The sequence below is a fragment of the Ovis canadensis genome, chromosome 12 (assembly GCF_042477335.2).
Source record: "Ovis canadensis isolate MfBH-ARS-UI-01 breed Bighorn chromosome 12, ARS-UI_OviCan_v2, whole genome shotgun sequence".
Lineage (NCBI taxonomy): Eukaryota > Metazoa > Chordata > Mammalia > Artiodactyla > Bovidae > Ovis > Ovis canadensis.
In genome coordinates this window covers 40,064,184-40,206,962 of record NC_091256.1, presented here as the reverse complement: position 1 = coordinate 40,206,962, position 142,779 = coordinate 40,064,184, and the positions used below count along the sequence as shown (strand labels likewise).

The window sequence follows — 142,779 nt, the reverse complement described above, 5'->3', positions numbered from 1 at the left end:
AAGTGAGAGATGGGCGCCTCCGCCCCCCGCCCCCTGCTGTCTTGCTTGACAGGCCATCAGCTTTGTGGGGCTCGCTTTCCCCTTGGAATGCCGCCCAAGAACATCCCAAGTGCAGGATCCCAGCCACAGTCTAGGAACGATTGTCTGGTCTGATCTGACTCATGGGCGAGCCCAGTGTCACCTGGTGGCTAAGCTGGAAGTGGTCCCTGCCCAGCTCCAGAGTGAGACCTGTCTGGGGTTTTAGTGGTCAGTCGTGGAGCGTCTCCCAAAGACTCTGGGCCCCTCTGCTGAAGAAGCAGCCTGAACATCCCCTCCCCCTGAGCAGCCTTGTGCCCTGGCTGCCCAGGAGAACCGCCGTGAAGAAATCTCGTCCTTCCCGCCCGATTTTCTGTCCCCGTCACCTCGTCCATGCTCTGGGCTGGGAGGGGCCCTGCTTGTGGATAGACACTGCTGTTGGTAGCTTGGTGTGGGGTTCCCAGGATGAACTGGCACCTGGGGCTGGGAGGAGAGTGGAATGAGTGGGAAACAATTCAACTAGTAAGATTCTTCATCTTCCAGAGGTGGACTCCTGTCCACCATGGGGCTGTTTGAAGATGAGAAATGAGGCCGTAAAGCGCCTGGCCCAGCTCCTGTTACATAGTGAGAGCCTATAAGCGATGAGTCAGTGCTGGGGTAGGCTGGCGCCCATCCTGTTGCACGTCTAGGGAAATGAGCCCTCCTGGTGAGACGACAGATGATGCCAGCTTGCAGGCACTTTCTGAGAGCCGTCCCCTTTGCTCTGTCATGCTCAGCAGACTGGAGGGGAACACCCCAGCTTATCCATTTAGTTAAGCCGGTTCCAGATCTGGTGTGAGTAAGGAGTGCATCAGAGCTGAGCTTGCCTGACTCAGCTAACTGGCTTCTCAGATTGACATGTAAGGACTCTGCCGCCCAGAGAGGTCAGGGGGCGTGTCAGGCAGGTGGAGCTTCGGGGGCATTCCAGGGAGGGTCAGCGGAGGGTGTCCAGAGAGCCCTGGTGACTGGGAGGTGATGGAGGACCGGAGCCAGCGAGATTAGCAGGCAGCCAGCGCTGCCCTGGAGGAAGGGCCAGGCACCCTCGGCCACACCACTTTCAAGGCCTGTGAGGGCTGCCTGTGTGTCTGACACAGCTAGGCTCAAGAAGCTCAAGACCTGGGGCTGTGGTCTGATTCCAGTGACTGACGCTCTTGAGGCTCTCCCCGGAGGGAAAAGATGATCAACTCCTCGAGATGGAATTCTTCCAGATTGTCGGGCTGTTCTCCTGTCTTGTTGGCCTCCTGTCTTGGGTGGGGGGAGAGGCCTGGCCTCCACTTCTGAGAACTGTGGCTTCCTCCAGCGAGGGGCTCAGAGGGAGACTGCTAGCCCCCACCTGCCTTCTGGAACCGGCTGCCTGCGACATGGCTTCTCCCTGGAGCAGGTGGTCCCTGGATGGGTGCTGGGGTCTCCGGCATCATCGTAGGGGAACTGATTCTCTGCGACCTCCCACCTTTCTGTTTCTCTCCGCTCCTATGGGCTGGGGGTGGGAGGACTATGATCACCCTGTAGCCTCCTTTCCTGGGCCTGGACCGGGATCTGCTTTTCTGTTTAATGTTTGGCAGCGACCTTAGGCACGGCCTGGGTGCTGCTATTTAAAACCACAGGAAAATCCCCTGCGTGCTGCTGCCAGTGCAGTTGAGAAATCCCCTGGTGTGCACACCCGGCCCAGTGGAATATTCCACCTTGGAAGGGGCGGGCTCTCTGGCCTTGGCCACGTGGGGCCCATTTTCACGTTGAAGAATTGCTTCCTTGTGGAGGAGGTGTGGGAAAAGGGAAGCTACCCAGAAAAAGGTCCTGTTTACTTAGAGCTCGGCCATGCTGGGAGGCTCTTGGGTCCCATAAGCCATCAGAGGACCCCTGCCCTGGAGCACCCTCCTGCTTTTTAGACCCCTGGACCTAGAGGTTTCACAGCTCAGATGCCCCTGCTGGGCCGGAGCCTGGCTTTTCTCAGCCAGCATCAGTTTCCTCCTGCCTCTTGCGTCCCAGGCCCATTGCCCAGTGGGTCCCGGTGGGTCCCCAAAGAGCTACATCCCAACTGGGTGGGTCTGGCCCAGCCCCAGCTCCATGGCCTTTATTCTTTAGTAAACTTATCTCCAGACTGACTATTCCTGGGGTGGCTTCAAGGACACTCTTCTTGAACTCAGACCACTAAGACTCTTCCACAAACACCTCTGTGCCTGTGAGCTCCTAATGGCTTTACCTCCTGGGACCAAAGGAAGCTATGTGTTATTCCCATTTTACAGGTAAGATAATAGGGCCTCAGCAAGGGTCCAGAACATGTCCCAGGTCGGTGAGGAGTGGATGGAGCCAGGTCTCCCCCACACCACAGTCCCCTGAGTCCAACCATCTCAGCCCGACATTCAGAGCCGGTCTTGCCTACTCGCCCTTATCAACCACTGCTTCCAGCTCATGTTCCCAGCACACATGGCCCAGTTCCTCTAAACCCCGGTCCTGGGCCCCTGTTCTCACAGGCCCCGCTCCCTTCAGGAGTCTTCTGCCCCCTCAAGTCTGCCCTTAGACCGCCTCTGGGGGTCAGCCTGCCTTCCCAGCAGGCCTCAGCCTTTGCATCAGCCCACCCCCAGCCCCACCCTGGCAGCTGACACTCCTTCCTGGGTTCTCTGCTATTACTACATCTGCAGATCAGGGTCTCTCGTCTTTCTCTGAGGGGCCCTTCATCTTGGGATGTGAGAAGGGTCGTTTTTCAGAGTTCTAGAGTGTCCACATGGAGAAGGCGATGGCACCCCACTCCAGTACTCTTGCCTGAAAAATCCCATGGACAGAGGAGCCTGGTAGGCTGCAGTCCATGGGGTCGCGAAGAGTCAGACATGACTGAGCAACTTCACTTTCACTTTTCACTTTCATGCATTGGAGAAGGAAATGGCCCACTCTAGTGTTCTTGCCTGGAGAATCCCAGGGACGGGGGAGCCTGGTGGGCGGCCGTCTATGGGGTCGCACAGAGTCAGACACGACTGAAGCGACTTAGCGGCAGCAGCAGCAGCAGCAGAGTGTCCACAGGACCAAAGAGCATGGGGGACCAGTTGTCCATCTCTCCCTAGACAGATAAGAAAACTGAGGCCCCAAGAGGATTTGTGAAAAAGGGCAATGTGGGGGGACATCCCTGGTGTCCCAGTGGTTAAGAACCCAACTTTCAGTGTGAGAGATGCAGGTTCGATTCTGGTCAGGGAACTAAGATCCCACATACCATGGAGCAGCTAAGCCTGCAAGGCCAAAAAAAAAAAAAAAAGGTCAGTGTGGGTTTAGTTGACCTCTTACGGGGGAGTGGTATAGGATGGGGTTGGAGAACACTGTACCTTCCCCCACCTCCGACCCGGCTCTGAACCTGTCGGCCCCTTGGCCCCTCTGAGTTCTGTTGCAGGAGTATGATCAGAAGGTGGTGACCGCTATGCACTTGTCTTTTGGACCCACCTAAACGTCTTCCCCCTGGGTCGAACAGGCCATCACTTGATTTGTTGTCTCATGTAACTAGATTTTCCCATTGCTGCCCTCATGCATTGTCTGCCCTGAGTATTTATGCAGCCTTCTGGGTGCTTAGATAAGAAACACTGGCTTTCCTTAGCCTTCTTTGGTGATCTCCATCAGAAGGACCTAGGAAAAACACCCTTGTCAATGAGGCCAGCCCTTTGTCATGTGGCCGGACAGCACTGCCCTCACTTAAGGATAGAATAGGTCTTGACAGTAGAGCGAGGGTTTCTGGGATGGGGCAAACATTGGCAGGTTCACGTAGGGAAGAATTTTTCTCCTTAAACAGATTTTAACTTGAAAACTTGATGACAGAAGTAGCTGAGTCTCACCATGGAGAAAAAAACAAAGGAGACCAATTTAACCTTGATTTACCCTTGGGGAGTCCATTCAGCATCCTCTGGGTGGCTGCTGGCAGATGGTGCAGGACAGGAAAGGAAGAGCTGCCTCTCCAGGGTGCCCTGTCCAAGCAGGACCCCCTCTTCTGCAGAATTCCCAGCTTCCCCTTCCCAGCAAAGAGTCTTGGGGGTTTACTGTCTGTGGTTTTGCTGCTTCAGGGATCCACTTCTCAGGAACTTGAAATGCTTCTCAGTTCATTTCTCATCACCCTCTTCAGGGGCTCAAAACACTTGATCTTCATGTCTACAACCCATTCTTATTAAGGTTCACTTAGGGGTATTTTTATACAGAGAAATGTTTATTGCTGGGGATAAAAAGGATTTTTTAAAAAAGTAGTCATGTAGGTGAGGGTTTAAATGCTACTATGTTACTTACTTGTCTGAGGCTGGGGTTCTGCAAATCGAAAGGACAATGATTACCATGCTGCTGAGAAAATAAAGTAAGGTGCTCAATTAAGAAACATCCTGAGAAGGAGAAGTACAGTGGAGAGGGAGTCTCACGGGCTTGCTCACCCCTGTGGACACCAAAGCCTTGGCGGCACTGCAGTCCCTGGGGAATTCCCTTTAAAGTCTCCTCACACCTCTCATAGGCGAGAGCTGCCTCTGCTGCTGCCACCTGTGCCAGTGCAGAGTGAGATGGCACGCTGCTGCGGGGCGACCATAACCTCTCTGGTCTTCCCCTTACGAGCCCTTGCTGTTGGGATGAGAGAGGTCATTTTCCAGAGTCCTAGAGTGTCCACCGATCCAAAGAGCATGGGGACCAACTGAACCCTCCCTAGACAGATGAAGAAACTGAAGCCTCGAGAGGGGCACGAAGAAGGGCAGTGTGGGTTTAGCTGTCCCCTGACAGGGGCGTGGCATGGGGTAGGGTCAGCCCTGGAGAGAGAATCTCTGCCCCCCCGCCCTTTGTTCTCAGAGCGTGTCGGAGCCTGTCCCCTTGACTCGGGGTGTTTTGCTCAGCCTGTTTGTACAAAGGGGCAAAGCCCCCTAGATACATGCCACATAGATGTTGGAGGCGAGGTCCTCGGAGCCGCCTGCTTTGTGGGCGTGGCACTCACCTCTCGTCCTGTGGCCAGAGCTTGCCTGGCTTTGAATTCATCCTAATCAGAAAGTAGTAGTTCTGCTTCTAACGCTGAGTTTTTCGTTTGCTTGTTTCTAGAGCAAATCATGGAGGAAAATAAAAAACATGGTGCACTGGTCTCCGTTTGTCATGTCCTTCAAGAAGAAGTACCCCTGGATCCAGCTGGCAGGACACGCAGGTAGCTGCAGCTCTCCCGGGGCGCCTGGCTCTCCGGGGAGGCAACCAGCACGTGCCGGGGGCGGCCCTGGATATTCCGGGAGTTCAAGGTTCTGAACAGAGATGCTCTCCACGAGAAGGGCCCTAACACTGCCTTGAAAATGCACGTGACTGTCGTCCTGTCCATAGTCTGCGTCACCCCTTCACAATCACACACCTCCCCCTTCAGTCGCTGTCTCTTTCAATCTTTCCTTTTAACTCAATAAAACCATCCATCTTTTTAGCTCGCCTGCCATTTGTCACCCTGGACAAAGAGACAAAGCCAGCTGCTTCCCCAAGTGCCTGTTGTATGCTCACCTCACCGTACTCCTTGGGTAGCTGCACAAATGCAGATACAGTGTCTGCCCCAGAGGAGACTTGTAGCTGGTGGGAGAGACGGGCAGGCCGCTCCACGAGTGTTAGACGGTGTGGAGTGCTGGCTGCAGTGGCCAGGCCCTGGGCTGGCCATGAGGTCTCCAGGTGGCCCTCAGTGACAGGAGAGGGTGTCTAGAGCTGTCTAGCCCACTAGCCGTGGCCCTTTGTCATGCATCATCCTTTGTAATGATCCATCCATCATCAGGGGGGTTTTCAGCGGCTGCCTGTGGACTTCAGGGCAGCACAAGGTCTGACATTTTTTTATATCCTCAACCACATTGGCTTAGCTCAAGGCAGGCCGATGGACACCCTTCCTCAATACTTGGCTGAGGGTGTGGCTCAGAAGTGTGGGGTCCCCACTTCTCTGCCAGTCTCCCTGTCCTGGCACTAAGTTCCATCCTTTCAGGGCTTCTCCACTGAGAAGGAGACACCTTCATGGCTGGGAAGGGTCAATGGTGAGGTGGGCGGTAGAAATCACATAGAGGGGGTATGTAGGTCCTGCCCAGACCTCTACTAGCCTTGCTCACCCTCCAGCTGTGAGCATTGCTCTGCTTCCAACTTCAGAGGAGGAGCCTAGGGTCTGGGAAGTCAGAGAACCAGCCCAGAGTTGCCGTCTGGGTGTGGGGGAGACTGGGACTTGCCCCTACTCCCCCTAAAGGGCTCGTTCCACCAGCAGGGACCTGGGCACGCCCTGAGCCCTGTGCTTAGCCAACCCCGCAGCATCCCGTGATGGAGGGCATGTGTGCAGGGTCAGAGGTCAGGGCAGGGACAGCCCGGGCCAGAGACCCAGGGTCTCCTCCCACCTTGCTCCGCAGGGAGCTTCAAGGCGGCTGCCAACGGCAGGATCCTGAAGAAGCACTGTGAGTCGGAGCAGCGCTGCCTGGACAGGCTGATGGCCGACGTGCTGAAGCCCTTCGTGCCTGCCTACCATGGGGACGTGGTCAAGGACGGGGAGCGCTACAACCAGATGGACGACCTGCTGGCTGACTTCGACTCGCCGTGCGTGATGGACTGCAAGATGGGCGTCAGGTGAGCTGGGCTTCTGGGGCGGGGCCGCCCACTCCTGGCACCCAGCTGGCCGGGCAGCAGATACTGGGCAGGGCGGCGCTCAGGGATCCCAGGAGGCGGGGGCTTTCTGGGCTGTCTCTGAGGCCTCGTGTGTGCGAGGACAGGCCAGGGGTCTGGGTGGACCCCACCCTGGCCATCTCGCATATGTGCGGAGGGGACTGGGAGACTGGCTCTGCCCAGGACGACCCCTTTCCTTCTTCAGTGAGCCAGGGACCCAGGGGAAACTGGAGGAGTGCGGAGCCTCCCCACGGAGAGGGCTGCCCGTTTGGTCAGGCGGGATTGCTGGGGCGAGCAGCGGGGGCGGCTTCCTGTTACATGGGTCACCAGGGGGGCAACTGGAGGAGAGGCTCTTCTTATCCCATTCTCCTACTCCTGTCCCCATGCCGGTGAGTGGGAAGAAGGGACTGGTCAGTAGATCATGTTGATTTGCCAAAAGACTCGAGCCTGCCATAAGGGAGCAATGGAGAAGTCCAGGGGCACAGGAGGCCCTGACAACAGGCACCAGCTTGCTGCCTCCTGGACTGGGGCTGGTGGTGGCCTCAGCCTGGCAGCTGTGTGTTCCCGGGTCAGGGGCAGGACACATGGCCAGATGGGCACATGGGCGGCCTGTATGTGGAATTGGGTCCCCCCACCCCACCCCAGACCCTGCCCAGACAGGACCCAGGAGGGAAGGAGACAGGAGGAGTGGGCTGGAGGAGACGGGGTGGCCCTGAGACCTGGCCGCCAGCCCTTCTTTGCTGGTCGGGTTTCCTCATCTCTCAGACTCTGACCATCTCAACTTAGGAGTCACAGAGTAGCTCCTTCTCCCCAGCAGGGCAGCGGGTGGGGAAGTCCCCGCAGGCCTCAGAGAGCCACCCAGCTGCAGGTGCCGAGAGGAGGCGGCCAGACGCCGGCTCCTCCATCCCACCCGCTGCTCGCTGGGGAGACCAGGTTCCCAGCCGCAGAGCTCACAGCTGGAGCCTGTGTTTGCTTTGGATGGTTTAAGCAGTTTTACTTCTTAAAAGAGGAGATTGAGAAAGAGGAATGTGTGTGAGTGTGTGTGCGTGCGTGCGTGCGTGCAGGAGAGAAGCAGGCAAGCCGGTCAGTTTTCTTTCCCTCTTCATTCCTCCTGGGAGTTGTGTCATAAAATCAGACCCTGCAGGCTGGCCTGCCATGTCCCTTTGGCATTGCCCCGAGGGCGGGGACGAAGGGGTGGGTAAGTATAGGTCCCAGTCTTTGCTCTGGCACTGTCCCCAGCCTCCCAGCCTTCTTCCTCCCTCCATCCAGGGGTCTCACCATCTCCAGCCCACCGGGGAGAACATCCCTTCAGCTACCTCTTGGCCACTGCTCTTCTCCAGAGTCTTAATTTCTGTGCCTGGAAGGTGCTCGTGCGATGCACTAGGAAGCACCCTCTCAAGGGGAGACACATAAAAACTCTGATGGCTGTACAGCCAGACCACGGCCAAAAAAAGTACACCCCGTGGGAAGAACGTGTGGCCAGTCAGTCCCGAAAGGCTGCCGGTGTGTCCGTCTGTTCCGTGGCAGGCTGTGGGGGACAGGAGCCACCCCCTCTCACCAGGGCTGCCCACTCTCTCTGCCACCTGTCCCGTTGCACCCAGGGCTCTCGGGAGCCACCAGCAGGGCTGGGACACAGTTAGCTCAGTCCTGGGCAGAGCTTGGAGACAGAGTGTGGGCAAGTGAGGGCCCGAGTGGAGGGAAAGAGAAAGGCCTCCCCCAAACCAGTCCCCCTCCAGCCCCACCTTCCCTGTCTCCTGGGTCCTGAGTGTGGAGGGCCCTTCTGTGCTCCGAGTGTTGAAGACCTCGTACAGCCATCCTGGCAGATGGGCCTCAGGTCCGCCTGGGGCAGGAGGCTTTTGTCACCAGAGGCTAAGGGACTCGTCAGGGCCACGCAGCCAGATAGACACACCGCCCACCTCTGCAGCAGGCCTCTGACTGCCAGTCTAGCCTGGGCTGCAGCTTGGCCCTGCCCAGGGGCTCTGTGGTTGTCAAGAGGGAGGAGGCTGGAGCCGGGGCCACCACAGACCCTGCATCCCCAGCAGGAGGGGCTCAGACTCATCACAGACTTGTCACGTGGTGGAAGGACCGATCAGCAGTCTGAGCCTCAGCTGTGGTGGAGCCTGAGGAAAGGGTGATGGAGGCAACTGTGGCGTCCTAACGAGGGGCTTTCTTGGGACCCTGGTTCCACAAGGACATCAGCCTGCTTTGCTCTAGGGAGTTTTCTTCGATTTAACCTATAACTCTGTGTCTGGAGAATCAGGAGTGTCTTCCTGATGTTCGGGCCGGGGACTGGCAGGCAGAGACCGAGCTGCCTGTAGCATCTCTGCCCTTGTGGAAGCAGGTTGGAGAGGGTGGTGGGAATGGGCGGCTTTGGTGTGTCACCTGTTGGCTCCCCATGGGCCGGCTGCCTTCCTGAGAGGAGCCCTCCCTCTGCTTCATCTTGTGGCTTCTCCCCTCAGCCTCTGCTCCTCCACGTGACATGGAGGCGTGACCTTCCTGTGGGGGTGGGCGAGGTGGGCTGGGCCAGTATCAGGACACCCTCAGTGGACCCCTGACCCCACCACCCGGCTCATGACCCTTGTGGGCATTTGCCCAGCTCCTTTCCTCCCTGGAAGGTGAGCAGCTCTGCCCAGATTGAGCTGCGCGGGTCCCTTTTTGAAGAAAGCCCTGTGTGGAAAGGGATTTGACATTGAGGCTTGCTTCCTATTTAAGGAGCTACTGAGAAATCTTTGCAGAAGTGCACCCATCCACCCGCCCTGCAGGCCCCTGCAGTGCACTCGGGAGCATTGGGAGGGCAGCCCCTTCCACACCGCACACACAAATACACACACAGGCCAGCACGACACAAATCCACACAGAGGCCTCCTGCCCACAGCCTCTGCCCTGGAGCTCTCATCATCGCTGACCTGGCTTTGTACACAGTAGTGTTTGTGTGCATGGGCGTACATATAGTGGTGTGTGTATGCATGTGTGTGTCTAGAGGGCACAACCAAGGCAGACCACCTCCTTTTGGTCTTCATCATTCCCTGTGCTGTGCTGTGCTTAGTCGCTCAGTCATGTCCCACCCTTTGCAACCCCATGGACTGTAGCCCGCCAGGCTCCTCTGTCCATGGGATTCTCCAGGCAAGAATTCTGGAGTGGGTTGCCATGCCCTCCTCCAGGGGATCTTCCCAACCCAGGGATCAAACCCAGGTTTCCCGCATTGCAGGCAGGTTCTTTACCGTCTAAGCCACCAGGGAAGCCCAAGAATACTAGAGTGGGCAGCCTATCTCTTCTCCAGAGGGACTTCCTGACCCAAGAACCAAACCAGGCTCTCCTGCATTGCAGGCAGATTCTTTACCAGCTGAGCTCCCCAGGAAGCCCTCATCACTCTCTGGAAGGCCCTAAATGACCAGGCCCAAGTTCACACCCAAAGATTTGCTTCTTTCTTGTTAAGAGTTGGTCCAGTGGTTCTGGAAACTTTTTAATAGATTTAGATTTGACTAGTGTGTTCTGGGTCCCACACTGGCAGGTTAGAGGTGGGTGGCCATAGAGCAAAGCCCCCCGGGACAGATGGTGAGCGGAGGCCAGGCTGGTTGTCACAGGCCACCACGTGGGCAGTGTCTACCCACACTGGCCCCGGGGAGAAAACTTCCCTCTACTCAACTGACACTGCAGATTTCTGTCTCAGGAAGGGTCACAGACAGCAGCTGAGCTCATTGTGGGGGTGACGGGGAGTTTGAAATAGGAGCAGGGAGGAAGGTGGGCGTCTGATGTGCAGCAGGGGGGTGACTCACCCTGTTGGCCCTGGGGTGTGCAGCAGGGGAGTTGACTCACTCCATTGGCCCTGGGGGTCAGGGAGGCAGCCTGGGGCCAGGAATTCAGTGCCAGGCTGCCCAGAGTCTGTACCGTCCCCACTTCTGTTATGTCCGCTGGTTTCCAGGGGACCCCTGCCAGTTGGGCCTGTAGGCTTCCCCCCTGCCCCGCCCCCGACACCTGTGCAGAGGATGCGGTGGTGAAGCAGTTTGCTTAACTGTGTCTTCTCAAGACCTGGTGTCCGAGAGGCAGAAAGAGCCCAGCACGTCTCTTCTGTAGCAGAGGGAGCCCCGAGGCTCCCCTCTCCTCCCCGCCGTCTGCTTCTCCCTGCAGCACTGTGGCTCCTTCGGAGACTGCCTTCTGGCCTGGCCTTTTCACTCAAGAAGGTGTTCCCTCTTCAGAGAGTGCCCTCAGGAGCACCAGGGAGATGGGCGGGGTAGGGGCACAGAACATGCTCCTAGACCCACACAGGTGCTAGCTTCCGAAGCCCTCACTTCTTGGGAGGGTCCCAGGCAGACGCTGGGGGCAGGGAAGCTGGGCCCTGAATGGACCTGCCTTCAGCCCCCTCCCCATCCTCACCCCAGCTGGACGAGCTCCTAAGCTGCCCTGCCTCCTCCTCCCCTGCTGGTCCTGTGAGCTTCCCCGAGAAGGAAGAGCTCTTTGGGCTTTGTCAGGCCTTCCCAGTGGTCCCAGAATGAAGTTGCCCCTGTTAGGCAAGGCTGCCCTGGTCTCTGTCAAGAGCCAGGCCCAGCCCAACTCAACGTGTGCTCGCCCTGCGTAAGTCTGGCTTGGCCAAGCTGACTGCAGCCCTTGGGCAAAGCGCCAGTGGGCCTCGGTCCAGCCAGCAGCCCTCATGTGGCCTCCTTTCCCTCACAGGACCTACCTGGAAGAGGAGCTCACGAAGGCCCGGAAGAAGCCCAGCCTCCGGAAGGACATGTACCAGAAGATGATTGAGGTGGACCCAGAGGCCCCAACCGAGGAGGAGAAAGCCCAGCGGGCCGTGACCAAGCCACGGTACATGCAGTGGAGGGAAACCATCAGTTCCACGGCCACCCTCGGGTTCAGGATCGAGGGCATCAAGGTGAGGATGGCCAGGTGGGGCCTGAAGCTGCCCGAGCCGCCCAGCTCCTGGATGGGAAAGGACTGGGTCATTGGATTCCACCAACATTCACCCCAGGGGTCCTTCAGGGGCTGTAAGATTCCTCTCAGTACAGAGCCAGGGCATGGGCAGCCAGCCCCAGGGACAGACGTTTGGGGAAATTGGCCTTCTCCTTGGTCTGAGGTGGGATGGCTGTGGAGGGGGCTGGGGCCTTGGAGCAGGGGTGCCTTCTAGCCCTGCCCAGCAGTAAGCGCTCTGCCAATGACCCTGCCTTCAGTCCAGACCATGCCCGGCATTGAGTACCCACCCAGCAGGGCCCTGCCTGGATGCCAGGGCTGGGAGTTGGCTCATTCTGCCCAGGGTCCCAAAATGAGGACTTTCAGTGAGATGCAGGCAAGGGAGGGAGCCTGCTAGCTCCTTTGACATCCTAGTCGTCTGCCCAGGCGGGCAGGACTAGGCACTGCTCCGTCCGGGTCACCAAACACCTCTGGGGAGCCTTCTCCGAGGCCTCCCCCCAACTTCCGAGTCACCTCATTCTCCTTTCTTTCCCCTTCACTCATTTGAGTAGGGCCTGAGAATGCTCTTCCCAGAGCCAGGCTCCCAGACACTGCCCTTGCTGTTGAATCTGGGCGTCTGCTCAGACGTGCGTTTCGCCCCAAGCAGCATGGTGTGAGGTGCTGGCCCCCCGGTCTCAGGCAGCCATCCCTGTCAGAGGAGGACAGTCCCTGAACGTTCTTGGATTTCTCTTCTCTGTCCATTCTTGGCTCATGTTGGCTGGCCCTTGCCCAGAGTAGGGCATGACTCCCGAGCGAGTGAAGCCGGGGTGGCCTCCCTGCAGATGGCATTGGGTGGAAGTTTCTGCTGGGCAGTGGCCCCTGGGACGGCTGCTTTACGAGCTGAGAAAGCCGCTTGCCCCTCCCCTGTCTTCTGAAGTCAGCTTTTGCTGTTTTTTGCGTCCAGTGTTGTTATATGCACATCCTCTTCCTCTCAGCGCTCCTTTTCCTTTCTGGATCTGTCTGAAGCCGTCTGCTTTCCCCCTTACCTCTCTCTCCATCTCAAGCTGGATCTTCTGGTCTGTCTGATTTCCAGCTGTGTGGGAGCAGCCCCCAGCCCGTCTTCTCGGGCTCTGAGAGAAGCCAGCTGCCTTTACCAGCTCTCCATCAGCCTCTCCCCTCCATTAGTCCCCCCTACAGAGACCCTCTGTGGGGTGGGGAAGGCCCAGCCCACTGCTCTCTCCCTCTGCCCAGGGTCCTGCCCATTCTTGCAGAGGCAGCCACAGTGCCTTAAGCTCAGCTCCTGGGGTGTACAGACCCATGTCTGGGCGCTCCTAGGAGAGACATCCTTTCTCACTCTTTGATCTTAAAGAACAGATTTCCTCACAGAGGTGCTAATTTACCCTCATGTGTTGCCTGGTCTGCCTGGAACAGACATAGCACCCGGCTCAGGAGATGGACCCATTTTGTGTGCTGGGCGGGGCTGGGAGCTGGGTGGGCTGTTAAACCTCGGCTTTCAGGGAACCTAAGTCAGAGACCTATAATTACAAAGGGAATCTGAACGTGGGGCAAGGGGCTTCTCTCTCCTGTGGGGAGCAAGGGTGTCCCTGGGCAGCAGGGACCTTCTGGCACCCAGGTTCCACGGTGCTGGCACTCCGGGCCTCTAGGGGCAGCGGAGGCCCGTACGGCTCCCTCAGAGCCCCGCTGCTCACACTCAGGACCCTCAGGACGGGCAGCTCTCATGGCCCTGCTCCCGCATCTTGGCCCAGGCGCCCCTCAGGCTCCAGGCCTCCCTGATGCTCTTCCTCTGGCCGAGACACTGGTGCCAACCGCTCCCTCTCCTCAGCCAGGGCCCAGGTCAGGCGCCCCTCTGCTGTGCTGTCCCACTAACCGCCCCTTGCCTGGTCAGTCCGGCGCCTGCCTCCTGGTGCTGCACACGGGCACCTCACTGCCTGGGGGTCAGTTTGGGGCTCCTGGCTCTGAGGCATGGGGTGGGGGGATGTGTGCAGTGCCCACCTGTGGGCTGTCTGCTGAACTGCCTCCCGGGTGGGTGTCATTCTTTTCAGAAAGAAGACGGCTCTGTGAACCGGGACTTCAAGAAGACCAAAACGAGGGAGCAGGTGATTGAAGCCTTCAGAGAATTCACTAAAGGGAACCCGAACATCCTGGTGAGTCGGGTGCCCCCCCGCAAAGGGGGCGGGGCCTTCTCTGGGCGTTCTTGCCCAGCCCAAGACTGAGCCGTGGTACCCATGCAGAAAACGCTGGCCCCAAACCTCTGCTTGGAAGGTGGAGAGGGAGATGGTGTGGTTGTCAGCCTGTCGGCCGGGTGAACATGCACTTGCTTTTTCCCTTCGCCAGAAACTCAGCTCCCCAGAACGCCTCCATCCCCTTCAGACCAGTCCTTTCCAAGGCTGTATTCCTCTAGCTACCCCCCAACCACCGCACCCCGCCCACTGCCTGCCAAGTATTACACCAAGTGCTCACCAAACCCTCAGAGCAGCCGCCTGCCGCGGCTCGGCATCCTTGTCCCCATTTTACAGATGAGGAAACTGAGTGGTCAAGGGCACACAGCAAGGAAAGCAGGGGAGCTGGGGCTCACACCCAGGGGGCCTGCAGCCTGCTGGTTCCTGCACTTCCAGGCCTGGCCAGCGCTCCACCAGGCTGAGACTGAGGGAGGGAAGTGTGCGGGGGACGGGGGTGAGATGTCTCATCACCCTCCCCAGCGGGAACTCACGGGCTCTCTGAGCCTGGAGGTGTGGGTGGCAGAGGTTCGTGACAGATGACTTCATTTGCAGTTAGCAGGCTGGACAGATGCTCTGAGCACTGGGATCATGTGAGGTAGGGCGTGTTGAGCCCCCACACCCCAAGGACAGGGCACCCTGTGATGATCAGGGACTTGACTACACCAGGGAGGTGGGCCCTGGAGCCCTCCTGAGAGGCACCTTCTCCTGCACGGGCTCGCCAGGACTAATGAGCAGGAGGGCTGGACCCAGACAGCCCTTCTCTAAGGAGACTCAGCACCGGCTGGTACTGGGCAGTCTCCCTCCCGCCTTTTCCAGCCGAGAGACTTTGGCCTGTGGTAATAGCTGAGGCCTCAGTCATGGGACAGGTGCCCCAGCTCAGCAGAGCTGCTACAGAGTGCACGATGCCCGTGCCTGGACAAGAGAGGTTTATTCCTGGCACTGAGCCCCAGGCTGGAGCTGCTGCACATGGGCGTCGAGGGGACCCTATGTGCCTGTGTGCGACAGGCTTCCCTTCTCGCAGCCCCCCGGGAGGGTGGACACCCCAGGGCGAGCACAGCTCTGCGGAGAAGCCACTGGCAGAGAGATCTGTGGCTTTGGCTCTTTCATGCTGTTCTTTTCAAAAGTTCAGGGCACTGAAGTTTGCGTCAGGAAGTTCGCACCATGGCAACCGGGCTCCCTGGGTGCTGCCTCCACACTGCTGGCATTCCAGAATAGACTTAACCCCTGTGCGAGGGGCTCCTGGAACTGACTCCCCTCCACCCCAGCACCTCCTGTCACGAAGCAGTGTGGAGTAAAGGAAGCGTGGGACCAGGACCCCAGCTGCCCTGCCTTTATGGGGCCTCAGTTTTTTCATTTCTAGATGAGGAGCTTGAAATAATCAGTGTGAGGACCCTCTCACGCTGACAGTAACTCTTAATAGGCTAAATGACACCTAACCCCACCACACACACACACACACCCCCCCCCCCCGATATATTTAAAAATCTGGGCATCTTTCTGTTCTCAGATTGCCTACCGGGACAGGCTGAAGGACATCCGGGCCACCCTGGAAATCTCTCCCTTCTTCAAGTGCCACGAGGTAGGTGTCAGGCGTTTGTCCTCAGGGGCTGAGACCTGTGCTGTGTGGTGGGCCATGACCTTGGGGCGTGCCTGCCTGAGTGGTGGGCCTGCCCCCCACGCTAGCAGACCTGCTCCCAAGCCCGAGGGTCGTCCTTAGGCTGACTGCAGCCAGGTCAGGCCCCTCGCTCCACGCGGGAACCACACTGCAGCCATCTGCCAGGTGCCCTAGGACGGCCACGGGGCCTGCGAGCTGTGGTACCATCGCCCTCTCCTCCCTCTCCCTCCCGACCGCGGGGGCTCCTCCGTTCTGAGTGGCTGTGGCAGGACTTGTGTCTCCCACACCCGAGGATCTCTGAGCTGCTGCAGTAGCCAAGTAGCCCTCCATCACCACCCCGAGATCTTCAGGAAGGGCGGGCAGGTCTTGGGGTGCCACTCTGGAGCAGGGCTCCTGCCTCCCTCTGCGGGCAGAGGGCAGCACCCAGGGAGCCTGAGAGAGAGAGGATCTGGGGACTGACAGCAGTACCCGGAGGGGTTCACAAGACCCTGACTTGCTGGGGAGCCCAGGCCCATGTGTGAGCGTCCACACACACACACATGGTCTGCCATCCTGGATGTTCCTCCCTGGCTCTGTTCACACTGCGGGTGGTCTTGTTCTGGATCCCATGTACTCTGCCCTCGGCATGGCCACCCTCCTGGGCTCAGCTGCCCAGGAGAGAATGGGGGCATGGAGCTGAAGGCTCTGGGCCTCACCTGAGTGCAGCTCTGCCCGCTTCACACTGAGGTCTCTGGCTTTCCCGAGCCTGGTCTGCAACAGGGTGAGGTCAGGGCGGGGCCTGGCCCTTCCCGGCCTCATCTCCTTGCTCCCCTCCAGGTCATCGGCAGCTCCCTCCTCTTCATCCACGACAAGAAGGAACAGGCCAAGGTGTGGATGATCGACTTTGGGAAAACCACGCCCCTGCCCGAGGGCCAGACCCTGAAGCACGACGTCCCGTGGCAGGAAGGGAACCGGGAGGATGGTTACCTCTCGGGCCTGAACAACCTCATTGACATCCTGACGGAAATGTGCCCCAGTGCCCCGCTCGCCTGAAGCCACCCTCTGCCCCGCCTCACCACCGCCCTGGCCTCTTCTCGCCCTTGCTTTCCTTCTCCTTCTGAATTTTTCCTTCACGCCCCCACTGGGTGCAAGCCCCAGAACTGACCCTCCTGATCGATCGGCACTACAAGACACTTTGTAGAAGAGATGAGATTTTCTAGTTACTTCCTAATTGAAGGGCTTGGAGCTGGGGATTCCACTTTCTTTGTCAGTAGGATCTCCTACTAGCAGAGAAATGCACAAACCCAGGCTTGGCCACCTGCTGGGAGGCCAGTAGGGTCTAGAGCTGGAGGGAGGCTCAGGCAGCCATGGAGTTCCTGGCTCCAGAGGGGACCCTAACAGAAGAGCACCCCAGCCTCTGGGCAGGTTACCTGTGGGGGCCTGCTGCCCCCTGGTGGCTGGTGCGGATGATGGCTCTCTTAGGTGTGGCCTGTGTCTGCCTTACCCTTTGGGGATGGGCTAACTGTTGCTCTGGATGTGGTGGCCTGCTGCCAGGCTTTCTGGTGTTTGGGGCACAAAACCACTGGGAGCAGAATGTCGGCCGTGAATGAAAGACTCTCTGCTTATCAGCTGAGGGACTCCTAGAGATGCCCTGGTGGCCTTTGTAGGTCTGCCAAAGCAGGGACCCCTCCCATTGGGTATTGAAACACCCCAGCACTGGGATAGACCCGGGATCCAAAAGTCCCAGGTCCAACTTGACTGTGCCCTTGACATTGAGCTTCCTGGGAGGGCACAGGCCGGAGCTTTGTTCTTCCTTCTGTGGTCTTGGCATGAATTCAGGGGGACACTCGGCAAACCTGAGCTTTCAGAGATGTCCCCTGACCCCCAGGGCCTTCCACATGTGCCTCCCACCTGTGCCTCCCACTCCCCTCCTTACTTTGAGAGGTCCTGAGGGCTGGATGGCAGCAGGCCAGGGCCCAGGCAGCCCCAAGGGAAGACAGAACCTGCAGAGGACACTCCTCTCCTGTCCTCTCACCTCCCCGCTTCCTAGTGCCAGCTGGTCCCCCTGATGCACACCCGGGGCTCTCATGAAACCCAGAGTGTCCAGCAGTTATGGGGGCAGAGCCTCAGGCCAGTACTGAGCAAGGAGGAAGCAGGCCATTGGCTCACTGGCATCATTTTCCCCCTGAAATAGCAACCTGGAGGGCTTAGACCCATTTCCCAAATGTGGTGTAGGCAGCTTCCAGAATATGTGGAAGGTGCCAGGCATCTCTTCCTGGGGTTACTAGGTTGTTTGAAGATTCATAGGGAACCGCTTGTAATCCATATTTTAGTTGTAAAGCAAGTAGGTCTGTATTATTGAGAAGGATGTAAATCTCACATGACTTTTAAAGAACAAAACTCCAGCTCTGTGGCCAGTTGGTGCTGTGGCCCAGTTGCCCACCAGTGTTGCAGGAGGCTGGACCCATTGCTCTGCAGGGAGATGCTCCAGGGACATGTGGAGTGGGTGTGTCCCCAGGTGTGTGTGCCTGGAGGACCAGTCCACAGGGGCTTCCTGGGCTGCCCCCTGTCATCCTAGGGTCTCTGAGGGAACTGTCAACTTGTCCACGTGACTTACGTTTCCCTTTTCATCCTGGGTGAGTGACAGTTGGTGGGGGCAGAGGGTGGGACACATGAGGATGTGTAAGTACAGATTTTAAAAAAGGAAATCACTTTTCAACTTCCTGGCTCTTGTTCAAAACAGCAGTGAGCTCCAGTGTGGGCTGACTTGCTAAAGGTCACACCCCCGCCTGGCTGAGCACTAGAGAGCTCGTGACACCACGTGACCCTAGAAGGCAAAAGTGCCCAAGTCAGCTCGGAGTCTGGGAGCTGTGGTTAGCTGGGTCAGAAGGGACCCCGGGGGTCTGTGCTGCAACTGCCTGGGACATCATGAGTTCAGATGTAAAGCCCCACTAGGGGCTGGCCGAGTTACCCTCATTCTATCTATGAAAAACAATGTTTGTTAAGCAAAATAATGCTATGAACAAAAATTACAGGGGACCAGCTTAACCAATTGAAGAGAACAAACTTTCCAAGCACTTTAAGCAGACACCAGTTGTTTGCAAACAGTGTGCTAATATACAAGTAATTTGTTCATTAAAGGTGCCCCAGAGGGCCTCCTCTTGGCAGTTCTTTGCTTTGGGTGACAAGTATATATGTGAATGGTAGAAAGTGGTATCTCTGTGGGGTTATTCTATTACTTAGGGGTTTGAGGGGTTTGTATTTCCCGTGCTACTTCTCCTGCACACCTCCTCTCTCGCACCCCATTCTCCCCGCTGTCCCACACTCCTCTGTTGTCCAAGCGGGATGGATGGATCCTGGAATGGGATTCAGGCAGTCTGGAAACCTCCCCCCAGCCAGCCCCGTCCAGGTGGGGACCCCCTGGGTCCTGGCCCTGCAGGTGTCAGGAGGGAGGGACGAGGTGTGCACACCTGCACACGAGTGGGTGGCCCCGTGGGGCCCTGGGGCTCCTGAGGTTCAGCACTGCTCAGCAGTGGAGGGTGGGTTCTCAACTGCTTGTCCCAAATGTGCTTTCAGTATCATGTAAGAGGTTTTTAAGTTATATTTATTTTGTGGGTTTTTCAATTGCACAAAACACTAAGTCTGAGAGGCTGGATGTTGTTTCTCCTTTAAAGCTCTGCCTTCTTTCTGAACGTCTTTTCCCACCCAGTGGAAAGAGCCCGGATGTAGCTTTGGCTACTGTCCCCCTCCCCTCCCTACTCCCCATGGACTCTCCACCGTTAGCTGTATTTAGCTTTGAGTTTCTCTGCGTCTGGTCAACCCCCGTGTGTATATAACTCAGGCTCTTGCTTAGGAAGAAGCAAGGTGCTCACCCCCTGCCAGTGCCTTTTTCTGGAGAGGAAGACTCCCCCAGGTGTTCTCCTTTCCTCTGCACCCCTCTCCTTGCCACACCTTTGGAGAAAACTGAGCTGTTACAGACCCTCGCAGCGTGCCTGTCAAACAGACTTTACACGCCCTGTACCTTCCTGAATAAAGGCCCTAGAGACCATGGTGCTGGGCGCCATCTGTGTGCTGTCCTTCCCACCCCACGACCTTGAGGGGTATCTGGGGGCGGGGGCAAGGGTATCTTTGTAAGTTGGAGGATCCAGTGGGGCTATGACAACTCCCAGGTGTGGGGGTCAGATTGGGTAATATTTTAATCGGCAAAGGATTTTAAACTCTTTTCAAAACTGTTTCCTACTGTTCCCATGAAAACTTCACATAGTAGCTCAGGGATGAAGCCACAGTATGCTCCCCGCCGGAGCTGGCAGAGCTACCAGCAGCCTTTGTTTATGCAGCCTGGCTCTGGGTGCTCACGTCTCTAGTCCCCTTGGATCCCAGTATCAGCTCTATGAGTAAAGCTGTGTAGTCTACCGGTTGGGAAACTGAGGCTTAGAACAAATGCCTTGTCCTGGGTAATAAGTGGGAAGCAGGGATTCAGATCCAGAATTTGCCTGTTTTCAAAACCAATTCTGTCTTCTCCCTCCCTGGGAGGATGTCTGGAGGGCAGAGAGCTTGTCTTGTCTTTGCCACGCATCCCAGGCACTGAGCACCAAGCCTGGCACGTAACAGCCGCCCAGCGAGGGTCTGGTGGGCTAATGCACGGCCGTGGGGCTGGGTTGGCCGAGGAAGACCACGGAGAGCAGGAGCCCCGGCAGTACTTCAAGGACTCGCCGTGCCCTTCCCTTCAGGCCTCTCCCAGCTCTGGATTGCTGGCACTTCATTTGCAGAACCCAGTGTTCTGTATCCAGGGGGCTGGTTCCTCCTTATCATTTTGAAAAATTACAGGACAAAAGCACAAAGCAGCCACAGTGCCTTTGCACCTCTGTCCCTCCTGGCTGGACTGCTCTCCCCAGGTTATCCTGTGGTAACTGTGCTCATTCTCACGCCTGTATCTCATCTCTGTCCGTGCCCCACACTAGCTCTATGGACTCCAACCAGGTTCATCCCAACTGCTTCCTGCCTTGCCTTTCCTCTCAGCCCAGAGCCCTGGGACGTGCCCAGGCCTGTGCCTATATAACCCTGAAGTCTGGGAAATTTGTTTCTGCTCCCTGTGGTATAAACCTTTCCCCAATGGGAGACAAGAACAGGTCACTAGGTCCCTGTACCTTCACCACACGCCCACCTGCCTGATGGATGCAGCTCTCCAAAGGTCCTATCAGATCAGACCAGCAGCTGGTCTTCATTCTGATGCAGAAGCTTCATTGGAGAAATCTGAGCTGTTATAGAACCCCGCAGCGTGCCTGTCACGGACTTTACATGCCCCGCACCTTCCTGAATGAAGGCCCTGGAGACCATGGTGCTGGGCGCCACCTGCGTGCTGCCCTTCCCACCCCACGTCATTGAGGGGGCTCTGGGGGCGGGGGCAAGGGTATCTTTGTAAGTTGGAGGATCCAGTGGGGCTTCATTCTGACAAGCAGGAAGCAAGCCTCCTTCTCAGGCTTTGCTCCCTGGGGAACCTCAGCAGAGAGAACCATCCTTTAGCTCTTGGCTCCCATGTTAACTCCTTGGAAAAGTCTCTGAACCCCTGGCTAAAGCAAGCACACCCCAGCCACACTCATCTCCCACATGTTGCTCAGGGTTCCAAACCATCTACAGGACTTGGGGTCTGTCTCCTCCATTGCGAGAGCAGAGACTCGACCTTTTGACTACAGTTTTCCACATTTTGCAGTGCCAGACACAGGGTAGGCGCTCAGGCAGTGTTGATGGGGTCCCTGAGCACCCCCAGTGACCATGGCTTTTGGGCACACAGATGCTCCTTCTTAGGCAGGAGCAGAGCTGCTCCCAACTGGCATGGATTAGCTGGCCTCCATCCTCTGCTGCCTTCGTGTTCTGAGTGTCTTTCTCTAGATCTTGCCATTGCCAGTAATTGCCCAGTAGAGGCACTCATGGAGAATACTCCAGTATTCTTGCCTGGGAAGTCCCGTGGACAGAGGAGCCTGGCTGGCTCTAGTCCATGGGGTCGCAAAGAGTCGGACATGACTGACAGATTAAACAACGAAGGCTCACGACAGGCGCTTTCTGGGGTGGATGAGTGTCACCCCCTCTCCTCACCGCCATCACCCCGACCCCCGCCAGGCTTTGTGATCACTCCCAACCCATGTGCAGCTCCTGTGGCCGTGACACCCTGGCCTCATGTCCGCCTGGTTTCCCTGCTCAGCCTCCCATGTCTCCGGCACAGACTGATGGAGACATCGCTACAACCCTCCAGAGGTGCCATCTCTACACTCTGCCTGGGACCTGGGCCACCCACTCGACCGGGGCTCCTCTCCAGCTGTGCAGTCCGGGGAACAGGAGCATCCAGGCCTTCTCAGCTTCCGCACTCCTCATCCTGCTAACCTGGAGTGGACCCTGCATGTCCCCTAGAGGCTCGGGCCACAGAGAAAGGACCAGACCCCAGGCTGTGGGGACACTCTTAGGGGAGCATGGGTGCCACCAGGGCACACGTGCCTGTGAACGGGGAATAGCCATCCTCTGGCTTAGTTCATGGGGTCTTCAAACTGCAGTGGCCAAGGCGGCCCATCAAACCCTGCCTGCCCTGGGGAGGGAGAGTCAGCACGTGAACCAGTGGAGCTCAGGGACCCTGCTGCTACAGGCCACACACTTCGTAGGTGGAGACAGGATAGGGTGGTGGGAGCGGGGTGGGGTGGGGGTGGGGGTGGAATCACTCCAGTGCGGTGCCACTGCCTCAGAAGGGTTTGACCTTGGCGCAGCGGGTAAGTGCAGACCCTTCCAGAGCTAAGTCAGCTCACGTACCTCAGCCAATCACAGGGGCCTGCCCCTGCTCACCTTCCACCCACAATCCACTCCACTCCACCGGAACAAAGCGGGAGAGCCCTGGGCACAGACATGGCCTGGTGGGCAAGCTGATATCACCACCCCACCCTGAGGTTCTGCTTCCTAAGGGTGACCAGCTGTTGGGGACCTGTGTGGTGGGGAACTGGAAGGTCAGTCACCCTGCCACTTCCCAGAACCACTTGTACCAGCTGCCTTGGCAGGCTTCCCTGAAACATGGACACCAAAGTAAAGGCTGATGCGCTAACACTTCAATGGCAAGAGCAGTCCCTGGGGGCAAAGGTGAGGGTTGGGGTAATCGAGGCAGGGATGAGGGCAACGTGAACAGGAGGGAAGCTTACAGAGGCCTTCACACTAAGGTCAGGGGTTGGTCCTACGGGCCAGGGAGGAATGGACATTCCCACTGGTTATCTGCGTGCGTCTCTGGGGTGACACTCCAGCACTTCAACAACCTGGGCACAGGTGCCCGTGCTGGGTCAGTGCTGGGTGGGGGTGGGGAGTAGGGGGATGATGTGGCTCCTGGACTGTGGGGGGCAACACAGGGCTTTGCTGGGTTGCTCTGGTATCTGGGGTGGTGTGGGAACTAAATCTGGTGAGGAGCTTCTTTTCCATAAATTACACCAACAAGGCAGCTCCCATCTGACATTCCTCTCTTCTGCCTCTTGCATTTCCCTGACTGAAGGACTTACCCCCACACCCAACTGGGCAGGACGCTGGACACGTCAAACTGCCCTGCAGGTGTGCCAGGTCTGGGGAGATGAGAGAGGCTGAGAAGAACAGAGCTCTCTGAGAGTCTACGGCAGGCCAGCTGGAGAGTTTTCGGCTGTCTGGACAACAGGGAGGCTGTCTCTGCCCCAGGGATCAGCAGGAAACCTCCTTGAGATAGTATGAGGCCCCGCGGTTAGGGGAAGTTCTTGGGGGTGTGGGTGGAAGGTACAGGGAGCCCCCTACCTGCCCTCTAAGCAGATGTGGCCTGCTTAGCCAAGGGACCTCTCTTCCCACATCTGACATGGCCCTGAGGTCTCCCCAAGAATGTCACTGAAATCAGGGGAATCATGTGGCTTAACACAGTGGTTTTTCACCTTTTGAGGGTCATGGATGCCTGAGATAATCTAGAGCAGCAGTCCCTAACTTTTTGGCACCAGGGAGCAGTTTTCATGGAAGACAGTTTTTCCAGGGACTTGGGGTGGGATTGGACTGGGCCGGGGGGTATGTTTCAGGATGATTCAAGTGCGTTGCATTTATTGTGCACTTTAATCCAATGTCGCCACTGATCTGACAGGAGGTGAGGGTCTATGGCCCAGAGGTTGGGGACCACTGATCTAGAGGGAGCTATGAACCCTCTTCTCAGAAAAACGTCCATGAGCATATGCACAGACAAATTTATATATGAATGCAGGGACTTCTAGACACTCCACAAAGCCCCTTGAAAAATTCCCAAATAGTATATGGGCCCTGGCTTAAGAACTCTTGGATTGTAATTGCCCTTCCCAACAATACATTATGGATATGTGCCCCACCCCTCCCCTCACTTCAAGGACTTCTCTGCATGGGAGACTTGCCCAGCCTCTGCAATCCCTCCGTCCTCTCCCTTAACCATGTGACCTTCTAAACAGGCACCATCTTAGAACCGCAGTCCATCTGTCTTTAAGCAGAGCTTTGTGGGAAACAGCCGTGCCCGATCCTTCATGAACTACATATGGCAGCTTTCGCACTAAACAGCAGAGTTGAGTAGTTTCCAGAGACTGAACAGCTGCAAAACCTAAAATATTTACTATACGGCCCTTGACCAAAACGCCCTCCAGCCCCTGCGGTGACCACTGATGAAACATTGCTACCTGTCAGGCACCATATCAGGTGACTTAAGGCTACATAAAAACTTATAAAACTTCACCAAATGGGCTTTGTTAATCCCATTTTGTACACAAGAGACACAGAGAGGGTGAATAATTTACCTAAGATCACGCAGCTGAATCAGTCTTTGAACCAAAGCTCTAGATCTTTCCATGACCCTACATGACTGAGCCCCCCACGTTTGTCCCCACACTGGCTGCATCACAGGATTGCTGGGATGGCTTGTTGTCAAGCCGTGAGTCCTGGTTTCGGTGGCTATAAATCTGACCAGGCCCTGGGGATGTTCGTCCCAAGCATGGCCTCTCCTAGGGGTGAGTGCTGAGCTGCAGAGCCTCCAAGACCAAGAGGCTGCACCTGGTCTGCAGCCAGCCTCGGGGCGTTGGGCGGGGGGGACCCTGGATCAGGAGGTGTCCGATGAGGCACTGTTTGTTCTAGACTCTGAGTGACCCTTCAGGGAAGTGCAGCCTGCACAGCACCGTGACACCACTGCTCGCCCCGCCTTACCCCCGCAGCCTGTGCAGAGTGCACGTGCTGGCTCACGGGGGGCCTTTCCACAGAAAAACAGAAAACGCATCCTAGCTGTTGAAAACACCAGGAAACTGCTCATGCGTCATTTTTCTCTCTTTACTGTGATGGCGCTGGCCCGCTCCTGGCTTCAGTGTGACACATGGAGGCCTAAGATGGCAAAGTCACCAGAGAAGTCAGGGAGGAAGTGGAAAGTCCTGAGTGAGAAGAGGGCTTTCACTCTTTAGCAAAAGGTGAGGGCTTAAGGTTATCTTTTTCTAATGAGAAAATAACTAGTTTGATATAATACTAACAACAATAATAACCTAAGAAAGGGAAGGGCTTCCCTGGGTAGGTGCCTGTCTCAAAACGTAACCCAAAGCCATACACTGGGCGGCTTCAACAACAGGGATTTATCCAAGTTCTGGAAGTCCTGGATGAAGGTCTGGCGGGGACTGGGTTCTGGGGTGAGCTCTCTTCCTGGCTTGCAGACAGCTGCCTCTCTCTATGTCCGAGCAGCGGGTGGGGAGGAGTCAGCTCTTGTGTCTCTTCCTCCTCTTCTAAGGGCACCAACCCTATCTGATGAGGTCCCCACCATTATGACCTCACATAACCTTTATCAGGCCCTCACAGGCCCCATTTCCAAATACAGTCACACTGGGCGTTAGGGCTTTAGCATATAAATGGGGTGGGGTGGGGGTGCTGTGAGAGGGGGTGTGGGGGTTGGGAACACACATACATAAAATCCATAACAGAGCTCCTGTGCTACCTAATATCTAGGGCTATTTCCAACTCCACCTTCTAGTCCCGAACCTTCCAAACTTGTGAATGAATAAAGCAGTTTGAAGGGTAGGGACGGGCCATGCAATGCTAATTTCTGTGGTTTCAATGTGGCAACATGTATTTGGGTTATTTTAAAAATAGTTTCTGCAAATCATGGACAGGCAGTATCTTACTGAGACAATTTGCTGTTGACAGCAGCCCTGTTTTACTTCAATGGGAGAAAATGCCCAAGTTTAGTCATGCTTTAGAGAACACCTGCTGGAGTGAAATCAAGACGGCAGCCTACAGAGGCTGCTGAAGTAGAGAGCAGTCAGAGGAGGGTGCTGCCTTCTGGACAGATATGTGCATTACAGTGTACAGGAAAAAATGGAAGATGATGGAAGATGATGGAAAATGGGTCAGTCAGTCAGTTCAGTCACTCGGTTGTGTCTGAGTCTTTGCGACCCCATGAATCGCAGCACACCAGGCCTCCCTGTCCATCAGCAATTCCTGGAGTTTACCCAAACTCATGTCCATTGAGTCGGTGATGCCATCCAACCATCTCATCCTCTGTTGCCCCCTTCTCCTCCTGCCCTCAATCTTTCCCAGCATCAGGGTCTTTTCCAGTGAGTCAGTTCTTCCCATTAGGTGGTCAAAGTATTGGAGTTTCAGCTTCAACATCAGTCCTTCCAATGAACACCCAGGACTGATCTCCTTTAGGATGGACTGGTTGGATCTCCTTGCAGTCCAAAGGATTCTCAAGAGTCTTCTCCAACACCACAGTTCAAAAGCATCAATTCCTCAGTGCTCAGCTTTCTTCACAGTCCAACTCTCACATCCATACATGACTGCTGAAAAAACCGTAGCTTTGACTATATGGACCTTTGTTGGCAAAGTATTGTCTCTGCTTTTTAATATGCTGTCTAGGTTGATCATAGCTTTTCTTCCAAGGAGCAGACATCTTTTAATTTCATGGCTGCAGTCACCATCTGAAGTGATTTTTGGAGCCCAAGAAAATAAAGTCTCTCACTGTTTTCATTATTCTTCCAGCCTAGTTATGTCTTTAACTAATATGGACACAGTGGCTGTGGTAGTGTTGAAGGAATCACCAGTGGCCATACAGAGGGTTTTCTGGGGCCAGTTGGGGGGGATGATGGTGAGCATGGTATATACATTACCTCACTTAATCCTTGCAACACCCAGCTGAGGGAGGTACTCTTAGTATTATTGCCCGTGTTGTCTAAATTAGAAAACTGAGTCTTAAGAGAAGCTAGATAATTTGACCAAGATTATACTGCAAGAAAATACCAGAGCCAAGGTGCGAAGTGAGGCATGGAGGTGGGCAGGTAAGCAGGCACGTGCAATGCAGTGTGAGAGGGCCGTGCAGGGGTACACATGGGGCTCTACAGGCTCACAGGGGAGGGTACCTGCTCGAGGAGAGGGGCAAGAAGGCCACACGAGGACATGGGTCAGCTGTCACTCCAGGTGGCAGGAGCAGAGGGTCTATATGGAGCCCGGGGTGGGGCGGGGGGAACACGTGGGGATGGGACGGGGAGAAGGGCAGGGCCCAGGCACACCTCTGGTGCTGTGTGTGGACTCTCTCCCACCGAGGCTTTTATGCCAGGGCGTGATGAGATCACATTGATAGCAGTAGATGGCTCTGGCTGCCTGTGCCTTGGGGGTGAGTGGAGGGGACAAATGAGGTGAGGGGACTCATTAGGAGGTTAGGATAAGCCAGAGGATCCTGAAAAGAGGCGGAGACCATGGACTGAAGAAATGGGAGAGGTGTAGTGTGGGTGTCCATCCACCCGTGGCTGTGGGAGGGCTGGGCCTGGGTGCCCAAGGGTGGCCAGCTGGTAGCCTGGGGCAGGGGAAGGCAGGAGGAAAAGCAGGATTGGGGGTGGGCGAGGAGGGGAGATGGCTAGTGGAGTCATGGGAATAGACTGTGGGCTTCCCCAGGGAGGCTGGAGCGGGGAGGATGTTCACAGTATCATGGTAAGTGACGAAAGCAGCATTCAGAATTGTATGTGCTATTTGGCCCGAGCTTTAGAGTTAAAAGGAAAACCTCAGATTATTCACAGTGCTTTTTTTTTTTAGTGATGGGATCATGAGTGTTTTGTATTTCCTTCCTCACAGTTTTCAGTTTAATCAAAAATTTCCCAGCAGACATAATTTGCTCTAATCAGAAATATGTACGTGTGTATGTATTTTGGGGTCGCAAAGAATTGGACAGGACCTAGCGAATTAACAGCAATGTGTTTTGTTTTTAGTCACTACCTCTGAAACCAAAGTGTCTGCAACCCTCCCTTCCTAGCTCCCGAGCCCTGCTCTTTGGGTGCTTCTCACACACTGTTGCATTTGTTCACCTGTGGGAGAGTCTGAGTCCTCGTCATCCTGGGGTCCTCATCTCCAGCCCAGAGCCTGGCATGTAGAGGCAGCATGAGAAATCTTGCCTCAATGGAAAAAGGAAACTTAGAAGGCCCGCCACAAAGCATGTACCCAATGGTCAGGCAAGACCAAGGGCCCCCAGGCTCCCGGACAGTGCCCTTGCCAGGATCTTAGGCTATGCAGGGGACAGGAACTTGCTGTTTATGGAGCTCTCAATCCTTGGCAAAATCTGTTTATAAAGAAAAAAATTTATTTGTAAATGCTCGTGAAATGCTAATATTAATTATAAGGATCAGCAATGAATAATATATTAGTTCATAAATGAGCTCATAAAAAGCAACACTACTTTTATAGAGGATGATTTGGCAGTAAATAGTCTCAGCTTTTCAAAGTACATATCCACTGACTGAGCAAAACTGTCCAGGTACTTATTTACAGACACCATAGCCCATATATCCGATGACACTGGCACAGGAAAATTCAATCCAGGACAGCCAAAGATTGCAAATGCCTTCCATGTCATTGTGGGGCCAGGCTAAATGAACACTTTCCAATGCAGCTGTTAAATATGACGCAAATGAACCTATCTATGAAACAGAAACAGACAGACATATAGAACAGACTTGCGATTGCCACGGGGATGGGGGTGCGTGGGAGGGGAATGAACTGGGAACTGGGGATTAGTAGACGAAAACTATCATGTTTGAAATAGATAAACAACAAGGTCCTACTGTACAGCACAGGGAACTATATATAACATCCTCTGGTAAACCAGAATGGAAAAGTATTTTTAAAAAGAGTGTGCATATATATACACACTCACCTCAGTCGTGTCTGACTCTTTGCATCCCTGTGGACTGCAGCCCACCAGGCTCCTCTGTCCATGGGATACTCCAGGCGAGAATACTGGAGTGGATTGCCAGGCCCTCCTCCAGGGGATCTTTCCGACTTAGGGATAGAACCTGCAGCTCTGATGTCTCCTGCATTGATGTCTCCTGCACCTCTGATGTCTCCTGCAGATATATATATCTGAATCATTTTGCTGTACAGCAGAAACACAACATTGTAAATCAACTATACTTCAATTAAAAATTGACCAAAAGGAATAGACGCAAAGTAATAGGACACGAGAGAGTTCAGAAAGAGATCATACATGTGTTATGAATTATTTTTCAACAAAAAATGCAGAAGTAACTCCATGAAGAAGGGACAGTGTTTTCAACAAAAGGTGCTGGAACAACTGGACATCCATATACAAAATAAACTGAACTTTGACTTAAATTTTGCATCACATACAAAAATTAATTCATGTAAACTGAACTCAAGTAAAACCTAAAATTATAAAACTTCCAGAAGAAAATATGGGATAACATCTTGGTGATTTAAGGTTAGGCAGAGATTTTCTTGGATATGTCACCATAAAAGAAAAATACGATAAATTGGACTTCATTAAAATTTAAAGCTTCTGCTCTTTTAAAAACTTTGTTAAGAAAATGAAAAAACAAGCCACAAATTGAGAAAAAATATTTGCAAAACACATATCTGACAAAGGATGCAACCGCTATATCCAAATGTATTTTTTTAATTGGGGTAAAAAAGCCACATAACATGAAATCTACCCTCTTAACAAATTTTTAAATGTTACATTATACTGTCGTTAACTCTATGCACATTGTTATACAACAAACTCTGGAATTTTTTCATCTGGTATGACTGAACCTCTATATTCATTAAACAATTCCCCAGGTCCTTCTCCACGCAGCCCTTTGTAGCTACCGTTCTATGCTCTGCTTCTGTGAGTCCGACTACTTTAGATACCAAGAGTAAGTGGAATCACGCAATATTTGTCAGTCTGTGGCTGGCTTATTTTACTTAGCGAAATGTACTCAAGTTATAGCACATGACAGGATTTCCTACTTTTACAGACTGAATACTATTCCATTGCATGTATATTCCATGTTTTCTTTGTCCATTCATCCACTGATAGATGTCAGAAACTCTTGAAACTCACCAGGAAGAAAACAACCTTCCACCAAATGGGCAAAACCTCTGAACAGATATCTCACAAAATAAGACAGGGAATAAGCACAGAAAAGATACTCAACATCATTAGTCGTAAGGAAAATGCAAATTAAAACTACAGGGAGCTGCTACTACTCACCTATTAGAATGATAGGCTTAAAAAAAAAAAAAACACCTCTGATAGCAAGTACTGGTGAGGATACAGAGCAAGGGGGACTCTGACTCAATGCTGAAGAGAATAACATGGTAACTCTAGAAAACAGTGTGACAATTTCATATGAATGAAGCATATGCTTATTGCGAAGCCCAACTATTCCACAATCCTGGGTATTTACCCACAAGGAACGAATATTTTATGCCCACATAAAAACATTCTCAAATGTGTATAACAGCTTTATTCCTTATCCTGGAAACTCTGCGGATCTCCTTCAATCTGTGAATACGTGAAAAATGTGGTTATCCTTACAGTGGTATACTACTCAGCAGTGACCAGGAGCAGAGTACTGGTGAAGGCAATGACATGGATAAAGTGCAAATGCATTATGCTGGGACTTCCCTGGCGGTCTAGTGGCTAAGGCTTTGCTCTCCAGTGCAGGGGGTGTGATGACTGAGCGACTTCACTTTGACTGTTCACTTTCATGCACTGGAGAAGGCAATGGCAACCCACTCCAGTATTCTTGCCTGGAGAATCCCAGGGACGGGGGATCCTGGTGGGCTGCCGTCTATGGGGTCACACAGAGTCGGACACGACTGAAGCGACTTAGCAGCAGCAGTAGCAGCAGGGGGTGTGGATTTGATCTCTGGTTGGGGAGCTACGATCCTACATGCCTCAGGATGAGAAAGCCAAAATATTAAAAAAAAAAAAAGAAGCAATATTGTAACAGATTCAATACTTAAAAAGAAATGCATTATGCTACGTGAAAGCAACCATGATTCTAGTTGTAATTATATATGAACTTTCCAGGTGGCCCTAGTGGTAAAGAACGCATCTGCCAATGCAGGAGACATAAAAGATGTGGGTTCAATCCCTGGTTTGGGAAGACCCCCTGAAAGAGGGCATGGCAACCCACTCCAGTGTTCTTGCCTGGAGAATCCCCATGGATAGAGGAGCCTGGCGACCTCAGCCCTTGGGGTCACAAAGAGTCGGACATGACAAGTGACTTAGCAGGCTCCCATGACTCTGATGATATGACTTCCTGGAAATGTAAAAACTGTTCAGCTGTATGCGTTTGACAAACTGTACATAGGCTTGTATATAGAATTATTTGCTATAAAGGGTGAATTATGGAAATTAGTTCTCAAAAAAACTGAATGAAAAATTAATTGATGTCCCTTATTGACTCATTTGAAAAGATCCTGATGCTGGGAAAGATTGAGGGCGGGAGGAGAAGGGGACGACAGAGGATGAGATGGCTGGATGGCATCACCGACTCAATGGACATGGGTTGGGTGGACTCCGGAAGTTGGTGATGGACAGGGAGGCCTGGCGTGCTGCGGTTCATGGGGTCGCAAAGAGTCGGACACGGCTGAGCGACTGAACTGAACTGAACTGAACTGATGAATAAAACACACCTGAAACAAATCACCCCGCGTGACCCCGTGTCACTGTTAGTGTCTTGGACTATCTCCTTCCACGTCTCTTTTTTGCGCCTGCTCTATATCAGCTCTGCTCTAGGCATCGTGCACATGTTATTTCATTTATCCTTAAACACAGTTATTAATTACAGAAACCAAATTCTGTGAGGCTACCTCATGTTTCTGTGAAGGTATTTTATATCTGTGTTTAAAGTCCATCATCAGTGAACTTTAAAGTAAGGGAAGACTATCCTCGATGACCTGGGTGTGTGCTAAGCTGCCTCAGTCGTATTTGATTCTGTCACCCCACGGACTGTGGCCCACCAGTCTCCTCTGTCCCCGGGGATTCTCCAGGCAAGAATACTGGAATGGGTTGCCATGTGCTCCCCCAGGGATAACCTGGGAGGGCCAGTTTCAATCAGTTGACAGGCCAGAGGAGCAGAGCTGAGACTTTCAGGAAAAGAAACGTCACCTGTGGCAACTTCCGCTCATGCCCAAGAGTTCCAGCCTGCCCTTCCGGGTGGCCTGCCCCGAATTGATAGGATTTGCCACAATTGCCTGAACCAATTCCTTGCTACCTGTGTGTCCCACTGGTTCTGCTTCTCTGGTTGGTACGCCTGAAAGATACACCAATACTCAGAGACATCACAGACAGGCATCGGCTTACCCAGCGAGTTAGTAGCTCAGGGGTCCTGCTCTTTCCCACTGCGTTACCCGAATCAGAGACAGGAGAGAAGAACATTGGGGGGTTTTGTTTGTTTTGTATATGGCTTCTTCTTTTATTTATTTAAATGAATTGCATTTAAATTGTTAAAATACTACACAATTCTGTGGTTGAGAATTGGGCATATTTGTCTGTGATGAATGCCTGAATACATCAATTTCCCCCCTCAACATCAGAACTATCTTGGAGCCGGTAAGGAGGCACTGACATTTCTCTGCTATGGAGTTGAAACAATCTGATTTCAGGGAGTTCAGTCCCAGGCTTGTCACCTCATTCACACTTCAACCTGTCTTCTCTTTCAGATTATTACAAAGGAACATTTTGACTTGCTTCTCAGTTTAAAAAAGAAAGGAATGGGATCCTGGACATTCCCTCCCTCCCTCCTACCCTATTTCCTCCGCAAAATCCCTGGCCATGAATTCTCTCTCTGGGACTCCTTCTTTGTTTTAAGCTTCTTCCTCTCTTCCCCCACCCAGTGTCTGGCTGCCCCTGCACTAGATTGACTAGAGCCCCTTCTCTGGTGAAACAGCTGAGGGCCTCCCGATCATCATCCCCCTCCTCCAAGGTCGCTCTTTTCTCACCTGCCCCTGGCCGGCCACGGTGGCTGTGGAAGAGGCTCCTTCTCTTGACCAGTTCACTCAGGAGAGAAGAAAGTGAAGGTCCCGGAGTGGCAGGTCTGAAAGTTCTAGCATCTGCAGGCTCAGGCCCCTCTGAGCTGCTGGTGTTGGGGGAGGTGTGTGGGGTCTTAGACCTGTACCTACTTTGAACTGGGGTTGCGATCACTCAGGAAGGGAGGCCAAGGTGGGTGCTAGGAACTCCTTATTTCGTGGGTGTAGCTAAATCTGTGTTGGGCAGTGAGCTGTAAGGACAGAGCTGTGGGTTCCCCGGCTCTTTTCTAATCCCCAGGCACTGGGTGGTGGGGCACTGGGACTTGCAACCGCGTTGGTGAGACACCGACACACACACACACACACACACGCTCCACAGCAATCAAAACACATTAAAAAATAATTTTATTTGTTTGTTTTGGGGGGAGCTGTGCGGGGTCTTCGTTGCTGCTTGCGCTTTTCTCTAGTTGTGGCGAGCGGGAGCTGCTCTCTAGATTCAGTGTGGAGATTTCTCACTGCAGTGACTTCTCTTGTTGCGGAGCCCCGTTTCCAGGACACGCAAGCTTCAGTAGTTACAGCACGTGGGCTCTAGAGCACAGGCTCGGAAGTTGTGGCCCACGGGCTTAGTTGCTCCAAGGCATGTGGGATCTTCTTGGGTCAGGATTCAAACTCCCGTCTCCTGCATTGGCGGACAAATTCTTTACCACTGAGCTACCAGGGAAGCCCCAAACACATTTTTTGAGGAACTAGGATTTGTTGTTCAAAACATGGGCATGTCCAGATATCCAGGTCATGTGGGTGATGGTTGAAAGGACCAAAGGCATATACTCTGCAGAAGAGAAGAGAAGGGGAGATAGCACAAGAGAGACACCCTCAGATGACCGAGGGGCTACCTGTCTCGTTGAAGAGGGAGAGGACCTCCTGCATCCCATCTCACCCCCATTCTGTAGTTCTGGAGGGACCACTGGGACTGATGGGGAGAAGTTACAGGGAAGCAGGTTATGACTCAACCAACTCTGTCCATCCCACAGAGGGACAAGCTAGTGAGTCCCTTGTCATTAGAGGAATTTACACAAAAGTCCCTTGACCAATCATCTGGCAGATGGGAGGTGGGAATTCTTAGAAAATGTAGGGGATTGGGCACCATGACCTCCAAGGTCCCTCCCAACTCTAAGATTTTATGAAGAGCCACTTGACATTCATAGTTTTCAACTAACAAATATGCTTTTATGTTACCTGCCTTATACTGAAAAAGATACATTTAAAGGCTCAAATTTTCTGCATCAAATCCTGCAAAACCAATAGGGCTGCCTGGATCCAGGGGAGGATGAGATGATAGAGTGACTGACAGGAAGCGAATCTGGAAAGCAATCTGGGGAGGTGAATTTTAAATAGGATGGTCTTTTTAAAAATTTTTTATTCATTTGATTTTTTTGGTTGTGCTTGTCCTTCATTACTTTGCTCAGGCTCTCTCTAGCTGTAGTGAGCAGGGGATATTCTTCGTTGCAGTGTGCAGGCTTTTCACTGGGTTGTCTTCTCTTGTTGTGGAGCACAGGCTCTAGGTGAGTGAGCTTCAGTAACTGCAGAACTCAGGCTAAGTAGTTGTGGCTCATGGGCTTAGCTGCTCTGAGGCATGTGGAATCTTACCAGACCAGGGATTGAACCCGTGTCCCTTGCATTGGCAGGTAGGTTCTTATCCACTGTGCCACCAGGGAAGACTGAATGGGATGGTCTTGACTTTCACCACTCAAACCACACTACTGTCAGTAGAGAATTAGATCATTCCAACTGGGTGCTCAGGGCAGGCTTCCTCCTCGGGGCAGGCCAGACCAATTCCCAGGCTGAGACCGCACGGCACGGCAGCAGGCGAGGCCAATGAGAGTCTTTTGTGGTCCTTGGCACACGCAGCGCTCCCCACCTGTGCAAAGTGTGACTCCCTTAGAAGTTCCCAGATTCGCCTCCAAGTGACCTGGGGCCTCACGACTCAGGGCTGCCGTATGGCCACAGCAAACAAGGCCTCTTGGGTCTCACGACAAAGAGAGAACAGAGCCTGTAGGTAACGCTTTCTCTGAAGTTGAGAGCCATTTTGGAAATCCTTGTCAGGCCACCACCGCTTCCTGATGCTTGGCTGTTGACCTTCTTTTATATGGTCACTGTCTTTCTGTCTCGATTCTTTCCCGTCCAAATGACATTCTTTGAGCCCCTAGGCCTGTTGGTTTGTTCTTATTTTCATGGCTAGTGTCCAGCACTTCAGATGGGCAGGAAGCCAATGGACACAAACTTTGCTTCTGTACTGGGTTCTGAAAGGATCTTTGGCACCGAGTATTTCCCTTTTAGGTAGAAGGTAGGAGGTGGGAAGAGGGGGCCAATATGCAGGTGTGCTTCATGCCAGTTAGCAGCTTGCTGCTTCTATTCCACCTTCCCCATGCAATGAAATTTCCCTGGAACAGGGCCAGAGATGGCATGCGAGAAATAAAAATATTATTGGAGCTGGTGCTATCTGGGGGAAAGTGGCATGTCTGAGAAGCCTAGCTCACTCTGTGAAGTGACCTGGGCCACTGACTTTGCTTTGGGGAGAATTTCGTGGGGCTGGATGGCAGGACATAGGCTGAGGTTCTACAACTGCAGAGAATTCCCAGGGACTTTGGAAAACTAACCTCCGTGTTCCGGTTTCACAAGGGCTAACAAGGAGGAACTTAGACCTAAGCCCTGAGCCTTCAGCCTTAGTTTCTTATTCCTTAACTGGCCTCTTGCTAACCAGATAGCAACTCCCAGCATGCTTTTGGTGCCTCGTCACATGCTCAGAGGCCCTGCACCCACCTGGAGGGTCCACACTTACAATCTTTCCTAGGTGGGAAGAGAAAAGGTTTTTTTTGCACATATGTTCACCTTTTCTGGAACTTTTCATTTTTATTTGTTTATTGATTGGTTGATTGATTTGGCAGCACCTCGATTTTTGCAGGATCTTAGTTCCCTGACCAGGGCTTGAACCTGAATCCTGGTAGTAAAAGCACCAAGCCCTAACCATTGGAACACCAGGGAATTCCCTGGAACTTTTCATTGAAGTGAAAGTTTTCATTAAAATCATGTGCATATTTACACCTACATTTTTTTCATATAAAGACTGTTCTCCATCACTGTTGAGACAGGCAGGGGCGGAGGGAGTGGGAATCTGGGAGGACAGGGCTGGAAGAGATGAAAACCTGAAACAGGTAAGAGCTAGACGCATCACTTGTCACAAGTAGGAAGCAACCAGACGTGTGCTCAGGCCTGGTGTGGGCTCACGTGTGTGTGTGTGAACGTGTGACGTACGTAAGGATTTTGTCTGTGTGTGACACGCTATAGAAGCTCAGTAGATGGTGGCTCTTCCTGGGTGGGAAGATCATTGAGGACAGGATGAGTCACACCAGGCTTTGGGAACAAATATTTACTTAGGGTTTTTTTTCTTGTTAGAGAACCTCAACTTGAACCAGTTTATGGAAAGGAAGAAAGGGAAAAAATGCGAGGAGTTGGGGAGGGAAAGGAGGAGGAGCTCACGCTCCTTCTCATCTGTGATAACCTCACAGATGGCTCACACACTTAAGCTGTCTTGTGGGCAGGGCTGCTGCTGCCTGGGGGTGATGGAGGTGACACCCTCCCTCCCTCTCTCATCTCTGCTATTCCCCTTGTTGCTGACATCTTGCTTCATCCCTCCTGACTCCATGTTGACAAACCACTGCCTCAAGACCAAAGAGGGCAAAAAGCTTTCCTGTACCCTAGTTAGGAAGATCTCAGGGGGATTCCCCGGCGGTCCAGTGGTTAGAACTCCGCACTTTCACTGCCGAGGGCCCCGGGCAAGAAGGACCCGGATCTCTGTGGATTAGTCCACCATAGCCTGTCCCTAACCCGCAGGACAGGCCTGTCTGGGGTGGGGTGGATTTTGTGAGTGAACGTCTTTCCGAGAATCCCATGGGCCAAGCGGGGGAGGAGCTGACCCCTGGGAAGGGCGGCTAGACAGTAGAGCAAACAAGATCCCAGTCTTGCATCCTCACCACGATGGATGTGGTTCCTGAGCTGGACCCTGAGAGCCAGGGAGGACTTGAACGCAGAGGGGAGGAGGGCTGCCCTCCGCTCAGGGAGAGGGAGCAGGCTGCAGACTCTAGGGGCACCGACATGCCTAAAGCCACAGCACTGATCTCTTCGCAATAAAATCTATATGTCACCACCTCAGCTCCTTCAAAAAGATTCTGGACGTGTGTCGTTTCCCCAGAAACTTGAAACCAACGGCAGAGGTGAATGCTCTTTCCCCTGACTGCTGGGTTCCCCTCCTGGCCTGGAACCTCAGGAGATGGACAGCTTCTAAGTGTTTGGAAAGTGCTTATTTCCACCACTGACAACATTCCCAGTTTTAAAAGTTTCTTTGCTTTCTAGAGTCTTTTTTTTTTTTTTTAATGTAGCTATTTTTGATGAAAGTATAAATATCCACCAGGCTGACTGGAGAGACAGCTGCCGGCTCCTGCTCTGAGCACAGCCTCCACCCCCATTACCCTCCACAGAGCCAGCCAGAACCCATCAGGGGGCCTGGACTCACACTTGTGGCTGGAGGGGGCACTACTCCAGGGCCCATTCAGGTTTCCAGGCTTTCCACAAGGACACTCAGGGCCGCAGGGCCACAGGAGCGGCTGCACAGCTGTGCCCTGGAGGAGCCAGGAAGTGGGTGGACACCAGAAGTGCCCAAGGTGTCCTGAGCCCAGGACAAGGGGCTACTTTGAAAGAGTACCACACTCACATGGCCAGACATTGCTCTGTCTCCTTTTTTGGAGGGAAGGTCCCACTTCTCCTCTTCCTACCAGCCAAGTGACCATTTCAGTAATTCCCAGTTTATGCTGCTGTGTGAGAAGGTCTCAGTGACCCAGCTGGCAGCCATCCTCCAGCACCCCAGGCCACTGGCCAGCTGGGGACTGAAAGAGGAGCCATGTATTTAGGACACACCTTCCTGCTCAAGGAGCTGCCCAGGCCTGCTGCTCTCTACCCTCCCTCCCTCCACTCCACTCTTCTTTCCCATAAATTGATATAAGTGGAGTCCCTCTTACTGGTAATAATAAATCTTAGCCAAGTCCTTGCTCCCAGGACACTCTGCCCTAGGTTTCTGCTCCCTTCCAGCTCCGTAGGCCATGCATCTTCAGAATAGATCTGAAACCCAGTCTACAAACCCAGCCACGGCCCTCCCACCCCACCCTACCTCCCATCCCCAGAGCATCTTTCCACATCCCCTGCTGGGACTGACCACAGCAACCACAAACCTGTCTCAGAGCCTGTGGTCTGGGAATGCGGAGATTTCTGGGGAGCGGTTGCCTTCGTGTTTGTCACAGCCCCTTCCTTCTGGGTCTGAGGAGGACTATCTCTGTAGGGACCCCTTTCCTCACCCTCCAGGAGAAGCGCTGGAGGCTTCTACCAGGTCACCCCTCCTGAACATGAGCAGATGGGGGCAGGGAGGGGAGAGGAGATCTCCGTGCCCCTGAGGGTTCTTTCCTGTGATGCAGCAGGGCTGGAGGGTACTGCTAGCTTCATCTCCACTGCACCCTCCCGTCAGCCCGTCTGAAGCCGGAACCCTCTGCAGGAAGAAGTCTCTGGCCAAGAGCATTCCTGGCATAAGTTGAGCACAGCATGTACTGGAAGATGCACATGGTCAAGAAATGCTCCCTGGGCAGGGTCTGGGTGACCGTGATGTATCTCGGGTCATTATGTTGCCTCAGGCTTTGCATCCTGGTTTTAGCAGTGACTAAAGTCAACCCTTGGAGAAAGCAATGGCATCCCACTCCAGTACTGTTGCCTGGAAAATCCCATGGACAGAGGAGCCTGGTAGGCTGCAGTCCATGGGGTCGCGAAGAGTCAGACATGACTGAGCGACTTCACTTTCACTTTTCAAAATGAAAGCATGCACTGGAGAAGGAAATGGCAACCCACTCCAGTGCTCTTGCCTGGAGAATCCCAGGGACGGGGGAGCCTGGTGGGCCCCCATCTATGGGGTTGCACAGAGTCAGTCGGACATGACTGAAGCAACTTAGCAGCAGCAGCAGCAGCAGCAAAGTCAACCCTTGGACTTTCCAGGTGGCTCAGTGGTAAAGAATCTGCCTGCCAATGCAGAAAATATGGTTTTGATCCTTGGGTCAAGAAGATTCCCCTGGAGAAGGAAATAATAACCTGCTCCTGTATTCTTGCCTGAGAAATCCCATGGACAGAGGAGCCTGGTGGGCTACCGTCCAAGGGGTTGCAAGGACATGACTTAGCAACTAAACAACAACAAACAAAAGTCAACCCTCAGACTCAGATGCTATTTCTGGGGCCTTGAAGGGGCCCTGAGGTTGAGCCTGATGTCTCCCTGCAAGGTTGTACTTTGTGGCAGATTCACTCTTTGGGGCAACAGCATCACCAAGGCCCTGAGATGGCAGCATCTCTCAGTAGACACACAAGAATAGCCCAGCCGGAGGACCGGGACCAGATTGGCAACCCGTGGGGTCCTGGAGTGATGTGAGGAAACAGTGAGAAGCAAGGCCTTGCCCTTGGGTGTGAGTACTGGGGTGAGACCTGGGGACCCACCTCCTGTGCCCCCGGGGCTGAATGCAGTGCTACAGACGCAGGCTGCCTCTGGACCCCCGCCTGCTGCTCCTAAGGCATGTGAAATCAGACGGTCTGTTCCATCATCCACACTCAGTGCTCCTGAATGTCGAGCCTCCTGTCGTATGCCTCCCTGGGCACCAGGGAGAGTCTGGAGCCTTCTTAATTCCAAGCACGACTTCCTCATTTAACATTATTAGATTTCATCTTGTTATATGGCCTCTGCCTGCCAAGAGCTTTTTGAATTCTGATTTGTCTAATAGATTTAGTTCCCTTCATCCACAAATTTGATAAGCTCTGCAGGTCTTCATCCAATTATTACAGAGAACATAGGCAGGGCCAACAACCATGCCCTGAAATTCCCTCCAAGGTAAGTAACATCAGTTCAACCAGTCCCTTGCTGCAGCTCAACAGCGAGTTTTAAGTTCTCCTAACCACCCCTACTCTGCTTCTTATTTACACAGGAGACTGGGACAAATGAGTATGCCACACATGTCCCTCATCAACTGGTCTCCAATCAAGAGAAGGAAATGAGTTTCATCTGTGCCCCTATTCTTGCTGAGCCCTGTCTGGGACCACGCTCAATTTAACTCACCAACTTGCGGTTCAAAGGGATCAGATTACCAAACATGTGGGCCTTTGAGAACTAACTTGCCCAAGCCTCCCAGGGGAAGGGGTTGAGGAAGAAGTCTGAAGGAACACAAGACCCATCTTGGAGGAGGGCAACCTTCACAGCAGGAAGGACGCCAGCTGCAAACAGTGCCGAGGGAATGGGAGGGAGGCGCTCAAGGGCCGGAGATCTGTCCAGTTATGAGTCGAGAGGACACAGGCAGGTGAGGAGCCATCAGAAAGGTCACATGAATGTTTATTACATAGAAAAGAAGGAAAGGAAGAAAAGGTTTCCAAAGCCATAGTTTTGGGATTAAAAAAAAAAAAAAGCCACAAACTTGGAATGTCAAAGAGATGCCATGCTTTCTATATTTATAATAGGAATATATAAATATGTACATGGAGATATGTACACAAGTTTTTATTCTCATACGTGGTATTTTTCAATACATGTACAGTAATGGTGCTTGAAGGACGCATTTAAAGCCGGGAGAAGGCTGGAGAAATTGGAACCTTCCTCAGTGAGTGCCTAGAGGGCGCTGTGGAGACTCAGCCAGGTCAGGCAGGTCTGCCAAGGTGGGCGTTGGGGAGGTGGGCTGGGTTATGAGGATATGGGGGAGCTAAGTTGCAGGCAAGGCTGGGCCCCAGGCTGCAAGGTTTGGGCCAAGGTAAGTCTGGAAACTTCCCTAGGTCTGTGACATTAAAGCTTTCTTCCTCTCAGAAGGGAGGAAGGCTGCAGTCGTTGCAGTGGGCTGAAAAATATAGGAGCACTGGATCCCAGGGGAAGTCTGTGGTGGCGGGGTGGGCTCCCAGTGGTTTGGGCAGAAGTGAGACAAGAAAGCCCTGGGAGATCAGAGAGTGGGTCTTGCTGGAGAACAATAGAAACGTACGGTGATTCATCTAACATAAAGAAGAGAAACCCAAACAAAGCCAGTCATGGTGTCAGAAATTATAAATCAAATACAACACTTATTCATACATGAATTCTGCTGAGACACACAGAACCAGTCTTTTTTCTGTGTATGTTTTTTTTTTTTAAATGGTACCATGTACAGCAATATGAGGTTTAGCCTGTGTAGGGGGGCGGCCACATGCTCCCACAGGGTGTCCAGGCCACTTACAACCACCAACACCCTCTCCCTGCTTGGAACAGGGGTCAAGTGCTAACCCAGAAAGTGGAGGCAGATGTGACCTCTGTCCCCCTTCTCTTCTTACTGGTTCCTGTACCTGGGCTGATGGCAGAGGGGGAGGTGGGAACAGAAAAGGACCTTAAAGAGAGGGTTGTACAAGAGCTGGGAAAGAGACCATTGTCTCCTCTCTGAGCAGAGCCCCCTACCCCTCCCACAGGAGGCCAAACTGAGTGGGGGGATGGGCACAGCTGGGTTTGGTAGGGTGGGGATACTGAGCCCGTGGACCCTGGGAGGAAGAGATCCAAGACCAGGGGTCCTGGAGAGAAAAGAAATAGCGTGGGTATCTGGGCATGGGACGGGGGTGACGACAAATGTGCCATCGGCCAGAGCCCATGCTGGAGGGAGACAGCTCCCAGATGGGGCAGCGGGCTCCTCTGGAGACATTAATTCCCAACCCTGAGTCTCCAGACAGACCCTGGCCCGCCTCCTCCCAGCCTGAAGGGGGCTGTGGGTGCCTGTGTGTGCTGTGTGTGGGTGTGAGTGTGTGCACAGGTGGGGGTGTGCGTGTGTCTGTGCTTCTGCTCACTCCAGGGTGAAAGTGCAGGTGCGGAGGCAGACCGTGGAGTCTGGACCAGCCTGGGTGGTTGGCATTTCGACAAATCCAGGAAGGGATGAAGAGGGGTGGGGAATGGAGATTTCACAGCTAGATCCAAGGTAAGAGACAACTTATACCAGAAATCAGGACACAAGACTGGGACCCTGTCATCAACCTCCCCCTTCCCTGCCCTGGACAGGCTCGGGAAGGGAGCATGGAATTGGATGGGGAGGGCAGGCAGTATTTTGGTTTTACTAGGAAGAGTCCATGGGGCCTCCTGCTCCCTCTCCTTGTCCCTCACCTAGCAAGGCTCAGCCTCCAAGCCCTTTGCTCTGAGAGAAATGGGAAGAACAACATTTGCCCAGCCCCTTCTTGTACCCAAGCTACAGATGGTTAAACTGAGGCACAAGGCAGTAGGAGAGACAGTGCTGAGGGTGGAACTCACCCTCTCCAGGCTTGTGGGGCATTTGGGGTCACCTTGGTTTGGGGTTTTCCCCACCCATCACCAGAGGGGCTCATCCTCTCTCCACATGGGGTTTGGGGTGGATCTATGAGAATCTGAGCATAATCCTCCACGCTCTGAGTTCAAGAACTTTCTGAAGTTCTAAGAATCTGAAGGGAACAAAAGTGATGAAAAATACAGGCCCCCAAGCATCACTACCTACTCAGGCTGACCTCAGCCTCCCTTCTGCTGACAGCCTGGCTTCCTATCTCCTCTAGCACATGCCGAGCTCTGTGGGGGCTCAGCCCTAGGCCCTGGAGAGCATCTCCCCTCTCCGACCTCCACTCACCTAGCCGTCCCACCTGGGATGCTGCTCGCCAGGAAGACAGCACCTTTGATCAGCTTCTCCAAAGCCACGCTCAGGACCTACTTGGCCCATCTGGTACCCACTGAGGGCTTGCTGATGCACAAAAGCAAAACGGGGGCCCCCACTCACAGGACTACAGGAAGCTGGCACAGGGAGCCCGTGGAGACAAAGGCTGGGTTCCATGGAGGACCAAGTGTCAGCAAATGGTCAGCAACTGCTTCAAAGTGTTCATCCCAGAGACGAGGTCATGGTCTCTGGGGAGTGGGCACTGGTCCTTTAAAAGCGCTCTGCCACCTTGGGATGAGGAGGGCGGTGGGAGAAGGTTCAAGAGGGAGGGGACATAGGTATTCCTATGGCTGATTATTCATGTTGATGTTTGGCAGAAACCAACACAATATTGTAAAGCAATTATCCTTCAATTAAAAATAAATAAATTTTAAAAAACATAGCAAAAAAGGGCTCAGCCACCTCCAGCCTGCCTGTTGAAAATCCTCTAAACCAACCAGCAACAGGGAGGAATGACAACAGTGAACAGCTCCTGCAGACACCAACTGGAGAATTTACATCTAAACTCTACATCCCCAAGCGCTTTACACAGCGCAAGAGGCTTTCTTTGCCAATGTCACTAACGCGATAAAAACAGCTGGTGTATTAAATCCCGAGGTGGGCCCGCAGCCCACCACCGCCTGCTCTCCTCCCATAAGGGGATCCGCCCCAGCTCAGGCCCAGGGACTCAGGCAAGCTGAATAGGGAAAAAACTCCTGCATGTTAGGAGGCAGCCCCTCCCATCGGGTCCACCGTTCTCTTACACTGCCATGCGGGGCGCCCTTTGGGACTGCCTTCAATGAGGAGCGTGGGTCTGAGGGCCGCCTGGGGTGGTAACAGCAGGGTGGTGGGCCAGGCACCACCCACCCCCTGGCCGAGGACTCCCTCTTGGCCACTGAAGTCAGCTCCATGCCATGAGCATGTGATGGGGGACTCGTGGCCTCCTCTCTTGGTGCCTCAGTTCAGACATTTAAAAACCCAGCACACTGATATTTCACTCCCCCCTGCCAACCCACCTCCCCCACCACTCGGTAAGGGTCACAGGAGATCAAAATGTACCACACAGTGCCTGGCAAGGGCCCAGCGTCTGGAGGCTGTCTTTGTCAAGCGGGTGGACACGTGGGTCCAGGGCAGCAGCGGGAGGGCTCTGTGACCCTTCCTCACCTCCCCTCACGTGCAGCCAGAGGCTGGCTTTGAGGCCACAGCGGGCTGGCTCCTGCCCGTTGCCCCAGCACCACAGAAGGCAGGAGGGGTGCTGGACTGGAGCCAGGAGCCATCTGTCCCTGTGGCTCCCACAGGGACCCGCCCTTCCCGAATTCTTGTCTGGGACTCAGATCTTAAGATCCAGGGGGACTGTCTCCACTGTCCACAGGACACTCCCTGGCCGCCAGGTGGCTCATGCTGGCTGTAGGATCCTGCTCTAGCCTGAGGGAATTGCCACTCTGATCCAAGTTTCTCATTCACTGTGAGGTTGTGTGTGTGCCTGTGATCCCTGTCCCGAGCACCCATGGCCTCGGCATGTCCTATGGAATTCTGACTGATCGATGGCTGGACCTGAAACGCACCCTGGGGTTTTTGGACTATCACCCTTGAGACAAGCCCCAACCAAAGTGTTGGGTGTCAACCAAGCACTTGCTCGTACAAGGTTCCTGCTTTTCAGCTGGCCGGTGCTTCACAGATTAACTCCGGCCATCTAACAGTCAGTGGACATGACTCTGAGCAAACTCCAGGAGATGGTGAAGGACAGGGAAGCCTGGCGTGTTGCAGTCCACAAGGTTGCAGAGTCAAACACGACTTGGCGACTGGACAAGCTAACCACCTGAGTGGCCAGCTCAGAGGACTTGGAGTACACTGGCCACTGTTCCTTATCTAATGACAATGACTATCCTGAGACTGTGGTCTCACTTGGAAGCTATTTTGAGCTGATCCGCCCGCTGGGCAGTCCTCACAGACTCATTGTTCAGAAGATGGGCAGGGGTCTACCTGGAAAGGACCTGCCTCCCGAGGCTGGTGTGTTCTCAAGTTGGGAGAAGCAGCCACAGGTGAGGGAAGGATCTGGGGAAGGGAGCGTAGGACGGGAGATGTCCTTCCAGGCACACACACCCCTGCATGAAGCCAGCCCACACTGGGACTCGTGGTGACACCTGTCACTCAAGAAAACTCCCCTCGTGTCTGAACTGTGTCACTAAACATGAGACATAGATTGCTAGCTCTTCTCTACCCCCCTCAGCAGCCACCCCCAGCCATGCCAGGAAAATAAGACCCATCTCTCCCTATGGGTGCTGCCCCCTCCCCGACACCTGTCACTGTGAACTCGGGGGAGATATCTGGGGTTGCTGGGCTGTGGGCTGGCCTTCCTTCCCTCTGCTCGAGCTGTTTTTATCCAACTCCAGGGGAGGCTCCGCGCTTCGACGCCACTTCCTCGAGAGCAACCAGCCGCCAGCCTGCTCTCCTCTTGGCCCGGGGGATGCTGTCTTCGCATAACGGAAGGTTCTGACTTTCTGGATAAAGCCAAATCTGAGCCCACGCCTTGACAACACAGAGGATTCTAAATGTGAAAGAAGCTGCAAAGGCTTGGGTTGGGGCCAGGAAGAAAGGAGGGGTAAGAGACAGACACTGCCAGGTGTCCAGAACACGTAACCTGGCCCCAGGCAGCTCATCAGAACTAAGGGATGGATAGGGTGGTGGGAGGCAGGTAGGATCAGGCCAAGGAGTGGAGAACCCACCTCTTATTCAGGGCCTGGGGTGGAGGTGTGGGGCAGCAAGTGGCTGAGGGAATTCCATTTCTTCAAGGATGCCAGTTTGCTGTCCAGGCCACAGGGAGCCCGAGACCCACCTCCCAGCAGACTGTAACTAGAAAGTTCGGTGGATGGGGTGGGTGGGCCACTGCCCCAGGTGGAGAGTATAGGAACAGAGACTAAGCACGCAGTGGCCCCCAAAGGGGCACATGGTGGAGCGAGGGGCCTACCCAGCTGCCGGTTGCCCAAGCCTTTCCATCCATTAAGGGGAAAACGACCAGAAAAGGCCACTCTTCTGTGCTGCTTTGCTTCAGCCATGTCCGAATCTCTGTGACCCTACGGACCATAGCCCCCAGGCTCCTCTGTCCATGGGATTCTCCTGGCAAGAATACTGGAGTAGGTTGCTGTGTCCTCCTCCACAGGATCCTCCCAACTCAGGGATCGAAACTGCATCTCGGTCTCCTGCACTGGCAGGTGGATTCTTTACCACTAGTGCCACAGGCTGCTCTTCCATCCCTGGCCAAATTCTGACCGAGTCCCTGATAGATCGGAAAAGCCCCTTGGAGAGAAACACACCCAATGGCACACAGTCCAGGGAGGCCAGAAACTTGGCTTTGGGCCAGTCCCACATTTTAACAACCCCTACGCTAGAATGAAAATGAAAAGAAAGCAGACATGTGAATGTCTACCTTGTCACTGTCATTTAGATCTCCTGTCTCTTAATTGCTGATTGATCTTGAATCAGACATCTTCTGGTGGTTGTGACTCTGTAACAATCACTTAGGTGTCGCAAAGGCCCCGGTCGTCCCTTTGCGACAGGAGGAATCCCCATGTAACACCAGCAAGGTTGCCCGAATGCCTCTGTTTGCAGGATTTTTGCAGAAGAAGGATTTTGAGAGAGGGGTCCACCACCACCTGCAATTATTATTATTATTTTTGCCATTCTAAAACCCCTAAAGCTCTCAAATGGTGAGTTTTCTCCCCTTACATATTTAGTGGCAAAATCTGACCTGTACTGAGGTGAAGCTATTTACAGTTTTATTGATCCTAATAAGTCTGATTATTCACATGCTCCTCTGCAGAAATGGTCCCGTGTTTCATGCTGTGAGCACGTCCAGACTCCGCTGGGCCGTCACGAAATGGATGGCAAACGTTTCTTCTTCCCTTCCTCAGATCTAAAACGTGTGAAGTCAGAGACCTGTCGGCCCTAAGGATTTCAGAGAAAGGAGTACGGGCCCCAGTGTTGAGTGTAATGGGGGAGGCTGCCCATGTGGACCTGGGTTGGTGAACTTGTACATGAACATCTGGCAATTCCAGCAGTTTTGCCCCAGGAATGGAGCCACTGCCTTCCTTCCCAGGGAAACAAAGGTCAGATCCGCCCAGACCTGGAGACTTCAGTGGCAAGGAGATGAGGTCGGCCATGGAGCCAGCAGACACCTGTAGGGACCCGTTCCCGCCGACAGCGGAGGGCACAGCAGGCTTTTCCATACCGGGCAGGAATCTGTCTATCCTTACTCATGCCCGGGTATTGCCCCCAGGAGACCACTCCCACAGGGGCCCGGAGGAGGTGTCCACCGCAGTCCTGCCCCTTGACGAGCCCTGCTCGCCTGGACAGGGTCACTGCTGCCTGGCCTGGCCGCCCCGCACGCCCTCACGGTGGGCAGCGGACGAGGCGAGGCGGCCTGAGCCTGGGGCGCTCCAGCTTCTTGCATCAGCATCCCCGCCTCCAACCCCACTCCCCACCCAACCCAGATGCCCTCTGGGCGTCTGCGCTACAGGACTCTCTGGAGCAGCAGGAGGAGCTGGCAGCTCTCAGAGCCTGCTGAGGAAAGCAGGTGCGTTTTCAAAATAAATAGTATTCTCAAATCCCCTTCTTTCCACTCCAAACCCGGGAAGCGGCAGAAGAGAACACGTGAAGACCCCGGGCCGGCCGCTGCCTGACGTGGCCCTCCTGGGTACCGGGCTTCTCAGCGGCTCGCCCGGGCTCACAGCTGCTGTGGGATGCCCTGCTCCTTGTAGCCTGTGAGGGAGAAGCAGAGGAGAGACGGTCAGACACCTACTTCCCTCACCATTTCTCCAGGCGGTGCCCCCAGACTCGAATATGCTAGAACTTATTCACACAGACGTGTGAATGACTGCTACAGTGGTCCAGCTTTTCCCAAGGGCGCTGGCTTCTTAACAGGGAACAAGGGGATGAATGGAGAGAGTGGATTTCGGGGTTTAGTCGGGGAGACATGAGAGGAGGATTTCTGTTACAGACCTGCTAGGGGTTGAAAGGTTATCAGTGTGCTCCTGAATCCACACCCCTGAAGCCACTGCACAAACGTGGCCCCGGCAGACTGGCCTGCTGCCATTTCCTAACGCGGCGCCTTGGGAGAAGGTGCCAGGGAGACTTCCCCAAGTGATGGGCATCTGGTACGTGTGGATGGAGAGGAGGAAGGAAGAGAAAAGGAAGACAGCATACAGAAGGGAGAGCCAAGCCGGCGTGCTCCATCAGCTGGACATCAGTGACACAGGCCCAGGTGACCGCTGGCTTCGAGCCTTTAAAGCCTTGGTGGTGACTATGAGGACATGAGAAAAACTTGATCACTGTTGATATTAAGGAACTGATGCTAGTTTATTTGAGCATGAAAAGGTACTGTGGTTCCTTTTTTTGTTTTTTTAAGACATCTACTAGGATATTTAAGGGTGAAATTGTCATCTGGGTTTGCTGAGTATTTACCCCTATTAGCTGGTAACTCAGCCCGCAGAGGAGCATCAGTGCACTTGTGTTTGTTTTTTTTTTTCCCTTTATTTACCAGGTTACTTATCAAGTTAAGGTGTTGGGGGTGGAGGCAGACGCAGGCAGTAATAGAAGAAAACAGAGCGGCCGTGAGTGGATGATGGCTGAAGCTGGTATAGGTGTTTAGAGACTCGCTATACTAGGCCTTCTATTTGTGTCTATGTTTGAACATTTTCCAAAATAAAAAACTAAAAATAGAAGCTTGTTGGCCAACTGGGAGAGGGGGTGTTTGTGTGCAGGAAGTGGGGGATAGGCAGGGGACCGGGAGGGTGGCAGTGTGAGGTGGGGGAAGGGCAGTGAAGGGGAGGGTCCAGGCAGCCCAGGGATGAGACCTGTGCATTTCCCAACAGACTCACCTTGGGAAACTTCGGAGAAACACAGGCATACGAGGCAGCGTGAGGAAGAGGAGAAAAAGAGAAAGAGAAAACAGTCTAAAAAAAGCAGCCAGACGTGAGACAAGCTGGGGCCTGGCACCCAGGACCCTTTGCTGCAGCGCTTGCACCTGGACACTCTCTTTGAGCCACAAAATACAAAGAAACTATGAGGGACCAAAAATAACTGCAGGCATGTGCATGAGCAGTAGGGGCAAATTATGGACAAGAAGATACAAAAAGACCAGAAGAACCAACTGTCACTTCTGAAGAGCCTGGAGCAAAAGCAGTCCCCTGCACACAGCACCACCTAAGGCACCCCTCCAGCCAGACCCCTGGACCTGCCCCTACCTTCATCCTTTATAAGGAATCAGTTCACCTTTCTGCTCCGGGAGCGACCAAGGGAACCTGTTATTCTCACTACCCTCTATTGCAACAGGGGCCCCCAATAAAACCTTGCCTGATTTCTAATCTGGCTTCTTATCAGTTTCTACTGATTAAGGAGGCCAAGAACCCTGGTCGGTAACAGAGGGATGGCCTGAAATATAAAATGGGAGAGGCTGCATGGTGGGGATTGGGAGATGGAGGAGGTCTGCAGTTTGCATTCACAGTGACCAGCCACTGTGGCCAGTGGGCAGCCCCAGAGGGTGTGCGGGCTTCGGTTCAGGAGTGCAGAGCATCCTCCCCTCCCTGGGGGGTCACTCTCCGTGAGACACCGCCAAGAAGCTCTCTCCTCTTCCCTCCGAATCTCAGCCAAGGTCGCTCTTCTGCTCACCTTCTGCCCCTTACTCTCCTTCTGCCCCCAACCCATCTTTGCCTCAAGATGAATTCTGGATGGCTCCAAGGACGGACAGCTACAGGACAAGTTTGACTGTGACAACCTAAAGATGTTGAAGTGACCCATCCTGGCCCCTGTTTAACCCATGGGGTTCACCTTTCATGTGGACAGGAGTCACATATATAAAACCTAATGCTTTGGGAAAGACTCAGGCAGGGAATGGCAAACAGACTTTTATCTTGCAGACATCTTGGATTCATTAGTAGTGTTGAAAACGGGTAAGACTATTCAGCAGAAAGTGTCAAGATAGATTAGCAATGTCTGCCAAGGGTATGGCAGCTGAAAAAGGCTCCTGTACAATTACCAAGTATTTACTGACCCACACCAATACAGGCTATTGTTAACTAACTGATTATTTTTATTAATATAAACAGAGCAGCAGCCTTGCAAGTTCCTGATTTTAACTGCTAGTTTGATTTAGAGTTCTCTGATATCCCCCTTAGGAGGTTTTTCTTGATGGTATGTTTCTTTTGTTGTTATTGTTTTAATTAATTAATAAATTCTTTATAGTATGTATAGTTGGTAATCTATTTTAAATCTAGTAGTATGTACATGTCCATTCCAAACTCCCAATCTATCCTTCCCCATGGTACGTTTCTTGGTGACACTCACATAATGCTAGGTAAAAAAAATTACCCTGTGTTGTTCCATTTGGAAAGTCTCCTTCAAAGAGGCTGGAGTGACATGAGAAACAACAGCCCCTTATCCAGCTATCTACTAGGGCAGACACTGTGCTAGGACAGTTCATTGTGATGACTCTCTTCAGTGTAGTGTTCCTGAGACATGCACACTCCACTGTTGCTTGGGGTGATCTCAGCCCACAGCACCATCTCAACAGCGGCAATTATTGATCCTTTGCAGGTAGGTTTACTTTCTGGAAAGAGGGGCAAAGGCACCCGTTGCTGAGATGGGTGAGCGAGTCTGGCGCCTAGGTGGCATAGGTGGGTAGCAGTGAGGTGTGGTGGGTTTTCTGGGGCAGCCTTCAAGTCCATTCCCCAAACAGTGTTCTGAAAAGTCTGACACAAAGACAGCACTCCTGAAACCAAGGGGGTGACCCACCGTGAAGGCATGGGCTGGGAGGAAGGGGGTTAGGAAGGGAGGGGCGGTGGGTTCCAGCACTTGAGTAGCCTGTAGCCCAGCTACGGCCCCCACACCAGCCATGAGAGAGGGGTTGATGCAGAGTCAGCAGCTAGGGTGGTGGAAGGTGAGGAAGCAATAAGTTCCCATCTGCCCTTCTCAGGTGTCTGTGTCCTCCTCTAGGAGGTGATAAAGGGGAGTTCTTGAAGCTATCTCTAAGATCCAGACCCTGTGGGGTCTGGTATCAAGCGTGACCCAAAAAGAGACCCAGAAAGCTCTAGGCATCAGGTTAAGCATCAACACATTTATTGTGACACAGCTTTGTGCCGCTGTAACAGAAAGTCTCCTCGCTAACATGCCCCAGTGCCTGGCCCAACACCTGTGTGACGAGGAGATGACTCAGTCTGGGGCTCATACTGGGCAGAGACGGGACAGCCTTCCCAGGCTTTCCATCAGCCACTGAGGAAGCCTCTGAGAGCAGAGGGCCCCTTCCAGGTTCCAGCTGGGAACAGGCCTCTCAGAGAAGCACCAAGCTCCCTCTGGGAAATGGTCAGACTTGGCTTCTCCAGACTCACAGGATGGCTGGCAGCACGTCTGTCTTATCAGCGATGCTCTGCCCCACTCCCCACAAATGGAAGTGGTCCGTGGACCTTTCCCGGGGCAGGGCTCCCCTGAGGGAGCTGGATGCGCCTGCCTCGGCCTCTGCCTGCTCTGCAGGCTCACCGACCCCCGTGCTGACGGGCAGCCCCTGCCCAGGGAGCAGCTGTCCCAGGAGGGACTGGGCGTCTTCCGACTGTTCCTCAGCTCCCCCGGTGTTTCTGCTGCCCAGTGTTCCCCTCCCTGTTGTCTGGCCACCCCTGTCTCCCAGCTCTAATTCTGAGATGCCCTGGCGGTCCAGCACCCCAGCGGGGAAAGCAGCTGCTTCCACCAGCCTGTCTAACCAATCCACTGGCGCTGCTGGGCTCGCTCAGGCTCAGGGACCTGCCTTTTCTCTGGCCTGGTGGTTTGATTGGTCACTGACCCTAACCTTGCTGGGCCCTAGTATCTGAGTAAACCTTGGGTCTTGGAGGCTCACAGGATTATGAACTCAGACTGAGTCAACTAGGAATCATTCTAGATCATTCTAGAGCCCCCTGACCCTTGGGCTTCCCCTCTTGCCCCCACTGTTCTTCCCTGACACAGCTCACCTCTGGCACAGGCACTCCACCTGCAAATGGTCTTGTCGGGTGTGGGGCACAGGAGGAGCGTGGGGTGTGGGGAGAAGGGCAAAGGGCCTGTGAGGACGTGCTCCATGTGAGTGAGGAGCTTCGGCCTAATGAGGTAGACAGAACATGTGACAATACAGGGACCCGCACGGGGGCACGGGGTGACGAGCGCGGCTGCTTAAAATAGGTGTCTGTCTGAAGATCTCGCCGGGTTATTTTTAAAATGTTAATCAAGTCTTCTTCGGCAGTTTTGTGTCGGGATCAAGTTTGTGTTAAGTGACTGGTGAAGGTCCGCTGAATACAGATCAGGAAGAGGAAGGCTTTAGTATCAAGGAACAAAGAACTTACTTTAAAAGAAGTTGAAACTATGCAGCTCTGGCTGTTGAATAAAAAGCAGTTACAGGGTCTCCTGAGCACAAGGATGCCCGGTGGCCTCTTCCTTCTTCCTGGAAATGGCATGGTGGAGGCACGAGGGGCTGAGCTCACATGGGCCACACCCTTGCTGCCCCAGTGTTGCCAACCGGGCTGTTTCCTTGACAAACGCGATGCCTGGTATGTCTGAGCTGAACAGGCGCTCTCTCCCTTGCTTATTCATGCCCTCTGGCTCAGGTCTCTGCCTGATGCTCTCGTGATACCCTGCAGGCCCCAGGGCTGGGTGTGCGGGGAGAGTCCTCTAGACCAGGCGGCCACGGACACCAGTGAGCCCTTGCGGGAGGAGCAGGCCCAGCCGTGCAGATCTCCCTGCAAAGCCCCCACCTGACCCCCAACAGGATCACAAACAAACGTCCAGCCCATCCTGGCCCCCACCCCACCTCCAGCCCTGCTCCCCGCGTCCCGGCCCAGCCCCAGCCCCACAGCTACTCACTGGCGAGGATGACCATGTCCATGCCCCAGAAGATGCTCATGATCCAGCCCACCATGACGATGGCTGTGAGGATCTGGATGAGGGCCGCGGCGATGTTCAGCCAGAAGACACAGCACACGTGCCTGTCCGGGAGGTCCGTGCGGGCGCCACACAGCACGGTGAAGGCCGAGACGAACGTCCCTGTGAGAGGCCAGAGGGGACAGCCTTTGGAGGGCGCTGGGAGACGCAGCGGCACGTGTGCCCATCATGAGCTGGGGCCCAGCGGCTCGCCCTCTGGGAGCTCTGAGAGAAACAACTCAGATCCAGCACTTTGCTGCTCAGACCACTGGCACCCACACTAGAGACACCAATGTACCAGCCTGGAGGAGGCATGGCCCTGGGCAGCCAAGGACCCAGCACAGTCCTGAGGCCTCAGGGGAACACAGATGTCACCTAACAATCCATGCCTGCCGATAAGGAGCCACAATGCAGCCACTTGAAAGGAGAACAGGCAGCAGGTAGAAAGGACACCAACCTCATGCGGCAAAGCTCCTTAGGGCCTAAGAGTTCAGAGGTAGGAGCTGGAGTCGTTGAGGGGACAGGGAAGCCACCCAGAGGGTAAATTCAGGAAATGACCCCCAGCACACACACTGACCACGGTGCCTGCAGAGGGGAGTAAGCTCAGGCCAGAGTGCATCTCCCGGAACCCTTCCTTCACGGGGCTCTCCCAGACACCCCAGACCTGTAAGAGGAGGGACAGAGAGCCAGAGATTTTCTGAGCAGCCACAGGCACAAAGCAATGTGGTGAGTGTGTCTGTGGTCCTTACTTCATCCCAAACTTCCCAGAGCCCTGCAGGTATTAATAAGACCACTACATTTTTACTGACACTTTTCTCAAGCCAGACTCTTTTCTACACGGGCTCTGAGCCCTGTAACAACCCTGCAAGTTAGCTGGCATGCCTCCTATCTGTGTAAGTTCTCTATGGCTGCTGTAACAAGTTACTGCAAATGTAGTGACTTAAAGAAACACAATGCTGGAGGTTAGAAGTCTGAAATGGATCCTCGGGGCTGGCTCGTTTCTGGAGGCTCTGGGGGTAAATGGTTTCCTTGCCTTTTCCAATTTCTCAAAGTTGCCTGCATTCCTTGGCTCATGGCCCCTTCCTTTGTCATCAAAGCCAGGAGCTATACATCTTCTCTCCTCTCAGACCTCAGCTTCCATCCTTACATCCTCTCCCTCTGACTATGATCCTCCTGTCTCCCTCTTGTAGGGGCCCTTCTGATTATCCTGGGCCCACTGGATAATCCAGGGTAAGCCCCATATTTTTAAGATCCTTAAATTAGTCACATCTGAAAGGTCCTTCCTTTTTATGTAAGGTAGCATCTTTGCAGGTTCTGGGATCAGGATATGGACATCTCTGGGGGTGGGCATCATTCTGTCTATCATACTATCTTACATACTGCATTAACCTGGTGTTTCCGATGCTTTGGTATCTGGAGACTTGCTGACTCTGTAGAGATCCCCCTCCCAGGGCTAGCCAATTCCTAGGGATAGCAAATGACTTTCTTATGCAAGACAAACAATCGAGAATGCACATCCAGACTGCTCTTTTATAGACTCTCACCCTCTTCTGCCCTAATCACTCAGAGCCAGGCACCAGACAGCTCAGGCAGTCCCTACATCCTGGGGAACAGTAGCCCATCCTAAGCCTACTTGACCTGTCTTGACATTCCTTCACATGGAAATCACAGCAAAGTCTCCTGCCCATGTCTCCCCCTAACTTCCTCTGCCTCCTAATAGTCCCTGGTCCTTCCACATGTGCACCTCCAAAGTGTGGCATGCCCTCTCCTCTTAGGAACTGTGAGTAACAAACTATCTTTTCAATGGCTGCCATTTCCTGATCTGTTGGCCTTGCCACACCTCACTATTAATACTAACAAAACCTACATTTTAAAGCACGCATGTACACTCAGAGTCAAGAATTAAGTATCTCAGACTTTCCTGGTGGTCCAGTGGTTAAGAATCCTCCATCCAATGCAGAAGACATGGGTTGCTTCCTGGTGTGGGAAGATCCCACATGCCTCCAAGCAACAAAGCCTGGGTGCCACTCTACTGAGACTGAGCTCCGGAGCCTGAGTGCTCCACAACAAGGGAAGCCACCGCAATGAGAAGCCTGAGCACTGCAACTCAGGAGCAGCTCCCACTCACCATAACTGGCGAAAGAGCCGGGACAGCAGCAAAGACCCAGCACAGCCAAAAATAAATACACTAATTAATTTTAAAAGGAGGAGTAAGTATCTTGTCCAAGGTCTCACGCATGGGTAGGCATTGACCCCACCACTGTCTGATGAGAAAGACAAACTTGGAGAAAGGAGAACTGAAAAATGATGGGGACATGAATTCAGGACTCAGTGGTGGACATGGAAGGAAATAGGACATAGGGACCATTAGAATGTATATGTCACCATCCATTGCCTCTGCTTATGTGTCATACTGTGAGACATGAGATAAACACTAGATGACACCATTTAAAACACACAGCCAAAGCGGAAAGATGGTAGAAGGTGAACAGGAGCACGTGGGGGAAATACTAAGTAACATTAACACAGGTGCCATTTACTGCATCCCCATAGTGCATTACAACACGCTACCACACTCTCCTACTCACACTGCCTCTAATTCTTATGACAGTTCATGATGGTTATTATTATCCCCATGTTACAGATGGGGAGACCAAAGATCAAAGAGGCTAAATGACTTGTCTACAGAGTAGAGCCCAGATTTAAACCCAGATTTGTCCAGAGCAGAAACCTGAGCTCTTTTCAGTCTAGGGTGTTCCAGCCTTACATTAAAAATTAAGGAAAACAGTATGGCCCTTCCTCAATAAAATTAAAAATAGACTTGCCATATAACCCAGGAATTCTACTTCTGGGTATATACCCCAAAGAATTGAAAGTAAGGTCTCAAAGAGATATTAGTATGCCTATGTTCATTGTAGTATTATTCACAATAGCTGAAACATGGAGGGAACCCAAGTGTCTACAGATGGATGAATGGACAAGCAAAATATGATCTATACATATTGTGGAATAGTATACATCCTTAAAAAAGGGAGGAAATTCTGACACGTGCTACAATATAGATGAGCCCTGATGACATTACGTTAAGTGAAATAAGCCAGTTACAAAAAAAAAAAATGTATTATTTCGCTTATATGAGTTACCTAGAGTAGTCAGAATCATAGGAATAGGAAATAGGGTGCTGGTTGCCAAGGTCTGGGGGGAGGAGGTTATGAGGAGCTATTGTTTAATGTGCACAGAGTCTCAGTATTGTAAGATGAAAGAGTTCTGGAGACAGATGGTGGTGATAGGTGCACAGTAGTTTGAATTTGCTTAATGCCCATGAACTGTGCACTTAAGAACGGATTCTGGGTAGTTTACTACAATAAAAAGAATTGGAGGGAAAAAGGAAAGAAACTTCATCCTTAATGATTTTCAAAATATTCTTGAACCTCTCCACATTCCCCTACCCCTGCCCGGGCCAATGTCCTTCACGGGAAGCAGATGGTGCCCTGACTCTGGCCAACAGTGTCCTGACTCAGTGGGATCTGGCTGAGGTTCTGTGACCCCCTGTCTCTTTGTAGCTGTGGCCTCACCATGGTCATGCTGCCTAGGAAATGGGAACAAGTTCTTACTCGACTGAACCATAAGAAATCGCCATCTTGGTAGGTCAGAGAATAACAGCAGTTTCGTATTGCTCAGCCTAACATGTAGCTGATATGAAAAATTTGAGCATAAGGAAACCCCTGAACTCAGAAATTCTTAGTTAAAAGGTCATCTAAATCATCCTCTGCCCCGAAACAGCATATCACCAGAATTACCAAACTGATTAGAGGCCAATGAGCCTCTTCATGCATCTAGTTGCTTGCCATGGAGACAGGGAGGCCTAGCCAGCCTGCTGCTCTGGGGACAGGAAACATCAGCAAAGAGGAAGGCTTATCTGCTGGGGAAGCTGGGCTAACCCACATTTTATTTAAAAGACAACAAGGGTGTGGTGTGGGAGGGACTTTAACTAAGACATGTAGAAAAATAAAAGCACATTAGTCACATACCAACCCGTACAATATGTACATATATTACCTGCAGTTGCATCAATCTGGATAAATTACAAATTAGTTATTAATTTGGATAAATAATTTCATTTACTAGGAAACAACGGTGATAGGTCCCTTTAGCCATTTGTTGTTTTTGTTCGGTCACTCAGTCATGTCCAGCACTTTGTGACCCCCATGGACTGCCAGCGCACCAGGCTGCCCTGTCCTTCACCATCTCCTGGAGTTTGCTCAGACTCACGTCCATTGAGTCGGTGATATCATTCCTTTTGCCATATAAGGTAATATTTGCCACAGAAGGGCTTCCCACGTGGCACTCGTGGTAAAGAATCCACCTGCCAATGTAGGAGACAAGAGATGTGGGTTGGATCCCTGGGCTGGGAAGATCCCCCGGAGGAGGGCATGACAGCCCACTCCAATATTCCTGCCTGGAGAATCCCATAGACAGAGGAGCCTGGTGGGTTACAGTCCACAGTGTTGCAAAGTTGGACACAACTGAAGCGATTTGGCACACATGCCTGCACATGCTATAAAAGGTAAGCATTCAGTGAATGGATTTATAACACACAAACATCGTTTTAATCTACTCATCAGGAAACTTAAAAAATTATTTTAGCACTGCTGCTGCTGCTGCTAAGTCACTTCAGTCGTCTCCGACTCTGTGCGACCCCACAGACAGCAGCTCTGCCGTCCCTGGGATTCTCCAGGCAAGAACACTGGAGTGGGGTGCCATTTCCTTCTCCAGTTGCATATGAAGAGGTGTTATTTTAAATGCATCTTACTTGCTAAAGAAAGAGCCCCCACTCCCAACAGCAACCAGTTAGTCCTACCAGTCCAACCAGTTATTCCATGAGCACCAACCCTGAGCCAGTGCCAGGCCCTGGAATAGAGAGTGCAGGCTGGTGCTGGAGACTTGGCTGGGTCCCTTGCAGGGAGCTCACACTCTGGTGGGGATACTGGGTTCCAGAAAGAACAGTGACGAATCAAGTTTGGTTTATCAGGAAAGACTTCACAGAAGCAAACGTGATGAGGGGAAAGGTATAGAAAGCCAATGGGAAATAGTCAAGGGGAGGAGGGGAAGAACACCCCAAAGACAACCTACAATGTCTGTCCAGAAGCCCAGAGGGTGGCAGGGAACTCTGAGGGTGCCACGTGCAGGGCAGGGATGAAAGATGGGGCTGGAGGTGGGCAGCTGTCAGACTGGGGGTGGGGGTGACCCTGAGAGCCTTGCTATGGGGCCTGGCTTCCTCTTCCAGGCAACCAGGCAGCCCCTGGGAAGGCTGGTTTCAGTGGGGAATCACAGGTCAGGGTTGTGACCCCCAAGGGGAGGATGGGGCAGAAGGGATAAGGCAGATTCTGGGAGGTGAGACGAGATGAGATGAGGTAGGCAGGGAAGCATGGTAGTAGATGCAGGGGAAAGAAGGACCCCCGGTTGGGGGGTGTCCTGGGGATTGAGGGGCCTGTTCATTTTGGAGAAGGGAGAAGGGGGCACAGTTGGCTCTGGGTATCTGGTTTCCCACACTATGTGGTGAATGTGGAGCCACAAACCAGGTGGGGAAGCCAGTGAGGACGGTACCCATGGGCTGAGCAGAGCCGAGCTGGAGACAGGCTCAGGAGGGTCGCCTGCAGGTAGTGGAAGTCGTCAAAGTGAATAAGGTCACTCAGGAGGGGTGGAATTCAAGGAAAGATCCAGGGGACACCAAGGCCACAAAGGGGACAGAGGGGGGCCGATCAGAGAGAGGTGAGAGCGTGTGTCCCAGACACAGAGGAGTCTCGGGGAAGAGGAGCTGGTGGACAGGGTCATCCACTGCAGAGATGGAGCGGGGACAGGCAGGCCCCAGGTCGAATTAAGGAGGGAGAGGATGAGGATATAACCAGACCAGAGAAGCGGGTAGCAAGGTTCTCGAGAAGGTGAGGGGTAGTGGGATCTACTGCAGATTTTCCAAACTGGTTCACACATTAGAATTCTCCAACTGAGGTTTATTTATTTCCAAACTAGGAAATTTATTTCCAAATTGGGAAAGGAGTATGTCAAGGCTGTATATTGTCACCTGCTTATTTAACTTCAATGCAGAGTACATCATGTGAAATGCTGGGCTGGATGAAGCACAAGCTGGAATCAAGATTGCCAGGGGAAATATCAATAACCTCAGATACGCAGATGACACCACCCTTGTGGCAGAAAGCGAAGGAAAACTAAAGAGCCTCTTGATGAAAGTGAAAGAGGAAGTGAAAAAGTTGGCTTAAAACTCAACATTCAGAAAACTAAGATCATGGCATCCAGTCCCATCACTTCATGGCAAATAGATGGGGAAACAATGGAAACAGTGACAGATTTTATTTGGGGGCTCCAAAACCACTGCAGATGTTGACTACAGCCATGAAATTAAGACTCTCACTCCTGAGAAGAAAAGCTATGACCAACCTAGACAGCATAGTAACAAGCAGAGACATTACTTTGTCAACAAAGGTCCATCTAGTCAAAGCTATGGTTTTTCCAGTAGTCATGTATGGATGTGAGAGCTGGACTATAAAGAAAGCTGAGTGCTGAAGGATTGATGCTTTTGAACTGTGGTGTGGGAGAAGAGTCTTGAGAGTCCCTTGGACTGCAAAGAGATCCAACCAGTCCATCCTAAAGGAAATCAGTCCTGAATATTCATTGGAAGGACTGATGCTGAAGCTGAAACTCCAATACTTTGCCCACATGATGTGAAGAACTGATTCACTGGGAAAGACCTTGATGCTAGGAAAGACTGAAGGCAAGAGGAGAAGGGGGCAACAGAGGATGAGATGGTTAGATGGCATCACTGACTCTATGGTCATGAGTTTGAGCAAGCTCTGGGAGTTGGTGATGGACAGGGAAGCCTGGCGTGCTGCAGTCCATGGGGTCACAAAGGTTCAGACACAACTGAGCGACTGAACTGAACTGAACTGAGGTTTATACAAATGCAGGTTGCAGGGTACCTGCAGAGTACCTCCAGGCCACCAGAGGCACAGGGATGGGTCCAATGACTGCTCATTTGAAAACAGAAAAGAAACATTCCCCCAACTGATTCTAATACATAATCAGGCTTGAGAATCCTTCTGATAGGTGGAGAGATTGGCCTCCCAGATAGAGAACCAGAAAACCACATAACCTTGTAGGAAATTAGCCCACAATTCTTGCCTTTTACTCTGTCCCATAGCATCCCCCACAAGACTTAGAGCTGAGTCAGGGAAGCTGTCCTCCACAGGAGAGGCAGGGGCCTGACCACAATGTTTCTGGCGGGGGCCAAGGTCCAATCAGGGCTTCCCTGGTGGTTCAATGGTAAAGAACCCACGTGTAATGTAGGTGATGCAGGTTCGATCCATGGGTTGGGAAGATTCCCAGGAGAAGGAAATGACAACCTGCTCTAGTATTCTTGCCTGCAGAATCCCATAGAACAGGGGAGCCTGGCTGGCTATAGTCCATGAGGTCACAAAGAGTTAGACATGATTGATTAAACAGCAACAAGGTCCAGCCAAACACTAACTGGCACAAAAGAAAATGATGTAATGAACTGAACTGTCAACTACCATAACCAGTGTGCTGAAAGACACCTGGGACCTAGGTGCAGACATATGCATTCTCTGTCCTACATGACCCCAAGGGAGAGAGATGGGTGGGGGAAGCCGGAGAAGGACCCTGCCCCCACCCGACAGAGGCTTACAGCAAAGACGCCAGAGGGCTTTGCAGTCACAGCCCCCTCTGGCCGCCAGGGCTCTGCTGAGGTCACTGGCTTCCCCAAGGAGCTAGGGCTGAGGCTCCAGGAGCGGGCAGTGGGAGGGGAAGGGCTCTTTCACTTCCGTCCTGGATGTCCCAAAGGGTCCTGGGGAGGTGGTGGGGACAGGAGGAGGAGAAGCAGGGCAAAGCGAGCTGGCAGTCTCCCATCAGGACGGAGCCTGCGGGCTGAAATCATCCTTCCCGAGTCCCTTCAGGCTCAGGTTTTCTCTTGACTCACAAGGGAGTAGTGGAAGGTTCTGAGCTTAAGGCAGGTGAGGAGGGGATGGGGATGGTCACAATGGGGAGAAGGGTAGAGCTTTCCTCTGAAGCAGCTGCTCCAGAGAAAATGTGTTCCCCTGGGATGGAGGCCAGGAAGTCCAGTTGGATTCCAGGCATCACCTGCAGCTGGATCTGTGGTCATTAAGATACGCCGCTCGTCAGTGGCTGAGACTCACACCTGGATGCCCTCCATCACTCCTCCAGGGAGAGTTGGTTGAGCACAGCTCTTGGCAAAACTTGAGTGTGAGTCTCAAGAAGGAAATGTAAGGGAAGCCTTGGTCTGGACTTCATAGCCTAATGAAAGGACAAGCCACACCTTACAGAACACATCCCACTGCTAACTGTGTCCAACTCAGAGCCAGAATGAGATAAATGGGAAATCACGTTCAGGGTCAGACTCAGTTCTATAAGATTCCATTTCTCAAACCTGGTGGGGGGTGGCATAAGAAACAATGGAAATTGTACTAAAAAGTACATCTTCCTGGGTCACTGAGATTCTAATTCAGCCAGTCTGGTCATCAAGTTTTCATCATTATGCAATCATTTCAACTGGAAACTGGACAAAAGCCCTAGGAAGACAGAATCAAAATAGTTTCAAAGTAGGGTTTCCCTGGTGGCTCAGTGATAAAGAATCCACCTGCCAATGCAGGAGATGTGGGTTTGATCCCTGGGTCAGGAAATGGCAACCCACTTTAGTATTCTTATCTGGGAAATTAATGGACAGATTAAATTCCAAAGAAGATATACAGATGGCCAACAGGCACACAGAAAGATGCTCAACATCACTAACCATTAGGGAAATGCAAATCAAAACCACAATGAGATATCACCTCACACCTGTCAGAATGGCTATCATCAAAAAAAAACCAAACAAATTAAAAAAAAACAAGCGCTGGTGAGGATATGGAGAAAAGGAAACGCTCATGAACTCTTTGTGAGAATGCAAATTGGTACGGCCACTGTGAAAGTATGGAAGATCCTCAAAAAATTAAAAATAGAACTACCATATGATCTAGCATTTCCACTTATGAGTATTTATCTGAAGAAAATGAAAACACTAATTAGAAAAGATATAGTCTATGTTCATTGCAGCATTATTTACAATAGCCAAGGTAAAGAAGCAACCTAGGTGTCCACCAATAGATGAATGGATAAGGAATGGATAAATTGACTACTACTCAGCTATAAAAAGGGAGTGAAATCTTGCCATTTGCAATAATACGAATAAACCTAGAGGGTATTAATGCTAAGTAAAGTAAGTCAGAGAAAGCCAAATACTGAGTGATTTCACTTATATGTAGAATCTAAAAAAAACAAAGCAAATGAACAAACATAACAAAACAGAGAGTCAAAAATACAGAGAACAAACTGGTGGTTGCAGAGGGGGAGGAGAGAAATAGGTGCGGGAGATTAAGAGGTGCAAACTTCCAGCTGCAAAACAAGTGAGTCGTTGGTAGGAAAGGTACATTGTAGGTAATACAATCAATAATTATACAATATCTTTATATGGCAACAGATGGTAACTAGACTTACCATGATCATTTTGAAATGTAAGAAATATCAAATCACTATGTTGTGTAACAGAAACTAACATAGTGTTATAGGTCAATTATACTTCAAAAACACACACATTCACAGAAAAAGAGATGGGATTTGTGGTTACCAGAGACAGGGTGGGAGAAGGTGGAACTGGATGAAGGTAGTCAAAAGTACCACATTCCAGTCAGTTATAAGATAAGTATTAGGGACGCAATGTACAATGTGATAAATATAATTAACCCTGCTCTATGTTACATATGGGGCTTCCCATGTGGCTCCCCATGTGGCTCAGTGGTACAAAATCCACCTGCCAATGCAGGAGATGCAGGAGAAGCAGGTTTCATCTCCAGGTCAGGAAGATCCCCTGGAGAAGGCAATGGCACCCCACTCCAGTATTCTTGCCTGGAAAATCCCATGGACAGAGGAGCCTGGTGGGCTACAATCCATGGGATTGCAGAGTTGGACACAACTTAGCGACTAAACAACAACATGTTACATATGAAAGTTGGTGAGAGAATAAATCCTGAGTTCTCATCACAAAGGAAATTTTTTTCTGTTTCTTTAATTTTGTTTCTTTATGAGAGGATGAATGTTCATTTCATGATGTGTGTAAGTCAAATCATTATACAATACTGTATGTCAATTATATCTCAATACAACAGAAATAAAAATACATTAACAAAAAATCTGCCAGTGTCTTTGCCCCATCGATCCTGGACTTGTGGCAAAAGGCTTTGTGAACTGTTCTCACCATTCCAGACAGCACAAAGAGCCCTAATGAGGTGGCAGCAGTTCATTAGAAGGTGGCTTGTAAGTGGGAAGCTCATCATTTCAGTGCAGTAACAGGGGGTTTGCGCCTGTTGTCAGCAGCTCTGAGCAGACATTCTATCCATCTCTGACCAATTAGAGATGGGAAAGTGCGTTTATTACAACTTATACCTTTCCGAGCATCAATTTCAAGGAAGGAAAATAATGAAGGGTGGACAGGTGAGCTTTCTGTCCCCCCAGTAAAGAGAAGGTGTAAGGTACCTGGGATCACTTTGCCCTTAGCCCCAGCTGCTACCCCACACCCGGTGCCCCTCTCCACACCGTCTCCCTAGTCAGAAATGACTAGTTTACCCACTCTGTATTTCCCCCTGGGCCTCAGGCAAACTCTGAGGAGTCACTGAGGGATTCAAGGATTGAGGAGCTCGGGGAAAGGCAGCCAGGAAGAAGCCTTCGGGTGGATAAGGGGGTTTACTCCGCAGGTAACAGCCCTGGTTCAAGACTACAGCCACTACGGGGCCTTAGATTTTTCAATGGAAACGGCTCCATGGTTTAAAGGAAGGAGAGCAGGGAGCCCCTATGGCTACCACTAATAAATCTGTTGTCCTTCCTTTGAGGACAGAGAAAACAAGACCAGCTCCCTCCTCTGTCCCTCTTACATCAGGCTGATGAGGGTGAGGGGGCAGGTTGACTGCAACTGATAATTAATTTTAATGGCACTGGGCACTGCATCAGCCTCCGTGTGCTTGTTAGCAAATCTCCTCTGCCCTCAGCTTCCCCTACCAGATCCTTGATGTGCTCCAAGACATACTCCCACCCCTGGACAAGCTGCAGGACTGAACTGGACCCGTTGGACTCTCGGGGACCCCAGGCTTTCCCTAAGATCTTCAGCCTGAGCAGAAATATAACCACGTGCAATTTCTCAGTTCCTCAGTTTTGAGCCTTGTCACAACAGATTCAGACTTAAACTGAGGAAGTGGGGATGGGACCAGGAGGGCGGCTGTGTACTGACCAGGGCAAGGAGCCCAGGCTGGCACGGAGGCCCCAGGGGACCGAGCTTTGTCCCTCCTGCCTTCCAGCAGGTCCGGCGTTCAGGGTGGTCAGTCAGGTGGACAGATGGGCAAGGGCAGCAGCAGTGACATTTGGTGGAGGAGACAACACAGCTTCCATCTCTGCAGAATCTGCAACCTGACAAGATGCAATTTCCATGGATGGGTAGACACTGAGATTGAAAACAGAGAGGGGCTCTGCCCAAGGTCACAGCTGCTGAGGAGCCCTTCTGAGATCACTGTAGTGAGAACCTGCAATGAGGTGAAGCCCGAGGCGCTGCTCTGGGGACACTGCTGCAGCAATAGACTCGGGAACTAGAGCCCAGCATCTGCCCCTGAACCCAGTGGGCGTCTCACCCACATGGGCAAGGCCTCTGGGCTTGCGGCTGACCCTCATTCGATCACCCAAATGACAAGTAACATGTTTGTAGCGGCTGCCATCTGCTTGCACTGAGATTGTTGAATTGGAGTCACTCTGTCCTCATTGAGTCAAGTGAGAGGACAAGGCTGCCCTGGGCCTGTGGCACCCAAGTGAGCGTGAGGCCAGGTGTGCCAGCACCCGAGGGCGCTCATCACTGGGATGCTGGGAGAGCTGACCCAGGTGCCCCGAACGGTGGCCCCCCAGACAGGGCAGGAGGGAGGGCACCTCGGCCTGGCACCCTGCTTGAAGCCCTCGGCAGCGGAGGCCTTGGGGACCCCTGACCTGTGCACCACAGGTGGTGGGAGAACACCCCCCATCAGAACACCCAGGCCTGGAGGCACTCATTCCTGGGGGCAAAGTCGCCCCTTCCTTAAAAGCATACCAATTCATTTCATCCACTCATTTCCTCCATGTATTCAGGCAGCATTTATGAAGCACCTGCTGGGTGCCAAGAACTGGGCAAAAACCACGTGCACCAAACAAACAGGAGTGTCCTAGCCCTGAAGAATCTCACAAGGTGGTGAGAGACAGAAGTCACGAACACAGTCCGTGAGGTCAGTCCTGGGGGATAGGGCAGAGGCGGGGGGGACCCCACGTTATAAAAGGGACTCTGGAGCCAGAATGGCTGCGCCACCACCCCCACCTCCCCCGCCCCGCAGAAGCCATGAGATCCTCACAAGTGACTGACCTCTTTAGGCTTCAGTTTCCCCGTCTGTGAAGCTAGGGTAATGAGAGTAGCCTGCCTCATAGGGATGTGAGGACGGAATTCGAGCATGTAAAGTACACGGAACACAGCGAGCCCTCCTGGGAGCAAGGGGAGATCCTTCACCCCAAGCAGGGAGACCCAGAGAATCTTTCCTAGGAGATGATGCCAGAGCAGAATCCTGACGAACAGAGTTACTCTTGAACGTGAGTGAAGCTGAAAATCTCAATGAATCCTGCTCTCCTAGTGGCTTGTAGCCAATGGTACTACTCTTCATTCCACCTTAAAACATGATTAATTATAACTTCTGAGTTCACTATGTCAGCCTCATGGAGACGGGAGCTCTGTATGCATCCATATGTCACGGTACTACGCGGCCAGTAAAATTACAATTATGATGACTCTGCAGCAAGCCAGACAAGTGTTTTAAGTGAAACTACAAAAATAGTATGTATACTGTACAGCGGACTATTTAAAAATATTTACATCTGTGGACAAGGATTGGAGTGTATTAAGCAGATGAGAATTGTTTTGCTGTGGCAGAATTGTGCTTAGTTGCTCAGTTGTGTCTGACTCTTTGAGACCCCATGGACTATAGCCCACTAGGCTCCTCTGTCCATGGGGATTTTCCAGGCAAGACTACTGGAGTGGGTTGCCATGCCCTCCTCCAGGGGATCTTTCCAATCCAGAGATCAAACGCAGGTCTCCTGCATTGCAGGTGGATTCTTTACCATCTCAGCCACCAAGAAAGCCCATGGAAGAATTTGAGGTAACTTTTTCTCTGTTTTCAAAAACAAATTCTCTTGGGACTTCCCAAGAAGCCGCCTGCCAATGCAGGGGACCCAGGTTGGATTCCCGGTACGGGAAGATTCCACAACTCCTGAGCCCATATGCTGTAGCTACTGAAGCCCGCATGCCTAGAGTCTGTGCTCTGAAACAACACAAGTCACTGCAATGAGAAGTCGGAGCACCTCAATGAAGAGTAGCCTCTGGTTGCTGCAACTAGAGAAGAGCCCCCACACAGCAATGAAAATCCAGCACAGCCAAAATAAATAAAGAAAAACAAGTCCTTTTTTCGGTTAGAAAAAGTTTCAGGCACCTGTTAAGATCCGACTCTGTGGCCCACCAAACAGCATCTTACTGAAACGGAGCAGGACCCTGTGGTCCTTGCAACCCCTCCATGTCATCGACCTGCCTTTTGCCTGAGGAACACTTAAGTCAAAGAATAAGTTTAACCAGAGAAGTGAGAAATACGGAACAAAGAAAACAGTCAAAGGAGACTAAATAATAATAATGTAGTCACCAAGCACAGTCAAGGGCCTTCAGTTCTCAAGGGCTAGAGCTAATATTCTGAGCCATATGCTGTGAGCGGTCTTACAGATACTAAAACACCAGGAGAAGTTAACTACATGATGACCAGCCTGTACTCGTGACATAAGCTGCCACAGTCCCGAGAACTGGCCTCAGAGAAATGGGAACAGATGGACCCTGGAACTGAAGATTAACTGTATCTAAAATACTCAAGATGACACTGGTCAGACCACTGATGATCAGCTTGAAGATGATGGTCAGAGATGGCTGTATTGTTTCTGCATGTAGTCTCCCCTCCCACGTCTGTCTAGAAAAGTTCTTACCCCGCTGGTTGCTGTGGCTGGTGGCGGGAAGGCAGTGTGCAGGGAGAATCGGCCTTTGGACAGATGTCCACCATCCTCCACCTGCTACTTAGTTGCCGGCATCTGGAGTAAAGCGAACTTTCCTTTCCACCAACCTGGCCTGTTTATTGGCTTTTGAGCAGCAAGCAGCCAGACTTCACATATTCCCTTCGGTAACATGATTGGTGACAGAGAAAGTCACGTTGCAGTCAATCAAACCAGAGGACAGATGGCATGCAGACACCTAACACAGAAAAGAAATGATGCTGTGTGACCACACCTGGGCTGCGACAACAGCCCCTGAACATCCAGGAACATCTCTGGGATGCAGCCCCCAGTCCTGGAGCATCTCCCCCAGTGAAGCTGGCAAAGCTGGGCTCTTAGATGGGAGGGTCGGGCTCACCTGTTGAAGGTGGCAGGAGAAGGAGGAAGCTGAGGGTTCCTGTTTGGAAGCCAGGAAAAGACTCCCGGAGCAAGAGACCTGGAGAAGCCATGGCGGCTTCCACTGTCACACGGCAGTAACAGTGGAGAAGGGGGTGGCTGGGCTGAGCTGGTGCCCCACCTCCCAGAGGGCCAGGGAGGAGGGGGGAGGGCAGCAGGAGGCCTGTTTGGGGTTGGTGCTCAGGTGCTCCCTGTCTGGCTGGGGCCTCCCCATAGGCCTGGCAGGCAGACACACCTGCTCCTTCCTGGAGCCGGGCCATGCGGAGTGGCCCCAGTGTGTGCTTCATGCCAGGGACAGCTTCCCGCTGGGGCTCCTGGGGCTGGATTCAGGCCGGCTCTCTCCACGCAGGGCTGACTTTGCAGCCCTCATGTCACGGGAGCATGCCACGCCTGCAGAGAGAGGGTGTCCGCTGCGGTTCTTCATTTTGGAAGTAAGCAACTCAATAGGCTCAAATGACAAAGGGAGTCATTGGCTCACATAATTGGAAAAGTTCCGAAAGGCAGCGTGGGCAGTGGTTAGAAAAAGTGGGCTCGAGGGTCAGACTGCTGAGCGCGATTCCTGATTATCATTTACTGGCTGTGGGGACGTGGGCAAATTACTCTGCCTCCAGAGGCCTGTCTCCTCATCAAAAATTTGTTGACCTATATCTTCATCTGTAAGGTAGGAGTTATAATAATACCTTATCCAGGCTCTTTGTAATGCTTATTAGAAATTATGCACTTGAAATGCCTGGAACACACTAAGTCCTTAACCACTGTTCACTGTATTATTATTAATAAGAATCCAGGATTAGTTTGATTCCATGACTCGGTGATTCAGCACAGACCCAATGTCTTCCACCTCTCTGTCTTTCATGGCATCAACTTTATTGCAAGACCAACTTCTCTCATGGTGACAAAATGATCATAGCAGTTCCAGTTTTCACATCCACATACCACTTGTCCAGAGATGACAGAACAGTTCCGTCCTAGTATTCTAATCTAGAGTCCTGAGATTTACCCAGAGTGGACTGTCACATGCCGGCCTTTGAACCAACGATTTGGCAGAAGATGGAAGGTACTTGCTGTCTTAAGCAACTGGGCTCACCCCGGGAGCCAGGAGTAGGTTCAGCTTTCTTTATAATGCCCAGATTGTATTGGGGTGTGGATTCCTGAGTGAAAATCTTAGTTTGGGGGTGGAGAGTGAAAAGAGGGTAATATGGGGCTGGTAAATTGTCCATGATGTTCACTAACAGAGGAGAAATGTGTTACAAAATCCAGCAGAGAAAGGACAGATTGGGCCATCTTTTTTGAAATGAAGGTGTGATTTCAAAAGGTAGCTCCAAATTCTTTGACACGCTTCCAAAAAGGGGTGGAGGTCTACATTCCTTCGTCTTAAACTGTGCTCTGTGGCTGGCCAACAGAGCATGTTATTATCAAAGCACAGAGCTGCCAGCCACGTGCAGTATCACCTTTGACCCACACAACTGGAGGCAGTAGCCTAGGACGAGAAAGGCTCATTGGCCCTGAAGCAGGGCCATCCGACTTCTGTGCCTCCTGGACACAGAGCTAACGTCTCTTGCCCCACCTCCCACTGAGGGATGACAGGCTGACTCAGAGACAGAGAGGAGGACTATGGTGACCACAGGGCCATGGGGAAGGACAGAGGAAGGGGCCAGGGAGGAGGGGCTCCCTGAGGACCACTCCAGGTGGACAGGGACAGGCTAATAAGCACGGAGGAGGAAGAAGAGAGAACTGCCTCTACTTTCCTTTTGGCCAGACGTGTGCTTGATGTCTAACGACAGACCCCTTCCCAGCCCTCCAACACTCGTTACTATGGCTCTGATGACGGATCTATAATGCATCAAGCATGCATTAGAGATGAACATTTTACTATATTACCTCACCCAATTCCCACAACAATCCACATCTTTATCCTCATTTAACAGACAGGACCCAGAGTAAAGGTGCATTAACCAACTGTAGTCAGGCCACCTTGGTGGCTCAGATAGTAAAGAATCTGTCTGCAATGCAGGTGACCTAGGTGTGATCCCTGGGTTGGGAAGATCCCCTGGCAAAAGGAATAGCAACTCATTCCAGCACTCTTGCCTGGAGAATTCCTTGGACAGAGGAGCCCGGTGGGCTATAGTCCACGGAGTCGCAAAGAATCAGACACAACTGGGAGCAACTAACACACACACACCCGAATGTAGTCAGTTGCAAGAGGCGGGAGCCAGGGGGTTGAAAATGGAAATGAGATTTCAGTGGAATCTCAGAGAAACCTCAGCAGTGGAAGGGCCCCAGTTCTCTCTGAACCCATGTCTTTTGCAATGTGCTTTGCAACTCCTCCCATGAAAAGAAACTGTTTCCCCACCCTTTGAATCCAGACTGGCCTTGTGACTTTCACGGGCCGATACATGTGCTAGAAGAGGCATCATACCAGTTGAGAGCCGAGAGCAAGAACCACAGGCGCCTGCACTTGCTCTCGTACAGCCCTGTCCAGGCACCACATGAACAGGCCCAGCCCATCTGCTGGGGGATGTGACCACATGGAGGAGGCTCCAGCCATCCAGCCCTCCTGAACCCAGCCCACATCACAACCCACAGGCTGCTGTTTTAAGCCACTACATCTAGGGGAGGTTTCTTATACAGCAAAATCTAGCTAAACACCAACTGGTCCTGTTTTCAGAAACCCAGTGGCCACCAGGAAAGAGGAATGAGAGGCTGGAGGACTGGAGACCCTCCGCTCCATCAAGAGAACAGGAGGAAGGGGATGGACTCGGGTTTTGGCTATAGACCCTCTCCTAGGACCTGAGAAAGCCTTTCCTGAAGACAGAAGCCAGACAGAATTGGTCTGGCTCCCCATGGATCATTCTCTAGTGAGACCACCTCTGGGGCTGCACTTTGTACCACTTGCTAGTTTCTTGAACGGGCAAAGAGCACATGGATTTGATAAATCTACTTATTTCAGGCAAGGGCCAAGAATTTAAACCAGCTGGCCTGATGAAGGCCTTCCTGTAGGTCTGGGAGGTTTGGACCTGACCCCTACAGTGCAGGGGGTCACACAGTCATCCTAGCTGGACCTTGGTATAAGTGGGGTTGCAGCAGCACCCCTGGGACGAGCTTCCAAGAGAAAGTTGGGAACTTCTATGGTGGCTGTAGGCTGACTCAGCCAAGGGGGCCACGGGGAAGGGACGCAGAAGCTGTGATGCTCAATGGGGCAGACATGTGAGTAGGGAGGGAGGGAAAGGCGGGAGCTAGGGGGTTGAAAATGGAAGTGAGATTTCAGTGGAATCTCAGAGAAACCTCAGCAGCTCTGGAGGTTATATCTATGTTACCAACCAGGAGACTGGCTGTGATCAGTCCAGAGAAGGCTCTCCCCAAGCCACTGTGACCAGAGGGGGCCAGGCCAGGCTCAGGAGGGAACTCACTAATGGGTGGCAAGCCCTGCAGCACAGGCTCCTCCCTACATGCTGCGCTTCCTACCCACCGGCCACCTCTTCTCATCAGATTTTGCTGATTTCCTATTCTTCACCCGCCCACTAGCTGGCTGTCGGTCCTCCCCCACCATCTTCTCTGCTTACACTCCCTCTTGCTATACAATCTCCCTGAGCACTCCAGCTCGGAGCACAGGGGTGCCAGCCCATGCTCCCCCCGGGCCCCCATGGGCCTCTGATTGCCACTATGTACTACTTGCATGTAGCTCTCTCACCACAGTGAAAGGCCTTCAGGGGCCCCAGCCTTGTCTGGTCCACCTTTGAGGTCTCTACATTGCCTAGAAGCATAATCGGCTCATAGAAGGTACTCAAGTATCTGATGAATCTGAATGGAGGACAATTCCTGGGTGGAGAGTGGTCCTAGGAAGGTATACTCTCCCCCTGCACAAGCCAGGAGCATTTTGAAGGGTGTAGCCAAAAGGTGAGAAAGCTGACTCTGAAGCCAGCCTCCTTGGGTCTGAGCCATGGCTCTGCCCCTTACCACCAGTGAGACCCTGGACAATCTCTTAACCTCTCTAGGCCTCAGTTTCTTCATCTGAAAATGAGAGCAATAATCTCTACCTCTCCTGTGTTGTCATCAACTTTACAGGAAGCGTTTGGTGCTTGGAACAGTGCAGGGCACCCACTCGTTGTTGTTCAGTCACTTAGTCACGTGTGACTCTTTGCGACACCACGGACTGCAACACACCAGTCTTTCTTGTCCTTTATTATTTCCCAGAGTTTCCTCAAACCCATGTCCATTGAGTCAGCAATGCCATCCAACCATCTCATCCTCTGTCACCCCCTTCTCCTCCTGCCTTCAATCTTTCCCAGCATCAGATCAGGGTCTTTTCCAATGAGTCAGTTCTTTGCATCAGGTGGCCAAAGTACTGGCATTTCAGCTTCAGCATCAGTCCTTCCAATGAATATTCAGGGTTGATTTCCTTTAGGATTTACTGGTTGGATCTCCTTGCTAACCAAGGGGCTCTCAAGAATCTTCTCCAGCACCACAGTTTGAAAGCATCAGTTCTTTGGTGCTCCAGTAAGTGCTATGAAAGTGCTGTAAGTATCAGTTCACTAGAAATAGAGCTTGCATTTTTCTCCCCTGTATCTTCCAGGCACCGGTACAATGCCTGGCACGTGGCAGGCCTTTAGTAAGAGTTTATTACATAAATAGATCTCCACAGAGGCATCAACTAAGGCCCAAAGACGTGTGTCTAAAGAACTGGGCAAGGTGTGTTTGTGGATTTCTGCTGTTTCTGCTGCCTTCCTGTCTTTTCTCAGGGGTCACGTGGTTGACCTTGAATGCACCATGAGCTGCTTGAGGGCAAGCCTGGGTGGTTAGCTTACAGGTAAGTCCATTTCCACTGGGCTTCCATCCCACACCCTGACCTGCTTCTGCAGTCTGTACACAGCTCACATTAAAGCAGAGCCCTCCCAGGACTGCCTTAGCTGAGAAGATGATAGTTACACAAGCCGAGGAGACAGATCTGCTTTTCACACCCTCTATGGATAAGAGACAGGCTGAGGTCCTGGGAAGACAAAGCAGCTGCCGACATGTGCTCCAAACTCCTTAGGAAAGGCCGAGTGGTAAAGGAGAGCAGAGTCACATTGTGGCCTTCCAGCCCTTCTTGGGCACTTAGCACTCACTGCAGGACCTCAGCCAGCACTTCCCCTCTCTGAGCACCCTTCCACTCTCGGGGTGGTTATTATTATTGATGTTCTAGCCTTTGGCACCTGCAGGATCCAGTCCCCAGAATACTTAATCACTTTGCCTTCTGAAATGGAAACGACCCAGCTTCTTGGGGGGCTGTGCAGTTCACGAAGTATCTTCCCATTCTTTCTGCAGACCCATCAGGGTCTGAGAACAGGACAGGGAAAGAGAACAGGACAGAAGCCCTCGGGGGACAGCCTGGCAACAAGAGAGCAAAGCCCTGTTGCGAAGGAGCTACATGAGCAGCCTAAGGACTTTGTGTCCCAGAGCACCCCACACCCCCAAAGTGAACACAAACAGACCCAAGCACACATCAAGGAAAATGTCCCTAAAGGGTTTAGGGGACCACAATGAAATGCCAGGAACATTTCAAGATATGTGAACAACCATGCCACATAGACAGTAGCCCCAAAGTACATGTTTCCTCCCCTGCAAGGCTGTGACTCCTGCACCCACACTGTCAGGGCGCGATCTCTACAGCAGCAGACCCCCAGAATCCACATCAGGATTCAGACGCATGGGTCCTGGCCACAGTTCACCCTGATAGAAGTCAGAGTACTCGGCTCCATCATCCGCTTTATTCACTTCTTCACTGGGCTGCAAATTGCCTCTTTCCAGAAATGAATTTCACCCTCTTTGAGTGTGCTTTCTGGGAGTGATTTGAAATTTAAAAAAAAAAAAAAATGTGCTGCTGACCTTAAGAGCACATCCCTGGGGATGAGCTTGTTCTGAGCAGCAGCCACCTCACAGAGACCGATGACATGCAGGACAAGAGAATCACCCATAAACAGAGAACTTATTTCATTTCCCAGCCACCCCCTCAAAGGCAATGGTGTCCCAAAGCAGAGCACAAAGTGTTGGTTAAAAATGCAGTCCTGTTCCCTTATGTCCCTTTCCTGTGCTTCATCAGCGGAGACAGGCGCCTGGACATTTGGATGTTGAAGGGCAGTTGCCAACTTCAGCATCTCCAATCTCATCTCTAGAGGTGAGATCAGCACAGAGTCAGGTTTATCCTGCACTCCAAGACCCAGGACATTACCTGTTGCAGTGATCCAGCCCACCTCCACAGGGTTGGAAGAAGCAGGTGCAAATGGGGAGAAGCCCACCAGGCTCCTCTGTCCATGGAAATCTCCAGGTAAGAATACTGGAGTGAGTAACCATCCCCTTCTTCAGGGGATCTTCCTGACCCAGGGATCGAACCCAGGCTGACGGAATGGCAGGCACACCACCCACGGTCCTCTGGATATCACAGTGGGTGGACAGTGCAACTGGCTGAGGTACCAACCACAAGTGGTTACTTGTTGCAGTACATCTACGTCTACAGTTAATGGCATGAAACTAAAAGACGCTTACTCCTTGGAAGGCAAGTTATGACCAACCTAGATAGCATATTCAAAAGCAGAGACATTACTGCCAACAAAGGTCCATCTAGTCAAGGCTATGGTTTTTCCAGTGGTCATGTATGGATGTGAGAGTTGGACTGTGAAGAAAGCTGAGTGCTGAAGAATTGATGCTTTTGAACTGTGGTGTTGGAGAAGACTCTTGAGAGTTCCTTGGACTGCAAGGAGATCCAACCAGTCCATTCTGAAGGAGATCAACCCTGGGATTTCTTTGGAAGGAATGATGCTAAAGCTGAAACTCCGGTACTTTGGCCACCTCATGCGAAGAGCTGACTCATTGGAAAAGACTCTGATGCTGGGAGGGATTGGGGGCAGGAGGAGAAGGGGATGACAGAGGATAAGATGGCTGGATGGCATCACCAACTCGATGGACATGAGTTTGAGTGAACTCCGGGAGTTGGTGATGGACAGGGAGGCCTGGCGTGCTGCGATTCATGGGGTCGCAAAGAGTCGGACATGACTGAGCAACTGAACTGAACAGTTAATGGCAGGCTCATGTCATTCTTGAGGCTTGTAAATTTCCCCTGTATGCTTTGTATCCAAAGATAACCACTTGGAAAGTCTAGTTGAGGAACCTCTCATACCAGAGATGGTACCTCTTGATTTGCTTTGGGCTGAATGTGACACAAAGCCAACTCAGACTAGCCTGAGTGACATCATTGCAACTGATAAGAAGTCCAAAGCAGTTCAGTTGTGTCCCCAAGGCTCTTCCCATCTCTGCATGGCCACACTTCAACTCGAGGCTGTACCCAGACAGCTGTAGCAGTTCCAGGAATCTCAATACAGACATGATAATGTCTGCAAGAATAAAGAGAGCCTCTTCCTGTAGCCCTGTTTCAGGCATGAGGAAGCATTTCCCTGATTAATAATCATTGAGTCACCTGTCAATTTCTGAACCAGTCACCCATAAGAGGGGTTGGAGTCACAAAACTGGCTTGAATGAGTCATCTTGGTGGAAAGGATGCTCGGGGTCAACCTCCCTGCCCATCACACTAGGCCTTTACCTGGGAGCAGCAGGCCTCTCTCCTCTTCACCTCTGGGCATACCTCCTCCCAGGCAGCCAGATGCTCCAAATCAACCCCATAGACCACCAGGGAGCAATGTCATAGCCAGATGTCTAGAGAGTCCCACAGAACAACCACTGCATTTCAAAAATGTCCTGCCCAAGTGTCCATCACTGATGAATGGAGGCACAAAATGTGGAATATTTACAGTGGAATGTCATTCAGTCTTAAAAGGAAATGCTGACATGTGATATGACATGGATAAACCTTAATGACATTATGCTAAGTTGGATAAGTGTTAGTTGCTCAGTGGTGTCCAACTCTTGGTGACCCCTGTGGACTACAACCCACCAGGCTCCTCTGTCCATGGGATTCTCCAGGCAAGAACACTGGAGTGGGTAGCCATTCCCTTCTCCAGGGGACCTTCCTGACCCAGGGATCAAACCCGGGTCTTCTGCATTACAGGCAGATTCTTTACCGTCTGAGCCACCAAGGAAACCCAGTCGCAAAAGGACAAATATGGTATGATTTCACACAGAGACAGAGAGTAGAACAGAGGTTACCAGTGGGGGAGGGAGTGGGAATGGGGAGGAACTGTTGAATGGAGACTGCCTTTCGCCTTCAGATGATAAAGTCCTAGAGATGGACAGCGGTGAAGGTTGCATGGCATCGTAAATACGCTTACTGCCGCAGGGTTGTACATGTAAAAATGGTTAATATGGTCAATCTTATGTTATGGATATTTTACCAGAACAAGAAAAGTGCCCTCTGGATGTCTACTAACTCACCAGTCGCTGGCAGCCTTAGTGAGAATTGAGTCTTTACCAGGGACGTTCACACCCCACAGAGCAACCACTTGGGAGCTTTGATCCTCTGTAATCTCGCCATGATTTAACTTCATCATGGCTTTGGGCATACGGGAAGAACCCCTTTTTCTTCTCTGATTTGAATGCCATGCTGATTAAAGAGGCCCAACCCACAGGGAGGCAGCATGTGAATGCCAAAATGAGGGCCCCTAGATAGGGGCCCTCACAGCTTGGGGAGCCCAGAACACACAGCCTCCCCTCTGCCCCCTAGTACAGCCCAGTCCCTCTAACTCTTCCCCTGCAGTCACCCTACTCAGGCTCCAGGAGCCGGTATGTCACCCCCTTTAATGAGGTGCTTCTGAGACCTGGGGCAAGAAGAGACCATCAGTCTACCTGCCAGGGGCAGCTGGGAGAGGAGTTGTGTTCTTTTCTGGTGATCCCCGTCTGACTACTGAGCCAAGGAGAGAAGCACGGGGTCAGACAGAGTTGCTTCCGAAACTCATGGATTTCTGGGAGCAGAAGTCATTATGTGGAGGGAGTCTTATCTGGGGCTTTGCATCCTCAGCAGGAGGTTCTCTTTCCCAGTCTATACAAGCAGAAGAATGATGGAGAGGGCAGCCCAGGAGCTGGGGGGCGGGACTCGGCCCCAGGCCAGCTTCTAGGCGGGCTCTGGGGAGAGCTCACCACCAGACATTGCCTATTAGGGCAAGAAGGCTCTGCAGATGTGAAAGGCCAAATCTGTGGTCACAATGTAGTTGCCTCTGATATTCTGGAAGTTCAAATTAGCCACTGTAGGTCCCAGTCACCTAAAAGGGGGCTGGAAAATGGGTGAGTGAGTAAGGCACACAGTTCTGTAGAAACAGCTGGTTGCTTTATTCCTTCGGAACTAGCACTTTGGGAAACCTTGTATCTGATGGACTCCCAGGACTCCCCATTCCATTCTCCCCAGCAGGGGTGGTATAGGTGGAGGCTGGCCCACAGCCGCTGCCCCAAACTTGACTGTTGCCTCTTAGCTATCCCCTACTTTGCTACCCAAGGGCCAGCCACACCTGGCTGCTGAGTTCAGGGGCCTGGCTCTCTTCTATCCTGCCTCTTTCTCACGCTACCCCCCTGGGTGCTCTGCAGGGGTAGGGGTTGGAGAGTGGCCTGTGAGAGACCCAGGCCAGGCCAATCTGTCTCTCTGAGAACCCTCAGCTCCCAGCCAGGGTGCTTGCTAACTTCCTGCTCCCCTTCCTGCATCTCCTGATCCTGTGTGCAATGGGGTAGGCACAGTGCTCACCTTCACCTGTGCCAGGCCTGGCACACTCTCCACCCTGCTCATAACATGGGATGAGGGGTGACAGTCCATACCTGTTCTGTGAGCTTGTCTCCTGTGAGTGCCCGGCAGGTCTTCCCCTGGAGGGTGATGAGGTCTGCAGCCCCAGAGTCCCCTGATACCCAGCCTGGTGCCCCCTTCCATTTCTCTGATTCATTCACTGTCAGAGCCTGACTCCTACCCGCTCTGGGCTTCAGGAGTCCTCTCACAGCCCCAGCTCACGTGCAGCCCTGGGGATGTTTAGTCTTCAGACTCCATAACAGATTTCTGAAGCACACCCCACTGGCTGCCTGCCCCATAGCTCCTCCAGAAAGGTGCTTCCTGTCACACAGGGCACAGACTGGTAGATAGGACTGGACTTATGGACCGAAATCTACTAATCAACATGAGTATCTCCCCAAGGAAACCCCTCATCCTTGCCTCGGGTTTACCTCAGGGGCAATTTCTAATACTTTGTCCTTTGGCTTGGCCGGCAAGTCGGTTGCAGCCGCTGTGGCCCCTTCCTCCACTCAGCTCTCTCCATTCTGAGTGTTGCAAATGGTAGCGTCCCCACCCTTGCACCCCTGTTTCTGTGAGGTTGCCACATCCCTCACCTGTCTGCTCATCTGTAATTTTTACCTACTTCATATCAGTTCCTCTTCTGGAAACAGTGCCCCTAGCTTCCTCTGGGATCTTCCTCTCTCCCACACTCAAGCCTTGAAGTTAGGATGGGACTAACCTTCCCCCAGGAGGCAGAAGCGCGATACAGACCTGGACCATCCAGACAGTCTACTCCCTGGGCCACAGAGACGGGCACATGACTCAAACCAGGCCCATGAGATTCAGTTCCAGGAGATTACTGGACCAACTGGGAGGAGAAAAAAACCCTCTTTTGACTGGACTTGCTAGTGTAAAAGACATCAATGTGGAATACCTGGGAGCTACCGCGTAGAAAGAACCCACCTAAAAATCAAACACAGAGGAATGGAATTAGGGCCAAGAGCGGGGAAGAGAAAACGAGGCCTGAGAACATCTCTGAGCACCTGGATCCAAAAAGGCCTGAAATCCACTGTACCACAGGATTCCACAGTTCCACGAGGCAATACATTTCCTTTTCTTCTTAAGCCAGTTGAATTGGCTTTTTGACACTTCTGATTGAAAGATAGTAACCCACCACCAAGTGTTCCAAGAGTCCTATGTGTATTACGCCACGTATGACACGAAACCTATGAAGTAGGTACTAGTAACATCAAGTTGTTTGAACTGAGGCACAAAGAACCTAACTGACCTGCATGAGGTTCGGAAGAGCGGAGTCAGGAATGGAGGGCTGAAGCACCACTTGGTAGAACCTCAGTGTGCAATAAGTAACCAAGGCGGCAATCCAGATCACCTTATCAGAACTGTCCACGTGACACTGTTGCGGGTGCTGAACTGACTCTCAGATAGTTGTATCAGAACAACAAGCTGAGCTTTATAACCTGCAAAAGGCTCAGGACTCAGGCATGACCTCCATCCTGCATCCCTGTGGGGCAAGAGAAGGACGATGCGGTCACACCACACTGCTCAGGGCTCATAGTCAGGGGCCTTGGGCTCTCTCCCTGCCTCCTGCCACTGCCCCACAGCCTGGGAGAGCCCCTCTCACCTCTGAGCCTTGCTGTCCGAGTCTGTAAATTGAGATGCTTGGACAGTATGTTCCCCAAGAACCCTTTTAGGTGTCACTTTGGTGGCCCTGGTCCTTTGAAACTGAATAAAGCTGTTCTGGCAGAACCAACACCATGGGGCCCATGACCTTCCTGCTCAGCGATGGGGCAGAACCACTGGGGTGGGGAGGGGTGCTTTTGCACATTTGCTCAGAGGTTGGTGGGGTCATCTACATGTGGGTTTTCCCTGTGGCTGACAGAGAGTGCCTGGGCCCCAGGAACTCTGCCCAGTGGCTGACTCAGGGACTCTGGGAACACAGAGAGGTTTCCCTGCCCACCTAACCCGCCTGCAGGCCTGTGCACTGGGCGCAGCCCAAGAGACAGCATCTCCCCCTCTGACCCCAAGGTGTCGGGGCCTCTGCCATGGACCAGGGTCTGCTCCCGGGGCCTCCTGACTGGCTCTGTTCTCCATCTCCTGGTGGCACCCGGCCGCACAGCACTGTCAACCTCCCTACCTTGGTTTTCCTGGTTTCTACTGAAACTCAGGGGCCTTCCCAATGGCTCAACTGGTAAAGGACCCGCCTGCCAATGCAAAAGACACAGGTCAGGAGGATTCACTGAAGAAGAAGATCCCCTGGAGAACTGAAACCCAGCTTCATGAGACCAGCACTGCAGACCCAGGATTTATTTGAGTGACTAAATTTTTGGCACTTCATACACACATATTCAAAACTGTTAAATGCATATAGTAAATATTAGAGAAAACTGAAAAAAGCCCCATAACTGTCCCTCAAGAATCTCATGGTCAAAAGCTCTCCTCTTTCCAAAGTCAACTTACATCTCAGTGACCCTGACCCGGGACACCTGTGTTGCAAATGCCCCTCGGTAGAGGAAACTGAGGGCGCCAGCCTCCTTGATGACACAGGTCACAGGTTCTCACAGCAGCCCTAACACCGCCATGACATCAACACTTACTTATTGACTATGTTTGCTCAACAGTGTCTTGCTGCTTGTACACAGAAGTACAAAGTAGATTAGAAAGGGAAGAGGTTCTCAGGGGTGAACTGGGGGCTACAAACCCTCTGGGGATCCATGAACTAGGACTGGAAAAACTTACTTCTTTATTTTCACTAACCTTTAACTTAATTTTAGCATTTCCTTTCATTATAAACGTAGGTGACAGCTACAATAATATTAGCAGAACCTGGTCTTCATCACCAATCGAAATCACAGATAGTTCCATACCACACTGAGGCTGAGAAGCATATTTGTCAAACTATCACTGACAGTTATTACTATTTCAAAGTTATAGCCCTTATTAGACTCACTGCTGGATCTTTTTATTTAGTGTATTAATACAGAAGCATGCTGTTTCTCTACACAGATTTGTTTTTAATATTTTGATAACCATTTTTTAATATCACTGTTTTCTTTATATGTCTGTGTACTAAAAGTGTATTACAATTATTTTGAGAAGGAATCGAAGGTTTTACCAGACTGCTAAAGGTCCAATGGCTTCAGAACCCTTGGATCTGGATCTAATATCCCCTCCAGGCGCAAATCTGCCACTCTGCAATTACACGCTATAGAAGGCCATTTGACTGGACGCTGGGTCTCCAGGTGGCGGGGAAGGAGGGAGGTGTGAGGAGAGGAGAGCCGTCCAGGTGATGTTTGTTCCACTGCCCGGAAGGAAGTGGCCTGGAGGAAGGTGGCTTGGTGTCCCTGGGTAGGAACTTTTCTCCCTCAGAGCTCTCCAATCCAAACCAAGGGCTCCTGCATCTGTTCCAGGCTCCGAGTTTCTCTACCCACTGGAGGTGCTATGCTCAGACTTTTCTCGAGTACTCTATAGATTTTTATTGTGTTTTCTACGGTGCTTGTGGGCATCGTTGGATGTTCCGACACTGCCAGTGTGCTCTGGATGAGCCCTGTTGCTAAGAAACAAACCCCAGAGGTATCTTTAAACACACAGCCCCGTAAAAGCACATTCCTCCTCGCTTGACTCCAGGGTGTCCCTTCTCGGGGCCGCTTAGGTTCAGCTAGCAGCTGTTTTCCAAAGGCTTCATTTTGAGCCTCAAGGATAACCCCTTGAACTGCTCCAATGACCCAAACCGGGAGCCGCTTTCAGTGCTCAGAGTGGTGGCCCTGGGCAGAAAGGAGGGCACCACCCTGGCCAAAGCTGCCTGCAGACTCCGAGCTGGTGGCTGGTGAAGGAAGGCCTCCTTGGAGCGATCAGCACAGGGTGAGGGGACAAATGGGGCCCCGACATGCAGAGACGCCTTGAGGGACCCACATACCCACCTACATCCTGGGGGCTCCTTTTAGGATTTCTAGAAACCCCTGACCTCACCATTTCCTGCAGAGTGGTTCCAACTTAAACAGGCTTTAGACAGAGTTCAACCTCAATCTCTCTCCCTGGAAGGCTCCAGTCTTCCGTGGTGTGTCCACCAGCCAGCGCAGAGCAAGGGCTCCAGAGAGGGACACCACCATCCCCTCCCAGCTCCAAAGGCAGGGAGGTCCCGCAGGCAGGCCCTGCTGGTAGTGGTCGCCCCTGGTTCCCTTCTTCTCCCCCAGGCCTGGCTCCGGGAACACCACAGATTGAGGCTGCCCAGGAGTTCATCAAATGGGGTTCTGTTTTAAAAATGCAACTTCTTCAGCCCCACCCGACTCCTACTAATACTAACACAAACTCTCTGGGGATAAGAGTTGGGATGTGACAGCTAGGGTCACAAGCTTTCCAGGGTTTCTGATACACCCTGAGGTTGAAGAACCACCGTATAAGACCATACACCAGCCATGTCGCCAGCTGGCTGTCCTGATATTAAATTACTGAGGACCTGCTGGGAGCTGGCCATCATACCAGCCCCAGAGGGCAGAGCTGAGTGAAGACTGGTCCTGTGTTCAATAGGCGCACAGTCTAGAGGCCCTGCTGGCTCACATAGCATCGGTCCTCTCAGGGCTGGAATGGGAGGACTGGCTTCAACCCAGTACAAATTCCAAGGACGATAATATTTATTTTGTTAAGCAATTTAAAAATAGGCAAAAAATAAATTTAAAAAATTAAAAAAATAAAAATAGGCAAAAAAAAACCTGAATAGAGATTTCTCCAAAGAAGACAAACAAATGGCCAGCAGGTACAGCAAAAAGTGCTGAACATCCCTAATTATCAGGAAAATGCAAATCAATGAGATATCACCTCACACCTGTCAGAATGGCTGTTATCATGAAGACGAGAGATAGCAAGTGTTGGAGAGGGTGTGAAGAAAAGGGAATCCTTGATCACTCTTGGGAATATAAATTGGTGCAGTCACTAGGGATAACAGTATGAAGGTTCCTCAAAAAATTAAAAATAGAACTACCATATGATCCAGCAATTCCACTTCAGTGTTTTTATCTGAAGGAAATAAAATCATTATCTCAAAGAGATAGCTGCATTCTCATATTCATCACAGTATTATAGTCAAGATATGAAAAGAGCCTAAATGTCTGTCAGTGAGTGAATAGATGAGAAAATGTCATATATATATTCACATATATATATGAATGCTATTGAGCCTTTAAAATAGAAGGAAATCCTGCCATTTTTTACAACATGGATGGAACACGAAGGCACTATGCTGAGTGAAATAAGCCAGACACAGGAAAGCAAATATCATATGGTCTCACTCACAGAATCATAAGAAAACTAAAACCCAAATTCCTAGTAACAGAGAGTAGAATGGTAGTTACCAAAGGCTGGGACATAGGAGAAAAGGAGAGGCAAAAGACATTAATCCTTTTATAGCTTGGGGGAAAAATGTAATCCTCACTGTGTTCCAAGCACAGTTCTAAGACTTTATGTGTAATAGCTCATTTCACCTTCTACAAAGTAGGTACTATTATTATCCCCATTTTGCAGATGAAGAAACTAAGGCACAAGCCGTTAAGTAACTTGCTCAATGTCACACAGCTATCATATGGTAGAGTGGAATCTTGGCCCTCAGCAAAATAAAGAATACCCTGAAAAGGATCACTAGGATTTGGGAAAACACATACAAAAACTTGGGGATTCCCAACTCCCCATCATTAAATGCCCTTCTTGTTCCCAAACCCAAAGGGGGCCTCTCCCTCCCACACCCTCATTTCTGGGCAGTGTAGCAGGTGGTTCTGTTTCTAATTTATTTTTCGCACCCTGAGAGTGAAATCTTCCCATTCCTGGTAGGGAGAGTAAGGGCCAGCCTGGCCTTCCTGCATCCTGAGCATCTCAGATGGCAATGCCCCAGGGCAAAGCTCCCCATTGCAGTGTGCACCTGGGCCTCCGCCCCATGGCAGGGAAGCAGCCGCTAGAGGGGATCACAGGCAGAAAGGCTCCCGTCCCGTGGCCACGGTGTTCCTGGCTCAGCAGGCTCCTACCCTCTCCGAGCCGCCCACCAGCCCCCCCAACCCCATGCTGCCTGCTACTGATGCATTGTTAGAAGAAAAGGAAAAAAAAACCAAAACTCTAAATTAAATATGTGCTAAGGGAAGAGGCTGGAACAGTGCTCCGGGCACCATCCTGGTTCTGATTCCTACTCTGGAAGGGGCAGTGAGCTACTTTCCAGCAGCTCTCTATGCCAAATTCCTCTGGGCTATTTCAGGGCAAATAAGAATGTCTGGGAAGCCCTCTGGGCAGTCCTGGAAGGCATCACTGCAGGAGAGTCCCCTGGTCCTAAACAAGTCACTCCACCCACGGTTGATGGCCAGACACATCCCAGGCATCCGACAGGAAAGTCCCAGCCACAAAGGTGCCAGCTCTCCGCCTGGCATCCATAGGTGGACCCAGCCCAGGTCACCCCCAGAAGGAGCCTTGCCCCAAGCCTCACTTACTCTGCTGCTGCTGCCAAGTTGCTTCAGTCGAGTTCGACTCTGTGCGACCCCACAGATGGCAGCCCACTAGGCTCCACCATCCCCGGGATTCCTCAGGCAAGAACACTGGAGTGGGTTGCCATTTCCTTCTCCAGTGCATGGAAGCATCAAAGGGCGCCCCACACCTCTCCTTAACATTCTTTCTCAATAAACACCCTTAACAACAAGCCAGCAGCAGTTGCTGTCTCCAGTCTGTGCACAGACAGTCCACTGGGTGCAGGGGAGACTATCAGTGGTGTAGCTGGGGCTCTGCACCTTTCCAACCTGTGCAAACCAGAACGTGCCCTTGTCATCTGCACACTGGGGGCACCACTGTGCAGGCTCACATGTGCACACACTGGATGAGCAGACACAGCCCCCTCCGGGTATCACAGTTCGACTTTCAAGGAATGGAGATCAGCACACTGCCAGACAGGGAGTCTGGCACGTCCCCTGGGTGGCCCTGTTCGTATTTCCGGCGCTACATAAATAATAACAGTCAACACAATGGCTTTCTAGTAATTCATAATTCCTTATGATTCATAATTCTGTATGATTCAAACCCCTCGGCTGTGTCCAGGTGCTCAATTAGGCAGCTCCTGGCACCGAGTGCCCAGCCTGCTCACTAGAGAGCCCTCAGTGGAATTCATCTCACACTGACACACTTCCACTTTTAACTCCTCTTACTGGTCATTTCTCTTCCAAAATATTTTTAGTTTCTAGAAAATCCTCTCTTATTCATTCTGCTTCTCCCTCCATGGCTTTGTATATTTCATTTTCTGGGAGATGAAGTTTCACTGAGAAGCCCCTCCATTTGTGAGCTGAACAAATATCTAGCATTATTGGTAAAAAGTAGTTGGGTGCCACTGAGACCCTCTACCTCTTCTTCTAATTAAATCTGCTTTTCCTTAGCTGCTAGTGTTCAAGATGACTATAAAACTATTTCTGGTTCAATATGTTCTTTTGTTTAACAGGAATATTGCTTTGTTTTGATTTCCTATTATTTTCCATTACAGACTTCAGCATTTTAACAGTATTTTGCATTAAATGGGATTTTTTTATTTTTAACAAATCTGATTAAAAGGAATAAAAGAGCCCTCAAGCTCATCACCATTCCTTGGGCAGCTCCAGTGTGTCTAGTTCTTAAAGGTTTTATGAAATTCACACTTGGAGAGACTGCAGGTCAGTGCGACCCGGACAGGACCATTAACTAGCAGAGACCATGCCCACAGTCCAGCCCTGCACTGGTTTCATCTGGAGAGCAGACTGGCCTCCTTTTCCGCTAATCACGTCCACTTCCCAGAAGCCTCTCAAGTCAATTGTATTGTTTAGAGACCCAGGTCTCTGCCATCACATGGATTCTTGGAATCAGATTTGTAGCATTTGAGGGAGCAGCCAAGGGTGGCTGCCAAATTCACCTCCTACTTTCCCCCAGCCATATCAACCTCAGCCTTCAATGTGCAAAAATCTCCACAAAAATCATGTTTATGGAAATTATATCGCCATGGCAACTGTAAAGGTCTCACATGTATTTTTAAAATAGCAAATTAACAAAACCCACTCATAAAAATCTAAAATCTGTTCCTTTATGAGCATTAGTGAACACACAGATTCTAACAAATACCAAATGTGTTTTGTGACATGATGGCCGAATGTCTGTAAAAAGTGCTCCTGATCTTGGATTAACTGGGGACAGAGGGTTGGATCTGTGAGAGCAAAGTTTGATTTTTCTAATAAGAGGTTGCATCTTGGATATATTCTAGAAAATAACACCAAGATCTTCTGGTGCAGAAAAATATGGATAACAGATCTGAATTGCTGAAATACTAATTTCTTACTTTCTATTTTCACATCACTGATATTATTACCTTCCCCACTCTGCAAGACTATTCCATTTTTAACTCATAGGTTTTTAACAGTTGCATAAGCTTCTGCCACTGTGATTTAGCCTGGCTGAATCTCTATTATAAAACCTGCTTCTCAAAAGTCTGCACACAAATCATAGAGAAGGAGGAAAAAAAAAAAAACAGACTCAGAGGTATCCAACCAAAACCTTTTTTCTTTTTAAAAATGTAATTGGTATGGCTATCAAAGGGGATCCTTTTAAGTAGATGATGCACTAATTTTTGGTGTCTTTTGTAAAGACTTAAAACGCAATAGGCGTATTTTGATGACTCTTCACATAACAAGGAATCGTTGAGGGTTTTAACAGCTCATACAGTGGAGGTTCTTTTTGAGAGTGGAGGAAGAACAATCAAACCATGTACCTGACAACTTCTTTCTTTAGCTGGTCTCATCCTCCAAAGTGTGGTGGAGGGGAGCAGGGATAGACAAAGGAAATTGTGAGGTGAGGGGTGGGCACAAAAGCAAAATGATGGGTCCTCCAGAGCAGAACACACACTGGATTCAGGTGGTGATTTGCTCTCCATGAAGTGTGAGGTGGAGAAGGGAATCACTACCCACTCCAGTATCCTGGCCTAGAGAATTCCACGGACAGAGGAACTTGGCGGGCTACCATCCATGGCGTTGCAAAGAGTTGGACACGACTGAACGACTTTCACAGGACTCAGGACAGTAAGGTAAAATTGCTGTTACAACAGCCTGGCCTGATGCTGCAACTTCCAAAGTGATCATAAAGACAGAGAAATAGCAAAAAGTTGCTTGTGAATGGGGAGCTAGTTCTTAAAAGGCGGATGGTATTCAGACTAACATCAGGGAAAGAGGGAGAGAGAGAGAAGCAGGCTGAGTGGCCAACAGGCTCCAGGATGAAGGAGGGCGGTGGCTCCTGAGGCAGAGATGATGCTTCCAGCAATCAGAGTCTGCGAAGGGGACCGAGGGCGGGGAGGGGTGGGAGGTGGGAGTGAGGGGAAGGTAGAACCATGGCTTCCACTGCTGGGGAAGGAGGGGCTGTGGAGAGATCTCTGAGCCAGGGCCCGTGACTGTCCAGGGAGGAGCTGGGGCTGGTGTCTGTTGATGAAAACCCATAAAGGAAAACATAGAAGGAAGATTCCTGGCCCCGGGGTTGGGGTGGGGGGTGCCGCTCAGCACCGTGTCACCCCCCTCCCTGGCCCACCCCCTCCCCCCGCACTCTCAGGAATGTGGCATCTCACGAGCACGAGAGCCATTTGGAAGCTGGACGCCCACGCTTTTCTGGCTTCGTGTACTGGCTGTTCCAGAGCTTCCAGGAGGAAGACTGTGTTAGAAACCAACTTCTTAGCAAAACTGGGCTGTGGGGGGAGCGGGGTGTGGACAGAGGCGGTACTGGTGCCAAGCTGGTGGTTCAGGTTCCCACAGCCCACGTGGGGGGTCTCTGTGCCAGTCGGGGTCAGTAACTATTGACAGAAGTCTGGGCAGGACGAGGAGGACCACCAGGGAGAGTGAAATGCTGATGTTTTGCAACAGAAGGAGCAGGAAGGGGGGTGTTGTCTGAGTTTGCAGAGGGCTGGGTGCAGGAAGAGGGAGTGCTGGACTGAAGCTGCGGTCACAGCCAAGCCAGAAGGAGCTGGAAAGGCCAACACCCAACCTCTCTCTTCCTTTCCTCTGACCCCTGCCAGTGCCTCCCATTGGCTGACACACCTGGAGCAGGTGAGGTCACATGGAGGTCAGCCTCCAGGCCAGGGATGGGTGGAGAATGGATGGTGGGTGGGGGAAGAGGTGGGGGTGGCCTCCTCTCCTGCCCACCTCGGCGAGGGCAAGCCTCACTCAGGCCCTCCAAGCATGAAAGCAGGAGATGAGCCAGGCGGCAGGAGGGAGATGAGCCAGACAGGCTGCTGGAACAGAGCCCCCATTCACTTCCTGACTGAGAGGGACATGGTCGTGGGAGCTTTATCTTATTTCATTAACCATCTCAGCACAAACAAGGAGGCAAGAACAATGATCACTTTCCTTTGGATGAGTACAAAGTGGGGCCCATGGATGGTGATGGTGGTGGGGAAACCCCATTGGGCCAAGGGTGCTGTTACACAGATCTAGAACCAGAAGCCAGGAGTTGGGATCACAGCCTGGCAGGGGCCATGCTCCTTCTCAGCTCATTATCAGTCAGCAGGTGTGGCTGGGATCCTGCTCCATGCTGTGGGCTGGGCCACACTCCAGGGAACACAAGAGAGGAGGAGTTGAGGAGACAAGACTAACCCATGTGAAATCACCCATGTGATTTCTTGGTGTTCAGTCACTAAGTCATGTCTGACTCTGTGACCCCATGGGCTGAAGCACGCCAGGCTCCTCTGTCTTCCACTATCTCTCAGAGTTTGTTCAAATTCATGTCCATTGAGTCGGCGATGCTATCTAACCATCTCATTCTCTGCACCCCCTTCTCTTTATGCCTTCAATATTTCCCAGCATCAGGGTCTTTTCCAGTGAGTCGGTTCTTCACATCAGGTGGCCAAATATTGGAGCTTCAACTTCAGCATCGGTCCTTCCAATGAATATTCAGGGTTGACTTTCTTTAGGATTGACTGGTTGGATGTCCTTGCAGTCCAAGGGACTCTCAAGAGTCTTCTCCAACACCACAGTTTGAAAGCATCAATTCTTCAGCACTCAGCCTTCTTTACAGTCCAACTCTTACATCTATACATGACTATTGGAAAAACCATAGCTTTGACTATGTCATCATGTGATAGATTAAAAAACCCAAAGTGATTGATGGGTAGTGATTTGAGTGATGGGTAGGCCAGGTAGTCCAAAAGAGTAAATAAATTCTCGATTTTAATTCTACCCATCAACCCTATCCTCTCCCTCCAGTCTGTGTTCACCATCTCCAGACTTACATTAAGAACCATGTGCATCTCCCCCATGGCTGGTGGTAGTGCCAATGCCCTGATGCCTAGGGGTGGTGGGTGAGGGACCCCATGCAGAATATGAAATGATGGGACACAAACAGCACTGGGGAGATGTAACTGCTCACTCCTTCCTTCCTGGGTCTACCTTTAAGGAGTGTGTGAGTCTACCTCCAAGTCCTTACATCCTGGCACGGGGCAGACCAGCTCTTAGTCCTCAGGGGAACCCACGCAGGAACACTGATGGTACCTTGTGGGAGGTTCTGCATTAAGCTCAGAGGAGAAGCTGGCAGGGGAAATAAAACACACAGCCATCCCATCCAAGTGTGGGCCCAAGCAATCAGGGATCTTGCCAAGGTCATGGCTTTTCTTTGCTTTCCTTTACCCCAAATCAATTCCCAAGCTCCAGGATTAGACACCTCTCCTCAGAATGGACTCAGAGTCCAGCCACTGGCACTGAGGCCCCAGACCTTGGAAACCTGGCCACGCCCAACCTGGGGATTTTGGCATATCAGCCACTTGTCCCCCTTTCTGCCTCGAACCACAGAACCCTAGCTATAGGACCTAAGATGGTTATGTTTATATTTCTCCTCCCTGAGTCAGGCCACAGTGTGATCCCTGGAAAGATTCCACTTCTACGTTCAATCCATATGACCTCTCAGAGCAGCCCAGGCCGAAGCCTAGCACCCATGCCCTCCCAGCATGGTGCCATCATTGACTGTTGGCTTGAGGCTGGTTTCTTTGAGGTCTACAAGTAATTCTTGAACTTCACACTGAGATGTCAAAAAGAGGAATTACTAATACCAGAAAGACTTCTCCAAAATAGCTCTGCAGCATTGGGACCTACTCCAGCTCTGGCTGAAGCATTCAGATGCCTGACGGGCCCCCAGGGAAGGCTGGGAAGGCAGTCGGGTCAGTCTCAACCAGCCACTGCAGGGCAGACCAGTTATGTGCACTGTCCACTGGCCCCAGCTCCCCCTAGAAACTTACTTCTTTATAATCAAACCTGTATTTCCTGATAGATGTGCTGATGGAGCAGAGAAATGGCTCACACTTCCAAATGGCTACAGTAAGCTTCTGCAGCACCTTGGGGTTTTACTGTTTGGCATTCCTGAGAAAATCCCTCTTGGGCGTCTGGGCCCTGCAACCCAATGCCACCTTGTACCACGACTTTTTTTCCCATGGCCCCAGGTGGTCCCTGACAGGTAGAGCTGGTAGACCTCAAGTGATAGGAAAGCACTTACACTGGGTATAGCCACTTGGATTTAGGTGCAGTGGCTATACCTAAACCATAAGAGTTCAGAATGTCGGACTTTTAACTGTATAATTTTTAACTTCTTATTTTAAAATACTTTCAAACCTAACAGAAAAGTTTCAAGAATAATGCAGAAAAATCCTGTCTACCCTTTACCCAGATTGCCAGTTTTTTAACACCGGACTATATTTGTTTTGTCCTTCTCTCTCTTTATCTTTACATATTATTATCTTTTATTCTGAACCATTTGTAAACAGGCTGCATACATCACGGTTTTTTATTCCTTAATACTTCAACGTGTTTCCAAAGAAAATTCTCTTACATTTTCACAGCACTGTGACCAAGTTTAGGAAACACAATATGGATACAATGTTTTTTCCTAATCTACAGTCCATATTCCAATTTTGTCAATTGTCCCACTAATGTACTTATTGGTATTCTTTTTCCCTCCAGTAGAGAATCCAGTACCCTTAAGATTATACTTTATATTTAATGATCATGCTTTTTTGTATCCTTTAATCTTTCACAGTGATGATATTGTGATGATACCACATGACAGGTATTTTGTAGAATGTCCCTCAACTTGGGGCTTATCTGATATTTCCTCATGAATAGATTCAGATTACACACCCCTGATTAGAATACCACAAAAGTAATACTGCAACCTTCTCAGGATATCACGTCCAGAGGCATGCAATGTCTGTCTGTCCATCCTTGATGATGCTAATTTTTTAAGCAGCTTTATCGGAGAAGGCGATGGCACCCCACTCCAGTACTCTTGCCTGGAAAATCCCATGGACGGAGGAGACTGGTGGGCTACAGTCCAGGGGGTTGCAAAGAGTCGGACACGACTAAGCGACTTCACTTTCACTTTTCACTTTCATGCATTGGAGAAGGAAATGGCAACCCACTCCAGTGTTCCTGCCTGGAAAATTCCAGGGACGGGGGAGCCTGGTGGGCTGCCGTCTATGGGGTTGCACAGAGTCAGACACGACTGAAGCGACTTAGCAGCAGCATTGAGATGTAAGTCACACACCGTGCCATTCACCCATTTAATCACGCAACGGCTTTCAGCATATTCAGGTGGTGCCACCATCTCCACTGATCGATTTTAGACTGTTTCTGTCACTCCCAAAAGAAACCTATACTCATTACCAATTATTCCCCCTGACCTCCCAACCACATCACTCCTCCTCCACAACTATTTCCTGTCTCTACGGACTGGCCTATTCTGTACGTATCACACAAATGGAATCACATAGTGTATGGTTCTTGGTGACTGGCTTCTTTCTTCTAGCAGGTTTTCAAGGTCTAGGTAATGTTATTTTGTTCACCCAGCCAAGAGGCTGTCTGGTTTCTCCACTGTATGATTCTTCCCCTTGCAATTAAGAAGCATTCTGTGGAGAAACACTTTAAGATCATGCGGATATCCTGCTTCTCATCAAAATATCCCCCTAGATTTAATTTGATGGCTATTGCCCAAACAAATCTTTATTAAAATGGTTTACTAAGATTGATTGCCTCCACTGCCCCCCAACCCCGTCCATCCCCACCTACACTTAGCCGTTGTTAGCTGTTGACCCGGCTCTTCCCAGTCCCATGGTGGCTGTCTTCAATGAATCCGCCACAGAGCAAGCCCTCTGGCCCAGGGATGGGGAGGCCAACATCCTGCCTCTGCCCCACATCCCTCTCCAGAGTAGCTGAAACACCAAGGACCCTCAAGAGACACATTAGCTGTGGCACAGCCCTCCTCTAGTCCCGTCTCAGACCTGGGAACAGAATCCCTTCCTTCTGAGTCAGGAAGGCTAAGAACTGACATGAACGCCTGTGTCCCTCGGGTAAGGGACACACTTACTAGGTTAAGAGAGTAAGGATGTGCTCTTGACCCCACCTTCACAACCAGAAGTCAGCCACACACACATCTCCCCTCCGACAAGTGCCTACTGGACCCTGCCAGGTGCTGTGGGAGGTAGAAGGTGATATAGCATGGCCCCACCCTTCAAGGAGATGATTCCAGTACAAAGATTAAGACAACGGAAGAACAGAATTTAAGGAAAACAAGAGAAATGTCCTAAATGGCCTGACAGTCCCAGGAAGGAGGAGCACCCCACATGGGAATGGTCAAGAAGGGCTTGGAAGAGCAGAGCCTTGGAGATGGGCCTGGGAGGTGGGCAGGATTCAGACCTGGTGGTGCAGGAGGATGCTTCAGGCAGGGGTCCAGAGGGGCACCATAAAACCATGTGCTTCAGTTCGACTAAATTAAAGGGAGGGAAAGAAGAAGCAAAGTTTGTTGAATCCTGGTGGGTCCAATGTGGAATGTGAGCTTAGTCTGTGGACAATAGAGAGCTGTTGCAGGTTTCAGAGAAGCAGAAAGAAATTGGCAGAGCTGAGCTATGGGCAGAGATGGGCTTAATCTGCTAACATGGAAATTCCATTAAAACCATAGGTGCACTGAGCTGTAGCCCAGGAAGACCCACGTCCATCTGAGGTGCTATGGGCATGTCTTTCTGCTGCCTGGCCGGAGGGTGACTCTTAGGCCCACGCAATCTCCACGACCAGGGCCAGAGCCCTTGCGTCCCCAGGGAGAGAGGACATTTCCGCCTCAGAAACGGCCCACGTTTCAACTCATGCCACCAGTGCCATGTTTGCGTTTTCACTGAGAAAGTTTTCCTTCTTGCTGAGATGTTTCTTTTTAAAACAAAACAGAAAATAAAACATGACAACCTCCCAAACAATGTTTGTTCCGGAAGCCTCCAGGTGGCTCACGTTTCGCCCATCTGGGCCTCGCCTTCTGAGACGCAGATCCCTGACTAGCAGAACTTGGAGGCAGTCGTGACCAAAAGGTGCCCCAGCAATCTCCCTTCCTCAGAAGCACCTGCCTGAAGGTGTTCCTGTCACAGGAAGCTCCCGAGGTTCTGAACAGAAAGTGGCTAAATGCTGAGACTGGAAGGCAGGGCAGGGAGAGGAGCAAGAAGCTCTGGGTTTGCTAAATACCACCGAGCTGCGCATGCTGAAAGTGATACTTATGGTAGGTAGCTAGATCTCAGTAAAGCTTATGAGGGGGAAGGCTGGGGCAGTGAGAAGAAGGGACTACGGGTGATGGGACTGGATGTGGTCACTGATGAGTCATGTGCTGTCCTCTGCAGCCCTCATCAAATCTTTATAATACCTGCACGCTCGTTTAATTTGACAAATAAGTAATTAACCCTCTAGTATAGGGCTTCCCAGGTGGTACAGCAGTGAAGAATTTGTCTGCCAATGCAGGAGACTCTGGAGACGTGTGTTCGATCCCTGGGTTGAGATCTCCTGGAGAAGGAAATGGCAATAGACAAAGGAGTCTGGCAGGTTATAGTCCATGGGGTTGCAAAGAGTTGCACACAACTGAGCAAGCATGTGTGCGCACGTGCACACACACACACACACAAGTTCCAGGCACCAGGTGGGCAGGAAGGTCTGGGGCTGGGAAAGTGATGTGAGATTGTGGGTAAGAGCCTCAGGTCCTGGAGGAGGCCTGTTCTCTGTAAAATGAAGTGGTCAGATGACCCTAAAACTTCCTGACCCTGGGAAAGGTGGACCATTTTCTTTATTGAAGTTTCAGGACAAGTGACAGGCTCTTCTCTGCAAACACCAAATCGGTCTTGGCTTCAGGGTTAAACTTCTCAGTCAGTGAAGATCAAAGCCTACAGAAGGCTTGGCCATGGCCCCTACACATTTCAGGTTCTAGGACAGCCCTGGTCTCAGGTCATTTTATTCTTTTCAAGAAAAATGACTTAGTCAATGAACTTAAGACCTTTCATAAAATAAACGCATATAAGTATCCATCAACAGACGAATGGATGAAGATGTGGTATATAGATACAATGGAATATTACTCGGCCATAAGAAAAGAATGAAATATGCCTTTGCAGCAACATGGATGGGCCCAGAGATGATCATACTAAGCGAAGTAGGTAAGGAAGAGAACAACAAATACCATACGGTATCACTAATACGTGGACTCTAAAATACAACACAAATGAACATATCTATCAAACATATCCACCAGACAGAGAACTGACTTGTGGTTTCCTGGGGGGTGTGCAGAGGCTTGGGAGTTTGGAATTAGCAGTTACAAACTATTAAATATAAGATGGATAAACAGCAGGGTCCTACTGTATAGCACAGAGAACTATATTCAATATCTTCTGATAAACCATAATGGAAAAGAATGTGAAAAAAGAATATATATATATATATATACACACATTTGAATCATTTTGCTGTACATCAGAAATTAACACAACATTGTACATCAATTATACTTCAATAAAATTAATTTAAAAAATGAAATTCTGTCATTTTCAACAGTGTGGACTGACCTGAAGGTTATTACACTTAGTAAAATGTCAAAGACAAATACTATATGATTATCACTTATATGTGAAATCTACAAAAAGAAATGAATGAACATAACAAAACAGAAACACAGAGGGGACAAACTAGTGGTTATTAGTGGAGAGAGGGAAAGGGAGAGGGGCAAGACAGGGGCAGGGGATTAAGAGATACAAACTGCTATGTATAAAGTAAGCTACAAGGATGTATTGCACAGCACAGGGAATACAGCTAACACTCTGTAATGATTTTAAATGGAGTATGATCTACAGATACACTGAATCACTATTTTGTACACCTGAAACTAATATAATATCATAAATCTGCTATACTTCAATAAAAATACACTCTCCCAAGGCCAAGCCCACCTTTTGCCCAGGTGATGGTGTTTCAAGGCTACAAACCACCAATATGGCCTCCAAGATGAATGAATGGTTTCCTTGGACTCATGAGCTGGGAAGTTCAAACACAAACCTAAGAACTGCCTAACTTTTGTAGTAAGATAATGACAGGTAAAACTTAAAGGGCATTTGTGTGTGTGCCTGTGTGTGTGCACACACTTGCATGCACACTCACACACCGACCTGATGCTCCCACAGCCTCTTAGCAAACAGTAAAGTTGTCCTCAGAGACATGTCCCTCGCAGAGGCCCAGGGCTTGGGGGTTATAACGGCAGAACCTTCTTATAAATGGTAAACCAAGCCCTAGAGGCCAGGCACTGTTCCTCCCCCGCCTCCGGTGCGTCGAGTGTGTGAGGTCCAGGCAGGGCCCAGCAGGAGGTCCCAGGTCTTGGCGCTCAGCTACGTGGGACCAGAGGCTGAAAAAGCCTCCCTGCTTAGGGCTCTGCTGCCCGCCCTAATGACATGGAGAGGAAAACTCCAGGACTGATCTTGGAAACAAAGGAAATTTTGTTCATGTTAACTGGTAGTGATAACCCCCTTTCTGACCATGGAGTGCTTCGTGGTTAAACAGAACACAATAGCCTTATGAGATGGTAGAGCAGGGGTTATTTCCATTTCACAGATGGGGAAACAGGCTCAGAGAGGACGGGGCTCAGAACTACACACATATGGAAGAACCGGATCAAGCTCTGGGGCCTCCTAACCCCCTGGGGCTTTGTGACTCTGATGCACTAGAGATGTGACTTAGTCCAGTGCCCTCTAGGTCACCCGCTGTATTTACCCTCCCCCTCGACCTGTGCATTGCAGGACCACTTACAAGCCAATGTATAAAAGCCACTGTGTCAAGTGACGCCTGTTCAGCGAGTCTCCCGTGGAATGTATCCTTTCATGAGTCGGGTCACAGCCTGGGCAGTGACACTTTGAGGAGTGACCAGGTCAGGTTCAATAACATGAACTGCATCCACATGTCTTCTGAGATATTGCAAGAATCGGAGGTGCTGTAGGGAGCAGACACGGTCAGCCAGCAGGTGATCCTGAGGAAGTTGGTGTCAGACCCAGGAGCGTGCCGAGCAGAGGAGAACTGACTCGCTGCCTTCTACAGCATGCCCCTCCTGCTGTTGGCAGGTCTGTGCTCCAGCTGAGATGCAGAGTCAAAGGAGACGAGGTCCCTGTATACCGTATGTTTGATAGAGACAGTGCTCTTAAGGAACACAAACTCGCAAAGAAAGGAAGTCTGGGGAGGATGGAAAAAGCCATAATCTTAAGATTATCTGGAAGGTGTTATGGGCTGAACAGTGTCCCCTCAGAAGTCCTACCTCCCAGTGCCTCCCCACATGACTGTATTTGGAGACAAGGTCTTTAAAGAGGTAAATAACTGAAATCGAGGTTTTTAGGATGGGCTCTAACTCAATATGACTGGTATCCTTGTAAGAGGAGAGATGTGGACACAAAGACACACAAAAGGAAGACCCTGTGAAGACACACAGAAAAAGTGGTCACCTACAAGCCAAGGAGAGAGAATTCAGGAGAAACCAGTGCTCCTAACACCTTGATCTTTGACAACTTCTCTTCTTGAAGCCACCTGGTCTATGGTACGTGTTATGGCAGCCCTAACAAACCAATACAGGCCTCAGTGAGCTGGTGACATTTGAGCAAAGGCAAAGGGTATGAACAGGAATCCACACAGATGTCTGTAGAACAAGTACTCCAGCAAATGCAAAAGCCTTGAGGTGAGAAGATGCTTCCAACATAGTCAGGAAACAATGAAGAGGCCAGTGGGCTGGAGTACACCAAGCAAGAAGGAGAGGAGATGAAATCAGAAAGACAGCGGGAGAGATGCTGTTCCCCACACCACAGTGGTGCTATGTTATCCAATATGATGGCCATTGTGGCTAGTGGGCACTTGACTGGGGTTAGTCCAAACTGAGATTCAATGCCAGTATAGAATTCACAACAGATTTTTGAGAACCTACTACACAAAAAAAGAAGCATAAAATATCTTGTCAATAATTTTTATATTGGTACGCATTGAAGGATAAAATTTTGGAGGCACTCAGTAAAGTACAGTATACTAATAAAGTTAATTTCACCTTTTCCTTTTTTATGACATAAGCACTAGAAAATTTTAGATTATACTTGTGGCTCATGTTGTATTTCTTTTGAAAATTTCTGGCCTAGGGTCTGGTGGGTCATCATGAGGACATGAGCTTTTACTCGAATGATATGAGAGCCACTGAAGGGTTTCCAAGTGACAGGATCTGACTCGCTTGGGTTTTCAAAAGGATCACTCTTACTGCCATACTGAGGACAGACTATGAACAAGGTCAGTAAAGGCAAGCAGCCCATTAAGAGGCCATTGCATTCTGGAGAAGATGAAGGATTGGACCAGCAGGGCAGACACAAGGTAGGCAGAAGTGATCAGATACTGACTATATTTTGAAAGCAGAGCCAAGTATTTCCTGACAGACTGGGCATGGGGTGTGAGAAAAAGAGGAGTCAAGGATGAATTCCAGACTCTGGCCTGAGCTACTGGAAGGATGCCATTGCTGAGATGGGGAAAGATGAGGGAGAAGTAGATTTGGGAAAGAAAATCAGAAGGCTGGTTTTGGGTAAGTTAAGTCTATGATGCCCCTTGGTTTCCAAGGAGAGATGTTGAGAAGAAGTCAGTTGGATATAAGAGTCTGGAGGTCAGGGAGAGTCTGAGCTGGAGATCTGGATCTGGGAGTCATCATCACAAGGATTTAATTTACAGCCAGGAGACTGAGCGAGAACATCACAGGGGTGAGTGGGGGCGGAAAAGAGAACAAGATCAAAGAGAAAATCAAGATCAAGAAGATCGAGTGCCTGGGGAACTCCCAAGTTTAAAAACTGATGAGATGAGCAAAGGAAACGGAGAGGGATTCACAAGGTATAAAGAAAACTAGGGAGTGTCATGTTCCAGAAGCCGAGTAAAGACAGTGTTTTCAAGGAGGGAGTGAGCAATTGTGTCCAATGCGACTGCAAAGTCTGGGAAGATGAAGACAGAACTGACCACTGGGTTCAGCAAATTTGGAGGAGACTGGTGATCCTGATAAGCACAGTTTGGGCAAGTGATGGAGGTAAAAACATGCTTAGAGTGGGCTGAAGGGGGATTGATGACAACAAATCTAAAGGGGAACAGAGAGATGGGCAACGGGCAGAGGTGAGGGTAGGACCAAGAGAGCCCATTTGGAAAAGATGAGAGACACTTTCAGCATGTACACGTGCTAAGAATGAGTCATTCAACAAAAGAAAACCGATGATATCAGAAAGAGTGGCTACTCTTCTGGTGTTTTCCTAATCTCCAGAGTATGCTTATATTGCGTTTTCTGTCTTATCAACTACAGATGTCATTTACTGACTTTTGTTATGATGCGTAAGAGCTAGCTTACTTTTATCATTCCTCATTCTTTTCCACTCTTATCTCAACATGACCCCATTGTCCTGATACATTACTGTCTCAGTGCATCTGCTGATTTCCTTGGTAGCCTTTATTTCTTGGTCTATCAACTTCAGACAGCATGTCTTGATCACTTACTTCACATGAGGAGGGTGTTCACACCTCTACGCTACCCTCTGCACGTTAGTCAGTTGCGGTAGGTTGTGCTGGGAAATAACAACACTAACACAACAGCAGAAAAGTCTGTTTTATTTCTCACTCATGTGACATGTCATGCCCTGCTTCCGTCGTCCTCTTTATTCTGAGAACCAGGTGGAAGAGTGCATCTGAGACCTGCCACTCTCACGAGAGAAAGAAAAGAACAGGGGCAGAAACTCACAATGCCTCTGAAACTGTCTGCTCAGGCCCAGCATATGTCACTCCCACTCACTCACTTGGCCAAAGTGAGTCACATGGCCAAGCCTGATAACGTTGCGCAGGGAAGGAAACAGTCTCCTCCCACAGGAATCATGGCATTAAGTGGGTATGTGACATCATCTTTCAGTTCAGTCGCTCAGTTTGGTCCGATTCTTTGCGACGCCATGGACTGCAGGCAGGCTTCCCTCTCCACCACCAATTCCCAGAGCCTACTCAAATTCATGTCCATCAAGTCGGTGATGCCGTCCAACCACCTCATCCTCTGCCATCCCCTTCTCCACCCACCTTCAATCTTTCCCAGTATCAAGGTCTTTTCCAATGAGTCAGTTCTTCGCATCAGGTGGGCCAAAGTATTGGTTTCAGCTTTAGCATCAGTCCTTCCAATGAATATTTAGGACTGATTTCCTTTAGGATTGACTGGTTGGATCTCCTTGCAGTCCAGGGGACTCTCAAGAGTCTTCTCCAACACCACAGTTCAAAAGCATCAATTCTTCAGTGCTCAGCTTTCTATACAGTCCAACTCTCACATCCATACATGACTACTGGAAAAACCATAGCTTTGACTAGACGGACCTTTGTTGGCAAAGTAATGTCTCTGCTTTTTAATATATTGTTGGTAAAGTAATGTCTCTGCTTTTTAATATGCTGTCTAGGTTGATCATAGCTTATCCATAAAGTCATAGCTTATCTTTCAGTGGATAAATGGAAATAACAATTTATTCTATCACAATTTACCTGTCAATTTCTATAAGCTGTTTTTTTAATTTTATATTGCCAAGGAAAAAAATCTTACATCCACCTTTATAGCTATTATTAAGTAGTCCTCAGTGCTTTGCCTGTGGTTGGTTTTAGAAGTTAAAAACCGCTGAGATGCATTTATATCATTATGACTAAGCAAATACTCTTCACTACAGAATCAAAGAGACCCATATTGTGCACCACTGTTCACAGACCGACCCTATGCACTTAAAAGAGTCTTTCTTATATTCCACCACTTGCCTAAAACCAGGTCACAGTTTGATTTGCTTCCTATTTAAGCTATACCTTTAATACCGTGTTTTTTGTTTTTTCCCAAAGTTGTTATTTTTTCTTTTTTTAAATTGTTGATAGAAGAAACATCTGCCTTCTACATCATATCCCTAATATCCTCAAATTCTTTTCCATTTAGTGTTTGGAATCCTCTATTCTTTTTGAAGTCTACTGACCTCCTGATATAATTGGGAAGTTGCTTCATTTGGAGATCTTGATACTTTTACACAGCTTTTTGTCTTTACTGCAGTTACTAATTGCCTTCTGTTTTTCTTGCTTTCTGCTTTGTATCATCACTTTAATCTCTTACAGTGTACCAGTAATACTCTCTACTCTGTGGAATGTCCCTTTCTCCCATCTTCCTCACCTCATTCCTGGAGCCTTCTACCCTCCTACAGTAATGAAGACTGACTGCTCTCCAGGCTTGCTGAACAATTTTATCCTAGGTTGCTTTTCATGACTGCTTTCAATTGGATACACTGTTCCCTGGATCTCATACCTTATTTTTTGGTTTACTTTCTTGTTTTGCTGAGATACATCCTCAAATGATTTCCTTAAAAAGATTGACTTAGGATGTAAACTTCATTGGTTCTTTCACCCTTGGGACTGCCTCACTTCTATATAAAACAAAGGCCTTGGACCAGATGCTCTCTAATGCCTGTTCAAGGAATATAATTCTGGTTGGTCAGTGTGCATTCTATAAATAGTATACTATATCAAGGAGAGACTTTAAATGGTTCTTGTTCTAAGGAACTTACAATCTACTTGGATAGACAAAGAATAAACTCTTGTAACAGTAATAAAAAGGTAACAATACAAAAGATGCCACAAGGTAGGGCATGATTCATCATCAACTAGAGGCTCAGACTTAAAGGAGAGAGAAGCTGAGCCAGACTGGATGTGCTGACTAGGGAAAGGAGATCTTAGCTGAGTGCAAAGAGCAGGCAGTATATTGGGGGGGATTAATTATTTATGAATATTCAACACTAGATTAATAGCCAACATTAATCTGATGGAATAGTTAACAGTCAGTGAAAGTTCTCCTCTGTCCCACTTTCCCTGCCACAGAGTTACCAACATTTTCATTTCACCAAGTCAATCAAGATAGAAACAATTTTCAAATATGAAAGTACAGTTTTTCTCATAACAAACAGATAAACCCTTTGGCCACTTTGGGGCATAACAGTGAACCTCCATGAGCACATGTATGAGCAATTGTGTATACTTATAAACGCCATACCTGTTGGACTATGAACGTATTGGCCATGGTCTTTGTTAGCAGAGTTTCACTGAACAGGAAACTACCATCATCCATTTTTCAAATTCATTTTGTATCCTTCCAATGAGGATCCAGAATGACCATAAATCACTTCCCCTTCCCACTGACTCCCCAAGAGAGGAAACATCTCTCTGATGGTATGTTACCCCAACAGCCCTTCTGCTTGGACCAAGGCAATACCAGGGAATTGTAAGGACTGAGCTTCTCCATGGGGTCCTGCAGACTGGATGAACCTGAAATGCTGTCAAAGAAAAATGGTGCCTTCATTCAGCCCAACACTGGCACTCCCATCCCATTTGCAAATGAGGAGAACACTTGCAGGTAAGGAAGTTTCCAGATAAAAGAGGAGTTCTTTGGGCCCGTGCTGCTACCAGTTTCCAGAGAGCAGGAATGATGTGAGGATGGCAAGTGCTTGGAGCCCCACGATGGAAACTCTTAGCAGGGTCTAACCTAATACTGCTCCTTCTGGGAGGCACCCTCTGAACTCCCACCCCAGCCCTGGAAGAATCAATTACTGGTCAAATACTGTTCCCGCTGCCATTATAGCAATAACAAATTTAAACAATGTTTGCATCAGTTTTCCTCAACAATCTATGACATCTTGACTGATTTATTCATCATCACATCCCCAGTGCTGGGCACGCAGTGGGTGCTCTGTGTTTGTCGAATGAAAGAGTGAACAGATTAAAAGAAGCTTCATTTCCTCAAAGGGCAGGGCCAGACATGAATATTCAGTTTTCACAGGAGCATCAGATAAGCTGGAGGACATGGAGAAGTGGATCTGGGCTAAGGGAGAATTTTCTAAGCGCTGGGGCCATTCAAACCCCAACAGGGTCAGTTGCGGGGCCGGTGGGGAGGGCGGGGTTGCAAAAAAAAAAAAAAAGCCTGGAGATTTTGCCTTTGCTGTTTTGTTGTCCAGGATTCCACTGCAGGTCAAGGGAAGCAGAGAGGTCAATAAATACTCAGAAAAAAGGTCCCAGAGGGCAACCCCCCACCCCATACACCAGAGATGGGACCAGTGCTCAGCTCTGCAGAGGGTCAAAGAGCAAGATGGACCCATGGTCTCCAGAACACTCTAATGGCCAGACCCTGAGCTTTATGTAATCTCATTTTATCCTCCCAGCATCCCAGAGGGACAGGCATCTCTGACTGACAGATGAGAAATACCAGCAAGGATCAAGAACTCCCTTCAGTGTGTGTGTGTCAGGGGAGAGGGGGTGGAGGCAGGGGCCCATGCACCCAGTCAGTTGTACAATGACAGCCAACACAAAACAATAAAATGCCTGGATTTTCAGTCACTGAAAATTCTGAAGTCTGTGTACCCATGGCTCACTCAGCCTGTTTTATTACTTTTGTAGTTTGCTTTTTTCTCTCTCTTTTATTCTGGCTTCTTAGAAAGGTTTCTTACAAAAATCCCATAGGATTCTGCTCTAACAATAACAGCAACAAAATGTTATAAAGGGCACAGGCATGCATGCTCAGTCATGTCTCACTCTTTGTGACCCTCTGGACTGTAGCTGGCCAGGGTCCTCTGTCCATGGGATTCTCTAGTCAAGAATACTGGAGTGGGTGGCCATCTCCTCCTCCAGGGGATCTTTCCAACCCAGGGATGGAACCTCATCTACTGTGCCTCCTGCATTGGTAGGTAGATTCTTTATCACCCAGCCACCTATGTAAAGACAGAAAAACTGGGGGGAAGGTGGGAGGAGTTGGCAGGAGGGCAGGGGGTGTGGCAGTGGGCCTAAGGGTGGGAAAGGGACCTAGTGAAGCAGACCTAGGAGGTGCCCAGATGAACAGGGGCTGTGGCCTGACCCAGCAGAGACTCAGGGTAGCTCTGCCCACCTGGCACCAATGTGCGTCTTTCCTCAAAGACCATAAGATGGCATTTACTTCACCAAAAGGAGAATCAAGACACATCCCTGCTGGTGATCTTCACATCCCCAGAGAGATGGACAGGCAGTGTGTTTTTCACTCCAGCAGGTGGGAATGTCTCACACAGCTAAATTAGCCTTGGCTTGCCTTTTCACAGGGTCTACACCTGCACAGAGAGCCGGCCTGAAGACAGCAACCAGGCTGCTGAAGGCACGACGAGGGGATGCCCAACTGAAGGCCACCTAGCTTTCTGCTCGGACACATACACTTCTCCAGCAGCATCCCCCCCACCTCCCCCTAGGGGGCAGAAAGACGAGCAGGAAGGGGAAAGCGAACCCGACCTGCGTGGGTGGGTGTGGTCTTCCCTATCGGCACCCAAGAAGCCCCTGCAAAGCTGGTTAAGAGCCGGGCCGTGAGAAAGGCCAAAGCAAAACAGAAAGCCACTTCTAGCTGACCTCTGTTCTTGGGAACTTGGAGCCTTACAGCGGCAAGCTTTTCTCCTGGGCACAGAGGTGCCTGCCTCTCCTGTCTCGCGCGGAATTGCGGGGCGAGTTGCTCTTAACTCCGAAGAACAGCCAGTGCCAAGTTGGCAAGTTGGGAGTGATCCGGGAGGGGATGCAGACATATTTGGGTGTGGGGTTAGGAGAAAAAGGGTCAAGAAAACTTATTTCCTCCCTTTATGCCCCCACTGGGCACTCCTATCTCTGTGATGGGCCTCCGTTTTAAAATTGGGGACACAGGTGCCATCAGGGACCGTCCAGGCCGCCAAAGTCCAACACAGAATTACACCCGCGGGCACTCCACGTTCTCAGGAACGGAAGCGATGGGGGAAGTTATGGGGTCAGCTCTGGCCAAGTGCGGTTCAAACCCACAGGCATCTAAACTAATAAAATCGTCCCTCTTCCTCTCGGCGTCCTGCGGGGGTGCTGGTGGAATCGCAGGCACGCCGGAAGGCGGTGGAGACTCTGGCTAAAGAGCTCTCGCCCCCACACGCCCCTCACCGCGCGAAAGCAGGCGGGGCTGCGGGGTGTCTTCTGTCCCAACTCATCTCCCTTTTTTCCCCAGCTCGACCAACTTCTCCAACGCCCAGGGACTTGGTCATCCCCACTGGCGGCCCCAACGCTGGTCTTGCTGGGGCCCCGCGCCCCTCGGAGGATGGAGCTAGTGGGAGGGCGCGCAGGGCGGAGAGAAGAGGCAGGATTAGCCGGGGTCGAGAGAGCCGCCTGGGCGGCTTGCCGGCAGACTCCAACATTCCCGTCAAAGTTCCCGGCTCCTCGAGGCCGGATCACCTGGCTCCCAGGTCGGAGGAGGGGAAAGGAGTGTCAGGGAGCCCCGCGCCTCCCTCCGGGCGCCCCCTCCACGCGCTTCTGCCACCTGCCAGGGGGCGCTAGGAGCGCCGGCGCGGCACTTGCAGCCCGTGGGCGCGGCCGAGGGTCCCTCCCTGACCCCTCCCCTGCCGCCCTCAGCGCCCGGGGCCCGGGGCGCAAGGGGTCGCGGCCGTCGCGTCTTACCCAGTCCCGGCACGAAAGTGTTGAGGAAGAGGCAGATGACGGCCACCGGGAAGGGCATGTAGGGGATGGCGGCGCGCAGGGGGCCCTTCTTCTCGCGGACTTGCACCACCACTCCGCTGGACGAGGACGCCCCTCGCTCCGCCGCCGCCACAGCCGCCGCCGCCGCCGCCGTCTCGGCGTCCTTGTGCGAAGGCTCCATGGCCGGGCGCGCTCCCCTCCCCGGGAGCCCGGCTGCCGCGGCCGGGGCTGCCGCCCAACGCACAGGGGGCGGGTGGCGGGCGGCTTCAGGGCACTGGGAGCCGCGCCGAGCTCAGGCGGCCAGCGCGCTCCGGGTGCGGCGCGGCTCGCCCGGAACCCCGCACGCCCGCGTCCCCACGCGCCCGGCCCTCTGCCGCGCGCTCGGCTGCGCTCCCACACCCCCGGCGGAGGGGCGGGGAGGGCGGCGTGACACCCGGTGACAGCGCTCCGACGCCCCTCCCCGCGAGGCCCCTTCCCCGCCCTCCCTTCCACTCCCCCACACCCCCCCCCCCGCCCCCCAAACACCACTTACAAATCTGGGCGGAGGGAAGCAAGTAGAAGAGGACCGCGGAGGGAGCTGGCTGTCCAGATACTGCGAGGCATGGACACACCTCTCTCGCTCCAGACAGGTGAACGGGGCGGGGACCTCCGCCGAGGACACCGTGAATTGGCCGCGTGCGTTAGGCTGGCCTGGAGGGGAAAGGCTTCGAGACTGAATCTTCTAATCTGGAGGTTGCGTTTTAACGCTAGGGAGATGGAGGCAAGGAACGCGCCGCGCCTTCTGCCTCCTGTGCTTTAAATTCATTCTGATTTGAATGGATTTCAAGTCACTGGAAAAGCGATTTTAGGATCGATCAAGCTGAAAGCAGGAGACCCAGCTATTCAAACAGGTCTCCATGAGGCTAGTTAAAGTGGAACCCTTCCTTACACACAAGCACACACACACACACAGAGAGAGAGAGAGAGAGAGAGAGAGAGAGAGAGAGAGAGAGAGAGAGAGAGAGAGAGAGACGCGAAAACTAAAAGAAATGAGCCTGTTGCTCGGAAGGGGGGATGTTGGGAACTGTCCCCGAGCAGTTCTGGGGAAAACCTGGGCTTTTTGTGAGCTGGCCTGGTGGTAAAGAAGCCAGCGAAGACACAGCGTCCTCTGGTGTTGGCAATGCAGCAGTTGGTAAAGCAGGATTTGGCCAGCCGTGTGCAAGCGGTTAACAGGAGGCCCCATATTTAATCAGATTTTCTGAATATCGCCGCCTTCACCTCCACACCTGGAAAAATTGAAGGGATGAAAGCAATCACCACTTACCTTAGGGAGGAATTCAATGCGTCAGAATTATCCTGATATTCAGCAAATCGTCTGAATAATTGGAAGGATGCAAACCCACTTCCTTCCCAGCAACCCTCTTTCTCCAGGAAAAATGGTGATAGAATAATCCCCAAACAGCCCAGAGATTCTGGGGAAGGATACTAAAAAAACGTGTATTATTGTGGGGGTATCTGAATTAAATTATTTTATTTTATTTTTAAAACATATTTATTTGGCTGGGACAGGTCTTAGTTGCAGTGGGGCAGGGTGGAGGGTGAGAGGGGGTTGGGGGGTGGGCGGGGAAGGCTGGGAGTGGACCTTCAGTTGTGGAATGTGGACTCTAGTTCTCTGACCAGGGAGGGAACTCGGGCCCCCTGCACTGGGAAGGAAGCGTGTTACCACTGAACCACCACCGGGAAAGTCCCTGAATAGAATAATTTTAAAAGCAGATGGTCAGCAGGGGATAGTGGTGATACTAGTGAGCACATAGTAGTAACTAGTTAGGCCTGGCAATCATAAGTAAACAAAACTGAAATACTTGTCTCTTGTCTGACCACTAACTACCTGTATGACTCAAAAGAACTCATCAAGCCTTTTATGGGCTTGAGTTGCTGTGATTCAAATCGATATTCAGTTTAATATGCATTTATCAGAGGTCTAATATGACTTGGATTCTGGAGAGAGGTAAAACCCAGCCCCTGACTTCAAGGGTCTAATAGATGAACTGACAGATACTAACAGCAACAAGGACAGAATTATAGATGGTGATGAATGCTGTAGCCATGGTAAGCAGAAAGTGCTGAGAAAACATGGACCCATCTGTGAAACCAGCAAGAGAGGGGAGGCGTCAGAAAGTCTCCCAAAGAAGGTGATAGTGGATGAGACTCGTGAAATGACTACAGTTAATTGCTTGCAGGACATTTATTTTATTTTAAACAAAACACATTTATCCAAGCCCTCTACCAGGCACCAAGCACTTTACACATTTTAACTCATTAAAGCCTTACTACACTCTATCTTATTGGAGAAGGAAATGGCAACCCACTCCAGTGTTCTTGCCTGGAGAATCCCAGGGATGGGGGAGCCTGGTGGGCTGCCATCTATGGGGTCACACAGAGTCGGACACGACTGAAGCGACTTAGCAGCAGCAGCAGCAGCAGCAGCACACTCTATCTTGTATTATTCATTACCCCATTTTACCAGTGGGGCCGTTGGTACCCAGAGAGGTTAAGTAAGCATTCTCTGAACACTTTTTCGCGGAATACTTGAATGGTTTTGGGGCCACTGAAAGGATTTCAGGGAGGGAAATGGATTTACATCTTCCAATTTTCTAGATGATGTGCTTAATATCTGGATGTCAGAAAGATATATAGATAGAGCAACAGCATGTACAAAGGCATGGAAACCTAGACTTGCAGGAACGTTCCGGAAATAGAAGTATGGCAGGACTAGGACTCCTGCGGGCAGGGGCTGGAGATGGTGGGGAGGGGGGGAATGGGCAAGAACTAAGTAATGATCCAGGAACAATTTGGATTGGATGGAATCAGTGCAACATTCTAAGCGGGCATGTGGCATGCCCTGAGTGTTACAGTTACTATGTAACAAACTACCCCCAGACACAGCTCTTTTATTATGATGACAGATTCTTTGGGTCAGATTGGACAGAACAGAGCTGAGACAGCTCTTCCTTGCTTTAAAATACGTCTGGAGCTGAGAGCACTCAAACAGTGACAGCTGGAATACCCATGGCTAGAGGATCCACTTCCAAAAGGATCCTCAACTCTGATATCTTGACTGGGATGACTTGATAGCTGGCTCCGCTGGGACTGTTCTCTAGAGCCCTTACACAGGGCCTTTCTATATGACTTGGACTTTTCACAGTGTGGAGCCTGGTTCCTGAGAGGAAATTTCCCCAGACAGGGCATGGCAGGACTAGAGGAAGCCGCATGGACCTTCTGCTCTAACATCAGAAATCACACAGCATCAGTTCTATGGGCTGTATTAGTTGAAGCTGTCACAAACCTGCTTAGATTCAAATGGAGGACATCCCACCTCTCAATGGAGTAACATCAAGAATTTGAGCCCTGATTTTAAAGCCACCCTAATGAGATATGCTGACAAAGTTCTGTATAGTCAAAGCTATGGTTTTTCCCATAGTCATGTATGGATGTGAGAGTTAGATGGTAAAGAAGGCTGAGTGCTAAAGAATTGATGCTTTAGAACTGTGGTGCTGGAGAAGACTCTTGAGAGTCCCTTGGACAGCAAGGAGATCGAGCCAGTCTAAAGGAAATCAACCCTGAATATTCATTAGAAGGACTGTTGCTGAAGCTGAAGCTCCAGTACTTTGGCCACCTGATGCAAAGAGCTGACTCACTGGAAAAAAACTCTGATGCTGGGAAAGACTGAGGGTAGAAGGAGAAGGGAGCGGCAGAGGGTGATGGTTAAATAGCATCACTGACTCCATGGAGATGTGTTTGAACAAACTCCAGGAGATAGTGAAGGATAGGAAAGCCTGGCGTGTTGCAGACCAAAGAGTCAGACATGAATTAGCGACTAAACAACAACAGCAACTAATGAGATATGGTTTGTTGGAAGGACCGCTCAGTCAGCCATGTGGAGGATGGATTCCAGGGGGTTGTGGACCAAAAAAAAAAATGTTGCCTGCCATTTCAGTCAACAACAAATGCTGATCTCCATCAAGTGGTCAGCTACTGGCAGCCACCTGATGATGTGCCCTGAAGATTCAGGATCAAGAAAAAGCGAGATACTGGCCCTGGATAGATAAGATGCATAACAAGGGAGTAATTTCAATGAACCCAGATTCTTGCATCTTCCGTACATAGATAAGCACTAAAATTATTAACTCTAGATGGCTTTTTTGTGTGTGTGATTTGCCATAACCTTTTGATGTTCAACTACATTTGTTTATTTAGCAAAAAATCCTATACATCCTTGCTCCTCCCTTACCTCTTTAGAACAGCTCTTCAGAGTTATCTGAGAGGTTATTTCCCAGGCTTTAGTTCTCAGTAAAGTCCCCTAATACAACAGAACTCTCAACTTTCAGGCTGTGCAGTTTTTTGTTTTGTTTTTTTTGTTGTTGTTGGTTGGTTGGTTGAAGTTCTTTTTTTTTTTTTTTTTCAGTTGACAATGTAAAATTAGATCTCATGAGAGGGGAACCTCTTCCTGACCTTTCCCCTATGGGGAATAGGGCAGGAATAGTTTTCATTAACCCACTCCAGTGTTCTTGCCTGGAAAATCCCAGGGATGGGGGAGCCTGGTGGGCTGCCGTCTCTGGGGTCGCACAGAGTCGGACACGACTGAAGTGGCTTAGCAGCAGCAGCAGCAGCAGTTTTCATTAACAGACCAAAAGGAAAAGTTGAGCTTGAGGGACTGAGGGCAGCCAACGGGTGGTGGGCACTTGCTGATAAAATAACCAGCTGTCTTGACTGTTAGTCGATGTGAAGCTCAGTAAAGCAATTTGGGCTGCAGCTTTGGGAGCCATCAGTGTACGAATAATAGTTAAAGCCCTGTGGTGTAAAACAGACGTGGAATAAGAAGAGTGGAGGGCCTGGGAGAACCATCAGAAGTTACTGAAATTAAGCAGTAAGGAAGGAGGGAGGGGAAGATTTTTAAAGAAGAAACGCTAGGAATGTTTCATGGAAGCCAAAAAGGAGGATTTTTAAGAAGGAGTGGTCAGAAGTGTCAAATGCCATGGAAGGACCAAGGAAGGCCTCAAAATTACCTATGGGGTTTGGCAGTTAGGAGGTTCAGCTCCCTGGAACCCCAACTCTAACATCTCACCCACTGTGTCTGTTTTTAAGGAATTTGTCCATTTCATTTAAACTGTTGAATTTTCTAGGATAAAATTATTCATAATATTCATTTATTGTCTTTTTAATGTCTGTGAAATCTGTGATGATGTCTCCCTCTTTCAGTCCTGAAATTTGTGCTTTCTCTTTTTCCTTAATCTAGCTTGCAAGGGATTTTTCTGTTTGACATTGTGACCACAACTTGTATTTGAAGCAGAGTTTAAGATCTAAGTTATTTCACGCAGGAAGAGGTCTCCAAAAAGGTTAAAACCTTAAAAAATTCTCTCTCCCCAAAATCAGACACAAATATAACAACAACAAAAAATCAGTTGATTGCATCAGCCAAATATATCCGGGCCAGGCATTGGGTCATAAAGATAAAATCTGTTGTTTGGCCTTATTCTGTCATCAGCTGAATAAAGTACTTCAGCTTTGGACCTCTTTTTAGCCAAAAACTTTTTTTTTTTTGCTTAAGTCAGCTTCCAAACTGTACAAGGGATTCATATATCAACCAGGATGGCTCCTTTTGGCAAAGATTATATTGTAGCTTTGGCAGTAGAAAGACCTTATTTGGAGCTCTGTGTCTGAATGATTTCTTAACCTCTCTGAGCCTCAACCTCCACAATTGTAAATAATACTTATCTCATTGGTGTATGTGTCAGGATTAAGGGAGAAAATGTGTGCAAGCTACACAATAAATGGCCACTGAGTCAGGAGCCTTTGAAACCCAGGAATACCCTGCTGGCTCAACAGTAAAGAATCTGCCTGCCAGGCTGACAAGGGTTCAATCCCTGGGTTGGGAAGATCCCCTGGAAAAGGAAAGGGCAACTCATTCCAGTATTCTTGCCTGGGAAATCCCATTGACACAGGAGCCTGGCAGGCAACAGCCCATGGGTTCACAAAGAGTCAGACATGCCTTAGCCACTAAATAACAAAAATAGAAAATCCTAACTCAAATTTAGCGTACAGGGAAGATAAGGAGTTTATGGGTATGATGGCTTTTTGATATATGAATTTGGCAAAGCTGAATTTCAGCTTCCAGAATACCCTTTCTAATTTGTTTCCATTTAGAGTGGACTAACGGTGATGAAGTCTTTCAAGAAATGAAGGACAGAAGCAGTCAGTGGCCACTTTATACCATACACACACCTTCTCTGAGGTATTTCATCAAATGTTAATCTAGGTGTTGAGATAAAGGAATTTTGCATATGTGATTAAAGTCCCTAATCAGTCAACCTTAAGTTAATCTATGAGAGAGTGTCCTGGGTGGGCCTGGCTTCATCAATTACAAGTGCTTTAAGGCCTTGTCTGAGGGAGAGACTCATAGTGACTGTTAGGGCAGCAATTGCTCTCCCTTCCTTCTAGAGCTTCCTCTGTGACTGAAACCTGTGAACATCAAGGTTCAGCTCTTGCTTGTGATCTTCTCTCCTTGTCTGCCTGGACTTTGGATTTGCTTGTGTGTGCTCAGTCATGTCCCACTCTTTGCAACTGTATGGACTGTAGCCTGCCAGTCTCCTCTGCCCATGGGATTTCCCAGGCAAAAATACTGGAGTGGGTTGCCATTTCTTCCTCGAGGGGATCTTCCCAACCCAGGGGTTGAACCTGCATCTACCAGATTTGCTTAGCCAGTCCCTATAGCTGTGCAAGCCAATTCCTTGTAATAAATCCATATTTACATCCTTAATCCATCTATCAATCGTCTATGATTCGGCTGGTTCTACTTCTCTGGTTGAACCCCAACTGATACAATGGGATTGCAAGTCTTGGAAGTCCAGAGAAGGGCTCAAACGATAACAGTGAGTCGTCTACTCAATTTCCCATCCCCTCCATTTCTCTGCTTCCTTCTGTGTGTGGTGGCTTCGTTCTGTAGGCTGGTGCTTCCCATGTGGTGAGGAAGATGGCCTCTGAGCGCTTTAGATTCACATCTTCCCAATCAAGCCAGGCAGAAAGACACTTCTTTCTTTCCCGCAGAGAAGGGGTTCTGATTGGCCCACCTCTTGGATTAGTCACTGTTGCCAGGATACTGTGTTAAATTTGACCAGGCTTGTGAGAGGTAGGATTCTGTGATTGACAGCCCCCAGCAAGCCTTAAAGAGTGGGTAGAAGCACCTCCCCCTAAAAGAGGCGCTGCTGTAACCAGAACAGGTGTCTGGGGATGCCTATTAGACAAACATAGCTGTAGTGACCTCAGTCTACCACAGAGATGGTTAGTGGAATTCTTGGTGATGAGCCTTCTAAATCACTGATCTTGATCTACATGAGTCATGTGTTTGAACTTCCATGCACATGCTGACTTCCACTGACACTTCTTGTTGCTTTTCCCAGGCGCAATACACTCCAGTGAAGTGTGGTCTTAAAGACAGAGCCCAGCCTGGCTTCTACTCATAACTGCACTTCTACCCAACTGTGTGCTCTCAATCAGAGCAGGTCATTTCTCTGTGCTTCCATTTACCCATTTATTGAATAGGAATTTTCATGCCCACCTTTCTCACTCTAAAAGACCAGGCATGGAACAGCAGTATTATCTCAAGTCTTGGGATCAGGTGGATCACTTCCCTGCTTCCTCTGTGGATGGAACTTCTCATCCTCCTTCCTAAAGTGACATTTGCCCTCCCTACTCCTCCCCTGAAGCCATAATGGTATAATGTTTGCAAAGGAACATAATGAGAGAAAAGTGAAAGTGAAGTCACGCAGTCGTGTCTGACTCTTTGTGACCCCATGGACTGTAGCCTACCAGGCTTCTCTGTCCATGGGATTTTCCAGGCAATAGTACTGGAGTGGATTGCCATTTTCTTCTCCACGGGATCTTCCCAACCCCGGGATTGAACCGAGTCTCCCGCATTGTAGACAGACGCTTTACCATCTGAGCCAATTGCCACAGTGAGAGAAAAGGAATGTTTATTATGCCAAGGTCAAACAGAGAAGTGGAGGCATGGAAGCAGTGTTCTCTGCTGGAATCCAGTGAGGGTTCTTGTTCTAGTGGAGGGGTCCACCCCACCATGGGTATTCTTTTTATTTAATAGGGTAACTGTAGCAACTTTGACCATGGAGGGATAACCAGACCAGGCTGTCTAGATTTGGACACTGTTTACAAAATTTGGAAACCTAGTGCTCTTAGGAAGTCACCCTCTCATAGGTAAGGGTAAAGCATAGGAGAAGCTACTTATCCCCCAAGTGGGAAGGTTAGCTTGGGTACAGCATCTCCAAGTGGGGAAAGAAGGACCTGGAACTCAGAACTACTGTTAAACAATCTTGCTCCTTGCCCTACACAGTCTTTAAGGATCAAGGGAAGAATTGTTATCATAAATGAATTTAGAGTCTCGATGATCTGAAAAAAAAAAAGAAGTCAAGATGAACTCAAGCAAGACTTGGGGAAGGGACAGATTGCTATCTCTCTTTAAAACAAAAAAAAATTTGGCCACACAACACAGCATGTGGGATCTTAGTTCCCCCATCAGGGATCAAACCCACACTCTCTGCATTGGAAGCGTGGAGTTTCAACTGCTGGGCCACCAAGGAAGTCCTAAGGAGACTGCTATATCTCTTTAAGAGTCCTCAGCAGACACTTGTAGCCAGAGCTTTACCTTGGCAAGTCTTATTTCTTGTGCAAACACTTTTACAGTTTTCTAAAGTTGGTCAGGCTGTACTGCAGGCCAGGTTACTAAGAAAAATGCAGAATGCTATTAAGAGAGACCAGAAGAGCTAGCCAAGGCCTTCCTGATCTAAAAGTAGGCAGATCTACACCCTCTTAATAACCAAGCACTCCTAGACTCCTGTACGCTGAAAAATGGACCAAATTCTGAACCACAAGAGTAAGAGAGAACCCTACCCCAGGGACCTCTTCTGTACATGGGGAAGTAGTTGTAAAGGGAAAAGGGTTTCTCCAGAGAGGACTGAGCAACCTGGAGCCCACCTCAGACACGAAACAGCTAACATCCTGCTCAGATAGGAGCTGTAGCTACCTGTGGCTACATAAAGCTAGTTAGAATTCAGCAAAACTTAAACTTCAGTTTCTCAGCTGCACTGGTCTCATTTCAGGTGCTCAATGACCACCTGGATGAGGTGGCTAGAGAACACTTTCCTCATCCCAGAAAGTTTGGACAGCACTGAGTTAGAATAGGATTGAGCTGAATGTTTAAAAGATGCAACACCCAGTGGCTTAACCAAGATAGTAGTTTACTTCCCTCTTTTATAAAATTCTAGGTCAGTAAAGTAGCTCAGTTCCCCAGAGTCATCAAGACTGGCTATGCTCATGTGGTGTCCACAGAGTCAGGGACCCAGGAGCCTTCCATCCTGATGCTCTGCCGCAGCAGGGTGTTTCCTGGTCCACAGGGTTGAGGACGGTGCCCCAGCCGGGGGAAGAGGAATGGGGATGAGCATCCCTGCTCCTTTCAAATGCATCACCTAGACCAGCATCGATCACTTCCACTTAATCCATTGGCCCCATTTTTTCTCATGGCCTCACCTAACTACAAGGGAAGCTGGGAAATTCTATTCTGGTCCAAAGTTAGAAGTTTATTTTTATGGGAGAAGGCGTGCATGGATGTTGGGGGCATGTAGCCATCTCTTCCGTGGCAGTCATGTGAGTAGCCCTGGAATCCATTTCTCCCAGTTCTCTCTTTCTTGTAACCTTTTCTCTGTTCTCCATCCTTCTTCTTTCCTGTTTCCTCCCTTTTCCTTCCGCCCCACTCCCTGCGGCACCCCCTTCTATGCAGCAGGCCCCATATGCCCCAATTTCACATACACGATCTCATTTTACCCTCACAGCCACCTCGTGAGGGAGCTATTAATTATCCCCACATGGCAGATGAGGACACTGTGACTCGGAAAAGTTGAACAATGAGCTGGACTAGGTTGGTCCTGAAAGCTTTCTCCCCGTAGTCATGAAGCTTCACCTGCTTCTTCCTCACCCCCAGCAGCCCAGGTCTCTCCTTCTCCTCAGCTTCTCTTCTCTGCCTGTCTGTCTCTTCCCAGCCTAACCCATCTTCCCTCCCCTGGATTTTAGGCTGTTATTCTTTCCTGTCTCCCAGCGTAACAGGCTGGCTTCACTCAGCTCCTAATAAATCTGTGAAGTTGTAATCAATCTATATATCAGCTCTCCTGAGGAAACCTGGTGGGGATTAGGTTTGTGTTTCTCTGTAATTATAGCTGAAGACCTGAGCAATGAATCAAATTGACGGACAGAAAAAACGGGGTTACCTCAAAACACCTTGCATCTCCTCTCCTGTGGTCTGTCCAGCCAGGCCCCAACCACAGATGACCTGCCTCGTTGCTGCACCCCTCCGCCCCGTCCCCAAGGCTGAGGGTGTGAGGGCCAGACCAGACCTCTGACCTTGGGCTGGAGGTCAAGATCCTGAAGGTCACAGAAAAAGAGGGTCTCCAAGATGGACAAGAATCTTCCAGAGCTGCCATCTTACTACGCATCCTCTCTCCTCCTGTGAGTCTGGGTAATTTCCCCTCCTTTAGTTTCCTGGAGTTTTTCTCCCTCCACTTGGGTAAAGTGGGAGAGAGGGGGTCTTTTTGAGGAGTGTCAGTCCCCTAGCTAGTCTGGAAACTCTACACTTGATTTTGGCTATTTTTTGCAGAATCAGAAGGAGATGGTAGGCAGCAGTGCACGTGACCGTGGAGACCAAAGATGGGGGAGGGGTGCTAGGATGCCAGGTGGTGGAGACGCCTTGGAAACGGGAAATCCATCTGCCTCTCCTTTCTTTCCAGGGGCCCAAATGGGGTTGGCGCAAGAGCACTTGGTCCAGGCAGGAATGCTGACCTTTCTTCCCACCTCCTGTGAGGTTCCTTACCATCAAGCTTAGACTTCTGTATCCTTCACCTCCCCCACCCCACCCGCAACTCCTCTTCCTTGCAATACCCTCCCACACCCATACACAGAGGCTGGTGCATCCTGGGTGTTCAATCAATGTGAACTGAATCGCCTACTCATTCAGGCGCTGATCAACTCATATATCCACATGCAGTTTTTTTATTATTCAGCTGTCCCAGACATCCCCCAATTCACTGATGTCTTTTCGGAAGCAGTGGGAGTCTTAGAACTGATGACTCGCTAAAGGATGAGAAACCAGGAGGAATCAAAAGAGAAAAAGGGAAGAAGAGAGAGGAGGGTTTGGGAGAGGAAAGGTGAGACAGAGCTGGAGAGATCTTGCCTTTCACCTAAAAGGTGAGCTGAGCCAGGGCAAAGGGTGAATCGTGTGCCCTTATACTCACAACTAAGAGAGTAACAGACTAGCAAACAGAGGAATACAACCCCAAAGTCCAGCCAGCCTAGCAGGCAGGCACTATCAGCCCCAGACACCCTCAAACCATGTACACGCAATATCAGGCAGAGACCCTGTGTCTTCTACCGAGCTGCTTCCCATGCCCGTCAACTGAATTCCCTCAGCCCTAAACCTGGGAGGACGAGCCCAGCAGCCCCTCAGCAGCAGCCCAGCTGGCTGGCTCCCGCTCCCCACTCCCCGCTTTTCCCTTTCGAGGGGCCCTTCCCCGGGGGCAGGCTACTTTGCACAGTGGCCTGGTCCCAAGCTTCCTGTAATGACACATGGGGACAAGAAGCTCCGTTGTTCTGGCAGTCACCACAGGCTGGTCCCCCTCTGCACTTAGTTCCTGGGCGTAGGTTGCTTCGTTTCTCTCTAAACCACCCAGCACTTATGGCAGGGCCTCTGAGGCTTCAGAGGGCTGTAGGGGCTATCATGCTACAAAGAGCACCCCCAGGAGGCCCTCGGGCCTGGGCCTTATTCCCCACCCCCACTCTCGCAGGGTCCCGGGGGAGCCTTGGAGAGCCCCAGGGGAGGCTCACACACACACCTTGGAGGTGTGCACGCACACACCAGACACCAGGAAGGGACATGCTAGTGTCCCCGAGAGGCACTGTCATATGGGCTCTGGAGCTGGACATTCCAGGGAAGGACAACCCTACCTCTGTCACCCACCCACTGTGCAACTCACAGCAAGAGACAGACTCGCAGAGACTCTGTTTCCACAGCTGTCAAACGGAGCCAATAATAGTATTCACCTCGTAAGGTTGCCCCGAGGGCTGCAGAGAGAAGGCCTAGCACAATGCCTGTACATAGCAAGTGCTCAATGAATTCTATTTATTACTATTATCATTACTGACACTTTCTAGAAGGGACAGATACCAGTTAGTGCTAGTCATCCTATTTCCAAAATACAAGCTCACAAGTCCAGGTGATTTATCATGCCAGTTGTCCTCTCAAGAGGTGGGAGGAAGGAGACATGACCTTAGAACCCTATAAGAGATGGCCCTATAAAACAGCAAAGTAAGTGGTGATCTAAGTAGAGTAATTAAGCGTGACCTTCCTGGCATCTCAAGAAACCATTTTTATCACTCACCAATCATGGGTCCCTAAAATGTCCATCACAGGCCACTTCTTAGGGATCTTTGTCCAGATGCCCAAACAAAGAAAAGGTCCTGAGTCATCTTTGGGGGACTTTCATCTTTGATCTGATCACTGATGCCTGGTCGGGCAGCAGGGAGAAAAGTTGTGCTGGACTAAGATGAGGACTGAGTCTTTGATTACCAGCTGAGACGAGCAGGTCTGGAGTTGGGCATGGTGGTGGTAGGGGGGCGGGTAGGGTTGGGGGTGGGAAAAGTATGGGTCCCAGCAAGCTAAGTCATGGAGCCTGGGATTTCCAAAAGAGGGTATATGGGACACACTCCAGGGTGGCCGCCGTGATTCCCACCCCCTGCTGTTGATGCTCTTTGAGCCTGGATGAGAACTGTGAGTTATTCTAGCTCGAGGTATAAGCAAAGGTGAAGGGATTTTGTAGATGGAACTAAGGTCTCAAATCAGTTGATTTTGAATAAAAGGAGGATTGTCCTGGGTGAACCTGACTTAATCAGGTGGAAACCCTTAAAGGGGGTCTGGGCCCTGCCCGAGGTGAGACGCTCTCCCTGCAGCCTAGGGGGTGAAGTCAGTGACCAAGCTGACAAGGCCATTGTGGCAGGAGCTGACCTTCTAGAGCCTGCAGGCTGCAAAGTCAGCAAAAAGCAGAAAGCCTCGATCATATCACTGCAAGGAAATAAACCTTGCCAACAGCTCAAGTGAACTTGGAAGTGGGTTCTTCCCCAGTTGATCCTCTGCAGGAGAATGAGGCCAGCCAACACCTGGGTTGCAGCCCAATGGGCCCCTGAGCTGGGCCACATGCAGACTCCTGAGCCGCGAACATTGTGATAGAATAGTGTGTGTTGTTCATCTTGCCAAACTTGTGTGATCTGTGGTGGTTGACAGAAAATTAATATCATGGAGGGAAATGTCTTGGAGCTGAAGACAGCCTCCAACTGTAACACTCCACGAAGTGCCTGCTTGGGTTAAAATATTCAACTCTGATCACCTTCCTGGTCCCACTCTATTTTTGACTTGAGATGGAAAGGGACCGTGTCTGTGGGGCCTGCCCCCCTAGGGACCCTTGCCTGAATCTGCTATGAGGAGACTGGCCCCCAGAATCACACCCCCAATACCTCTTGCCCTGAGGGAAAGCCCAATGCTCTGAGGTAAAGTGCCCACACTGCCAGGCTCACCCAGGGAGGGAGGTGCTGGGGGCTAAGGGGGAGCTACAGATTCTCCAAGTCAGACCTGGTCCCAGGCCAGTGGCCTCCCTCCGTGTCCATGCTCCCAGGGAGCGGTCATCCTAGCATTGCTGGCCTGGGGTTCTGTCACCTGAGACCTCACACCACCTTTAGGTAGATACAAGGCCACCCCTAGGTAGGTCCCCCTGGTTCTAACCCCTAGGTAAGTCACCGAGACTGTACCCTCAGCCTTGGTTCTGGAGCTGACGCTGGACCCTGCTCACCTCAGCTGCCTCCCTCCCTCCCTCCATGGCAAAGACCTGTGCAGCCTGCTTCCCAGGCCGGACCCTGTGTAGGACACCACCCCGTCCAGTGTCCCCACAGGCAACATTGCCCTTGACCTGACTTCATATTTCTTATGGATGAAATCTATCTGCATGATTTTTAAGCTTTTACTTTCTTAGCCTTAGAATCCATTCTTCACACACATACACAAAATCATACTAGAAAGCTCAGTCTGCAAGGACACAAAAGTGGAGCAACTCTGAGTGAGTGAAGGGAGGTGAGTGGGTAGAGGCCATGCACAGTCCTCTCCCCTCCCCAACTTCAGCTGAAGTGCTTCTTGGAAGGTTGTTTAGACCCTCCTGCCCAGGACCCAGTCAGGACTTCCTCTTCGTCTTCTGCTGGGCTGACCAGGACAGGAAGTTCCACCCTCTCATCCCCAGGACAGCTGTCAATCAGTAAACACAAAGAACGTTCCCAGTCTATAAAGACTGAGTCCCTAAATAAACAGCCACTAAGGTATTTTCCACCTGGTGGGAATGTAAGTTGGTACAGCCACTGTGGAAAGTACTCTAGAGGTTCCTCAGAAAACTAAAAATAGAATTACCATATGAGCCAGCAATCCGACTTCTGGGCATATACCTGGACAAAACCATAATTCAAAAAAAAATATGTGCACCCTATGTTCATAACACCACTATTCACAACAGCCAGAACATGTGTCCATCAGGAAATGGATGGAAAAGAAGAGGTAGTGTACATATACAGCGGGATACTGCTCAGCCTAAAAAAGAGCAACATAATGTGATTTGCAGCAACATGGGTGCAACTAGAGATGATCATATAAAGTGAAGTAAGTCAAGAAGAGAAAGACAAATACCACGTGATATCACTTACAAGTAGAACCTAAAATATGGCAGAAATGAACATATATACAAAACAGAAACAGACTCACAAACATAGAGGACAGACTTGTGACTACCAAGGTGGAGGAGGGAGGGAGAAGGATGAACTAGGAGTTTGAGGTAAGTAGATACAAGCTATTACATTTAGAATGGATAAACACAAGAGCCTTCAGGGAACTATATCCAGTCTCCTGGGATAAACCATGATGGAAAAGAATATGAAAAAAGAATGTACACATACGCACACATGTATAAGTGAATCACTTTGCCATACAACAGAAATTAACACAACATTGTAAATCAACTATACTTCAATTAAAAAAAAAAAGATTTTTTTCATGTGGAAGATTATGATCCCTGTCCCCTCACCTGCCTCACAGGTGGCCTGACACCTGAACTTGTTATCTTTGAGACAAATGTTCTTCCTGACCTGCCAAAGACAGTTTTAAATGGATTCAGAGTTGAAAGGAAGCATATGATTACTTAGTCCAGCTCCCAACTCAGGAAAGAATTCACTATACATCCCTACCAGACTCTTTTTGGACACCTCCCATGATGGGAAGCTCACTGTCTCACAAAGCAGGCATCTCCCTGTTGGGCAGCTCCTATTAAAACTCCAGTTGGTCTCCCTGTACCACTCCCCCAATGCCCCTGCATCTGGAGCTTAAAGAGTAAGTTATGTAACCTTTACTAAGAGGAACATAGCTCACCCAGGCCAGCCTGTTCCTCTCCTACACCAGTCTCCTCAGAGACTTCTGTATAGACTGCTGCATTGGTGGCCCAAGGAACCACGTCTCCCAGTATCCGTGGCCTGTATATCTTGTCTCACTGACTCTCAGATTGGCCATGTGACTTGCTTTGACCAATTGAGATATTAGCCACATGAAGTTTGATTAGTGCTTGCAAATTGGGGCTTGCCTTCTTACAAAGTTCCTTCTTAGAAGCCAGCTGCCACGCTGACAGAAGCACAAGATAGGTTATTGAATGACACAAGGCCATGAGGATAGAAGTTCTGAAAGACAGGACACCACTTTGGGTGTTCCAGCCATCGGTGGGCGTCCAGCTAAGTACCACCACATGGGTGACCTAAACAGTACGCATGGAGCAGCACTGCCTAGCTGAGCTTAGCCAACCCACGGAACCGTGAGAAATAATAAATCATGCCTTTCAGCCACTACTTTTCGGAGCAGTTATGCAGTGAGGGGTAACTGAAAACCACCAATAGGCTTTTTCTTGGAGTAAGTTTCTAAGATAGAATAGCCAAAATTCTTCATCCCAGGTCAGACATTTACAAAGAACAGAGACCAGTTGGCTCAGCTACGAGATAACAATTGTCTTCACTGGGAATACTGGGAGTCCTGCCACTTGGAATTAAATTAGAAGGAACCGGTCAGAGGAGGGGAGGAAGTAGGAGCCTTTGGTTTGAGCAAGTCAGAGAGCCCTGGCTGGATGTCAAATCATGCAGAACAGCTTGGCTTTCTGCACAAAATGGAATTATGTTTCGGCTCAAATTCTTTGCCACTTATAAATTGCTTTTCATTTTATTACCCTCCAAACCGCCAGCCAGCCAGGCTTGAATGTTGTTTTGGATACGCCAGTTTCTTTCCAAAGCTGTGAAGGTGCAAATCATGTGCCATCCCCAGTGGTTTGGGAAGAAATGCCTTCTCTTTCCAAAAAAGCAATTTGGGTACACGGTGTGGTAATGACTTAGAAGTATAAAAAACAGCAAGATCAATTGGGGATTATAACAGCATTCTGAATAGGGGAAATCAGTGTAAAATGTTCTAGAATGAACGCTTCCTCAACCTCCATGCATTCACTCCATAAGCCTTATTTGAGCACCCATAGTCACTGCCTTCCCAGAGCTCTCTGTATGGGGAAAGCCTGACTGGTGAACCAGCAGATGCAACGTGGTGTGATAACAGGTGAGTTGGGGTTAGGGAAGCACCTAGAAGAAGGCTGATGCTTAAAGAAGCTCTACCTAAGCTGAGAACAAAGCGTCAATAGAACAGCTGAGCAAAAAGAAAGAATATTGAGGGGCAAAGATTACTAGTTCCTGCCCAATATCCATCTGTCACATCCTATGATTAGACTATCACCTTGTTACGGTGTGCCACGTGTCCAGCTAAAACACTCCCTTGTCACTAGTGATGAATAATGAGATATAAATGGAAGTTTATACAGATTCTCAGAGGGAATTCTGTCTCACTTAGGACCTGCCTAGAACATGTACCTGATGGCTGGAATCCAGCAGCCATTTTTTATCATCAGTCAAACTTGAGGATGAAAACCAACTGCTGAGAATGGTAGAATGGAAAGTTAAAAGGGGTCTGGGCCACTGACAACTGTGAGGCAGCTGGGCCAGTCCTGGAGAACCTTCCATGAAGCCTCCCATGCACTTTCTTTCACATGCAAGAGAAATAAATGCCAAATTCAAACTTATTGGGTTTGTTGTTGCAGCGTCACAAGTCCTAACAGATATGGAAGATGCAAGAGTCTGGACTCACTGAAATCATCCCTTTGATATGCACCTCTGCTATTTGGGGCCAGTATCCTATGATTTTCACATTCTGAGCTTCCTCGGGGCTTGCCGTGGGGAATGGCTGCAGTGTGATGGCTGCTAGATAGCAGGGCTTCTTTCCTTCCTGAGTTCCCCCCAGGGCTCACCAGCTCACCTTCTGTGGTGGCTGCAATTCTTGATGCACCCTTAGGGTCACAAAGAATCAGTCATGACTAAAGAGACTTAGCATGAACGCATGTGACATCCTTTGTTTTCTGATATGGCAGTAAATGTTTCATTTCTCAGAAACAAAATGTCCTAAGTCAAAGAGTGTGTCTCAGAGTTGGAGTCCCGGACACAGATGACTGCCTTCATGACTTTTAAGCTGCATTCAATGTAGCTCTGAGCCCCTTTTGCCTCCCTTTCCCAAGGGAGGGAAAAAAAAATTAGAGAACAGAACTTGCAGGAAACCAGCAAGAACTCTAGCCTTCCGTTGAGGGCATCTGAGATGCCCACTGCCAGGCTGGCATGGTCCATGGGCAACTTCATCTCTGCCCAGCAAAGCCTGGGAACAAGGATGCTCATGGAGAAGCCTAGGTCCACAGCTCACTGTCAACAGCCTCTTGCAACCATGAGCCTCCCCTGCAGAGGTTGACAGCGCCCAGACTCCAAGGGGAGCAGGCCTTGCTCACCTGCTTCTGTACCAACCCCTCCTAACATCAGCTCTGGCCCCTCCTCCAACCCAAAGGAACTCAGCCTGAATCTCCTGAGTAAATTTCAATCACAAAAGAGATTTTCTTCCCACTTTACAATCCCTTCTCCCTGCCCCCCGGGGGAAAGAATGTTGTAAGGAACTCTTTTGAAAACTCAATTAGGCGCCTCCCACCATCACTGGCAGAAGAGGCCCCTGAAAATGATGCAGGCTTGAGCAACAAAGACCACAAGAGCCAGGGCTGAAGGACTTGGAAGCCAGGCTGAAAGGCTGTCCCTGGCCAGAGACGCAACAGTGTGTGTCAGTCAGGATAGTGACCTTGAGAGACTGAAACAGGTAAAATATATTTAAGTCTTCGAGTCTGCAGTGATATCTTTTTAAAAAGAGAAACTCATTGGCTATCCACTGAGGATGCTAATAAACGAATTCATTATTTTGAAACTGACAAACAAAAGGGAAAGCTCAAGGAGGAGATAAGGATAGAAAGAAACCACCCTGTTCTGAGTAAATATATCCCAGGATGCTAAAGAAGAAAGAGGAGGAGGAGGAGGGGGATGAAGAGGAGAAGGAGTTTAGTCTGTGATGACTCTGATGTCATGGAAACAGGAAAAGCAGCAGTTTTCCACTCCGGCACTGGGAACCACAACTTATACTGTCCTTGCTGGTCAGCTGGGGGGTCTCTGCGGGCCAGAACAAGCAGGGCTTCTTAGGATATAGTCTTCCAGAGAAAACACCATGCTGAAGAGAGTGCGGGATGCACGGGAGAGGATAGCAGCAAGAATATTCCAGAAAGCATGTGGGCATGTTCTCAGAGTCCAACAAGATCTTTTATACAATGCTGGGAGGCAAAGAAGATGCCACTTCCTTGGGAAGGATGAGAGCTGAGCAAAACCATTGGGTTTTGCAGTTTGCAGACTTTAAAAGACTTTGAATATCCTTCAAGGGAGTTAATTCAGGAAAGTCACCTTGGTTGCTGGTTGTCAGTTACTCAGTCGTGTCTGATTCTTTGCGACCCCAGACTGTAGCCTGCAAGGCTCCTCTGTCCATGGGATTATCCAGACAAGAATACTGGAGTGGGTTGCCGTATACTCCTCCAGAGGTCATGCTGCTGCTGCTAAGTCGCTTCAGTCGTGTCCGAATCTGTGTGACCCTGTAGACAGCAGCCCACCAGGCTCCGCTGTCCCTGGGATTCTCCAGGCAAGAATACTGGAGTGGGTTGCCATATACTTCTCCAGAGGTCATGGGTTATCCCCAAACTGCAAAGCTTGGAGTAAGGAAAGTTCAGCCAGCTTCTGCTGAGAGAACCAGCAGGTAAGTCAGAGAAGGAAAGGTGACTAGAGGATGAAGCCGGGAAAAGGGAATTTCTTTTTAGCCTTTTTTTTTTTTTAAGCAAAGGCAAAATATCATAGCGGTTAAGATTGTCAGTGCTGAAATCAGACAGCCTTGGTTGAATCCCAGCTCTGCCAATTACTAGTTGCAGTTACTTAGTTTCTCTGTGCCTCAGGTTTTGCTCAGCTGTGAAATGGGATATAATAGTGGGAGAGGCTGGAGCCGTCAATCATTACAGAGTGGACAAGACCTGAACAAGAGACAGCTGAGCAGTCATGACGTGAGAGGGAGGCCGTGAGTTTCCAAGTTGGGGGCCACCCTGGTCCTCACCAGGGCCACTGGCCTTTGCTTTGCCACTGTCTCTTGTGCGGGGTCTCCACGTGGGCTGGGGGAGCCCCTGGGGCTGGAGAAACTGCTGAGCACCTGAGGGTGTCCCCTGGCTCATATCTTCTCTGAAATCTTCCCCTCGAAGAAGAAGTTTAAAACTGGGCTTCAGACATTGGTTTTATGCCTGGTGCTTTCTCATTGTCATCTTGTTAAGTCTCTGTCTAGACAACATTGTGAAGTAGGTATTATCTGCTTTTTCTACAGAGGAAGAAGATACAGTGCTCAGAGGTCACACAGAGCCATGGTGAGATAGAGCAGCTCAAGCCCATCTTGGGCATCCTGGCTGTGTCTGCCTTTGCCCCCTGTCCCCGCCTTTGCCCCCTGTCCCCCAGCCCCATGGCCCTTCGCTTCTCTTTCAGCCTCCATCCCCAAAGCGGTCTTCAAGGGGGGCTTCCTGGCCCTTGGTGGGTGGGAGGTGGGGGGACAGGCGGGCAGGGTGGCCTGAGACGTGCTCTTCCACCAAAGCTTTAAACCCACCTGTAAAGAGGATGCCAAATAGTGAGAACTCCTGTCCACTGAGTGCCAGGATCCGTTCCCTAGCCCTGAGCTGGCACCCAATAAGCAACATTGCATCTAATCTTCTTAGACCACATAAGGCAGGAACTGCAAGCAACCAGACTCACAGGACAAACATCCCTGAGAAAGGGGTGCTTAGCTGGCCCCTGCAGAATTAATGACCAGCAAGAGAGCCTGCAGGCGGGGCACGTTGTGACAGGAGATGGTGGGGAAAGACAAGAGAAAGAGGAGTAATTGAGTTGGGATTGAGGGGCGGGCACCTTGAGAGATTTCTTTATAATTTGGTGGGCACCATAGCCAGGTACCAGCCTGGTCTGTTCACTGTCCTCCCTTACCCTCTTCTTCATTTGAGGACGGACTAGGGCCAAACACCCAGGAGAAAGACGAAGAGACTCCCAGGATCTCACTCCTGAGAGACTGGGAGGTCAGTGGGCAGAACTGGAAGGTCTGGGCCACCTGGAGCCAGTAGGATAGGAAAGGGAGATGGGAAGGAAGGTTGGGCATGGGGAAGCGGGGAGAGTAAAGAGGAGGGAGGAGGGTGGGGAGGAAGGGAGGTAGAGAGAGAGCTGGCAGACCCGGAAATACAGTGTAACTGCAATTTACTAACATTGCATCTGACACTTTCAGGGTCCAGATGAGACCATTCAGACCCCAAAGGGCCCAGTTCTTATACACAGAGCTCACAAGTGTCCCAGAGGGGTGGGCTAGAGTGAAACGTGTGAAAATTATGTTGACACATCTCCCTGTGATCACATCACAGAAGAAAATGCTGAACGACCCCTGGCTCCACCAGGGTCACATGGTGTTGAAGGTGGCGCTGGAGCAAGAGCCTGGGAGTCTAGGGTGTATGGAGGCAAGCGCCTCTCTCCAGGTTAGTTCCACCCTTTCCCAGGCTCTCGACTCTGGAGGGAAGTTCACGGTCTTAACTGCTGTTCAGTGTGTGGAGTGGGAGAAAAGAGCCTTGGAAACATGTGAACACCTGCCCTAGTGCAGAGAGGACGGGGGGCCCTTGTTATCACAGGTGGGACTCAGGCCTGCTCCAGGGAGGCAGGCTGCCCCGACTCAGCAAGGACTGCCGTCACCATGGAAACTTCCCTGTAAAGGACTGAATGGCCTGCATTTTGAGTTTCATCTCCCAACATAGGATTTTAGAATGCAGAGAGCAGGGATGAATTTTCTCTGTTTTGGTGCCAGCTGAGCAGCGTATGTTGCCCAGGAGACAGCCACTGAGCTGCTCTGGAGTATGAATGAGGTGGGGGCATCTCCCTGAACCAGCCTCTCCCACTGGCCACTCTGCTTCACTCGTCAGGTGCCAGGGACATGAGGATGAGCAAGGGACAAATTGTGACCCTCATATGAAGCGGGGGCGATAACAACACCGCTCTCTGGATCCCTGTGGGCTCGTCTGAGGCCTTCCTCACACACTGCCCCATTTGTCTCCCCAGAACACCCAGGAGAGGGGAGTGCTGTGCCCAACACTGATGCACTTGGCTGGGAACCCTCGCCAGTTCCAGGCTGAGTCTGAACATCAAGCCATGGCCGAACACTGACTCTAGAATGCAGTCAGTGTGTGTCGTCACGCTAAATAAGGGAACGAGAATTCTTCAAGTAAATAAGAGAAAGGACAGCCTGCAGGAGGGACATTGAAGGCTTTTCCCTGGCTGAGCTAGCCTAGGCGCTCTCCTTGGTCAGGCGCTGGCAGTGTTTTCAGATGCTGAACAGGCACCTGTCAAGCCGTTTCCTGCTGGAGGAATGACTAGCTCGCCAAAAGGGGTATTTAAAGGGGATTTAAGTCTCCTCTTTCTAGAGAGCCATGTTGACAAGGGTTTCTTTACCCCCTCCCCAGCTCCCTGACTGCAGCTGGAAGAATGACCCTCCCCCTCAGCGCCATGGTCCCCCTCAGGCAGCCAGCGTCCTGCCAGGAGGAAAGCAGGAAGAGCCAAGTCCTCGTGTCCACCTTGGCACAGGAAAGATGGGACTAGTGGGATCAGCCTCAGCAATGGGACTGGAGGACTTGGGTTTCGATCTCAGTCCTACCACTTTCTACTGTGTGACCTTGGGCAGCTCAATCAGCCACTCTGAGCTTTGGTCTCCTGTCTAGTAAGACAGACAACATAGGATTGAGATTGAAGGCCAAGGGCGAGAACCATACCTCTAGAATCCAAATCCTGATTTGCCACTTACTAGCTAATGAGTACAGAGAAGGCAATGGCGACCCACTCCAGTACTCTTGCCTGGAAAATCCCATGGATGGAGGAGCCTGGTAGGCTGCAGTCCGTGGGGTCACTAAGAGTCAGACACGACTGAGCGATTTCACTTTCACTTTTCACTTTCATGCATTGGAGCAGGGGGTGTCAACCCACTCCAGTGTTCTTGCCTGGAGAATCCCAGGGACGGCGGAGCCTGGTGGGCTGCCGTCTATGGGGTCGCACAGAGTTGGACTGCTAAGTTGAAGCGACTTAGCAGCAGCAGCAGCTAGTGAGTAAGTGACAAAACTGCATCCTCCCCCGTTGTGTTTTTTTTTTTAATTGGAAGGTAATTGCTTTAAAATGTTAACATTGGTTGGGCTTCCCAGGTGCTGCTAGTGGTAAAGAACCCGCCTGCCAATGAAGGAGACATAAGAGACGTGGGTTCAATCCCTGGGTTGGGATGATCCCCTGGAGGAGGGCATGACAACCCACTCCAGTATTCTAGCCTGGAGATTCCCATGGACAGAGGAGCCTGGTGGGCTACAGTCCATGGGGTTGCAGAGTTGGATACGACTGAAGCAACTCAGCACACAGGCATGCTGTGTTGGTCCGTCCTGTTTTGAAGCCCAGCCTTGCAGGCACTCCAAAGGGCCAGTGACTGTGTGACCTCCCCGTGGCCACCCGGGGCCTATCTGTTCCAGCTGGGTCACCAGGTGCTGAGGAGGAGGGACTATCTAACCCACACATGTGTCCCCCAGCCCTGCCGTTCCTGATTCTCCATGGGCTGTGTGTGACCTGCACCGTCCTCCTTTTTCTGTCTCCAGCCCCTCACATGATGAGCCTGGCATTCTTGTCTGCATTTGGATCCCATATCCCATCAAAACCTCCTAAAGGCCCTCTTCCTGATTTTCACCTCTTTGGTCCCATTTAGCCACATGCTTCATGTGCCGGAGCAATTCATGCCCCCTTCCTTCCCGCGATAACTGACCAGCTCTTTCACAGTCTGCTCGTACTGCCTGCCCAGAACGCCTGCCACAAACTGCCTTATCTGTAAGGCAACCAGGTAATTTAGGGTAGATGTTTCCAGAGTTTTGCCATCATTTTTAACTGCTCTGTAGAAGTATTATTTACACTGTATTCAGTGGCTTTGAGTAACAATTGGGCAACTGCCACCACGACTGGGTTTTAGGTCATTGTCCTTACCTGGAAAAGATCCCTGTGAGCAGCTGCAAGTCACTCTCTGTTCTGAGTCCCAGACCCAGGCATGTTATGATATTTTTACTAAAAAAATAAGAGTCAAATTTTTTTTTCCAAGTGCTTTGCTTTTGAAAGCAAAGCTTCAAAAACATCCTTACAGGAAAACTGTAACAGCCATCTATGCTCATTTCTCATGGACTCACTGATGATGCAAGGAAGGGCCACGTATCTGAGGGGACATTGGAGTGGATGAGCACCCTCCTAAGACCACAGTGGTAGTTGTTCAGTTGCTAAGTCTTGTCTGACTCTTTGCGACCCCATGGACTGCAGCATGCCAGGCTCCTCTCTCCACCATCTCCCAGAGTTTGGTCAAATTCATGTCCATTGAGTCAGTGATGCTATCTAACCAGCTTATCCTCTGCCAACTCCTTCTCCTTTTGCCTTCAGTCTTTCCCAGCATCAGGGTCTTTTCCAACAAGTGGGCTCTTTGCATCTGATGGCCACAGAGTCCATAGCAAAGCCGGGACTGGGACCCTCCAGCTTTCCAAATCCAGAGATAGCCACTATAGCAACTCTTCTAAAGCCCCTCTAATGATGGCTATCCTAGTTAACTAATCTTAATTAACTTAATTCTTTTCTTCCCCCCACCATTTTTCTCACTTTCCCTTCACCCAGCAGAAAGGTTAGCTAGAACTGAATGTCTCAGAAACAAACAGCAAAGAAGTGCCTGCAAGCTTAGTCGTGTTCGACTCTTTCAGGCTCTTTGGGCTGTAGCCCACCAGGCTCCTCTGTCCTTGGGATTTTCCAGGCAAGAATACTGGAGTGGGTTTCCATCTCCTCCAGGGGGACCTTCCTGACCCAGGGATCGAACCCACATCTCCTGTATCTCCTGCATTGCAGGCAAATTCTTTACCTGATGAGCCATCAGGGAAGCCAATGGAAATAGCAAAGAGGGAGGTAGAAAAGAAAGGGCTATAGAACCACAGGTCATTCTCTGAACTTCTCAAGCAAGACAGGAAGCTTCTCCTTGACTTTCCCACCTTCACGTGAGTCTCCAGTCTCTGAGAGCTCCCTATTGATGATCTCTGTATGTCTGTTTTTCTCATTATAGGCTAGCACAAGATAGTGAGTATAGTTCCCTGTGCTTTACAGTAAGTCCTTGTTGTTTATCTACTATATATATAGTAGTGTGTATCTGCTAGTCCCGAACTCCTAATTTATCCCTCCCTGCCCCATTTTCCCTTTAGCAACCATAAGTTTGTCTTCTGTCTGTGAATCTATTTCTGTTCTGTAAGTATACCATTTTTTGGTACCATTTGTAAAAATTCCACATGTAAATGATATCATATGATTTTTGTCTTTCTCTGTCTAACTCACTTCACTTAATGTGATAATCTCTAGGTCCACTCATGTTACTGCAAGTAGCATTATTTCATTCTTTTTTATGGTTGAGTAATATTCCATTTTATACAGGACTCTTTCCTTCTGCTGTGAACTGTAGTGTTTTCCCAGCATGTTTCCCTGTCCCTTTTAGGAACAATGCATCCCCACTCCATAGATGCAGATGGTCCTTAACCAGATGCACATTTTTAAAAAATTCAGATGGTGGGACTTCTCTCGTAGTCCAATGGTTAAGAATCCACCTTGTTAGGCAGAGGATGAGAGTTGGATCCCTGGTCTGGAAAGATTCCACATGCCTCAAAGCAACTCAGCCTGCATACCACGACTAGAGAGTCCATGTTCCACAACAAAAGAGCTGAGATGATGCAGCAGGACCCCACGGACTGCAACTAAGACCTAATGGAGCCAAGTAAGTAAATAAAATAAAATAAAATTTTTTAAAGTTCAGATGGCAATGCAGGGGAGAGAGTGTAAAGGCAGAAACTAGAGGCCGGGAAGTCTGGTAAGGGATCGTGCAACAATCCAGGTAAAAGATGATACGGCCCTGAGTAGGAGGTGCAAGGGGGCGAAGCTGGGGAGGGCAGCTCTGAGAGATGTTTAAGAAGTGAACTCAGTGACTTTGCTATATAGCCAAAATTAATATGTTATGAATCAGCAGCACTTCAATTTAAAAGGAAGTGCTTCTTATATTTCCTATATTAGGATTTTATCTGTTTAGTTTTCATGGATATTTATTTCCAGGAAAAAAATTGTCTTTACTTTAGAGACAGTTTTTAACATGAAAGTGCTCAAATTCATCAAAACTAAATCTATTGCACCTCTTGAGATGATTAGATGGTTTTTCTCTTTTAATCTGTTAATATGATAACGTGTATATGCCATGTTCTAGTAAAAAAGACATCCCTAACATCTGGGATTATACCCAACTAAATGTGGCATTTTTTTAATGCCCTACTGGTATTTTGTTTGTCAATATTTTGTTTAGTGTTCTCCTATCTGTATTCATGAGTGAACTGGGCCCATGATTTTCATTCCTGATAAAATCTTTGGTTTTGGTATCAGTTTTGGAAAAGGAAGATGCTATAATCTGGCTTTAATATCTTTACACAGAAATCTTTGAAAGCTTATTTTTATTAATTAGTGGTACTTAGAGAGGACTGATTTTTACCCACTAAGTACTTTTTAAAAAATCAACTAACTTAGCAATATTTGGTAGCATTTTCATGTGGCTTGACATCATATTCAATGTAGATGTTAAAATCCATCTTTTTCCCTTTAAAAAGAGCTGGATGGGTTTGCCCAGCTCCACTCCTCCAGCACCTTCCCTGCTTGCTCTCATTCCTCAGAGTCCATGGACCACAGTGCCCCCAGCACACCTGTGCTCCTGCAATTCTGCCTCACGACCTGGACCATGGTGCCCCCAGCACACTTGTGCTGCCACGACCTTGCCGCACAACCCAGGATGTGGCTCCCAAGAGGCCAGAGCCAGCAGGTGTGTGACACGTGCTTTCTACACAGCCCGAGAGGTTCCCAAGTTTCTTAGAAAATTTTTACATCAAAGATATCATGAGTTGTGGACTCCTGGTGAGTGCACTCATGTCGTCATTCAAACAGAACTTTCTAGATTTGCTTCTGGGCAGGCAGCCCAATGTGAGAGCCCTTGGCGGCCAGGCAGCACCACTCAGGAGCAAGGCATCACTGTCACGGCTGGCAGGAGCATCTCGTGGCCAGCTTTCCTCTCCGGCAGGGCCTCACCTCCATCAGCGTGCTCTGCTCATCCTCCCAGCCCAGCTCCTCCATTGCTCCTGGCAGTGAGCAGGTGGGCTCCAGGAGCCCCTCGGGGCAGAGTGAGGTCCAGTTGCAAAGTTCAAAAGTAAGAAATCCTGTGCACCTGGCGCCTCCCAGCACAGCATCCCTGCCTTTGTTCCTTTCCTATTCTGGCTGCACAAGCCTGAGCCGGACAAGCTGCCTCGCCATCACATGGGGCCCCTCCTGGCTCCCACGTGGAAAGTCACGGAGGCCCCTTCTGCTGGACAGGCCAGCCAGGCCCTGCTCTGGATTAAACACAGGGAAGCTGTCTCGACAAGATCCTAAGGGATGTCTGAGCACCGGGTCAGAGGGATCGTAAGTTTAGGTGGCCAGTTCCCTACAGAGAAAGGGTGTGTGCTTTGTCCGCTTGCCCATTCTCTTTCCCCCTTTCCCTCCTTCCCCACTAGAAAGAAAGGAGAAAGGGAGAAAGGGAAGTGGGAACAGGGGAAAGAGGGAAGGAAAGAAAGAAGGGAGGGAGAAAACGTCAAGCAAATAAAACCCTGCATCTTGAATTCCTATGAAAACAGGAAGTAGATTCAGGCGTCAGGGTAGTTTGAGGAAACTGAGGCAGCTCCGAGGGTGGAGAAGGGAAGCTGGCTGTAGGGGTCAAAGTCAGTTAACATTTGGCAGCTCAGTGGACATGCCATGCCCTGGCTGCGGGCTGCCCTGAGCTGCCACAAAGCAAGGGGCCCTGGACACCCTCCCTCGGATGGCCAAGGCTGCTTTGTGCTGGGTAAGCGCAACTAGCTCCTTCCATGAAATCATCCGTCACAGCCCTGGTTTCCTGACCAGGATTCCCCGTCACCACAGCCACTCTTTGCCCTGGGGTTTTATGATATGCTGTGGGCCAGGTGCTATCTGTGGTTCTCTTAGCAGACTTCATCAGCACAAAAGAATGGGAAAGGGAATGGTCCCGTCAGTCAAAAAACACATCTGTGATGTTTATTTTATTCCCTTATGAAAGAAGGAAATACTCAGAGAAAGCATGGAAAAGTACAGGAAAGTTTTAAAAAAGACAGAATTTACCCATAGTTTGACTACTCAGAGACAACTGACATTAATATTTTGGGGAACACGTATGCCCCACTTAACATCTTTTGCTTTCTTTTGCTTTAAGAGGATAGAGGTAAATAGGTGTTAAGTAAAATGGCAAGTATCACAACATAGAGATATTCTCAGTAAAAGAACTGTCCTTCTTAACCTCCCAGCTAAGTGTTCCCTGAAATTCATTCTCTTGAACTATTATCATATGGTGAGGGGAGAGTCTCTCACTCTCTCTTTCCATGATTTCCAAATCAATTCTTTATTATTGACTTCTTTTCCATCACAATCATATTACTTTGAGAGATTACAATTTCATTCTCTAATATCTCCAGTAGCCTCACAAAAAGCAGGTATTATGCAAATGTGCAAGTCTAAACCCAACATGGCAGACTGAAGATGGTCACAAATTCTTGGACAGATTTTAATGTCCCCCCAAAATTCACCTGTTGAATTCCTAACCTTCAGTTCCCCAGAAAGTAACTACGTTGGAGGCAGGGCCGTTAAAGCGGTCATTCAGTTAAAATGAGGTCATTAGTTTAAGTTCAAATCCAATATGACTGATGTCTTTGTAAGAAGAGGAGGTTTGGACACATGCCGACACCAGGGATGTGCCCGTGCACAGGAAAGACCATGGGGAAAAGCAGCCGTCTGCAAGGCAAGGGGAGAGTGCTCAGGAGAAAGCAAGCCTGCTGACATCCCAGACTCGGCTTCCAGCCTCTGGAACTGTGAGAAAATAAATTGCTGTTGGTTAGTCACCCAGGCTGGTGGTTATTTTGTCAAGGCAGCCTTAGCAAACTAATACAATAGCTGAACAGCCTTGGGCAAGTCAGTCACCCTTGTGGAACCTCAGATCTCCATACGCAGGCTGAGTCATCACAAAGATAAGAATCAATGTTTGTGATACATAGTGGTATCTAGCATTCACTGGGCTTCCCAGGTGGCTCAGTGGTAAAGAACCCACCTGCCAATACAGGAGATGCGGGATTGATCTCTGGGTTGGGAAGATCCCCTGGAGAAGGGAATGGCAACCCACTCCAGTATTCTTGCCTGGGAAATCCCATGGACAGAGGAGCCTGGTGGGCTACAGTTCATGGGGATCACAGAGTCAGACACGATTGAACAACTGAGCATGCACACACAGCATTCAGTAAGTGGTTAAATCAAGGTGTAAAGTAGCATAGCTAGAATGCTTCCTCTGTGTGAAAAAGATATTTTAGTTACCTACTCTGCTCAGTTAATTCAGTCACTCAGTCGTGTCTGCCTCTTTGCGACCCCATGGACTTGCAACACACCAGGCCTCCCTGTCCATCACCAACTCCTGGAGTTTACCCAAACTCATGTCCCTTGAGTTGGTGATGCTATCTAACCTTCTCATCCTCCATTGTCCCCTTCTCCTCCCGCCTTCAATCTTTCCCAGCATCAGGGTCTTTTCAAATGAGTCAGCTCTTCGCATCAGGTGGTCAAAGTATTGGAGTTTCAGCTTCAGCATCAGTCCTTCCAATGAACACAGGACTGATCTCCTTTAGGATGGACTGGTTGGATCTTCTTGCAGTCCAAGGGACTCTCAACAGTCTTCTCCAACACCACAGTTCAAAAGCATCAGTTCTTCAGCATTCAGCTTTCTTTATGGTCCAACTCTCACATCCATACATGACTACTGGAAAAACCATAGCCTTGACTATACAGACCTTTGTAGGCAAAGTAATGTCTCTGCTTTTTACTATGCTGTCTAGGTCGGTCATAACTTTCCTTCCAAGGAGGTTATCTACTAATGTACAACAAAGTCTCCCAAAACTTAATGGTTTAAGACATCAACAAATATTAGATTATCTCTCATGAATCTGTGAATTCACTGAGCAATTCTTCTGTATTTTTTTCCTGGGTGGCGGGTGTGGAGGGGCGGGAGGCAGACTCTCCTGCTGCCAGTCAAATGCTGCTGAGCTGAATGGTCCAGGATGTCCCACACTCATATGTCTGGTGTGTTGGTGGGACGGATGAGGGGCTTGGATTTCTCGATCTCCACATGGCTGGCTTGGACTTTTGTTTTGGCAACTGAATCCTAAATCCCAAGGGTGAATGTGCCAAAGAGGAAATGAAAGCTGCCAGTCCTCATAGGCCTAGAACTGCAGAGGGTCACTTCCCCTGTATTCTGTTGGTTAAGGCAGTCACAGGATCAATTCAAGTTCAAGGGGAGTGGGAGGACACTTAATCTCTCAAGGGGGAGAGCACCAACTCCTTACTCAGATAACTGACTGAAAGGAGAGAAATCCTTCGTTATAGAAGGTAATAATTCGATAATAAATCAGAAGAGATGATGAAATTGAAAAGTTACTACTTCACAACCCTTACAAATAATGAATCTGAGCTGCTACAACAATCAGGTTGCACCACTTGAACACACTTGGTAACAGAAAGAAACAAACCAGACCCGATGCCTTAATGCAGTCATGCAATTTTAAGTGCAGAGCATCACCTTTGAAATATTCTTGCCTAAAAAAAGGAATTCAGTGGCCTGTCAAAGAAGAGGTTGGGAGAGGCAAGTGTCCACCTGTGTGCAATGTTACTTTGAAGAGAATTTTAAACCAATAATAAAACCAACTAAAAGTCAGTCTGCTTTTTGTTACTGCCAGACACCAGCAATTTGAAACAATGTCAGTGATAAAATATCCCTTTCCTCCAAGCTGTCTGTTCTTAATGGTTCTCTGTCCTTGATACACCATTGCCTGAAACGAATCAAGTTTCTAGAATAAATAACAGTTTACAGAAAATACAGAATATAGCAGAACAAATTAAATGACATCATAAGGAAGCATTCATCCCAGTCTAGAATAAGGAGCGTTCTACTCGACAAATCACCCAGGTTCTCTAGCAAACCAAAAGCACGGAAGGGAGGGAAGGGGGGTTGTTACAGACGGAGGAATGGAGGCATCTAAGGAGACTCCACTAAATGAACGCAGACCATGCGGCTCCTGATTTGGACAAAAAAACTGGTTAAAGATAATTGTAGAAAGGTAATTAACTATGCTAGCTGTGATAAGGACATGATGGATATATTTTTATATGTATATATAAAGTCTCATATATATAATGATCTCTTTCAGAAAACTAAGATCATGGTATCCGGTCCCATCACTTCATGGCAAATGCAAAGAGAAAAAGTGGAAGCAGTGACAGCTTTTATTTTCTTGAGCTCTGAAATAACTGGATCGTGACTGCAGCCATGAAATTAAAAGACGCTATGGGAGGAAAGCTATGACAAACCTAGACAGCATATTAAAAAGCAAAGACATCACTTTGTTGACAAAGGTCCATATAGCCAAAGCTATGCCTTTTCCATAGTCATGTACAGATGTGAGAATTAGACCATAAGGAAAGCTGAGCACTGAAGAACTGATGCTTTCAAATTGTGGTGCTGGAGAAGACTCTTGAGAGTCCCTTGGACTGCAAGGAGGTCAAGCCAGTCAATCTTAAAGGAAATCAACCTCGACTATTCATTGGAAGGACTGATGCTGAAGCTGAAGCTCCAATACTTTGGCCACCTGATGCAAAGAGACAACTCATTGGAAAAGATTCTGATGCTGGGGAAGATTGAAGGCAGGAGGAGAAGGGGGCAGCAGAGGATGAGATGTTTAGATAGCATCACTGACTCAATGGACATGAATTTGAACAAACTGTGGGAGATAGTGGAGGACAGGGAAGCCAGGCATGCTGCAGTCTGTGGGGTCACAAGAGTCAGACACAACTTGGTGTCTGAACAAAAATAAAGTCAGTTCAAAATGACTAAAATTATTTATGACTGAAATGTCGTGACACCTAGGATTTGTTTTAAAATACACCAGTAAACAAATGAGGAAGCAACCAAAGTCAATAGAATAAAAACAAGATTGTCCATGAGTTGATGAGTGTTGAAGTTAGGTGATGGACACACAGCCGTTTGTTACTAGTCTCTCTCTTTTAAAATTTTTTCATAAGAGAGTGAAAAACGAATCAATGTATACACAGTGGTAGTTGCCATTGTCATCATAATCAGACCCAAGTTGCAGACTCAGGCATGAGGAAGGCGGCATCTAATTCTCCAGGAAGGAAGGACTCACAAAACCTGGATCAGGTACCACCCCAGAGGACTGGACTAGGCCCAGTGGTCAAAGCACAGGCAGAGAAAAGAAGCCCAGCTCAGCTGCTGAGCACAGAGAAGAGCCCAGGCAAGCAGGCGTATCCCCCAAAACTGAAGATAATGTCACTGCAAATTAGTGTAGGTGAACAGGCATGGGGTAGCCTCCAGGAGATAAGGCAACATTCAGACATCCTTAGGGAAGAAACCTGTCCTCCACTGGCCACAGGGTCTCAGGACTGAGGAGGGAGCAGGAGGGCTGTTTAAGGACTAAACAAGGGACTGGCGATAGTGAAGAAAGGCTTCCTCCCATTCAAAAGTGAGGGGACATATGTATACCTATGGCTGATTCATGTTGAGGTTTGACAGAAAACAACAAAATTCTGTAAAGCAATTAACCTTCAATTAAAAGATAAATTAGTTAAAAAAAAAAAAAAAAGAAAATCTTCTGCCCTGGGAGACTGCCACACAACAAGGTCATCAGACAATTTCATCAATAATGAAAATTAACCACTAACTCACCTTACAAGAGACCCCTGAGCTCAGGAACAGCAGGGGCATGTTCCAGAACCCGGATCCAGTTTGGAGAGGGTCCCTGCACTGGCATCCAAGCTCTGGACACACCCCAACCCAGGACAAGACAGATCAAGCCCAGAGGGTAGGGCATGACAGGAGCCTGCGAAGGAGACTAATGACCCCGAAGCTGAGGGTTAAAGTACTGAACTAAACACATGGAATCTTTTATTACTCTCTCTCTCTCTCTCACACACACACACACACACACGTCATTGAATACAGATTAGAATAATGTTGTTGCATTGCTTTTGTCCCATTTAATAATACAGTAGCCAGTTATTTCACCAGGAAAAATGAGCTTATTCACAAACAGCCAGAGGAACTGCAACTTGGATGTGCAAACTATGGCGGACCATAGACAAATCCAGAGAACAAGGAAGGGGAGCTTGCTTTTATACAGAAACCAGAAAGAGTTTAGAAGAGACTGTAAGAACCAAAGAGTCCATTGGAGGAGGCAGGAGTCCAAAGTATGGAGGATTCTCATTGGTTGGACTGTTGCAGTCTTTGATTGGCTTGACTGTCCTCCAGTTTTTTATTACATTTGTAAATGTATCTGCATTTATTTAAAATGTATGTGTTAATCTGTATTTATTACATTCGTAATCTGCAATCTCTTATGATCTATTCACATAGCTTCTTGCACATGCAGCATCACTGTATACTCCCAGGTTTTTTTAAAGAGTAGAGATGCCCTCCAGTCAGCCCGGAAGAGATTTGGCACACCTTATCTGAGCAATAAGGCTGGCTGCCTAAGTACTGCGTGATCTGTATTTGTAGGATGAGAAGCTGTTTGGAACTCCCATGCTGACAGTATTCTAAGAGATGAAATAATTGGCGGGGATTATTTCTCACCTGGCTGCAAGATGACAGAAAGTGGAGGTAATTCTAAATGAGGTGATTCCCCTTCCCTTTTCAAATTCTGGGGCCACCAATGACCTGAACCCTAAAGGTGGTGACAGGCAACACTCAGCCCAGCCACCCCTCCAACTCCCCCACCCTGTCCTTGGCTTTGAGACACCTGCAGTGTCCTGATAATGAGGGAAATGCCTCAGGCTCTCCCAGCCCAAGAAAACTACCGAAACCCAAACCTTTCTTTGAATTCAATTGAAAAATAAATCTCTAATTCAGAACTAAATGCCAAAAATATTAAAATGCAAACAGACAAGCTATTTTTCAATGCACAAGTCATGTTCTCAGTTGATTAAGCCTCACTTGTTCAGCACTCAACATACAATAAACTTCCTATATACGAATCTTTATGTTGAGAACTTTCAAAGATGCATGTCCAATCAAGTAAGCTAGTTCACGTGTCTGGCATACATTGTCACATATATGCATCCTCTAGAAGTGGCTGTGCTTTTGTGTACTTTACTGTACAGTATTGTATAGAGTACAGTATCTTTATTTCAAGCCTAGGATGTCTGGAAGCAAGCATAAAGGCATCAGTGATGTAACTGGTACTGTACTGTACTTCTCAAGGTGCCGTGCTGTAAAATTTAAAATGTTTTCTTCATTTTTTGTGTTTGTTTGTATGTATTATTTGTGTGAAAATGATTATCAACCTATTACAGTACCATGCTAGACAGTAGATTGTGTTAGCTGGGTATCTAAGGTAACTTCGTTGGATTTACAAACAAGTTGGGCTCAGATGGTAACTTGTTCGAATGTAAAGGGCTTACTTCAGCTCTCCATGGCCAATTCTCCCCCAGAAGAGACTGCAAATGGCTTCAGGGCAGCTCTCTTTTACCCAGCTCTTAGCAGGCCAGCCTAGAAGACTCTTTGATGTTTGCTACCTACCGTCATATTTCAAAAGCACTGATAAAGGGGCCACATTTGCCGTGTTTTTAGAGCCTGAGTGACTGTTGAGGAACGAGTGTTTATCTCGTCATACTGCCTTCCATCCCCCTCCTGTCTTTCTTCGCACTCCTCCCTTCGCCCTCTCTGTATCTGAGTACGTGCGCGTGTGCACACCCGTGTACGCAGTGTGTGCACAGCTGCGTGCATGTGCGTGTTGGAGTGCTAGTGAGTCGGGGTAGGAGGATGTGGTGTCACACACACCCTGTCCTTTCATTGTCCTGGCCTTTTCCTTTCTCCCATTCCCACTTCTATGCCTTTAACTAATAATGTATTTAGAGGCCCTGCCCTGTTCCTGCCCCACAGCCTCTTCCCGTCTCGGTTGCTGGGGCAGGAGCCGGTGGGAAAGAATATGAGCTGCACATCTGTCCACAGTGGAGACAGAACCTCGGGCTCCTGCTCCCTCTTCCCTGCACCCCGGGAGACCGGGGTCCTGAGAGCACAGTCCTGGGGTGAGATAAAGAGAAAGAAGGGCTGAGTGAGCTGGCCGACTTCATCCTGTCCTCCCAGAGCAGAGGCGGCCTGAGGCTCTGCCATCGGGCTCTGCCTCTGCCTCCCCATGTCATTTATGAGTAGGGCTGACTGCCCTCCTCACAGCGACTTGATTCATTGTTTCGTCCCCCAGTCACTCACAACCCCAGGGCTGCTGAGGTGTGAACGGAAGCCCACTTAGGAACCACATCTTGGTTTCTCTTCCCCACTCACACCCCAGCTGCCTGCACTGGCCAGCAAGGTTCTCTTCTTGGGGACAGAGAGGTCACCGCAATAGCACCGCTCGCCTCAGATACCCTGGTACAACCCACTAAGGATAATTCTTACGGAAACTTTGCCATCTCCATTGCGTTGATTAGTTCCAGAGCTGCTAATTAAAGCCCTGAGCTGCTGCACACGAGGACTGTCTGCGTGCTGGGGTGAGGCCACAGTGAGGAGCGGGGATAAAGCCGGAGACGCGGCTGGGCCCACGGTGATGGGACTCTCCAATGGCAGGCCTAAGACGTAAACGAACCTCCAAAGGCCCTTTAAGTTTGGAATTCAGTTATCTGGCTGTTTTGATAAGGAAGGACTGGGACCTTGTCATGATTTGCTGGGCCCCTCGCATGTGGGTGAGAGACAGGCTCCAGATCTCGCCTGAACCCTGCTCACTCCAGGGTGAGCTTCTATCTTACATTAATGGAAGGCTAATGAATGTCTCAAAGGAGAGGCTTTGCGACTTTCATGTGGATTGAAGGATCACCCCAGTGGGCAGCTACGACAGCAGTGACCGCCTGCCTTTGGCCTGTGGCAGCATTAATAAGGCCCTTCAGTTCAGTTCAGCTCAGTTCAGTCGCTCACTCGTGCCCGACTCTTTGCGACCCCATGAGCCGCAGCATGCCAGGCCTCCCTGTCCATCACCAACTCTCGAAGTTCACCCAAACTCATGTCTGTCAAGTCGGTGATGCCATCCAGCCATCTCAGCCTCTATCGTCCCCTTCTCCTCCTGTCCCCAATCCCTCCCAGCATCAGAGTCAACTCTTCGCATGAGGTGGCCAAAGTATTGGAGTTTCAGCTTCAGCATCAGTCCTTCCAAAGAACACCCAGGACTGATCTCCTTTAGAATGGACCGGTTGGATCTCCTTTCAGTCTAAGGGACTCAAAAGTCTTCTCCAGCACCACAGTTTAAAAGCATCAATTCTTCGGCCCTTCAAGGCGCTGGCAGTTTCTACCAGAGTCAGTCCTCTGTTTGATGGCCCCCGTGGGAGTTAATAAAGAGAAAAAGTCCGATCCTCTACCTGCCAGGAATATTCACACCCCTGGAACTCTGTACCATTCATGCAGGGCTGCAGACTCACCAGGGACAGGCTCCTCCTTGGCCCAGGGTGGGGCTGGTGTTTCCTGGCAGAACTTCCCCTCAGAAAGTCCCAGAATCTGGGAGTTTCCTCACAGAGGGGTCAAGGGAATCCAGTCACATGTTGGACCCACCATACCATACCCATGGGCCCTCAGGTGGGAAATGTAGGAAGCCACTTTAGAGAGAAGAGGAAGAGGCAAGAATTAAGGAAGGCAAAGGGCAGAGGGCAGGTGACCAGGGGAGGTCCTCTTGTCCAATGGGGAAGCTCACCCCAAGCAATGCCAAGCATTCCATCCAGAACTGTCCCCAGGGCCCAGGACAGCCACTTCCCTCCCTCCTCACCTTCTTAAGATGAGCCAGGCCAGCAGCATCTTTCCTCCCACCCCCGAGGCAAAGGCAGCTCTCTGAGCCAGTGACCTTGAGTGAGTCACTTGCCTTCTCTGGGTTCACTTCACTCCTCCATTAAATAGTGGTGGGCTCATTGGATGCTGTCATAGATGGACACCTCTGGGCTGACTTGGAGGGTTTGGGTGAAATAAAGTAACAGTTCCTTCACAGAGTAGAGGGCTCATCCAAACACCTGGCATTACCCTCCCTGGCCTGTGGATAACGTCAGTAAGGACCCCACACTGCCCGTCAAGCCCATAACTCTCCAGCCTATATCCCATTCCCAGAACTACAGCCTGCTAACCGCCCCCTCCCCTGTCCTCCAAACACCTTGCTAGTCTGGCAGCCCCCTTCAGGCCTGCCACTATTTCTGCCACCTCCAAACCAGCTTCCTACTCCCTCTCTCTCCCATTACATTCTTTTATTTTTCTTCAAAGCCCACTTCACCTCCAGACACCACCAAGTCTATGAGTTTGCTATCCGCCTGTCTCCCCTCTCAGACAGCAGGATCAGGGTCCACCCTGACCATTGCAATACACAGAGAGTCCTCCACAGATAACCCCGTGCCTCAGTGCTCATGGCTCCGCTGTTGCCTCCACTTCCCTGCAAGATCCAAGATCATCACCCCTTCAGGTCTCCCCTCACCTGCCTCTGGAGGCCTCTCCAGCTCTGAGCCCCACCTTCACTCTAATGCCTGCAGGACCAGGCTTCAATCACTGGCTTCCGTTTGGGACACAGCAGCAGCAGTGCTGGGGACTAAGATGTACACAGAATATCAGCCCCAGGGCGAGAGGTTCAGACGTGATGGTTCAGACAAAGAAAACCAAACACCATGCACATAATTGGCACAGAGGTAAAAATCTCCTTCTCAAAGCCTCCAGCCCACAGAACTTCACTCGTCCCTTCCGGGCACCACAGATGCTTAGTGAAGGCTGAGATCTGTCTCCGAGAATCAAGAACCAAGAGAGTATTTCTGGCCCAATTAAGCTTTAGTGCTTGACAAGTAGAAAATGCAGCCTCATCTATTTACATCCCTCATGGGAGAAGCAGGCCGGCTCTGTGTGCACGTGGACCATCTTGCTTGCCTTCCCGCAGGTGCACCACACCGAGGACACAGGTGGGCAGGCAGGCCGTGATGAGGGCGTCTCTAAAATGATGTGTCAACTTGTGACGTCAGCCTCAGGCAATGGGTACAAATATTGTTTTACAAGTTATCAGTGTTCGAAAATCAGGTAATTATCTCCATTTCAAAGGTACGAGAAGCCTTCTCATCCCTATTACCAACAACAACGCTGAGTTTATAAGTGCAGTGCTGCCAGCCATATGTTTTTTATTCTTTCAGACGTGGCAGATCGTACCCTGTCAGTTTCATCAGGGTGACCAGATCTGAGTCATGATCCCTCCTTGGACCTTAGATAGGTAGGCAGATAGGAAGACGGATGAGATGGTCCACTAAAGTGCGTGCATTTGAAAAACTCTTTAAAAAAAGAAAAGTCAACTCTAATGTAAGAGTCCGTTTGAAACAGCTTCCCCCATGACTCAGCGGGTAAAGAATCTGCCTGCAATGCAGGAGACACAGAAAACACCGGTTTGATCCCCAGCTTGGGAAGATCTCCTGAAGCAGTAAATGGCAACCCACTCCAGTATTCTTGCCTGGAGAATCCCATGGACAGAGCCTGTTCCATGAGGTGAATGTCTGGCTGTCCCCCAAAGAACCATAGACCTCTTGTCCTCAGGGCAGAGAGAGCCTGCTCACCTCCACCCCCAGGCTAGCCCCCACCCTACCCAAATACTAGTGGCCTGTCCTTGGCTTGTGCTCAGGAACCCTGCTGTACTACCCCCTGCCTCAGCCGTGAAGAACCCTCTCCCCAAGGATGGATCACCTTCGAGGAGGGTCAAAGCCCCCTCTGTGCCAACAGCCCCTTGCCTTTTCGTGTAGGCACCAGCCCTGTGTGACGTGGGCCCTCTTTCCTCTCGGCTTCTATGTGGGAACAAGGATCATAAACCATAATAGGTAGGGGTATTCCAACGCAAGATAGCAGTGGGGTTGGTGTGAGGGGAGGCAGGGGTGAATGGCCAGTACCTTGTTCATTTCTTTAAGCTCCGCATAGCATAGTATGTAACCTGTAGTGTTCATTTCTGAAACCTAGGGTCTAGCACAGCGCGTGTCATGTGGCAAGCTCCCAGGAGTTGCTGGGCCTGAATCTAGGCATGATCAGGTGGGCAAGGGATAAACTGTCAGCTTGATCCATCAGAGTCCTATTAATAACAATAGTGTTAGTTACTGGACTTGCCTGGTGGTCCAGTGGTTAAGAATTGGCCTGCCAATGCAGAGGACGTGAGTTCAGTCCCTGGTATGGGAAGATCTCACGTGCCTTGGGGCAACTAAGCCCATGCTCCACAACAGGAGAAGCCGCTACATTGAGAAACCACCATGCTACAGCAGAGAGCAGCCCCTGCTCGCCACAGCTAGAGAAAGCCTGCACGCAGCAACAAAGACTGCAGCCAGAAATAAATAAAAAATTTTAAATAATATTAGTTACCATTAATCAAGCACTGACTGTATACCAGCTTTTAACATGATGAACCCTTATGGACCC

At 50.3% G+C, this 142,779-nt stretch overlaps 2 protein-coding genes and 1 long non-coding RNA gene across 3 annotated transcripts in view; 1 reads left to right on the top strand and 2 right to left on the bottom strand.

Annotated features, from left to right (window-relative positions):
- The window catches only part of ITPKB (inositol-trisphosphate 3-kinase B), a 109,135-nt gene extending 89,715 nt beyond the window's left edge, over nucleotides 1-19,420 (top strand). Inside the window, exons 3-8 of the mRNA XM_069544658.1 lie at nucleotides 5,092-5,191; nucleotides 6,399-6,612; nucleotides 11,320-11,524; nucleotides 13,602-13,703; nucleotides 15,286-15,357; nucleotides 16,210-19,420. Of these exons, the coding sequence (XP_069400759.1) occupies nucleotides 5,092-5,191; nucleotides 6,399-6,612; nucleotides 11,320-11,524; nucleotides 13,602-13,703; nucleotides 15,286-15,357; nucleotides 16,210-16,425 (909 nt within the window). The 3' untranslated portion in view covers nucleotides 16,426-19,420. The remainder of the gene's footprint in view (nucleotides 1-5,091; nucleotides 5,192-6,398; nucleotides 6,613-11,319; nucleotides 11,525-13,601; nucleotides 13,704-15,285; nucleotides 15,358-16,209) is intronic.
- Nucleotides 19,421-40,087: 20,667 nt separating this feature from the next.
- STUM (stum, mechanosensory transduction mediator homolog) lies at nucleotides 40,088-104,578 on the bottom strand. Its single transcript, XM_069544657.1, has 3 exons — nucleotides 103,485-104,578; nucleotides 52,305-52,484; nucleotides 40,088-47,186 (listed from the first exon to the last, which is right to left on the bottom strand). The coding sequence occupies exons 1-3, from the start codon at nucleotides 103,681-103,683 to the stop codon at nucleotides 47,152-47,154; spliced, it is 414 nt and encodes a 137-aa protein (XP_069400758.1). The 5' UTR covers nucleotides 103,684-104,578; the 3' UTR covers nucleotides 40,088-47,151.
- Nucleotides 97,607-103,430, bottom strand: LOC138416020 (uncharacterized). The gene is made up of 2 exons (XR_011247479.1): nucleotides 102,457-103,430; nucleotides 97,607-102,139 (listed from the first exon to the last, which is right to left on the bottom strand). It is a non-coding gene; the product is annotated as an uncharacterized lncRNA (long non-coding RNA).
- Nucleotides 104,579-142,779: the final 38,201 nt, after the last annotated feature.

Coding starts and splice junctions, on each gene's coding strand:
- STUM (XM_069544657.1), bottom strand. CDS start 103,683: ATGGAGCCTTCGCACAAGGACGCCGAGACGGCGGCGGCGGCGGCGGCT. Junction 52,485..103,484: donor CACTTTCGTGCCGGGACTGG/GTAAGACGCGAC, acceptor GGCCTCTCACAG/GGACGTTCGTCTCGGCCTTC. Junction 47,187..52,304: donor GGACATGGTCATCCTCGCCA/GTGAGTAGCTGT, acceptor TCTCCCTCACAG/GCTACAAGGAGCAGGGCATC.